This window comes from Lagopus muta, chromosome 8, assembly GCF_023343835.1.
Source record: "Lagopus muta isolate bLagMut1 chromosome 8, bLagMut1 primary, whole genome shotgun sequence".
Classification (NCBI taxonomy): Eukaryota; Metazoa; Chordata; class Aves; order Galliformes; family Phasianidae; genus Lagopus; species Lagopus muta.
In genome coordinates this window covers 7893191-8037369 of record NC_064440.1, presented here as the reverse complement: position 1 = coordinate 8037369, position 144179 = coordinate 7893191, and the positions used below count along the sequence as shown (strand labels likewise).

At 40.1% G+C, this 144179-nt stretch overlaps 3 protein-coding genes and 2 long non-coding RNA genes across 9 annotated transcripts in view; 1 reads left to right on the top strand and 4 right to left on the bottom strand.

Moving 5' to 3' along the window:
• Positions 1–3793, bottom strand: part of LOC125696713 (uncharacterized) — a 25326-nt gene extending 21533 nt beyond the window's left edge. The window contains exon 1 of the long non-coding RNA XR_007378477.1: positions 3713–3793. This is a non-coding gene — a long non-coding RNA (uncharacterized LOC125696713). The remainder of the gene's footprint in view (positions 1–3712) is intronic.
• Positions 3794–27135: 23342 nt separating this feature from the next.
• INSIG2 (insulin induced gene 2) lies at positions 27136–39520 on the bottom strand. 2 transcript variants are annotated; one of them, XM_048952462.1, is made up of 6 exons: positions 39393–39520; positions 35001–35331; positions 33120–33244; positions 30984–31150; positions 30540–30639; positions 27136–30079 (listed from the first exon to the last, which is right to left on the bottom strand). In XM_048952462.1, exons 2-6 carry the CDS (start codon positions 35242–35244, stop codon positions 30038–30040), a joined length of 678 nt encoding a protein of 225 aa, XP_048808419.1. In that variant the 5' UTR covers positions 35245–35331; positions 39393–39520; the 3' UTR covers positions 27136–30037. The 2 variants fall into 2 exon arrangements, with proteins under 2 accessions (XP_048808419.1, XP_048808420.1); XM_048952463.1 differs by lacking the exon at positions 39393–39520 and adding an exon at positions 38876–39023.
• A 454-nt stretch (positions 39521–39974) lies between these two features.
• Positions 39975–106626, top strand: CCDC93 (coiled-coil domain containing 93). 4 transcript variants are annotated; one of them, XM_048952460.1, is made up of 29 exons: positions 39975–40117; positions 40639–40799; positions 52017–52136; positions 53613–55047; positions 55131–55229; positions 65093–65208; positions 68830–68937; positions 73998–74111; positions 75426–75520; positions 77602–77713; positions 81375–81473; positions 81868–81924; positions 84979–85079; positions 86313–86352; positions 86768–86860; positions 87327–87377; positions 88324–88410; positions 91415–91531; positions 93605–93667; positions 93909–93982; positions 94513–94594; positions 95485–95556; positions 96776–96847; positions 97129–97237; positions 99383–99465; positions 100879–100916; positions 102404–102488; positions 103686–103799; positions 105458–106626. In XM_048952460.1, the coding sequence occupies exons 9-29, from the start codon at positions 75438–75440 to the stop codon at positions 105509–105511; spliced, it is 1686 nt and encodes a 561-aa protein (XP_048808417.1). In that variant the 5' UTR covers positions 39975–40117; positions 40639–40799; positions 52017–52136; positions 53613–55047; positions 55131–55229; positions 65093–65208; positions 68830–68937; positions 73998–74111; positions 75426–75437; the 3' UTR covers positions 105512–106626. The 4 variants fall into 4 exon arrangements, with proteins under 4 accessions (XP_048808417.1, XP_048808418.1, XP_048808416.1 ...); XM_048952461.1 differs by lacking the exons at positions 53613–55047; positions 55131–55229; XM_048952459.1 differs by lacking the exons at positions 39975–40117; positions 40639–40799; positions 52017–52136 and having other exon boundaries at positions 53603–55047.
• Positions 106627–120093: 13467 nt separating this feature from the next.
• DDX18 (DEAD-box helicase 18) lies at positions 120094–130018 on the bottom strand. Its single transcript, XM_048953377.1, is given in 15 exon segments — positions 120094–120954; positions 121485–121662; positions 122823–122879; positions 123669–123782; positions 124637–124789; positions 125169–125330; positions 125942–126081; positions 127196–127310; positions 127398–127597; positions 127704–127804; positions 128599–128734; positions 129225–129356; positions 129554–129730; positions 129824–129952; positions 129955–130018. Coding segments are annotated over 15 exon segments (1986 nt in total). The 5' UTR covers positions 130004–130018; the 3' UTR covers positions 120094–120811.
• A 1455-nt stretch (positions 130019–131473) lies between these two features.
• On the bottom strand, positions 131474–135816 carry LOC125696966 (uncharacterized). Its single transcript, XR_007378626.1, has 3 exons — positions 135774–135816; positions 132626–132740; positions 131474–132171 (listed from the first exon to the last, which is right to left on the bottom strand). It is a non-coding gene; the product is annotated as an uncharacterized LOC125696966 (long non-coding RNA).
• Positions 135817–144179: the final 8363 nt, after the last annotated feature.

Sequence of the window (144179 nt, the reverse complement as noted above, 5' to 3'; positions counted from 1 at the left end):
TTTGCCTGCTGAGATAAAGCTATTGTAGTGTTAAGAAAAATGTTGGCACTTACTGCTTTTTTAAATGGCCAAAAAACTGCCTCTGGTATTTGAGCTGAGACCTGGTACAAACTCAGCCTTCCTGAGACGTGAGAAAAGTATATTCACTTCTGTAATATGAAATGTGTTCTGAGACACAGAACTCAATTCTGTTATACAGAAGCACAGTGCAAAAGGAAAGGCTGCCCAGTACACATTTTGTTTATGCACTGAATTTATATTCTTGCAGTGCAGAATTTTGAGCCACAGCCTCATTCTCCCCTAGCCACAATCCTGCAGCTGTGCAGAAACACATGCCATACTGCACAAACAGGGAAGAGACACATTTTTAATAAGTTGTTCTGACATTTCTACACTATGGCATTTATATTTATTACAGCAAACCATCACAGTGCACATTGCAAATCAATAAAGTGAATGTGAAGCTGTTCATAGCACTCAAAGCCTTGTCCATTACTGTAATATCCAGTTGTTTACAGTGCAGTAGTGAGGCACTTGTAGGCCTCACTCAAATATGGCTTTCATTCTCCAATATGATCGAATGCCAACATGCTGTACAATGGCTCCTTTGTGGATCAGGTATATCCCAATTTTAGCCTTGGATAGCACTGCAGAAGTCAAGAGGGTTGTAGTTCACTCACATCATCAGGTAAAGATAAATTAAGTCAAAACCTCAGACCCAAGCTGTTTCCAGAATTAGCAGACTTTTGGCTCAGGTCCCTTTCTCCTCCTTAAACTCTTCTTCCTGATAGAAAGGGATCACAAGGAGAAAGGGGGTGTGTAGACAGAAAAAAATACGTCATCTCAGGCATGCATTCATTGGCAGCTTCCACAAGAGAGGTCTTGAGCTCAGCTCAGAAAGCTATTTCACAGTTTTTTTGGCTGTCTGTGCAAATGTCTGTAACTTATTTCCTAACATTTCAGTCTGATCCTGCATGGAACAGACTGCAGAGACAGCCTGCTCTTGCCACATCCCTCCAGTATCCCTGGTATGGGTTATTCAGTGGTCAACTAGCAAGTGCCCTGGAGAGCTTCGCTTCAATTGAGAAATTAGTTATTAGTATTATTATTCCTACTTTTCACAATAGAAACATTAAGCCTTGTGGGAAAGCACTTTAAGCAGAGTGCTTGCATTCCAGCTCTTCAAGAAGGAAGCTTTTGTTCTTCTCCCAGAAAGAAGAGAAACAGTCTGCCATAAGTTTCAGGTTAGAAGAGCTGCAGGTGTGGGAGGAGTCTGGCACTGCATGGGAAACTCAGGACACAGAGATTTCAATAAAAAGCTACGAGCAGCACAGGCTAGCTTAAGACAGAGCTGTCTGACCTTATCTCTGAGCAACCATCTTCGATAAACACATTGAAAGTAAAACTGAAACTTGCAGTGGATAAAATAAATAATTGGAAGTTAAGTATTCCTAGTTCCCCATACCTCCTATACAATTTGTCCCACTGCTCTAACTCCCTAAAATGTTCATCTATACTTTTCCCTTTAAATGTCACATTTGGGGGCAGAGAAAAAAAGAACAATCTTCTCTTTTCTCTTTCCCAGCTATGGATTTCCCTTTTTTCACACCCTTAGTTCATTTCTGTCACACCCACCTCCTCTACTGGCCCTTAATTGATAGAACATCACTCATTACCTCCCTGCAGCAGCAAACAGCTTTATTACACTGCTACTGCTACTCCTAACCCCAGCCCCAACTACCTGTTCTGCAGCAACACAGCCATGGTACAGAGCCAATTCAGAGCAAACAGCTCAAGCAGGACACACCAGTCCATGCTCACAGATGTGGCTAATGAAGCCAGATTGATCTGTTCAGAGTGGCTCCACCTGGACCAGCACTGCAAGGTTGACTGGCACATTGAGTGAACTGCATTTATATTTTATTAAATACAAGAGGCTGTGCAGCAACTTCAGTTGCATAATATTGTATGCATTGCTATCACCAAGAGAGAAGAGCATGAAGAAGAGATGCAGCAGCAAGGAATGGCATGGCTGTACGTGTGTCAGCACCTGGCCTGAAACCATACGCCTCCTTCAGAAGTCAGTAGGTAGTCAAGGCTGTCTTTCTAAATTGTTACATGATACTGATTAGGAATTCCTGCTCTGCCTGAAGTTACTCAGATGTCAGAAGCAGCCCTGCTGCTTTAGAGCCTTACTGTGCTGTTTTTCAAATCCACGTTCCTCTGGTGTGTACAAATAAACTCCCCTGCTCCTGCTCCAAAAATATTTAACAGCAGCAGCTCCAGGGATCATTCACATTACCGAAATGTAATTAGACCTACAGGAAGTGTAGAAACATTTACTAGCTTATTATATTAGCATAAGGAGTAATTACACTACCTTCACTTTTTTTTAACATAGCTGTAGAAGTACACTTTTTGCTCTGTCAGCACGTGGAGAGGCTGAGAGTTTTGGTAAGCCCACAGGTACGTGTTTATTTTACTCATGGGAAGAGCAAATATCCAAGGTTCCTAAGAACTCTGGAAAAGGGACAAATGCACTACAGCAATTTAACAAAGTGCTTATTCTAATCTGTATAAATATATGCACCACGTGTATCTTTCATAATTGTTATGTGTTGTGCTATTTCGGCAATAGCCAGGACTGAAGGCTTTGTCAGCTATGCTTCAATGGACTCATAAAAGCACCTCTATTTAAAGAAAGAGGATTTCATAGTAATGGACAAAATTGTAAGTGCTGTCAATGGCTACATTTCATCTCATTGATTTACACTGTGTAGGATGATTGCTTTGATTTGAATCACATATGCTGGAGACGTACTGCATTCAGTGCAAAACAGCCGGATTTCACAAAACAAATGAGCCAGCAAAATCCACTAATTCTCATGTGATGACTGTGAGTGAGAAACTCATGGGGCTATGCTGAGACATGGCTTGCAGTGCAGGGATGGAGGCCGAGTCTCCAAATAACATTTTAAAACTGTCCAAAATGCACCCACAGCATTACCAGGTGGTGAGTCCTAATGCAGAACTCAGTCAAATGAGGCCTCAGAGAACCTCTAGCTACTGTTATACTGCTAGGCATAGGATACCTGGGACTTCCACATGGAATTGGCCCCAGCATCAAAACCTGCTGATGTTTGCTGCTGCCCCAGTTGGGTTGCTTATAGTCTGGCAGATTTGCGTCACTTTCCTTTTTTCCTCCCCCCTGCAAACCCTCTGTTCAAAGGTAAATGTCTCTGGGACATTTAATACCTTGGGGTTGGACTCTGTGTGCAATGAGCCCTGCTTGTCTCGTACCTTACCCAGACTTTGTTATAGTCTTCATGCGTGATGATCAGAGGTAAAACACCCTGACCAATCTGTGTTCTGCCTCAGCTGTGCTGTTACAGTAAATCAGAAGGAAGAGGTTGGGATTTGGCTTCCAGTGCACACCAAAGAACAAGTGCAGAGAGATCTTGGCTGCCTCCAGACTTGTTTCACATAAGTCTCAAGAAGTTAACACTTTTATTCCTCTGAAGAATACTAAGTATAGTCTGGACACAACCAATACTGAGTTTTCCTTTTTTCTCTCTCCAATGGGGATTGAGTCTATGTGATCTTACAGTATAAACACATGCACCTTTCCCCCTGAACAATCAGAAAGATCAATGCAGCAGAATAACAAAAAGGCTGGTGTGACAGAAAGGTGTTACAAAAGCAAAGTGCTCACCCACGTCTGAAGATCCAGGCTCATGGAAAACCACCAGTCAGGGATTTCCAACCAGAGAACCTTCCTTAGAGTCAGGCAGCCCTTAAATGGGGTCTAAGAGAGGTGCAGCCAGGCTCCACCCCTTCTGGTCACAGAGCTGAATTGCCTTCACCTGTGCTCCCAGGGCTGACCGGGTCCTTTCCCCAGGTGCTCAATCAGTGGTTCAGGCTATAACTCAACAGTTACCATATACCCCTCCATATATCCAACCAAGTACAGAGTAAGGCTTTGTGATCATTTCAAATGGCTTAAAAATTTAGCTTAAAGATGGGCATTATTCAAAGTGTGCAATGCACAACAAACTTTCCACAAACCCAATGCACTGTAATAATGGGACAGACTATGTTTCCAACACATCTGAGATATTTACCATAGGAGAAACATGAAAAGGTTGGGCTGGATTTATACACCTGTGAGATGAGAGGTAACTGAGAGCACAGAGCAGGACAAAGGAGCTGGAGCAAGGTCAGAGGAAGGTAAAACCTCTGTGCAGCATGGTGGGGAACCATGCAGGGCTGGAGTCCCAGAGGCAATGCAGATGCACCAGTGCACATGTTAATAAGCTTCATCTCAGTAAAAACGATTACCATGGGCACAGCCTCCTGCTACACCAATTATTCTGCTTTGAGAGCTAGCTTAGTTTCTTCAAGGTGCTCCATTACGAGCATCCTGCTCTGCTCCCATTCCCTGCACAGATGCTTCACTAGCACATGGATCTGCCTTCCAATGGGACAGAGCTATCTCGTTTCAGCATCCCAAAAATCTTTGTCCTCAACCCCTAAGGGTACAGGAGGGGAAAAGCATGACTTCTGAAGCCAAAGAAATAAAGTTTTAATCATAATTATAAGGTTACCGCATTATACTGCAAGAGGAATGGGGGAACTTTCCAGTGTCTTTTTCTTAAGTGTTATTTTAACTGAATTAACTTCAGTTGAGCTTTCTGTGACTTATAAGCTTTCTATGACTTGCTTGGGGGATAATTACATTTGTTTGGAGTATCTCATGCTGCAGTGATTGATAGATATATCAGCCTTGACTTATTCTTAATGCAGGGGATTTGGCAGAGCTCAAGAACCATTTCCCACTGAACTTACATTTGAACCATTTGAAGCCACTACAGGACCTTCTCTCCTTACACAAAGGTCCAGATGCAGAATTAAGTCTGAAATCAGATTTTGGCACTTAAATTTAGATCTTTGTGAAAATCAATCATTTTGCAAAGCCTCGGAAGTCCACTTTGAGGGCACGGACTGGACAGCAAGGAGCTTGGCGCAGCTTGTTTGGAGATGTCCCTGGAGATGCCAGGTGAGGGTCAGGTGACGTTAAGTAAAGGTTCTGCCCCATAGGGCGGTGGGCACAGAGCTGCTGGAGGAATGATTGTACAGCACTCTCAGACATAGGTTTTGATTTTTGGTGGTGTGTGGAGCCAGGAGCTGGACTTGATGGTCAGTGATGTCCCACACAGGTTCCCATACGAACCTGTGCATGAGCACGCTGGGAAGCCACACCTTGCAAAACTTCCATGAATTGGTGTGGACAGTATGGAAACAGAGGGAAGGGTCAGTTTTCTTCTGGCTGCTTAACACAGACAAAGCCGAGTGCTGTGCTGTGCTGTGTGCCATTGGCCTCACACAAAGCCAAGGTCAGTGGGAGGGAGAGGCAGAGGAAAATGTGCATTAGGGAAAAAGAGACCGCAGGCATGCCTGCTGGGAGCCAGCGTGTGGCCCAGGGATGGGGCATGTGTGAGACAGAGAGGGTGAGCAGATGAGGGACCTGCCAGCAGCAAGTGTGAAGATGAACACCCAGTAGTGACAATGATGTTGTGGCCAATCAATGATGCTTGATGCATGGGGGACGGGATAGATGTCATTATTCTACAAAACTATATACAGGCAAAAACAAAGCCATCTTTTTTAAATAAAAATGAAAAAGAAGTGACAGGGGAAAAGCAAAATATTTGTGAAATGATTTAAACAAAGAAGTAAATCCAAGGAATATATATATATTTTTCCCCACCGATATGATGTACTGTATAGTTTACAAGAGAAGAAAGAAAAAAATCAATCCACGGCAATATCTGATGTGCTTCTGTATAATAAACTGCTCTGCAATTATATGAGCAAGGTGGTGGTGGTGACGGGAGGTATGGGATTTCGTGTCTCCAAATGTGCTGGGTTTGTATCATCCTGTCACCAATTGTTCAATATTGTGATACCGGACAATCTCCAGTGTTTTTCCCAGTAGGTCAGTGAACTTATTTTCTTATCAAGCCTTAAGGCAGGTGCAGACATGAGGAAGGCATTTGCCTTTGTTTTTCTCCTTCAGCCCTGCCCAGCAGCTCCTTAGTATGCAGAGCCAGTGATTCAGCCACACAACTTTCCTCCTCCCCGTATTTTCTTTGCGAGGATTGCGGTGGAAAGCACAATGGGGAGAAGTTTCATCTCCCCCGTATGATGCGAACGAGAGCAATGTCTAATGCCTGCTGTAGAAGGTGGCATTTTAATTATCGCAGCGCGCTCCAGCAGGCACAGGTACGCATCTGCCTACGTCCGTGCACACACCCAGCACCAAGGAGCTCTTCCTCCTCCTCCTCTGATCTCTTCCTCGCCTTTATGCAACCCGGGGAACGTGGGCTGATTGGAAAGGTCTCTTTCCTTGATAACAACAATTCAATGCGCCTTGACATTTTAATAGCCTGCCATCCTAGTGAACACAATCGAGCTGAGCAGTGAAGCAAAAATCATTAGGTAAGCAAGATAATCTAAACGAAAAATCAGCCTCAACCGGCTTCCCACATCTGGGGTACAGCTGGGCAGCGGCTGCCCTTTCCCGCTTCCGAGCAGCAATCCTCTCCTGGGAAGGCCGATGAGGGAAAGACGAGCGTCTGCGGATTTATGGCGGGGGGACCCGGCCCGCCTGCCCCCCCGCCCCTCCCCTCCCACCGCCCTCTCCATCGCAGGGAGATGCTGACTCCACAAGCCGCCCGCTTTATGAATATGACCCTCAAAGGGAAGCAGCCCTCTCGCAAAGCCCAGAACTATGTTATCATCGTTATTAAGGAGCTTAAAAAGGAGCCGGGAAGAGGAGACACCGGTGGAATTGCAGCCTGATTGTGATTGATGTGTTCCTATTAGCTCCTCACTGTTATCTCTCTGGATGGCAAGAACAGCCAGTGGCTTGTAACACAACAGATTACCTGAGTTCTCAGCCCTAGACGGATGTTTAAATAAAATATAGTCCCTTTTAGCGAGAAGCTCATTTTCTCTCTGAGGCTCCCAGACTATTTCATGTCAGCTGTGATTCGCTGTGACTCTCCTCAGTAAACATGTCTTATCATTAATAATTCTTTACAAGCACAATTTCATGGAGGCTTCTGTCTGCCCACATAGCAGAGGAGGGGGTGTGCATGCGCACAGCCTCATCGTGAGGTGGTTTGGGAAGCAAGGTGCTTCTCCTCAGAATTTCACCTGCCTTGCCAAAAATGATTGATGACCCCAAGCAGACTGGGTGTCCAGCTATACCCAACAAATGACTTTGGCCCCTAACAACAGGCCTTGGCCAGATAGAAATCAATATTTCACCATTAAAATCTATCAAAGAAGAGTTAAGGCACCATCTGTCCCTGCCGCCTTTCCATGGTGTGTGAACATTAAATCCGACACTTGTAGTACATGAGTAATCAATATATAGTAGTTCACAGATCATTTGTGGTCCCCTTTTAGCAGTGATGGATGCTTGGAATAGTTGTGATTCATTTTGTCACACCATTAAACAAGATTCTGTCCAGTTCCTTCCTGATTTCATTTAGAGGATCATTCTTCACAGTTCATAAGAGAGAAACGGTTTTACCAATCTGCTTCTATTTCAATAAGTCACTTTATAGAGATTTTGTGTCCTGCAGACTGTAAAAATTCTGGAGAGATAGTACAAACATACCTCTAAAACTATTCACTGCATGACATATGCATAAAGTGTGAAAAACTGAATGTAAATATGTTTACCTCTTTATCTACAAATATTGGTTTTAACCCTCCCTGTACTGGAGGGGGCTCAAGGCAGAAGCACATGCAAATGCAGCAGTGCCTAGGACAGGTGTAGGCAGTTTTGGAAACAGGCTGTAATTAAAAACAGGAATAAAACCACTGCAAGCTCACTGATAGATTTTCACTCCTGAAATTGAAATGGAGAAGCCTTGGTAAAATAAACACCTTTCTTAATTGCTTTAGCTGATGTTCACCCTCTGAATTGTTCATTTTATATACAGACAATAAATGTGTAATTGCCGAACACATTTTTAATGATTACACAGAAATGGTCCCCTTTTTTTTTTTTTAACTTTTCTTTTAATTGCCATTATTATGCAGTCTTTTTTCTTTTGGTGGGAAGGATAAGAATTTCATATTAAAGTTCCTTAGCTAATTAACCTCATAAAGGATCTGCTCCTTCAATGCCCACTTCATTCAATCAGATGATGGTGTAGCTGGGCTTCACAAAGGGGCTTCTTAGAATTGCTGTTAAGTATTACCTGTGAAAATGCTATGTGGCAAAAAGAGCAGATGGAAATGAGCACCATTTGCGTGTCCAAAGAAGGGCAATGAAGCTGTGAAGGGTGTAGAGAACAAGTCCTACAGGGAGAGGCTGAGGGAATGGGATTGCTCAGCCTCAGCTCACAGGTAACAGTGATAGGATGAGAGGTGATGGCCTCAAGTTCTACCAGGGGAGGTTCAGGTTGGAAATTAGGAACAATTTCTTCTCAGAAAGAGTGGTGATGCAGTGGCACAGGCTGCCCAGGGAGGTGGTGGAGTCACTGTCCTGGGAGATGCTCAAGAAACGTGGAGATGTGGCACTGAGGGATGTGGTCAGTGGGCAGTACTGGTGGACAGCTGGACTGTATGACCTTTGTGGTCTTTTCCAGCCCTAATGATTCTATGATTCTATAATCATCTCTACTCTTCAAACACTATGCAATGTGCCCCTGTTTAGCTGAGCCTCTGTAAGAATTGATTTTTTGCTAATAAACTGCATAGCCCTGATTCCCTTATTATAAATCTTTTCCTAAGCACAAAAATGGGCAAAGGGAGGGGGAAGAGGTTGTAGGGGTAACAAGACTAATCAGGATTTTACCATCAAAGCAAATACATCCAATTAACAGCTATTAAAGAAGAATGTTATGGCACTGTGCACAGTGAAGGCCATTACATCCAGTGGAATTAATCTTAATTATTTGTACCTGTGTACATACATGCAAAGGAAAGCAACTCACATTAATCTACATTAAACTTAATACACAGTTGGTGTATTATCTTCTGAGTCAAAACTGAGTGCTGGTTTCTGCATATGTATCAGTGATGCTATCTCCAGTAATTACAGTACAGCACAGCTAAAGACACAATTTTCTCCATACAGCACCACTTGGTCGTTAAAATCTTTCCTGTGATTTTTAAGAAGCCAAAGAATAGAACGGTGTAGGCAAATATTATCCTCTCAGAAGTCTTTCTAATAAAAAAGCCCAGAAGAAGCCGTACAGATTTATTATCCAGCTTAAAGGGAAACTGAACAAATATAAATCTGCGGCTTTCTGAGGTTTAAATAACGGCAATTACTACCCCCAAAATATTGCATTTCATGCACTGTGGACAACGTTGTTAAAACCACCCACAGTATTTTGGACTGCAAGGATTTTTTTCCATGTTTTTACTGAAGTTGACAGTAAATTATGTTGGTTGTTTGTTCACTTGGTTTGCATTATTCGATAGGGCTTGTCGTGGAGCCGTGTGCTGCAGTAAGAATAATGAATGGTGCACTTTTTTCTTTAAATCCCTGCCTAATGAATATAGACATAGGCAAACAGCTGCTTAGGATTCCAGAATATAACTAACTGCAGCACAGGGCTGCAGCTGGTCATCCCTTCCCGCGCATTGTTCAAGGGCATTTTCCTCATCTAGAAACACATTCTGAGTCCTAAGGAGCAAAGGGAGAAATTAATTTCTATTGTGTCTAGCAAAAGCACTCTGATGTGATGGCGATCGCTTGCATAACTGCTAAAGAATCTTATAAATGTTTGCACCTTACAGTGGGTTTTATCCCAATAATGCTATGCAAACTCCTGAAGTCCCGTGGGTTTCATGCAGCGTCTCAAGTGATCTCTGGAGATGTTACTTCAGTAAACATAGGTCTGTGCTTTGTCCCATGCAAAAGCTGAACCACTGCATTTTGGTTGTGTTTTAACATAGGTTAATTCACCTTGACTACCTTACAAGGTTTTAAAATCTCATGGAGACATTATACAATACATTTCCCCTAGCAAGTCCTTTCTTCATCAGCGTTTGTAGCTGTGTAGAAACATACACTGAAGTACAGTGGCACACTTCGGTTGTTATTACAGAGCATTTTTAGTTAATATTTGTCATTACAAATGCATACTGGAAAAAAAACAGTAGATTAATGAAGATTTAAAGAAAAGGCTTGAAAATCTATATCTCATGCAGTGAAACTATTTCTATAGAACCATAGAATCATTTCAGTTGGAAGAGGCCGTTGAAGGCCATCTGGTCCAACCCTCCTTCAATGAGCAGTGATACCTTCAACTCCATCAAGGTGCTCAGAGCCCCATCCAGTCTGATTTTGAGTGTCTCCAGGAACTGGGCATTCACCATGTGTTTTTACCACATATTTTTATTTCTTCAGCAAAATTTACCATTTCCAAGTTTTTTGGAGATTTTCTATTTTGCCCTGTGTTTCTTCAGTATTGTTGCATGTTTAGCAGTGTATGAACCTATTTTGGCTGCAGTGATTTCTTCTGCCTCAGCTCTTCTGGGGCTCACCGCAAGGGAAGCTGCAGTAGGCATACAGCTCCCCACTTTTTGCATAGAACAGCATTTCAGCAAGGAATTAATTTGAAGTGATCAGCTCTTGCACTGTCAGGGAATAGGCAGAGAAGTAGTATCTATGCATTTGTTTGAATTCAAAATGCTAAAACCTGAAGTGCCAATTCTCTTACATAACAAATCCAAGGATTTTCCCCCAGCCCGCCTTGCTTCCCTTTCTTTGCCCAGTAACCGTAAACCCAGAGATCCTCTTTCATTATTTTTTTCCACTTGGAAAGTGTGACTCAGTGCAAACACAACAAACTAAGATGAAAGGTAATGGCCTTAAGTTGCTCCAAAGCAGGGGAGATCAGGTTGGGTATTAGGAAAAACTTATCTGAGAGAGTGGTAATGCATTGGAACGGGCTGCCCAGGGAGGTGATGGAATCTTTGGAGGTCCATGGAGGTGTTCAAGAACCATGGAGATATGGCACTGAGGGATATGGTCAGTCAGCATGGTGGGGGTGGGTAGGGGTTGGGCTGGATGATATTGGAGGCCTTTTCCAAGCTTAGTGATTCTATGATTCCATGACACTAGGAAGACCCTCAGCCCCAGGCAGCAAGGAGTCTAAATGAGAAGTTCCCACAGAGGTGAGAAGTATGGAAGATGGATGGGCAGAAAAGGAGACAAACTCAGATGAAAAACATGGGAGAGCCACCTTCCAAAGCCCTGTGAGCTCTGAATGACCTCAGGGACTCATGTGGGGAGAACGTCAGCAGGGAGATCACTCTGCTATACGGAAGATGAGAGCTCTGTGCTTGTAGATTACTGTGGGTGCTGGTGAGTGTGAGCCATGGAGACAAGTGGTCCACGTTTCAGCACAAACACTACTGTGGGCTACAGTTCTGAGACACTAAGTACAACACACACTTCCATTCATGCAAAGGGCTGTTAGCAAGCCTCAAACCATCAGGCAAGCAGGTAGGGCTAGAGAAGGGATTTGTATACAAAGCTGTGTCTTTGGGAGTAAAGGAAAAAGTAAACCGCAAGTGGATGTTTCTGAAAATATCTCAATCCTGAAAGATTAGCTTCAGCAGAAGTGTCACTGCAGAAACCATCTGCATGCTGAAGAGGTTGCCTAGCGAGATTTTTTTCCTCATTATTATTTTCTACTTAGGCTGCTCAGAAAAGATCTCTCTGGAGAAATAACAGCAGGATCTTAAAAATAGTTCCAAACCCACAATTAAAAATTCAGCACAGATACTGTCTAAGCCATTGCCCCTGTGCCATTCTGATGCTGTTGCTGTAACCTTGCTGAGATTCTCTGCTGGGCTTGTTTGCAATTCTAAGCACCTGCCCCAGTGCTTCCAGAATTAGATGCCAAAGGGTATAGTGGTGCTTGGGGAGATGCTAAAGGGCTCGGAAGAGCTGTGAGGGCACAGGGCTGCTGACCTGCATCTGCCTAGTGCAATAAGCAGGAGAAGAGTGGGTGGGAAGTGGAAGAAAGCAATCCAGAAGTGTTACCCTGAGAAAACTCAACAACAAAATGAAGCAAATTAATCATTCCTGCCATGTGTGGAACAAACTGCTCAGAGAGCTGTGGGTGCCCCATCCCTGAAGGTGCTCAAGGCCGGATTGGATGGGGTCCTGGGCAGCCTGAGCTGGTGGGTGGCAACCAGCCCACGGCATGGGATGGGACTGGGTGGGCTTTGAGGTCCCTTCCAACCTAAGCCATTCTGTGAATATATACCCTATTCTTTCACATTTTCACCTCTGGAAACTGGATGTCCTTTGTCCAAATTTGTTCTATCCCTATCCAATATTCCTCTCCCTGCTCATCTCCTTTCCCTCTGCAGTGACTCGTCCTGCTCCCTGCCTGAGATCCTCATCTTTGATCAGAAGAACTAAAGATGAGATGAAGAGCATCTTCATCATGAAAACAGAAGAGGAAACCAGGAAGCCAGCTAGCAAACTGTGTAGTTTGTTGCTCTGCTCATGTAGACTATTGCTCCATCTCTACAGTTCACATACTAAGCTTCTTTCTACTTGAATTCTATGCCTGGACAACGGCCAGCAGTAGAAGCCCTGAGGCCCTGAGGGCAGAAGTACTGTTATTCTGCTTCTGCAATGTCATGTCCAACCAAACCAAACATTGGGTTGATCTCCCATCAATTTGCTCACACAAAGCAGGACGCAACTCTCCTCTGTGTCACGAATGTTCATATTGTGAGAGTTGTGTCTGCTCAGTTTTATTTTGGTTCGGGATGCAAACCATCCAGATTTTTACTGAGCTGTGGACAAATGGGATATGTAAGCAGCTTTAGAATCACAGATGTAAAAGCATGTGGGTGGTGGGTGACAGTTTTTGGCATATAAATACTGGGAAAGTCTTCTTAATTTCCTCCCTAGCTTGCTGATAGAAACTTTGGAAGAAAAAAAAAAAAGTGAGGCAAATGTTATTCTGATACATTTACTGAGGGTGAAGGTGACAAGTGGAAAGCCATGTTAAATTGGAAATGTCTACATTTGTAAGAAGGTGAGTAAAATATTGACATTTTCATAATTCATCTTATTGTATAGAATGTAAATGGAAGTGGGTAAAACCTTGGCTGTGCTGAAGACAAAGCAAAGCTATTCTTAAATCCTTAAGACCCCCAGCAGAAGCTATGATTTTAGGTGGGTAGGAAACACTGCAAGGATTTATTGTCTCCTAAGTTCCCCATCCCTAAATGCCCATAAGCACTTTCCAAATAATATCTCATTGTTTCTGTTGGTTTTCCCCAAGGGAGAGCCGGGACAGTGCCATTGAACAGGTTCCTTGCTACAATCAATGCTTGGGGGTACAGTTTGTGCACACCCATGTTTTTTTCAGTGACACAGAAGGCAACAGCTAAGAACCTGTGCCTTGTACCTGCAGGTTTCATACCACTGAGGGCTTGGCATCCCCGCAGGGATCTGCCTGGCTATGCAGAGTGTCCAGGCTTTGGCCAGTCTTTCATACATAGAATTATAGAATTATTTGAGTTGGAAGACACCCTTAAAGGCCATCCAACTCCCCTGCGATGAACAGGGAAACCTACATCTCAATCACAATGCTCAGAGCCTGGTGCAGCCTGATCTTGAATGTCTCTTAGGACAGGCCTGGTGGTGCCAGTCCATGGGCACTTTCCCATCCAGAACCTGTTTCCTAGTATCCCCTGCTGTCTGCATAAAACCTTTTTGTGATCCCACAGAATAATTAAACTTCCACCCGTGCTGCTTATCCCACCAGTGCAACAATAGCAGCCACCATATGTGAGAACAATAGAAGAGCGGCGTCCGCCGGCAGCCAAATGTAATTGGAACTCCTTGGTTCCTTCCAGTTATTTACAAGCACTGTATTTCATAAACAGACCACCTCTTCTGTGATGTTCTTTAGGAAAGTGGTATATTATATTGGCGTAATGGTTCTCTTCAGAGAGAGCATTTTGTTTTAATAAAGTGTGTGCCACCATATTTAATCAATCAGATTGATTGACACCGGCAATAGCTGAGTCTCCCAGCAGATGCTGCTGCTCCCTCATTCTTATTCCAGCTTCATTTCTCAATCAAATCCATGTGTAAAGAAACATAATGTGCTGCCAACATAATGTAATAAAACTTCAACCGAAATGCACACTGCCACAACTGAAACAGATAAGTCAAAGTATGGGGAAAGTTAACTTTAGGAAAATCATTTTTGACACGAAAATATTAAAGTTTTACAGTTCAGATATGCATAGACTAACCTTAACATGACTATTTTCACATCTGAGCATTGAAAAATCCTAAGGAAGGAAACCTGCCTAAAAGTTACCTAGCTGTTAGTTCACTTAATGTTCTTTAATCTTCAGAGCTGGAGCCATTTCAGCTGGATTAAAGCGCATGCTCACCCAGGTGAAATGAATTACAACTTTTATCTGAACAGCTCTACTGCCTCTGTTGAGGTGAGCACCAGCCAGCAGTGATGCATAGCTCTGTGTCAGAGGCTGAACTAGCAGGTTTGGAAGTTAATGATTCATACAAGCGTACCGGGTACCCTAATTGTTAGATGTCACACACAGGGTGAAACTGCTCTCAACTCTATTAAAGTTCATTCCGAATAATCTGCACAACTCACCCTCTGCATGCAGTATCTGCAGCTCACAGAGCATTTTCCTGGGGACTTTGCCTTTACCATGCTCGTGGGAGATAGTTTTAGACCGCTGAAGTTGTGGCCCCTCATGAGATATAGATTTCTCATTATATACACATAGATTTCTACAGGTTGAGGTGAGACAGGGGTTGGCCTCTTCTCCCAGCCTCAAGTTGTACCAGGTGAGGTTCAGGTTGAATATTAGGAAGAATTTCTTCTCAGAAAGAGTGGTGATGCAGTGGCACAGCTGCCCAGGGAGGTGGTGGAGTCACCATCCCTGGGGGTATTCCAGAACTGTGGAGGTGCAGCATGGTGGTACATGGTCAGTTGACATTGTGGGGGTGGGCTGATGGTTGTACTTGGTGATCTTAGAAGTCTTTTCCAACCTTAATGATTCTTTGATTCTAGATTTGTCCCTCAAACATTGTAAACAGTGATACCACAAACCCTCAAAACCAACCTTCAGTATGTCAGCAGTCCCCCAAGCCTGCAAGCGATGAAAGTCAAGTGTGTGGTTGTAAGCTAGGCTTTATGCTTCATGCATAATGTTTTCATGTGGAATTACTGAAGGAAATATGAAAAGAGCTCCAGGTCAGTTTTCTACAGGCAATAAATGATTTCCCCTTCACTTACTATGTACTTCTCAGTGATGATATTATAGGAAACATATGCCATGAACTAACATGCCACAAATTTTCATACTTCTCTTAAAAAGGAGAGTAGAGGCTTTAATCTGCCTTCCTTTTTTTTTTTTTTTTTCCTCATCAAACACTGTGAAATGAAAGGGTTTCATTAAACGCAGTCATGCTGGACAGTGCTTATGGACAACCAACATGGGAGATGTAGCTATGGGAAGAGTGCAAGACTGTTGTTCATTTTTCTCTTTTCCTATATTAGTCAAGAATGACTTTCCAAAGAATTTCCTTCATATGTTTTGTAGTGAGTGCAGTCTATATGAATTAGTCACATGAATGGTAAGCTATAGTTATCTATTGTCTGGTATGGGGAGCGAAACAGTGACAGTAGAGGGCCCTTTAAACTCTCTTTAAAGGTGAGATAGAGAGATGCCAGGTAACTCCATGTTACAGCTGAAGCTGTACATATTTGGACTAAAAATAAACTGAAAAGTATTAATGATGAAAAAACCCCAAAACCCTGAGACTTTCTAGCTTTAGAAATGAGCTGGATTCCATCGCATTTGACAGCAGACTAAATTGGGGTGGATAGGAATAGGTTGTTCTAGCGGGATTTAAATTACACACATTTATTTTAGGGAAATAAACTTGTTTAAAATTGCATTGTTAATATAACAAGCTATAATAAAACCTAGATTTACTCTTATCTTGAAATGATTAAGGCTCAAAAAACGCACTGCATCAATGAGATAAAAGTGGTTTAAATCTCCCTTTTTTTTTTTTTTTTTTTTCCAACATAGGGTCTGAAGAAGCAGTTTGAACCTCCAGAACAGGTGAGGCTGTGCAGAGTTGTCACAAAACCCATGCATTGCCCACATAATGTTTTTGAATGTTTCAAAGTACTCAGAAGTTCGGTACATTGCAAGCCTCCCAGTGCTCTGGCATGAAGGCTTTGTTCCTATTCATCAGGCCCTGGTAGACATTTCTGCCAGGAAAAACAAAGAAAACTGCCCGTTTTGTGAACATGAAACCCTGACAGCATGTGATGTATTACATATTTGAGGAAAGGTAGAGGTAAATAGAGCTGGAGCAGAGATTTTTGGAATGGTACAGTGGAAACACTCCCTGAGGAAAAAGGAGGAGCTTTTCTGGCCCTGCTGCTGAAAGGAGTGCTGTACCTGCTGCAGGAGGGATTCCGTGGCATTTCAGCCCTGCTTCAAGCAGAACCTGGTGCTCAGAGTGGCTTCAGGAGAGAACTGGGAGCCAGATCATAGAGAGAGACAGCTCTATTAAAAAAACAGTGAGAAATAAACCATGGCAATGTGATTCTTAAGCTTAAAATATTTAGATGAAGTTTCAAGCAAATGTGTGTTCAGCCTTTTCCTGGCACATCCCTAGCAATGTCTTTCCAGGTAGTCACATTACGTGCTGTTCTGCATGGTACCAAAGGAAGGTAATTACATCTGGCTCAGTGCCGCCCTGTTCTGATTAGGGAGATAGCCACATGATGGAACATCGGGGCGTGTTATCTTCTCCTGAGGATGGTGGGGGAGATGGAGTAGATGACCTTCAAGAGTCCCTTCCAATTCAAACAACTCTGACTCTATGATTTTGCAACAAAGACCATAGAGCCTTTCCTCCCCGATACTGCATTTCCCCTCACAGAAGCCCTCCCAGCAAGGCACTGTTTGGCAATGTGTATGTGGGTGTGAATGCCTCTCACTCTCTCCTGCTCTTCTCTGCCGTTCTGGTGCTGAGTCTTGAACTTGGCAGCTGTTGGCTCCTTCACTGCAAAAGCCCATGCTCTCCTGCCCCGTGATTTGACTTGGGATGACAGAGAGGAAAACATGAACCATAAAGAGCAGGTGATGAGAGAAAAGGAAACGGTGCTGCAGCCGACCCTCTCCCCACGGCCCACGCTTGCCCCAGCCCTCCCCAGCACACTGTGCTCCCACTGCCTCTGCAGCACTCTTCCATGGGACCTTTGCCATCAGCTGTTTTTGGCCGACATCCAGTTTCCCTCAGGAATGCAACTGGAAGAAGGGAAATGGTAATTTTTAACACTTCATATTTCATCCAAGGAGGGATGAAATTTTAGCAGAGTGAAAACATGGCGGCTGAGCACCCTAGGCTGTCTGCTCACTGGCATTGCAGTCAAAATATGACAGTGTGAATGGGACATTTCGGTGAGGGGACATATTACGAAGGCTAGAAAAAGTGTTTACTGCACATCCTCTTCTACTACATGCTGGGGAAGTCTAAAAAACTTCAGGCATTAATTCTTTGAGAAGTTTTGAATGCTCGAACTGATGCAAATACCCTCAGACTTGGTGAGTGCTTCAGATCCTATTCAACATCTGTAGCTTGAATGCACATTTAATATTTTCGTTATGGCATGGATATTAAATGCCCTGTCCTGTTTGCTTTCCATGTTTTAATGTCTAGAGGGGGGCTGTAAGAAAGAAGGGGACAGACTCTTTAGCAGAGTCTGTTGTGGTAGGATAAGGGGAAATGGTCTCAAACTAGAAAAGAGGAGATTTAGACTGGATATAAGAATTATTTTTTTTTTTATGATAAGGGTGGTGAGGCAGTGGCACATGTTGCCCAGGGAGGTGGTGGATGTCCTGTCCATGGAGACACCCGAGGTCAGGCTGGATGGGGCTCTGAGCACCTGATGGAGCTGTAGGTGTCCCTGTTCATTACAGAGGGGTTGGACCAGGTGGCCTTTAAGGGTCCCTTCCAACTGAAATGATTGTATGATTTTGTGTGGAGAGGAGGAAACTCCAGGGTGTGTAGCCTAACTTGGGAACATCCCACCACGGAGAAACTCTCCAGGCTGAGATGCTGATGTTAAATTAGATTGATTTTGCGTAGATGTACACTTTCCCAAACAGCTCAAGGAATAGCTGAGCACTACTTGGAAAGGGCAAGGATGAAGGTCAGGCAGGAGTATCCTCATTGTTGCCCATGAACAGATGAAAGCTGATTGATCAGCTTATACTGGAGTCTCTTGCTGGTTTGACTTTCTCTCATCCAGGCAATTCTCCTGCTGTTTTCCTTGTTTCATACAGTTGCTAAGGTCTATCATTTATATTGGCACATTAATTATGACTCACATATTCATAACAGCGGAAGCCTAACAGAACCATGATTTGGATGTAAATGATAGGTGATGCCATGACATAAAGAAATATAAATTTTGTCATTGACATTTAGAATGGTAAAATATTTTAGCCAATAATTTCTCTGTGAAGCATGAGAAATTCCTCCTTCACAAGAAGGGACCATCTCTAGAACAGCCCAGCTGTGCTCCACAAAAGTGACCAGGCAGACTGGGACGTGATGAGAGCAAGGGGCTGATTTCCTCTCCAGCATCCTGACCATTGAACATCTCTAGGAGAATCCAAGGTAGAAAGATCAACCCTTAGAATGATAGATTTAGTAAGGTTGGAAAGACCTCAAAGACCATCTAGTCCAACCATCAACCCATTCCCACTATGCCCACTAACCACATCTCTCAGTGAGACATCTCCCCTTCACTTGAAAACCTACAGGGACAGTGATTCCATCACCTCCCTGGGCACCCTGTTCATCAGATCTTCATTTGCCCTCAACTAGCAGCTAAGGAATCCAGTTTAATTTTGTCTGTGAGAAAAGTGAGATAAATGGTGTGTACACGTCTATCAGATAAAACATTTGGATCACTTACCTTCTTGGTCATCACTGATCTTTAATCACTTATTATGTAATGTTACACCCAATACAGATTAGTCTGGCGGGGGGGGGGGAATGGAATCACAGCCATACAGCCTGCAGAAACAAGGCAGCAATTTGTCTGCAGAAGGAAGGTTGCTCTTTTCTGTGCACCCTTTTTACAGCATCATTTATCATGGCTGAGAACCGCCCTGAGGCAGCAGAACAATGTTCTGCCCGTGTCACACGAGGCCAGCTGCCTTCCTATGGTCTCCCATCCAAATAGCAGCCAAAACGAAGACTTTCCCAGGGCAAAGGCCTCTAAAGTGATGCCAGATCAATCAGCCCAAGTAGGCTCATAAGACTTTTAAAACTCCTGGTCACTGTTGGGAAAGTATGGTCTTTTTCAGGCTACCTTTCTGACAGCGTCATGTTCAGAGAACTATTGTACTTGCAGATTGAAGACAGATCTACTCGGTAGTAGCAAAAGAAGAAAGAAGAAAAAAAGAAGAAACAGAAAAAGAACCCCAAAGCCAAGCCCTACAAATTATCTCCTACCAAAGAAACTTTCCTGATCCTACAAAACCTAGCTACAATTTAGCATGTTTTCCCACACACAACATGAAAAAGCAGTAATATTTTATGTTGTGGTTATAGGACACTGTGGGCTGCAGCCATCTGCTAAGAGAGGGATATGTTCTGCTCCCTGAACATTGTGGCTATAATCAACACAGCATTTGAGTTTCTGAGTTACCATGAGGTCTGGTACAGTGTGGATGCCTATCAGCACCAAGAGCACATAAAGTATGGGAGAGCTGACTTGGGGCTGAGAGTGAATTTTGGCACATCGCACATATCTTCTTTTTCAGAGCTACAGTTGGGTTCAATCTTCTATTATTACTGAGGATTTGGGTGGGGTTTTTTCAAAGTGTCGAGCCTTGGCCTAAATCTCCTCCTGCTGGGGACAATGAGCTTCCCATGTCCCCCATGGCACACACGGCAGAAGATGGAAACCAGCATGGTGTGCTTTGGGAAATCCCTCATGCACCACCCATCACAATGGGTCAAATCCTTCATCCTTCTGTGAAGTCTGAATGAGCAGCATTGTGCAAGGATGGGGAGCTGAAGGCACTCTGCAACCACTCAGCGTTACCTTTCCTCTCTCATGGAATGGCATCATTCCTGGGAAAGCTTCTGGGACCTCTAGAGTTGGTCATTTGGCCAATGTTCCTGAAGTTCCAGCCCATGGAATGGAGATGAGCAGGACACGATTCATACTTCTGCCCCTCAGACACCTGGCACAGATCTTAACTTCTGAATTTGAGGGCTGTAAAGACTGGGAAAACTGAACTATTTATGATTTGATAATTTTTGTTCCACTTGCTACAAATTTTGATGCAAGGTAGGATTTTTGAACATCAACTCTTTCCATTAATTAATGGAAGTAGCCACAAGCTACTTAAGATCTTTAAAAGGAGAATAGAAATTTATTGTTGGTTGGAAATAGCTGCCAAACCCGTACTTACCAAAGATAAATTGGATTTGGAAATAAGGCTGGAAGCCTATTTGTCATGTCAGCCATCCAGCAGTTTCTTGGTAAAACAATTCAGAGCCAGCTTGGTCATCCAGGCATTGAAGACAGCCTGTGTTGACAAGGTTCTCTCATGTTTTCCCATAGACTCACAGGGAGGACAAGAGTTATCATAAAATTGTTTGAACTGGAAAGGACCCTTGAAGGTCATCTAGTCCAGCCTCTCTGCAATGAACAGGGACACCTACAGCTCAATCAAGTGCTCAGAGCCCAGTTCAGCCTCACCTTGAGTGTCTCCAGGGATGAGACATCCACCATCTCTCAGGGCAACCTGTTCCAGCGCCTCACTATCCTTATTGCAAAAAACTTCTTCCTTATATCCAATCTCAGTCTCCCCTTTTTAGTTTGAAACCCTTTCCCCTTATCCTATCACAACAGACCCTGCTAAAGAAACTGTCCCTTTTTCACAGCCCCTCTTTAGATACTGAAAGGCTGCTCTCAGGTCTCCCCAGAACCTTCTCTTCTCTGGGCTGAACAGCCCCAGCTCTCAGCCTGTTCTCACAGGGAGGTGTTCCATGCCTGGGATCATTTCTGCGGCCCTCCTGTGGACGCACTCCAAGAAGCTTGTCTCTCCTACAGATGAAAGCTTGCATTCCCACAGCTCCCTCACCCATAGGCTACTTCACAGGGAAGCTATGGAGAAGTACGAGCTCAACAGCCTTGAGCCTATTTTTGCAGAACCCCAGATAGAGAACTAAGCCCATAATGGGCAAAGAGTAACAATCTGCTGTTAACAGACACCTTTACATCATTGTTTCGTCTTTATCTCAGATGTTTCTGGTGTGGCTCATCAGTGTTTTTCACCAAGTATCAGGCTGTGTGTCTGTAAGCCAAAAGGAATAAATAGATTTTTTCTTCTGCATTAGGTAAACAAGCACAGTACATGGTCTCAGTTTGCTCTGGTTGAAGATCTGTCCCATTACCTTCCGTGCCAAGATAGCTGGGATCTACTTATCATCCTTGTATTGGAATGACTGCAGCAAAGACATAAAACGCTCGCTTTCTTCAGGCAGCCCTGTGAATATTGTGCTCATTTATAAGAGATATGTAAAGAAGACATCACCACTGGATATGTGTTCTCTGGTAGCAATCAATGCACAGCACATGCTTTTGATGAGGTTAGATAACAAGCATCACATGGAGTGAGGAGTACCACGCACATACACCCTTCTGAATATGTCAGCAACAAAATGAGAATTACAAAGGTGAGCAGGAGCTGCCCACTGCAGGATGCCTCATCTAGCTCCAGATCTGCTGTGCAGTGCAAGCATAGCTCTGTAGCTTGATCTAAAAAAAAAAAAAAAGAAAAAAAAGAACACCACAAAAATACAGTGCTCTGAAGGATCAGCACAAGGATACATCTTTATTCACTTCTTATTGTTGAAAAAGGAGTTTCACGTATCAAAAACGGAGAATTCTTTCATGTTATTGTCAGCTCCATAGCCCACTTAAAGCAGTGTTATTAGCACTGACAAAAAGACAGGTGTTAACAGCTGGAGAGAAAACAAACGTAGGGAACTGTGGCAAAATCTGAGGAGAAGCAGATGTGTCTTCGATATTTATTTTAATAGAGCTTCTTAAACATGTTTAATATCGATATGGCTGCAGTCTCAGCCAGCGCTGCTCACCTCTGCCATTGCTTCTTTCTTTCCATCCTATCTTGCTGCCATAGAACAGCAGCTGCGAATCTCTCAGGAAATGCCAGTTTATTCCTCCCCCTCCCCCATATAAAATGGATAGAGTTTTTTAGCAGTGGGAGTTCGGTGTGATTAGTATGCTAATGTAGGAGAGAGAAAAGGAAATGGAGATGAGAGATATGGTCCTTCAGCGAAGAAAGGCAGCAACAACTGAAAGGGGGGTCGCTGCTAATCAATTAACCTACAATGGACCTAATGCCATAAGAAGCCATCGTGCATAAAGGGACAAAATTCTCTGTGACAGATGGCACTCGGGCGCGTGATATCACAGGGTTACTGCTTGAGAGCCAGCTCACCTCCCATACCGGGTAAGCAATAAAGCAATAAAACTGCTTATTTATTTTAAAGAGAGAAGTTGAAATGCTTATTTACCAAATCAATCAAGGCTTACTAAGGCAGAACAGCCACAGTCCTCACGGCCCTAAAATGCTGGATACTTCACTGATTTCAAATAGCAATTATCTGTTGCAGTTTCTTGAACCCGCTCTGACTGCAAAGAGACGTTTAATTTGCAAATTCTGATGAAAATTGTCATTTTTTAATTGCCTATTTCACCAATTTGAATTTTAAAACAAACGATTAACTAGAAGCTCATTTTTACTTGCCTTGGGCGAGCCAGGAAAATATTTGTCAAGACCCAAGTCTGTCTGCTTAGCATTTGAGTTGAAAAATGCACAACTGCCTTCAAGTCAACATTAGCTGTGACAGAAGCAAGACTATTATTTAACAGTAGCTGAAAATGTCAAAAACAAGCAGTGCCCAGCGTTCTGAGAAGGCGGTGTTGAGAAGAAACTGCTTTTTTCAACACTTGGTTAACAGTAAAGCAAAACTGTACAATTATCTCTCAGCTCCGTGTGAGGCTCTGGTGGCTCCCCTGAACTGATGGGGATCATAGAACCATAGAGTCATCATGGTTGGAAAAGATCTCTAAGATCATCAAGTCCAACTGTCCACCTACCACCAGTACTGCCCACTGATCATGTTCCTCAGCGCCACATCTCCACATCTCCAGTTCTTGAATACTACCAGGGACGGTGACTCCACCACCTCCCTGGGCACTCTGTGCCAGTGCTCGGCCACTAGGGCAATGTGCGTGCGTGCACGGTCCTGTTCCCAGCTCATATCCCTAATACTCTGCTGTGTAGCAGCCTATCACCAATTTCACTCCACCTATCTCTGAGTCTCTGTGCTGAGTGTTTTGATCTGGCACTGAAATGGAGCTTCCTTCACTTCCAGCCAGCTTATTAAGCGACCCTCTTCCCTCTGCCCTGTGCTATCTTTCCAGGAATGCTATGTACTTCTCATTCTACCACGCTTCTACATCTATTACTTATGTAACACTACATTTCTATCATTTCTTCTAGTACTTATCATTGCCAAGGATACATCACTATATCGATTCATGCTCTCGAAGCATCACTCTTTAGGAGCTCCCCATTTATCTTCTTTAAGTCACCTCTCCAGCTTCAATTTTGCTTGTTACACTCATTTGAGAGAATTGGTTGGTAAGAGGGGCCTGAAACCACAGGAAGCGGAATTATTTCACTCTCTCCAGTTTAATCAGAACAGGCACAGGTCCAAAATAAATCATCAGTTGGATTTCCTACAAGGGAGACTGGACACAACATGCAGGACTATGGCAAACCCTTGTGACAACCAGCTCACCGGTGGCCAACATTTGGCATTTGCATCATTATTAATCCCATCAGGCAGATCTGATTCTTGTTAAATCTGTCTGTCCCCCCAAAGAGCTGAGATACCACAGAAAAGGCACCCACTGCAAATCAAAGGAAATGACACTTCCCATCAGCAGTGAAAGAGAAGAGGGACAGTCGGAATCTGCTGAGGGCTCACACTGGATGCACAATGCTTTCTCGGACCTGTGGTATGCTACAGAAAGGAGCTCAAAAACAATTTCACCCCTTTCAAACACAGTGGGTTGAATTCCTGACCAGCACGGCGTGCCATACACCCACCGCAAGCAGTGGAGCTGTGCCAGCTCAGTTGAGAACTTGGCTTTGCGTGTCAGCCCATTCAGCAGTGATTGCACTTGACGTGCAGCACAGAACAAGCATTTGTTTTTAGGAGAAAACAGTGGAGTCTTTCAGTGCTGACCCAGCCTATAAATAGTCCTGGTTCCAAGAATAGGATTAAGTGTCCTTAACTCAGGCTCCAAAGTATTAGTGCAAAGGGAGAGCAAGGAGGAGGAGGAGAAGGAATAGCATTCTTGCCTTCTTTGGCACGCCAGTATAGGACTCACTGCTCCAGACGAGAAACAAGTCTGTAGGCAGGGCAACTTTGCTTTGCGTGAGAACCTGTAGTTAGTTGATGCACGCCCTTAATGCCCTCACAGGGACCTTCACTCCTTCCTATGCACAGTGCAGCCCCATTCCCTCAGCTCTAACAAAGTCACCACCACCTTGAGTGACTGGAGCAGACTGCTGGTTTCTCACAAAATCCAAGACTATGCTAATCCCAGTGAGACCTCACTAACCTCACTACAGCCATTTCCTACACGTTCCCCTCTGGTACAGCCAGGTCACCCTGGGGACTAGGATGGCTCCTCAGACATCGAGCCAAAACCCAGCACAGCTGGGTTAGGATAAAGCAGACAGGCCCAAACGTGGCCCACTGGCCAGCAGAGGGATGTCTTGGTAGCAGGTTAAGGTCCAAGCTAGTCGGCAATCAGCACTGCATCTGTGAAGCTCCTCTTCCTCTCTCGCTTAGAAATCCAGCATGAAAAATTGAACCAATCACTTACCTTTTCTTTCTTGTAACAGTATGGCAAGTGTTGGATCTACCCTTTGCATAACTTATAGCCAGTAAGTTGTTGCAGCACCCTATGGCCATACCCACATACCTTGCAATACAAAGTGCTGGGCAACGTGTGCAAGTATTCCTGCATTAGCCACTCATACACACGTTTTCAGTGCAAAAGCAAAGGCAGAACCGCTGCCAGTGCAGAACCTTAGCCTATGAACATGAATCTGGGGATGCTGGAGGGCAGGAGTCCTATGCTGTTGCACATGGCGTGCTGTATGCCCAGCTCCCAATCCACCTGCAGGAAAGCGTAGCAGCAGCCCTTTCCCATTATCTTTTTTCTTCTGTCTGCTATATACTACAGGCAAACTAAAATTGTGTGACAGTGCAACAGGAACTGCTTTGGCACTTCAGAAAGAGCTAGAAAGGAAAACCTCAATAAAATGCAAAATTGCCCTTCAACATGGATTTCAGCTCCAGTCAGAACAAGAAATGACCTCTACTTCTTCCATGGAGTGACTTTAAGCACTCAAAGCACAAACTCCCAGTAACATGCAGTCTCAGTTTATCCTTTAATTTGAGGCTTTGTTATTTGAGTGGGGAAGGTAATCAGGACAAGGAGCCTTGTCCTGATTAGGGACCATGTTGCTCAAAGTATGACAACAGACACTACATCTCCACATTGACTGTATGAAGCAATTAAGGTGGTGTTTACTATTCCACAACACTTAACGTGCTGGACTGACCTTTCATTTACTGCTTAGCGCTGAACATTAAGCTGCAAAATTACTTATGCTTTGCATTTAGTATTGGCATCAAAGCTAACTGCATTCGATAGCTATTCCCACTGCGAGACACACGTTCCTTCTGCCAGCTGTGCAGGTAACTCTATAAGCATTGTATTTCTTACTTAACATCACTTGCATACATTACATTAATTCGTCCCCAAATGCAAAAAGCATATGCAAAACACTCAGGGTGATGCTGCTGGTAAAATCACATCCCCAACTCACACACTGGGAGAGAAGAAGGCTGGGATGCCACAGCTCCCACATCAGGTCCCAGCCAGATGGCAGAAGTGAAGCATGGAAGCTGTGGAGGAAACTTTGTTTACACTCCCAGCTACTCACATCAGCAGTGCTACAAAAGCAGGCACAAAATGCCTTTCAAAAGATCTGGATGAAATACACTCTCGACTGGGCAACTTTCCACTTGTAGCCACAGGCAGCAGAGGCAGGACACACACTTTCCACTGCCCAGGGCACTGCTCTCCCAGAGAAGCTATGGAGGGCCAGCAAAGCAGCTTTGCCAGCACATATCTGAATGAACTGTGCTACGACTGTCTAAAATCACAGCCATTTTTATCTTCGTCTGTAAAGTCAGACACTTGGCATGCCCATGACTGCCTTTTGACAGCAGTTAGATTTTCGGGTCACAGCTTACCCCATCCAACACAAACAGAGCTCTTTTCCATTTGCCTCTACCTTCTTTCCAACATTAAGCTCCACTGCAACTGGAGCAACCATACATCCGAAATACCAATGAAGCTCACCTGCTGTCTCACTCTGCCTTCAGGTTTTTTCATCATACATTTCCAGACATCTCTGTGTTTGGAAGCAACAACTTGCTTGAGACAGAGCAACGGACAAATACTTAACGTTCCATTCATGTCCAGACCAGAACAATACAAATACATTATTATGAGATTCCCTGCCACCTGCGGTGGTTTGTTTTCTTTCCCATATTCTCAAGGACTATTTAAATCTGAATCTCTTCTGTATTGCAGCTGAAGTGATCTGGTTTATTTTCCCCCAGCTGCAATACTCCCAATGTGGATTCAAAAGGCCAAATTTTCCAAGGCAGTTCAGCATGCTAATTACAATCAAATCACTGCCACTTTGATCAGCCATTCCTTTTATAGTTCTTCCAGCAAGGTGTTTGGTGGAGCCAATATGCCAGATAAGCAATCAAAATTATTGCAAGATAGAAGGCAACTCTGTTTGTTTTAAATCAATAGCATTTAAAAACAAAAGAAGAAATCTATCAAACAAGGTTATCGTTGTATTTAATGCACATGTTGCTTTTAACAGCAATTTGCCAGCTTAAACAGCATAGAGCTTACAACGCTTAATTAGTGAAGAGGTTACAGTGCTTATAAAGTTGTATCTAAAATATACCTTATTTATTCTCTATTGAACATTTTAAAGACGGTCTATAATTACATGCTATACAGTAGTAGCATGTTCACACCACTACAGTTAAGGCCGTGTCTGCATTCTCATCTTGGACCTTTTTCAGGGTTTGAACACATCAGCCATAAAGTTACAATGCAGTTTGAAAAAAAAAATAAAATACACATCCAAGATCTCAAATCTTGTAGCAACTTCAGTCAAATAACAATAAAAAACAAAACACATGTAATAAAGGACTCCACCCAAAGAGATTTTGGATGACTGCTGCCTTCGCAAGACATGCTCAAAATTTCCAAAATGAAATTTAAAAGGTAGCTGACAGCACAGTCTGATCGTATTTAGATAATCTGAGTGCAAAGTGCTTTAAAGTGTGTGCCATAAATGCACAATAACCACTTCTCACATACTGCACACATTTTAACATACACAAGGCTGCTGGGTAAATATTTAGACTGGCAGTAAAAGCAGCTCTATCATCAAGTAACTAACACAAATAACTCCTCTCCAGCTGTACGCACTTACTGATCAGGATGAAAGGGAATTGTTCACCAAGTCAGCACACTGACTGAGGTACCATGTTTTTCTCCAGTTCGGATAAGAACCAACATCTGCATTATTATGCCACTTGTACCTTGATAATCCAAGAGGACTCACCATGCTGCCTACCAAGCTGAAACCATTTGTTTAAGTGAAGAAGGCAGATCAGGCCAAATACTGCACAGAAAGGACAAGTTTTTATTCTTAGTGGTATACCAGAGCCTGCCTAAGGAAACTCACTTCATGCTCAAAAGGCTTGTGTTATTCATTAAATGATTTTTATTATCACACGGTCTGATTAAAAGCAAATCTCTAGTCAGGAACCTGCTGCAACATGTTCTATGACAGTTTAAAATCAAGGGCATCTACAAGTGCTTCCTTGAGCTGTTACCAAATCTAAGAGTGCTTTTTGGTGCAGAATTGTCATGGAACCTTAATAAGCTAATGGAAGAGTAGAGCTGCAGAATCAAGCTCCAAGAACCAAGTTGATTACTGTTTTCACACTTTTCCGATCAATAAATTTTCCTTCTCATGGCCAATGTTTTTGGAAGAACTCCAATGCATGCTTTTCAGGCTTAGAGTAAGTGTGTAAGACTGAAAAAGAGTTTCCTATTTCAAGCTTTGTGTACAATGCATATACACATTAATAAAAACTTGTCTACACATCTATTTGTTCTTTGGACCAACTCCAGTCTCCTTAGGTGACTGTAACATTTCTTATAAACCTTTCATAGAAGATTTTAAAAATATACTTCAAGACAAACAACCAACCAACACATTAAAACATTAACACAGAAATAGGAGGAAAACAAAGCAGACTTTTCACACCAAATTCACTACTGGCATAGGCTGGCAGAATCCTTTTTCAGTCTCCGTTCTGCCTTCTTGCACTGTTACTTTTATCTCAGGATCTTAAAAGGGAGCTGCAAAGCCAACATGAAGAAATTCCATGTATGCCCAAGACCACGGATCACACTAACGTCCTTCTCAAGAAGAGAACAGATTTAGCACGTGGCCTGTTTCAGCTTTGTCCTGTCAGACTTTCTGTGCACAGGCACCTGTAAAATAAGGACAACAGTACCTCTCTACTTCACAATGTTGCTATGAGAACAAATGTATTTGAGTGCCTGGACCACTGTTACAGCAGTATGGGCTACTTCAGTACCTAAAACACAGCCTTTGTCTCCCCTGCAAACAGAATGGGGAAAAGACAAGAACTAACAGAAATAGCATTGGTAATGGATGTCTTTCTGACACTATATGGTAGTGGCTGATTTAGTTTCGCAGAATGAAGTTTCATAACAAAAAAACCCTAACATGTCCCAACCCCTGCCGTGGGTTGGTTGCTCCCCAGCTCAAGCTGCCAGGCCCTATCCAACACAGACTTGAACTCCTTTAGAGACAGGGCATCCACATCTTCTCTGGGCAGCCTGTTCCTGCACCTCACCACCCTATAGAGTAAAAACGAACTGAATTGCATCCTGTTACTCAACATAAAAAATACTTCCAGAGAGTATGTCCACATCTGATGATGGTCCAACACAAATCCATATCCAAGCATGTATATCGTTTCCAGGCCCAGTCTCCATTTCTGTGCTCTGGATATATGACGCTGGACACAGAACAGAAACGAAATGATACATCAATAACCCACACAACTCATACTAAGCCTCCTCATCTGTGATGTGAATGAGAGTGTGTTAATAGGCAGAAATCAGTTACTTATTGCATCAAGGCCCACTTGCAAACCATGAATTTCTTAAATGCATTTCTAGCTATCATCACGTAAAGAGAAGATCTTCATTCCTAAGTCTGAATCCCACATTTTTCACTGAGCTATTAAGAACAAATTCCTAAAAACTTTCAACATAAAGTGAAGCAGAAGTTGCAGCTACATAAACATAGTGCAAAGGTTCAGTTTGGCACTGCAACATTATGGACAGACAAGAAGTTATGGTAAACTCAGTTTAGATCTGGAAAAAAGAATCCTATAATTAAACCAACATTATCAAATGTATTGCATACTAGTGTAGCTTCACAGTAATCAAAAATCAGACATTTAAGTTTCTATAGAAGCAGCAATCACAGATTGCAGTAAAATATACCACTGAAGAGAAAAAAAAATTGCATTTTGGCAATTTCGTAGTCAAGTGTTCCTTATGCTCCTCCAACAGTCATTTGTCAGATATTTTCCTGTTTTAAAGGTGCATGCTGTTCCTCCTCAGTCCTCGTGAGACTTCTCTGCAATGACTTTGCATTCATACTGAAACACAGAAATTGGCAAAACAATAATTATGTACATACCTAGTAAAAAAAAGGGGAACTTTCTACAATAATAACTTTGAAATAGCTCAACTTACTACCTTACCCACTTAAGCTCCCTAAGTTCTGTGCAAACAATGCTGGCTGTTATTTCTGTCCCTGTGAGCAGCAGAAATAGTACAGACTTAAGAGCGGCTTGATTTCTCCCCTAAAAGCTGGTGCTCTCATTTAGCTTCTGAAATAAAGCATGCACACCAGCATACAGAGCAAAGTGATGAGCCATGTTCCTATCTGAAGCATTGATGGCTCACTAACCAAATCAAAAAGCAACAATTACTAGTTTCTACCTCATCCCACATCCCCAGTTCAAATAACTGATTGGTACATTACATACAAAGGAAGCAGTGACACGTAGATTAGCAGCATCACTAGAAGGCAGTCAGTCCTTCCTCCACACTTACCATTGCCAGCTGCCTGCCAATATTGCCCATTGTTATTCCACCAGCAAAAAATATACATGGCAACCAGGAACGAACGTAAAGGAAATCTGGAGATGTGTACCTGGAAAAGAACAGCTTTTTAGCTCAAACTTGTGTCACACATAAAGGAGAGTTTTTCAGTCACAGGAAACGAATCTACAGACTTAAGTTATGGACACTCAACTCAAAATGCCACTATTATAGAAACTTAATTGCTTAAAGTAATTAACATTGTTGATAAAAGAAGCAATTTCACTGAAGTAAGCAACTCCCAACTGAAGATCTTAATACCGAGCTTTCACAAATTTATTTTACTCCCCAAATTAACTTCTGACTATTTTACAATTCATATCAAATTCAGCCCCTTCAGTTATTCTGACTTTATAATACGGCTTCTTAGTTAGCCTCAAAGAAATAAATACTTACTGATAAACTCCATTGTAGACCAGAAGCTGTGACACCAACGTGGCCAGGAAAGCAATTCCTACTCCAAGACCAAAGCCACTTCGTGATCTATCAAATGTCCACCACAGCCCAACTGACAGGGCTGCTAAGGTGAGAGACAACTGGATATTGTTGGCAAAATCCACTTTCTGTGTTAATTGTTAAGGAAAAGTTTGGAAATAACAAATGCAAATGTAAAGTACTTTGTTCTGTTCATCATACTTTAACGTAACAGTTTTTCTCACCATAAAAAATACAGCACTAGCTTTATCTGTTATCACACACCTATAATGTAGAAGGAAATGAGCCTTGTAAACGTTGCCAGCATATCAGGAAACTAACAAGTGAAGACACTTCTTCATGTTTTTAGGGTCATAGTGCTGTAAAAGAGCCAAGACTATATACCTACCAAATAACACTACTGTTTTAGATGCACAAAAAAAATGCACATTACTACGCATCACTATTCAGAATAAGGACTTTCCACTCTTATCTGGTCCTTTATTACACTATGCATGAAATCTTAACTCTGCCATTAGACTCCTTTAAATGGCAGAGATTTACTGGAGGGAAAAAAAAAAAAAAAAGATATTTGTCACTCTTTTTTCTACTGTGTTTAAATGACATGGTTGTTTGCATTCAGCAAAATGTTAAGTGCTTTCTCAAAAATGAAATGTAAACAGATAATATTACTCTGAAAGTACTCAATGGTGAACATCAGTTTTTATGAAACCTACAATAATGACTCAGGCTATTTGCACTGTTTCACTTTCTTCAAAACGTTTTGGAAATACCAACTAATTCTCACTATTTGTTTCCAAAAGAGATTATTGAAAAGGCAGCTGTTGAGTTTCAAAAGCCTGAAAGCAAATCTGTGGGATGAAAACATGAAAATCACTGTCCTACTTTCTCACAAAGGCCTGGAGAGAGCTACAGGAAATTAGAAAGAAGTTCAACTAATAAGTAAAATTAATTAATTACGGGATAAAAATCAATAGCATCAGAAAAAATGTCAAATGAATAAAAACCACACCAAATATGGTAATGTAGAGAGCTAGTAATAAACCAAAAAGACAGCTTTCTGGGAGAGCCATCAAGGAGGAAACACAGTATATTAATGTTATTCTGGAATATGTGCAACAGCTGTTAGAAAACTGCAAGGTTTGCTGCAAATAACTTGAGCCACACGAAGAAACACTGTCAGTTCTCTTGCATTTCTTCAAGGCAACAAAGTTCTATTTGCTCACAGAACAGGTACAGTTGATGAGAACTACAGGACTACATTACCAAATCTTTGACAGAAAGAAAACAAACAAGGTTTGTAAGAGACACCACAAATGACTCAACCTTGACAGCTCCAGCTCGTCTGGCCATGCAGGATTGCTTTTGCTCCCACAAGCCAACCTAGCAACAACAACAAAAATATCCAAGGGCCACCTCAGTAAAAGCTCTGTCAGCTCTCACATCATTCACCAACCTGTGCTTTTTTCCTGGAAATTCAGTAGCACATAATCAGAAGCCTCTTAGCACTCCTGCCACACATTTCTGCTGCGTTGGAGCTGACAGTGAAAGGAATGAGTTCCAAGGAACGTAAATGTTCTTTCAAATCAGTTTATACCACAGGAAAGGTGACTATCAGCATCTAGGTCACATTTGTGGAATGAGGTAACAACACCTGAAAAACACAGTGTGCAGCCCTGGTGTCACCCAGCTCTAACTCTTCCCCACTCTTCACAAAGTGTATGTGTTTCACTGGTAACCTCAAGACTGGGCTTCAACTTTTAACTACAGTGTTAAAAACAAAAAAAAAAAAACAAAAAAACCCAAACCTTAAAATTAAAGCATTTTTCTGTAACATGTATCACGCATTTCCCTGCACTCAGAGAAAAGAAAGACTAAAAGACAAAGCCCAGTGTTGAGAAATTTTTCTGAACCCAAACAGATGAGACTTACCATCTCCAATAGCCCTATGACAGTTTAACACTAAGACATACTCAGCATTTCCTTTGCAAACACACTGCACATTACATTTCTACAACTCACGATGAGTGATGATGTAAACTTTTGCTTTACTGGAGGCCTATTTTTTATCGCCAGTTTCATTGGCATACAGGATACAGCGCTGGCATGATTTATTCCCACAAAGACTGCTACACACCGCATTACACTGGACCATTCTCTCTTAAATTTATGTGGCTCCCCCAGATGTCTGTCCATGCATGGGTACAATAACCCAATCACAGCTGTGGAAACACAAAAGAAGAAAGGCCAAAAAATTAAAGCACTGGCAATACTGAACTAAAACAAAGACTAGCTTGATTTTGACGATTACAGTAACCAAAAAAAACCTTTTGAGCACACAATACAAAACACACATGGCAAAAAAAATCACCGAAAAACAGTAATTTAAACAGTGCCATGGTTTTAACAAGCCCTGTAGAACTGTTCAGCAGCATCTTCAGACACGGCAGCAAGAGACTGTAAGACTGAGCCAACTGGAGAGGACTGAAGAGCTCTGCTCCCTATCAGAATCCATGCTCTCTCAATGGAATTCCAAAAGAGCAGCAATAGCTTGCAGGCTAGCACTTTTGAAAAGGTCTATAATGTCAATATTTTTTTGTCTTTTTTTTTTTTTTTTTTTTTTACAAGCAGTTTTTGGGTAATGTTTTGCTTTTCTTCAATGCTACTATGAAGACTCAAGTAAGAGAGAAAGCCATTATCCTACAGTAGCTGTTGAATACAGACAGCACACAGGACATCCAAGCCCCGGGAACTGCTCTTTGAACATTTACTCCTGAATTTATTCTGTATTGCAGTTGCAGCTAAAAAGACCAACACAGCTGAGAACTAACACCGTTGCTTCATGTCAAACTGGTGCTGCAGCAGGGAGGCAGAGACTGAGGAATTGGTATGGATTGTAATACCCTCCATTTGGCATGCTTTTACAAGTGTGTTATGGCAAATGCTCTTTATTTTGCCAGAGAGAAACCTGATCTCCAGCATTCAGGAAAGTAAACTATGAGTAAAGCCAGAGAGGAAAACAAATCCTTTATAAGCAATTTTCTTGCCAAAGATATCAGGCCAAACTGATGACTAGCAACAGGGAAGAATGAAAAACTATCTCTGAAAGCAGTCTCCATTGTCAGTGCCTGTAAATATGCAAAGTATCTTTATTTTGTTCATAAAAATAAGCCACGCTGCAAGGGAACGTTCGTGTCAGTTTCAGGAAGGCTGTACAAGTCAAAATGGTAACAAAGCATACGAATTATCAGCATTTATCATAGAGATTGCCTACATGTACACTAGCAGAGGGGATGAGGAAAGAAAATGGGGAAAAAAAAAGTCTGATAATGAAAGAAACAAATCAAAGTTTATCAGGAGTCACTTCAGCTGGGAAAAAAAAAAATCAATTAAGTTCCATCTTTAAATCAGGTGGTTTAAAAGCAAGTAGTGCAAATACCAAGCAGGTGACTGCATTTTACAAACAATATCCAGTCTTGCCATCAAAACCACCAACACATGAGAAGCCTTTTGAATTGCCCATCCATCAAACATCAGTACTTTACCAGACATGTTTGTCTGGACTGATGGATTCAGAGGGCTATTTGGAGGATTTCCTTTCAAATCAATTTCCTCTATGCTATTTGGGCTGTAGTGTTTCAACAAGCTATCAAAAGGAGAACAATTAGATGAGTGGAAAAATAATAAACTTGCACATTTTAACTAAAATCTAATAAAACTGTACTCTAACCTAGCAGAAAAATAAAGGTTTATGTTCTGCTAATGATATTACAGCGTAGCAAGTTAATAGAGCAAGAATTTTATGACACATATGTATGCCTATCTGTGAATATTCAAGGTGGCTGGGATAGCAATGGAAATGTTGCTGGAAGACACATTTTTAACTACCACATCTTTCACCTGGAGGTCCTTCCTAACCATAACTCCTTATGCAACCCTTCATCCCCATGCCAGGCATACGTACACAACTGCACTTACCCGATGCTGTGCCACAGCAAGGTGGAACCCACCAAGCTGAGGAGAAGATGCTTGTGATCACATCAGGGGGGAAGAGAGTAACGTTCCTCTGGATCTGAAGCAAGTTTAACACTAATGCAAGAAATACGCCAATAAAAAACAGCACTATACCACGAATTACCAAATTCATCCCATGACTGGTTACAGATGAAATGTATGGACCACTCTTTTTTGGTAATGTTGGCTTGGTGTCATTTTCTGCCATGACTTCTTATGCTCTTAGACACATCCAACAGGCTCACTGAGGAGGATTCACCTGTCGTTGGGATTTCAATTAGGAGATACCCAAACCCTGAAAAATAATAAAACACGGGTGAAAAATACAGATAGAAGGAGCATAAAGATATATATATATTTCTCCTAAACAAATTCAGATACTTTACTGAATTTTCTGAAGAAGGCAATTAGTTTTTTGAGAGCAGAAAAAACACCTTATGAAGAAAACAAGTTTTTACAAACATCTGTCCACTAAGAAACAGTGTGGGATGGGATAAGCAAAACCACAGTGATAAGAGAAACAAAATTGATATCAGATGGGAGATAGGCTTGCCTCATAGCAACAATAAATTTTGTTTTGCTTCTCTCCTTTACACAACAACTGGAGATTATGTAATCCAGAAGCACATAACACAACCCTCAGCTTTGATACAGCCACAGGGCTTCACAGATCTCTATTCTTGAAGAGAAGCCAGAAAACTCTCTTACATTGGAATGTAAGATCTGAGACATATTTTTCAGGATGGAGTCAAAATTTCAGCAATCCTGCAGTGCATCAATTTGTGAAACTCCAGACACAGAGCAAGAAACTTGGCTCACTGGAGAAGTAACCTCAGACTAAACTAAAACAACACATGTTTTCTAAGAAGTATTGTACATGATTACATACCCGAATTGTAAACAGGCACAAAAGAATCTGAGAGCAAAGGGAAGAAGGAGCTCCACCTGCCCATGCCTAGGATAGCTTTCTATATGAGTAACTGCAGGCACCATGTGAGCGGCAGAGCTCCCATCCCAACCCCTCTTTAAAAAAAAAAAAATGCTGTCAATCAAGAGTCTTGTTATACATGGATTCAGTGCCACACTCATGTATAACAACAATTCTGATAGACAGCTTAGCCACCTGGAACCTAAAAAAAAACAAAAAAAACAAAAAAAAACAAAAAAAAAGCCCTGACAATGTTTTTAAATCTGGAGCTGCCAAGTGGTGGCGGCTCCTGTTAACTCTTACTTATGGCCACGTGGATGGCAGAGGAGTGGAAAACAGGAGCTGCAGCCTTCCCTTCCGTGCCAGCTGACCCATAAGGATAGTGCAGAGGCTGCCCTGCACTTTTGCTGACCTGATGCCAAAAGGCAAGGGAAATACATCTGGGCTGGTTAAGATAGAAAGCTCCAACAAAGATTCGAGGCCATGCTGCAGCATCCTCCAGCACTATTCCTTCCAAGAAGCAAAGCAAAAGAGAAAAAGTGTTCAAACCACATGCAACTTCCCAGTGACGGTTTGGGGAGGCAGCAGTCCTCTCAAAAAACACAAGATCTCTTCTGCCTGGCTGCTTCTGAATGGTATTGTAGTCACAAACACGTCCTGGTGAGGCAGAGGGGGAAGAGGGCAACCAGGGTGCCTGGTTCTGAGTCAGCAGCCTGACTCATGCCAAGCATTGAGACGTCTGCAGCAGGACTGGCATCTGCAGCAGGACTGGCATCTGCAGCAGGACTGGCATCTGCAGCAGGACTGGCATCTGCAGCAGGACTGGCATCTGCAGCAGGACTGGCATCTGCAGCAGGACTGGCATCTGCAGCAGGACTGGCATCTGCAGCAGGACTGGCATCTGCAGCAGGACTGGCATCTGCAGCAGGACTGGCATCTGCAGCAGGACTGGCATCTGCAGCAGGACTGGCATCTGCAGCAGGACTGGCATCTGCAGCAGGACTGGCATCTGCAGCAGGACTGGCATCTGCAGCAGGACTGGCATCTGCAGCACGTTTCCTTCCAGCAAAAAGGAGGTGCTCTAGGTTTTGCTTTCCCCTCCTCTGGATGGCATGGCAGCAGAGCCGAGATAATACATTTAGCCTCCAGGAAAGAAAGCAGGGAATGGCAAACAAATCACACCTTCAGCTGAGAACCTTCCCCACCTCAGGGACTTTGCCCACAATTGATGGCAGGAATATACAAAATATTCAGGGGAAGTCTTATAAACACATGATATCAAAGACATCCTTATCTTGATTCTTTCTAGGAAAACACACTAAACTGACTCTCCACTTTCTTCATTATCCCAACAGCTCTTGGCACTTCCTAAGTCTGAACATTCCTTTGTCTATACTGTATGAACAGAGTTGATATATACAATTCCAAATGTGGATCTCTTGGCCTTGTACAAGGAAGTTCCCACTTTTGTGCCTGCTTAAACAAGTTCTGCTGCAGCACACAGACCACCTTTGCTTTTTTTCACTCCCATTAAGTAGAAGCTCACATCCTGTGATCCATCACTACTCCCAATTCTTTCTGTTCTCCTGTTGGCAGCCTCCTGTTTGTTAGTACCAGGCCCCAAACCTTGCACGTTAAATTTTATCCCACACACATTACTCTGACACTCAACGTCATTCCATTTTTCCTGCAGGATATCCATCCTCTTTGACCCTGCAAACATTTCCCAACTTCAAGTCATAGCAAATACCAATACTGTGGCCCTACTTTGCGCAAAGTCATCAACCAAAGCATTAAGCAAGACCCACTCAACTCCTAATCTTTGAGGAAATCTATTTATAATTTCCCTGCAGCTATTATTTCCCAATTTTATAACCATCTCTTGATATCCCCCTCTAACAAGACTCTGCTTCTTGTAATTCTTTGAGTACAATAGTCTCCAACTTAATTAAGAATCATCAGCTGTCCCATGTGGCAGTGCATAAAATGCTTTACTTATGCAAAAATTGATCAGATCTTACTTTTTTTCTCCCCCCTATGTCAGAGGATGGATTGCTGCCTTTTGTACAGCCCCTGCAGCAGGAAGCCATTTGATGCACTGCAGACTCCAGTGAGACTTTTACTGTGAGGCAAACAACTCTATCAGCTCAAGAACACTTGTGGTGGGCAAATGCCAATGAATGCGTTTGGAACAAGTAATGCCAGATCTCCAATTAGTATGACGTGGTGACTTCTGCCCTGGTTTCTCATCCTACACATGTTGCTTCCATTTACTTTACTACAGATTCCAAATTTTCTCTGCTAACTGGCTTCTGGCATGCCACAAACAGAGAAACCGAGGAGAAGAGAAAAGCAACTGATGACCAAACCCATTGTCAGGGTTCTTCTCAGCCTCTGACAGCTGGATATAAGATTCTCAGGCAGAGCGCACACTTGCACATCAAAATATTTACTGCTGCTTCCTTTAATGTTGATGGAAATTAAGATTTCTAAAGACATCAACTCCTTCTTCTGGGCTGGGAGCCAGCGCGCCTCCTTTCAAGCCCTGTGTTTTGCACAGGGTTTCCATTCAGATCGAATACTTCATCTATGATTCCAACATTACTTCTGAGCCCTTGTCTCTTGAGAACCAATATTCAAAGCTACAGAAGCACGCAGGAAGCTACAGGCTGGCATGTGCACAAAGTCTCTGCTTCACTGTGAAGCACGCGGCCCTTAGCCCAAGCTTTTTAGCATACCAAACACAGCAGCTGAGAGAGCCAGGTATGGTCTGCAGGGCAACTGCACAACATCTTGTCTTACAGAGTTAATAAGAAAATCACCCTTGACTTTTTAAAACACTCAGTCACTTAACTAGTTTGTAACAAGAAGATCTGCGCTGCAAATACTCCCCAGTGCTCTACATGCTCACCCAGAGCTTTCTGTCGGCTCACAACAAAGCTTCTTGCCGATAAGATGCACTACAAACAGCTCAGCACAGCAGGAGCCAAGGAAGAAGGGACGTATAGCAGCAGGTAGCAAAACAACGGGACACCACCAACACCGCCGCCTGTGCCGTAGGAGAGGCAGGGAGCCAGGCAGCACCAACCCTAATGCCTAGGGCACGGGGCTGGGCAGCCCACCGTCCGGACACCACGGACAGCGCTGACACCTCGAGGCACGTCACGAGGCCCAGCCCGCAGGCAGCAGGCAGCAGGCAGCAGGCAGCAGGCAGCAGGCAGCAGGCCTGGCTGGGGGCTCGGCTCTTCCCAGGGCGGCCTCTCCCTACGGCAGCTCCAACCCGGGCAGCTCCAACCCGAGCCCCTCCGCGCGCCGCGCCCTCCCTCAGCGGCCGCCCTCGCCAAGCCCCGCGCGCCCCAGCTTCAGCTGTGAGCCGGCCCGGCCGCCCCCCTCAACGCGGGCACCGCCGCCGCAGACCCGGGACTCACTCGGCCTCCGCCATCTTCTCCTCCCGCGCCAGTCCCCGCCCCGCGCAGCCTCCGCAGCCTCCCGCCGGCGGGGGCGGGCCGGGCCGGGCGCTCCGAATGCCGGCCCGCGGGGCGGAGGACCCTGAGGCGCCGGGCAGCGCGGTGCTCGCGTTCCCTGCAGCCTCTCGCTGTCAGTCTTGCGCTGCAGCCGGTTCCACGCAGTCGCACAGCAGCCGCTCTGCTGCCGTATCAGGGCAAAACGCACAGAACGCGGAAAGCAGCCCGCGTCCTCCGAGCGTTTCGCTTCTCCTTAGCGAAAACGTGAAGTGTAAAATTAGATTTTACACGTGCTGGTAGAAAGCAAAGTGCGTGCAGAGTAAGGGGAGAAGTAAATAACCCAAAATTCAGCGGCGGTTAAACTGCACAACGCTGCTGCGTCTATGGGAATGGGTTGCCAAAATAAGCGGAGGGACACGGGCCTTGGGTTTTCTGTGACATGGGCACGGGGCAAACTGCAGGAGAGGAACGTGAAAGATGAAATACGGCCAACGCTGCTCCCCAGCCCAGCTGCCTCGAGCACCTGACTGCAGAGAGTTGCACATGTGCTTAACTTTATTGATTAAGCCAAAAAGAGACACAGCTCATTACTTCAGAAACCACATTTTCATCACCAATTTGTGGTCTCTCTGGAGGAAGGCGCAAGGCGGAAGCAGGCAACAATCTGCTTTAACCTTTCTTCAGACAAGGTATAACAACAAAAAACCATCATTTGTTGTATATGTGGGGAGATATAGGAGTATAATGCTGCTGTTTTCATTATTAAATTTATTTCTGTATCGTGTTTATTATTATTCCCTCTGAACTTTTTCTGTTCTCATTCCTCTGATATCTAGTACAATATACTTGAAAATGTTTGCCTTCGTGTTTCATTGCAAACACTTTGGTGAGCTCTCCATATTCCCAGGCTCATTCACAGCAGTACAGTGCAGTGCAGTTCCCATTTCCAACCCTGAGTTAATGCTTGGATAGGATGAAATTTGTTACTGTGTTTACTACAGCATTATCTGTAGTGATAACTGTAGTTTGTCAGTGCTGATATGTTCTGAGAAACACTGTACCAAAACATAGATGAAGAAGAGCATAAGGATCTGTAATAGACATAACAAAAATGGGAAAGGAAGAGATTTACAGCAGCAGAAACCCATTGTGGTTTAGATGAGCAGTGAATGAACTTTCAGATGGTTCAACTTTGGTTTTCTTCGCACAGAAACAAAATCTTGTTTTTCTCAGTAACTCCTACTGAGCTACTTGCCTGAGGCAGAGCAAAGGAGACCAGAACTACAGGTCCATGTGAGAAAGCCTGACAGCAGAAAGTTGGTGGATATGAAGTGTGAGCATTAGAGAGGAAAAGTGTGGCATATGTGGATGGTGAGTACAAATGATGGCTTTTTTTCCCTTCTCTTGACGTATGTATAGCCATATGATGATTTGTCCATCAATACGATCAGGTTAGCTATAGTAAGGCCTATTAAATTACAGCTCGTATAGAAAGTAAGCTGATCATGTAAGAAATATTAACTATATTAGCAGAAAAGTATTAAATGTGGGAAAAAAAAAAAAAACCAAAAACAGTAATTGTGTAAAACACTGCCACTCCAAGAAATTTATCGACGTTGCCACTATAAGCTAAAAATTAGCTAAAGGCTTTTTACCCATCTGGTAATGCTAGAGGGTACAGTGTTTGCACAGAAATGAGAGGAATGTGAGAGGAAAGTAAAGGAAAGTGTCTGACTAGGAAATTAACAAAATAGATACATCAGCAGATAGTTTTGCAAACAAGGTATGCTTATGACTTGCAGAGAAGTGTCATTTGCTCTGCCTTCGACTGGAATTGGTATGGAATATCATGGGAAAAGCATTTTTTCTGGAAACAGCACAAGGCTGTTTCATTGTGCTGGCTGCAGAGCACAACAATATAGAATATTGTGGATTTAGTTTGGGGAAATAAGTATTTTGTGGATATGATGAATCTGGCAATGAAAATCACCTCAAAGTTCATACAAAGCAGAGGAGCCTAAAGCAGCCACACATCTGTAGAAAATTGGAATTGCTCTCATATCTTTAGGAGCCACTTCTAGAAACTTTTGTTTTGTCAGGGCTCTTGTGGACTGGTTGCATGATTCAACACAAGACTGCCTGCCTGAGAGCGTGGGACAGTAAATGAAAGGGGATTGCTGGGAAACAGAGAACAGGTAGAGCTCTACAAGCACAAATCCTGCATATCTCTGGCATACCTTAGACAAGACACTTCAAGAAGCCTGGGTGTGAGCTGTGCAGGATGACTGACAATTGCAGTGTCATAACATCAAAACCTGTCCTTTCCTTATTCTGAGTTCCAGACAACGGCACTGATTACTGCTGTTACTTGGGCCCTTTAGCTGCTATTGCAAAAATAAAGTCGTAAATTACAGATTTTCTTATTTATCAAAATGTTCTTCAGAAATACAGATCTCCTTCAGAGCCTCCTTGGAAGCTCTCCATGCATACAGAAGGCTTCTGGAAGGCCTTCAGAAATGAAGAATTATAGAACTGGGCACATTTTCCACCAGTGCCTTTTATTTCACCAGCTGAGGCTGCTGTCTTGTCTCTTTTATTATCTCCAAAAGAAGGCGTAGTAGCCATCCTCGTTAGCACACAGCTGGGTCACAGGCACCACTCAATGGCTGACGAGTCCTGCAGCATATGGGAGGCTTGTTATGCACAAAGAGGCAGTGTACTGTGAACGAGTCTGGGGTCTTGGCAAGAGCACACCACACAGAGAACTTTCACAAGATTGATTTTCCAATAGGGTTGGCATTTTAGAGAGGGAAGGAAAAAGGAGACAGCAGCAATGTGAAACCATCAGATCACGTGCATTCTTACATATGAAAAAGGCTTCCTCTTATCTCGGGTTAGCAACAGGATGCACAATTCCAGGGCTGATATCAAAGGCATGTTTTTGTTTGCTTTATTTATTTAGCCTCTTGCAAAAGATGCTGGGCTGTCAATGCCAGAGGCTAAAGTCCTTTGTTTATCTTCTGAAAGGTGCAGCATGAGTTTTCCTGTATCACTGTGCCAGCGTGGCTCTACCCTGATCTACGTTCCCCACTCATTCAGTACTTGCTAAAATAGATACCAAGGGAGTACGTGCTGCCAACCATGGTCGTGGTTGCTGCGATATGGAGCCCAGCCCAGTTGGAAGTTTACTGAGATAACCTCATTGCATCACATGCCAAAGAGCTTTGCACAGCTGTAGGACTATGGCATTTAAATAAGATATTGAAAATGCAAAGTAACCATCATCATGTTAGAATACATCCAGCCAGGGGATTTAGAAATTAAAGATTTCCTGTCATGTTATTACAGTGCCATACAACATCTAGATTGAGTAGACAGGCTAAACAAAACTGGGACACTGAACTTCATCAGGATGTTGTTTTTGCAGTGAAAAATTCTGGTCGGTAGCAAAGACAGTGCAGAAACTGAAGGTATGCAAGGAATATATATGGATTCCAGCTCTAGGTGTGTGTGCATGTGTCAGAAGTGTGTCACTTGCTGAAAGTGAAAATAAGGTCAGTGCAGATGAATTAGTATATGGGAAAAGGGCAAGAAGGAAATTCATGTCAAATCAAGTTAAAAATATATGGCTGAGTGGGCAAGAAGAACAACATGAGGAATGCAAACAGGAAAAGTGCAATGTCTGAGAATGAAAGCAGTCCTGCACAGAAAATTGAAATATTTTGTGAACTAGATTGAAAGTATTTTATATGTGTGTGGCACTGAAGGTAAAAGAAAGTGGTTTCTCTACTGATATGTTTAATGTTTGGTTTGGTGGTTTACAATTTCTTGATGGCTATGAAATTCATGTCCTTTCCCTTTCTCTTTTCTTTCTCTTTATCTCTTTTTTATCCCATTTGTGGAATGTCAGATCCACAAGAAAGCAATAGACTCTAGCAATGGCATTTGGAAAACTCCAAGTATCACATGACTTGTGATACTTGTCATTAGCAAACAGTGGCAATGGTGATTGCACCAGATAATACTGAACTTATTTCAATTTACATTTGGTTTATAGGGATACAGACCTTATATTTATGCCTACAAAAAGGTGACAGCAACTAATTTTAACTATTTTCAAGATGGGGCAATAGCACACACCCCTATTTTGCTATTTACTGTATGGATACATTGTGAGAACCAGTGTACTCCTGTGCACTTTACAAACAAGAGAGACCAGCAAGTTCCTCTGCAGCTGATAGAGAGAAAAATTGAGTGATTCCTCTTGCTCATTTGATGTGTCTATTTTAAGTTTTAAAAAAATTATCTTCTGGAGAAAGCTGCTTCTTTCCATCACCTGTTGCAGAGAGAAAAGATGCCAAGCCTTGTTTAGACATGTAAAGTTTAGACCTCAGAATAAGGAGATAATGATGTTATCCTGTGTAATTGTTTAACAGCACAGGTTATCTGGGTCAGCACTGAGGAATGTTCATGTTACAACCAGCCTCGGATTGCTGTATGATTGCTGTATGGGGCAGCAGTTACTGCTGGCACTGACACTGCTCTGAAGGACACATTTGGAGCAGTTGGGAAAGTGTCTGTTCCTCTTAGCCAACAGATATCTGTAGATCTACAGTGACAATTCAAATACCAAAAGTTTTTGTTTCCAACAAATATTGCCATTTGTGGCAATTTGACTTCCTCTGAAATTTGACCTTTCCCTCAGACAGCACAGAGTGCAAAATGCAAAAATAAGCGAGCCAAGAGCTTGCTCTGAAACACCATTTTCCAAGCAGCACTAGCAATACTAGCTGGGGGATGAAAGGACAGAGCACAGCCCTGCAGAAAAGGACCTGGGGGTACTGGTGAATGGCAGATGGACATCAGCCAGCAATGTATCCTGGACTCCATCAGAAGAAGGGTGGCCAGCAGGGACAGGGAGGTGATTGTCCCTCTTTAACCTGCTCTTGTGAGGCCCCATCTGGAGCACTGTGTCCAGGTCTGGAGCCCCCAGTACAAGAAAGACAGGGAGCTGTTGGAGAGGGTCCAGAGAAGAGCCACAAAGATGATCAGGGGACTGCAGCACCTCCCCTATGAGGACAGGCTGAGGGAGCTGATCTTGTTCAGTCTGGAGAAAAAGAAGGCTGCAGGGTGACCTCATTGCAGCCTTTCAGTACCTAAAGGGAGCCTACAAACAGAAGGGTAATCAACTCTTTGAAAGGGTAGATAACAGCAGGACAAGGGGAAATGGTTTTAGATTAAGGGAGGGGAGATTTGGTTGGATGTTAGGGGGAATTTTTTCACTATGAAAATGGTGAGGTGCTGGGACAGGCTGCCCAGAGAGGTTGTGGATGCCCCATCCCTAGAGGTGTTCAAGGCCAGATTGGATGGGGCCCTGGTCAGCCTGGTCTGGTATTGACTGGGGAGGTTGGTGGCCCTGCATGTGGCAGGGGGTTGGAGATTCATGATCCTTGAGGTCCCTTCCAACCCTGGCCATTCTGTGATTCTGTGAATTTGCCCTCACAGTCCAGAAAGCAGTGTGACCAGCAGGATGAGGGAGAGGATCCTGCCCCTCTGCTCTGTGCGGTGAGAGCTCACCTGGAGCACTGCGTCCAGAGGTGGAGACCTCAGTACAGAAGGTACATGGAGCTGTTGGAGCATGTCCAGAGGAGGGCCACAGAAATGATCCCAGGGATGGAACCCCTCACTATGAGGACAGGCTGAGAGCTGGGGCTGTTCAGGCTGGAGAAGAGAAGGCTACAGGGAGAGCTGAGATCGGCCTTTCAGTATCTAAAAGGGGGCTGTAAGAAGGAAGGGGACAGACTCTAGCAGGATCTGTTGTCATAGGTTAAGGGGAAATGGTCTCAAACTAAAATGGGGAGATTTAGACTGAACGTAAGGAAGTTTTTTACAAAATACTGGCACAGGTTGCCCTAAGATGTGATGGATGCCCTGTCCCTGGAAGCACCCAAGATAAAGCTGGACGGGACTCTGAGCAAGTGATGGAGCTGTAGGTGTCCCTGTTCATTGCAGGAGAGTTGGACCAGGTGGCCTTTAAGGACCTCTTCCATCTCAAACAATTCCATAATTCTATCAGGCTATCAGAATCCAGCCGAGAGAGGTCAGTACCATAGGACACCCAGGTCTCACCCCATGCTCATCCTCTTGGCCCCTCCCAGTTACATTACCACTGAAGCATCCAGAAATCCTTGTACTGGCTGCAAACCAGCATAACCAGGCCCTGAAGCAAGGGGCAGGTTGTGCTCCAGGCACACAGCAAGGTGCTGCGCTCAGCTGGGAGCACTTCTAGCACACAACCAGGTCTGGTGTTCGGTAACAGGATTATGTAAGGAACACTGGGATAAATGGAGCTGTAGTTAACAAGCAACTCTGTATAAGTCCCCCTGAAGCTACAAAAAGAGAAGTTTAATAATTGTCTGACTCAGCCCTACGGGTTTTTCTGAGTCACAGTATCACAGAGGCAATACTGGAAAGCCATATACTGGAGAAAGAAAGAAGGCAGAAGAATGTAGTAATGCAAACTAGTATACTTGGAATTTGTATTGTAGAGTTCTCTGGACTTAAAAATTGAGTCCCTTTTCCTCTTTCATTCTTATTTCACCATTTGGCTACAACTTTTGTGGAGGAAAAAAAAAAAAAAGAATTCTTTCTTTATTGAGACCCACCAATTAGTGTCAGCAGGAAGTTGCTGAGCTGTCCTGGCTTTCTGGGAATCTGCTTCTGCTCCAATGTGTCCTCTTCTGATGAAAGCTGGGATTATGCTGTGTTGTTTAAGGTTTGATGTCGCAACTAGAAGCTGGGGCATGAACCTTCTGAACTTTGATTTGAATGTAATAGCAAATGGAGCTGATAACAGGACTGGCCATGTTCTGTTCTACATCTCTAAGTGGAATGTTTCGTGAGGATGATCCAGTGTTTTAGCTTAAAGGTTTAATGAAAAAGGTTTAAGAAGGTTTAATGAGGAAGATTTTTTAATTTGTATTTATTTTTGTAGAAATCTTACACACAAGGCAGATACAGAGCTGGTCCTGTTGAAGTATGTAGGACTTCATATGAACTCAGAAAAATATATGTATCAAGCTACATCACTGATGTGGATCACTGAACTATAATCAGCTTATACCATGTCCTGAGTTTTGTCTTACTGCTTTTTTTCCTAAGCTACAAATTTTGGACCCAAATTTCTGCTGCCTTCGTAAATTTACCCCAGTAAGAATCTGGCCTTCACATTACAGAGAGACATAAATAAAATCTCAGTATTGTGTTTGTTTTTGCATTATTCCTTGTGGGTTTTTATTATTCTCTTTTTTATTTTTTTTTCTTTTCTTTTTGCTCCAGTGATTCATTTATGAAAAAAGATGATGAGATTCAGGTTTCTGATGGTGTTTCCATTACCCAGGAATTGAAGTACTCTGAGCAGGCCAGGACTTGCATAAAGATAAACACATGTACCCAAAATGAACACAAGTACTTTAAGTACAGAAAAATATTAGAGCTTGTGTCCATGCTGCTTACCTAGTAGACCTGCTGTGGATTTATGAATGTTGTCACAATACTTTCTCCTCTGACTTTTCTCAGAAGAAAGCTTTTTCAAGAGCTAAACGAATTAAAATCACTGGAAGTGTTGAAGTTAAAATATTTTCCATACAGATACACAGATAGATGCACGTATATATAATTAGTAGTCAATTCTTATAGAGATTTGATCTAATTCTATCAGATTAGGTTATTTGATATTTAATTTTGATTTGGGTCTCCGGGATGGAAGCTGGATTCCAAATAACGCCAGCAGCATGCAAAAGTGCACCAGCTTCTCAGCTGCTCCCTGTCATTTTCTGAAATGTTCTTCCTGAGAGTCTTGTGAAGATCTTCCTTTTCCAATAAATTCAAAGCTGTGTGTCAGCTGCCAAAGATAGTGTAAAAAGAGGGGAATTTCGTGCATCAGTCTTTTTGAGAGTAATCTGCTTATACAGTTTCTCGATTCCTAGCTCAATATTTCCATTTTTGGTGCAACAGAATAATGGTCATGTTTTAGTCAAGTTATTAAATTTTAGCTATGTATTATTAGACAGCTCAGTACTAATTTGATGTGCTTGAAACCAGTATGTGGGCCAAAATGAGTAATGTTTCATCATACGATCATTTCTGCTGCTTCAGATGAAGTGATCTCACCTCATAGCCAGTACTGGTCTTACATCTTATATCTTTGGATGAAACTTGGTTTCTTGTGGCCATGCCAGAGAAGTGCTGCATTTAATATTTGCTCTCTAAGCAGAATTTCAGTTGCCCTGGCTTTCTCTTTTGCTGCGTAGTAAATAAATACAGTGTTCAAATTTTATTTTTCCTCTTCATAAATAAGAAATCTCATCCTCATTTGGCAGAGAGATGTTTCAGATGCTTTACGAACATTTTATCATCTGCCTCACTAACAAATGTGCTGTCTATTGGGAAACTCTGTGGCTTCCATTAGATCATTGTATTCATTTGGCTCAAGTGGACAGTAAAACATGCTGAATGACAGGGTGACACTGATGGCTACAGAGCTTTAGAGAAAGAAGCCATTCTGCCTCTTGCCTCTTCATGGGTTTTCCTATATCCCAGTGTACCCTATCCCTATGTATTTTAATGGAGGCATGGCTCTTTTGATGTATTCCTATTACTTTTCAGTGATCAGCCCAGTGAAAAGCCCTATCAGATAACACTGATTATATAATCTTTCCAAAGGGGAATGTGGGTACCAGGATCTCAAAGATTAGAACCCAGCTGCTAGAAAATGTTGATTAAATGTGTTTTTGGTGAATCGCAGAATCACAGAATGGCCTGGGTTGGAAGAGACCTCAAGGATCATGAATCTCCAACCCCCCTGCCACATGCAGGGCCACCAGCCTCCCCATTTAATGCTAGACCAGGCTACCCAGGGCCCCATCCTGGGCCCAATCATTTTACTGCAATTCAAAAGTATTGGAAAACTGGGTGAGTCCTTAAGAAAAAATATATTGCTGCACTGAGCACAGAGGGAAGAGGTGACTGAGAATCAGTGACGAGGCTAAAAATGGCTAGTTTGTGGCTCAGGTTATGGTATAAATTAGTGAGATGATGTATGCTCTATGGAGAAGGAGTCAATTTCAAGTGTAATTAAAGCACTCCCTCCCTTTCTGAGTACCTACATTTTATTCCTTAATTAGAGAGACAGAAAGTGATGAGAAGCTTTGGGTTGGATACAGTGGCATTCATTACAGAAATTGGTCCATGAAGAGTTGGCCACAAGCAGTTCGCTAAGGTTTTCATGTGTTTTACAGCAGAAGACTTAACATTGTTGTAGAAATACACAGTGCTCCAGCCAACACATCCCTCATACTCTTGATGTCTGCCTTGTAATCAGCCTCTACCTTGAGCAGATCATATCTGTGAGGCAGCTCTCAGAGAGAGACAGCATCTTTTCTCTATGTGCAAGCATCAACACGACATCTAAAAGCTATGACTGCATGTCTAGGATCAAGCTGTGTATCTCTTAGCAGTGGAAATAAGCCATTGCTTATCCAAATGACCTCTGTTTGCAATACAAACTATAAACAATAACAACAAATAAGGACAATGCATTTTCTTGGCTGCCTCCCTTTCCTATTCCATGAGAGACATTCAAGTATCTCAGGATGGATAAAGGATATAATACAGATGTATTGTGCTTGGAAGTGGTCGTAACAGCAGCACACGCAAGGTAGCTGTAAGTGAACTATCCTGAGGAATGATGGTAGCGTGTGCTCAGAATGTTACATCTCTCCTCCTAAAATTACAGACTATTTACAACGCCTCTTGGTCAAGTGGGGATTTATTTATGTTGCTGCATGTCCAGATAAATGTTAAATATGACGTCATGGCGTATTGCTCCATCTCTGCTTGAAGTTACAAGTGGCAAGACATGCAGAACTTTCTTTTGTGACATTCCCATCTACAGATAGGTGTGAATTGATAGAAATAACCTTTTGTAATACCCACAATTTTCTGTAGTTCTAATTTTTATTGTGCCTGCTGCTTGAAAGATGATAAGACTTATTCATAGAATTCACACTCCAGTGGTTTGATAAATATATAACAGTCTGAAAAGGAGTTTCTTGGTGCAGTGCATGTTATTCATCAGGTCTTAGTTTTCCTCGGTTTGGGTTCTAAGGTTTATTCCTTTATTATTTTTTTATTTGACATTTTTGTCTGACTTCTCTGATCCTCTTCCTACCAGAATCTACAAGGAAAAATAGCACTTGGGACTACTAAAACTAAATATGGCGTGACAAAAAATATGTTTATATACCTTTATTATATTATCTCTTACTCTCTATCTGACAAATGAGGAAGAAAGAATATTGTAAAGTGATATTCTATAGCAGGCACAACGCTTATCAGTTATTTTCCTTTGACCTTCTGCCTCAGAAAATTAATTCACTTGAGCTGTTCGTACGCTAGAACATTAGGGAAAAAATAATGTTAGCACTAGTGAATATAATCTCTGCAGGAAAGCTGGGCAATTATTCAGTGGTCTAATCTTATCTCTTGTTTCATTTTTATATGGCAAGCCTACATTTAAAGTATTAGATATACTGTGCTTCTGCTCGGTACCTTCAAAGCACAGTAAATAAATGCTGCTAAGTGCCACCATGAGTGAAGGAGCTTATAATGAGAAGTGTGAGTAGACATGTGTGCCATTCATCATCCTGCTCCGTCCGATATTGGGGCTCTTTTTATCAGCAGTATTCCTAGCAGTGTCATCACCTCTGGTATAAATCTTCTGTCAGTGTCTGTCGTCCCCGTGCCCTATTAAACTCATGCTCGCACATAATCACTGGATGACCTTTGGATGTCTTTCATTAACCTCCAACCCGAACCCTGCTGGCTTCTTGTTGGTAGGTAAATCTATAACATGACTTTAGCTTATGACTCAACCTTTATCATTGCTTAATAGTCCTGCCTTTCAATTTTATTTTTTTGTTGTTTTTGTTGTTCTGGTGCAAAAAAAAATAGCTATAGTCTTAAACAAGAGCTTGGGTTTCAAGGGTTGAAAAACAGTGTTTACCTAGGTGTCTGCTAATAGACTTTCTCCTATTTTCCACTGCTGCTTACTGAAGCTTGTTTGCTGTCAATTCAGGCAAGATGTTAGCCTTGTAAGTAATATTCTTGTTTCTGACAGAGGTTTGCTTATTTTCAGCTATTTCCTTCTTGCCGTGTTCTGCTAATCAGGGGTTAGGGGTTGATTAATTCAAATTAAATTGTGCAGCTGTGACACAGTTCGGTCTAAAATTTCTGGTGCCGGAGATGATGGTAGCTATTATGCAGCAATAATGATAACAATAAACAATCATGCAGGATTTTATTCTGATAAAGTTCGATGTGGATTGGAAAGGCGTTACTCCTGAGCTCTGTGTTGGCACAGTATTGCTGCAGAGCCCTGGTCAAGCTCCTGGCTTTTTCTGTGACACATTCATTTCACTTCTAAAATGGGCCAGGGTAAAACTACTCTACAGAGTGAAACATGAAAAATGGCTTCTATTTACGTAACTAATCTACTCTTGTGTGCTTGGGCATCTCACTGGTACTCTCATTAACCCTGCTCACTTAGGTGTGCGTACAGAGGTATGAGTGGGCTGAGTTGTATTTCCTCTCCCTCATTCCTGCCACCCCTTGTGAATGTGACTCTAATGACTGTTAACAATAATTAGCCCCAATTAACTAAAATTCTTAGTGGCTGTATTCCTGCAAAACCTCCGATGAAGCCAGTGTCCACGAGAGCAATTAATGTAAGTCAGAATGAAAGTACATAGAATGGCTTTTGCATTTTCTGCTGAAGTGCTGTAAATCATCCTTAGGCAATGCTGAAATAAGATTGGATAACAGTATGTCCTCATCAACTTTATGTACACCTTTAAGAAGGACATTCTAGAAGACTTGTAGACGCATAATTAATTCAGCTAACTTGTGTAACAGCAGTGTTTCCTGAACCATATAAAACACACACATTCACTAAATCCATGTCTCAATGATTTCGTTATCTAGAAAGCCAAAGCTGAATGCCAATAGTTTTTTTTTCCTGAGTTTTTCTCTCTCCATTTCTTTTTACTGTGCTCAAGTATGGCAAGTAAATTATGCTTCTATTTCCTACTGCAGTCTGAGGCTGCCTGCTCATTGTTGGAGGCCCAGCTCCTCTCAGCTCGTGACCAAGCAGCATCAAAATGAGGAAAATTTCAGAGAATTCAGAAGGGGCAGATAAGCAGCTTGTCTCTTCTTTAATTTGCTGTGTTTGATATAGGATTTACTCCTTGTTTTTATCTGTGTTGCCCTCATTTCTACATTTCTTTTCATTTCTTAATATTCTGGGATGTATCTATTCTGGATGTCTTTACCCCTGAAAAACAGCAAATAATAATAATAACATTTTGACATTTGAGCTGGGTGGATCAAGCTGTGGATCAGAATCTCTGTGAGCACCTCACTGATGAACCACAAACATTTTGCATTTCTCTGAGATGATCTGTAAAGTGCAGCATCGTTTTTGTCCACCACATATGTACGTCCTAAAATGGATTTGGCTTTGTTTCACAGATGTAAGAAGGAGACCAAGTTGTGCCCAGAAGAACAGAGGTAGTTGAATGGAATGCATAACCATGGAAGAGATTTGGACTTCCTTTAAGACCTTGTTCTGAATACCTCACTCCTTTTAAGGTGGGGAACAAAGCAATTAATATTTGTTGCTGCTGTTTTGTATGGTCAGTTTTTCCAACCCAGTACAACACTGTTGTGTGCAGAATCCCCACCCCAAGGTGGCTGGTAGGTATGTGTACAAAGTAAGATGAATAAAATCACAAAAGAATTAAAAATAAAGGATTGGAAGAGGTTTTCAAGGTGAAATTTGGCTGAGTGCATTTGAAAAGCTATGTAAAAAAAAGTGGATATTGAGGAGAAATCTATAGAGCGAGGAATCTGACATGTAGGTGGCTCAGTCCTACAGGCCTGAATGGGCTCTGGTCTGGCTAGGGAGGAACAGAAGGTTTTTCAGTGCTGATGACGACCGAGAGGACTTGGAATGACAGCAGCAAGGAAACACAAATGAGTGGTTAATTGTGTGACCTACAGGGAGCACTGGAAGACATTAATGGGTATAAAGAGGCCATATTTCCATAAATGACCATTAGTCTTCTGCAAATGTTCCTTGAAATGTAAAGGAATGATTTTATCTCTCCAATTAATCATCCTGGAAATCCTCCTTCGTGTAATCTTGAAAACACCGGAGAGGACTTAGTATCAGCAAATGTTGCCAGATGTACAAAATGGCAAAGTAATGTGTTGCATAAAATGATTTTGGGTGGCAGAAACTGGAGAACAAGCCAAGAATACTGCACCAACATCTGAGCTTTTCTACAAGAGGCGTTGCCAGCCTCGGGAGGGAGCACTGGATAATTTATAGGTTAACATTTTCTTTTTATGTGAATAGCATTTTTTCTCATTTATAGTTAATTAGGTTAAGCATGCATGGGGAGCAAGGGAGGAAAGACTTTCAGAGAGAATCTAAACGATTAGTAATTTGAATGAAGTAAAAGTATCTGCTGAAAGATGTAGCTCTGGAATTAAATACGTTGCTATAACAAGTCTAACTATCAGATAGGAATTTTAAAGGTTCTTAGATTAATTACAGCAGCAGCATAAAAAGAGGTAGAGCATATTTACAGATTCAGCACGTGGGTCCTTTTTGCAAGCAGCTGCTGCATTATTTTGGTGAAGGAGCAGAAGTTATCTGTCGCACCATGTCACAGGTCTGCATCTTCAGCATTAACATTTCTTTCCTCGGATGTGTGAGCTCTCAGATAGGATCAATCCAAGTAAGTTACAAGATAAAATGAATGTTAATCTAAATACTATATTTTTTCAAATCTTTTTCTTTGTATAAGATCCCATTGATGATTCCCAGCTAGCTGGACTGGTGCTTTTTTGGCAAATTCCATGTTCACCTGTGGCCCCATGTGCTGGACACAGAGCTGCTGCCTTCCAGCACAGCTGCCATAAACCAGGCAGAATTTTACAAGTGCCTTTTTGAAAAATTAGCAAAAAATACATTTCCAAATGTCATACCTTCCACCGTATGCATATATATACTTAAAACTCTCAGTGCAGTTTGTAACTAATTTTTGTCTTCTTTTGCAGATAACCCTTAAGTGCTGGTAGAGTTTTTTGAGTGTAAGCACATAAATCCAAGATGAAGCACTTTATTGGAGGGATCTGATGTATGAGGTTTCCTAGCTGAAAAGTGCAGCACTTCTGAAAATCAGGCAGAACTTGAAGCTAGATGCTAAATATAGATTTAACAGTTTGTCCCCTGACACCCAAATAATTCAAGAAGTGAATGATTTATGATTTCAAAAAGTGAATGATTATTTATACTGGGAAGCCCTGCCATCTTTATTGCACACGAGCAGTTCCATGTGGAGAGTTAGCTATTCAAAGTAGTTTCATGTTTGTGCTATGCCCATAAAAGTCAGTTTCTTTTTCTGGATCCTTGAAATATTCTAAGGGGACTGAATCTGAGCCCCAGAGAAGGTCAGAGAGAGATGACCAACTGGTTCCCTTCTGTCTAGTAGAAATATCTAGCATGTACTGGCTTACCCAGCTGCAAGTTAAGCCCATTGAGAGCCCGTTGAGCTGCAGCTGGCTCCAATGAGCCCTTCACATCCCCATCAGGCTGCAACAGGTGCAGAAGTGTCAAAATTCCCTCACGAACACCTGGTAAAGCTCTGTCAGGAGCTCTGCCTTCAGGAGAACAGATTGCAATGCCAGCTCTGTGCAGGGCTTACAGGCTGCTTTTGCAGGATAGGGTTTAATTGTGCAAGGGCTCATCTATTGCTGATGTGATCACCGTGAGAAATTGTGATCCACCCCATAGCCCACATATTTGCCCTGTCAGCAGCATTGAGCAAAGGTACTGAAGGTGCCACTGGTGCAGCAAGAGCTGGCATTTGGGCACCATCCAGCTCCTACAGAGCAGCTTAGTGGAACACTACAGAGCTGTGGTAGAGCAGGCAGGGAGGTCACTGCTGCCTGAATACCTGGCAAAGCAGCATGAGCTTTGCTGTGTCTAATAGCTGCCCCTCCAGGGAATATCATCAGCTCACCTTGAAGGCATTCCTCCTTGGAAACTAATGGAAACTGTCCCTCACACACATGCTGGTTATCATAGAATCACAGAATCGTTTGAGTTGAAAGGGATCCCTAAAGGCATCTGGTCCAACCCCACTGCAGTGAACAGGGACATCCACATCTCAGTCAAGGTACTCAGAGCCCCCTCCAGCCTGACCTTGAATGTCTGCATGAATGGGGCATCCATCACCTCTCTAGGCAACCTATGCCAGTGCTTCACCACTCTCATTGTAGAAAACCTTCCCTGTCTGTGTCTCCTTCCCACTTCTGTGGTGGAGTTGAGAGGAGATGGGATGCAGGAACACTGGAGAATTGAGTTGCTTTCCACAGCTGTGGCATCAACTCTTGGATCTACACCAGTGGAAGGACCAAGGCTGAGATTATAGCCATGTTCCCTCAAGAAACAGTGATTTCTCTGGAAGAAGGTGGCAGCGTGTTAAAAAATGTAAGGGCAGCATTTTTCATGCAAAGTTGCTGTGAATGTGGATAATGAGCTATCTGCAGCTAGTTTTCTCTTTTCTTGGGTAGGAGGTAAAGAAGGAGAACTGGCTTTATGCTGAATGGGTGCTTGTGCAAAGCGGGTCAATGCAGCCATTTGTGAGCAGCTTGCAGACGTCAGGAGTAAAGGTTCGTTACATCTCTAATTTTTTTCCTCCTTTGGGCAGGTGGCCTAACAGCCCAGCAGCTGATCCTACTTTTTAAATTTAATTTTAATTGAATGCACTGCTAGAGATGCCTTAAATTGACTCTTTTTGTTTAAATTTCCTAAGGGATTTTGCCCCAAGACCTCTATCCTAGTGATAACTTATTCTGGCCAATGGAGCCAGTGCGTATTTATTGTATATCTGTGTCCCTTCTCTGGCTTCTGCTACCACGGGCACTGCAGTTGCTGATGACTAGAAAATTACTCAAGTGTGAACTGTTTCACTGTCTGTCACTTTCCTCATTAGGCTACTGAGAAAATATACCTATGACTCTGTCACACACAGCCCTCATTAGGTTAGCAGCACATGGAGATCATTGCCTTTTTTAAAGATGGCTGCAGGAAAATGGCTGTGCAGCTTGATGTTCCTCAGTAATAAGTGGAAGCAGCAAAAGCTGGGCTCACTACTTTCTTCTCTGAAATAATTGCATTGTTTGCAGAGCCTGATCAGTGCAAGGAACCAGCCAGAGACAGCAGTCCTGCTCCTCGCTGAGCAGAGTAGGCAGAAGGTGCTCCAAGTTAGGCACTGTGCTAAAGATATTTGGGACATGAACACCCATTTTGGGCATCTGATTTTCCTTTTGCCTGTTAAACTCTGTCAAAAGTGGTGTGTTTTCCTTCTGAGAGTAAATCTAGATGTATCACATGTGGCTGCAGCTGGTGGAAGTGAGGGAGCAGTGTATTCTGCACCCAATTCCTACTGAGGAGCCATTAGCCAAATTAGCTTTAATTAATATGCACGTGGCTTTAGATCAGATTGCTGTTAAATGCTTGTGCTGAGCTTCTGCTAGAAAAGATGTGCGCAAAGGACTGCATCTCTAACTAGTGCTGCTTGCTTTTTAACTCACTTCTTTTCCAATGCAAAGTGGAGTGTGCCACAGCCTTCTGCAGTATGTGCTCTGAAATCAATTCATTAACTCTTACATGCTCTAGACAGACGGGCGGCTATTTGCACGCTGGGATTTCTTTATCTGAAGAGTGCAAATAGAATAAGATAAAATAGTAACTACTGATGAACTGCAACATGTGCCAACTGCTAGAGCAGCCACATAATCCCATGTGCAACAGGGCCATCGTGTTGAATGGGACCATCTTGCAATGGGAACTGGTCCTCGCTTGAAACTGTGTTCCCGAAAATTGAATAGAGCCGATTCTGTGGTGGCTGTTCCATGGCTGCTTCAGTACAGCCTCCTGGGGCACTACTTTAGTTTTTCATGCTTTCTTTATATGTATTCTTATTATAGTCTTAAAGACCTGATGGGCGTTTTCCACAAGTCTTTTTGCTCTGAACCTTGATAGCAAAGCATAGAGCAGTGTCTGGCCTCCAATGCTGATAATGCACCTCTGCTCAGCCATGTACGTGTTATTTCATTAGCAGTGGCATAGAGGACCAGCAGTGTCCTACAGTTGATTAGCCTTGTAGCAGATGTGTATCCCAAAGAATAAGTTGATGAAAAAATTTATGGAATTTTAACTTATTTAAAGTTGCTATCCAACTCCAAATTAATTTTGATATTGGATATCATGATGTGCTTGACTTGCATATATTCTCTTCAATTCCATATACATATGATTCTTCTCATTATCTGTACTTACAGATTCAAAGGCAATTAGCCCCGAGATTTCTAGAAATGTAGAAAAAGAGATGTTTGAATTTATATTTCCCATAAAATTACTATTTTCTTTTTCATTTAAGTGGAACTGTAATTTCTCTTGAGGAGCAGAAGAAAAATGTCTGAAACAAAAAATTCCCTCATGGCACTGGAGGCGGCAAAGGACCATGATCAAGAAAAAGAATATTTACTTGTGAGAACGGTGGTTCAGACATTGTCTGAGAACACTGTGTGTGGATTCTAAGGGACATGTGAGCTCAAGAAGAGGTGCAAACTTACATTTAGCCTATATGAAATGTGCCAAGGAATAGGAGTCACCCCACTAAGTAGCAGCCTAAAGAGGGTGGCTCTAACATCCAGCCACTGAGCAGCCATAGGAGACAAGCCAATATCTTGATTTTTTTCCTTTCTGTCAGATTCACACCACTTTGGTGTGAGTCACACCGAATTCACCCTGCTCACCCCAACACCCAAAGCCCAACAGGATTCCACATGGCTCGTCCTGCTTACCAGGCCGGAAAGAAATTCCCACCCTGTGCTAACTTCATAATTGCCTTCAGCTTCATGATAGCAATTAGTTTTCTTTTCCACACCTAGCTCAGCTTCAGACACACCAACTTTTCAGGGAGATAATTAATTTACAGCAATATTACTTAGTTCATCCGGCTGCTTGCTGTGTCTTATTAATGCCTAGGTACTGAAGACTTTTTTCCCTTCATTCTGACAGGAATTCTTGCAGTCTCAATGAGCAATTAGTATAAAAGAGAAGAGCTGTCATGAGGAGATAGAATTAATACCAAAAATATCCAAGCCCAAACCTGTAAATCTTTAATGTCTGCAACTTTACATTTTTTTTAATTCATTAAAAGATACATTATTAACCACGAATTTTCTCCAAAATATGCCAGCTATTAAGTAAGAGCTTTTCCTTAAAGGTTTCACAAGTTAATTTTAATAATTGTCATATAAATTAGAAGTATTATGTCATATTTCAGGAGATCAAAATTTATCCTCTTTCACATACGATGCTTCAAGAGTTGATTTTTCTTTTTTTTTCTCTCTCTCTCTCTCTCTCTTTTTTTTTTTTTTTTTTTTTTTTTTTTTTTTTTTTTTGTAGAACAGCATTTTCATAACAAGGTACCATTTTCCATAGCTTAATTATCACTGGAGTTCCCATTTGGGCTTTCAAAGGAGTGTTGGCAGCATCATTTCATCTTCTTTTTGTTAAAGAACACGTAACACGTAAACGATGCGATACTTTCTGCAGTAGGAAAAATAAATAAGAGTCTTGCATGAAGATATTATGTGTAGCAGAGCCCGAACTGGTATCTCACTAATGTGTATATAACCCACTTTATAGAACCATAGCTTAACCAGGCTAAGGGCTTAATTGTTATCGATTAATTCTTCCCACTGCTCCAATATCAGTCGTTACGGAAATAATCTCCATATCCCTCGTTAAACAGGCTTCAGTTTCCACGGGAATGCATTTTTAAATAAGAAATGCTGTTTGAATATTATTGGTTTTACTGGTTGTTCAGGCACTTGGAGCTGTGGTTGCCCAATCTGTCATAGTTAATCAACTCTCATCTCTTAACACTGGCTGCAGTTATCAATGAGTTGAGGATTAATATTCTGGGCGAAGCAGATGATAAATCATTTGTATATAATTAGTGTACAGCAAGGTTACAGCTGACATGAATTTTTATCTTAATTATGAGAGAAATTTGTTCCATTAATTTAATTTAGTTTGCATGAGTGGCTAGACACCTAACAAAGTTAATCTTACACCTGTCATTACAACATTAAGGAGAGTCTCATTTTCAAGCTGTAGACACAGATACTCTGCGTATAAGGATAATGTTGCTCATTCTGATGAGAAAATAGATGATCGTAGACAGAAGATATAGAGCCTACTCTTTTTAAAGTCTTCCCAAAGGATTTATGTGAGAATATTACAGAGATTCAGATCTTGTTGCCACCGTACTGAGTAGACTAATTTTCCTTCAGTCTTCCTTCTGTACTTCCTTATGAAGGAAGCTCATATTACTTAGAGAGGGAGTTTTTTTGCCTTATTTTTATAAATACATATTTTAATTGCTACAGCTATGTGTGTGTAGTCAGCAGAAGGCATGTGACAATGCCATACCACTTGTATGACATGATATCTGCATTAATGGCGATGGGTGAGGAAATGCACACTGCCTGCACAGCCTTCATATTTATGTGAGAAAGAATTATTCATAACTTCATCTACTACACAAACGGCAATTATGCAGGCATTTCTGAGGTTTCAGCACACTAAGTAAACCAAGTTCTCTGTTAATTATCCAAGCAATTATCAAGTCTGATAAATCATACGTGATTGATAGATAAGGTGGAGCTGTTTGGGTAGCAGGATATGGTGTTCGTTATTTTGCTCATAATTAACCGAGCACCTAAATGAAAGAAGACTATTTGTGGCGTCCTTTATAAAAATGTTTATCTTTATAGATTTGTTGATTATAGTTATTTAACCCTGGTAGGATGACTTCGGAAAAAGAAAAGCCAATACCCGAGTCTTTTTACAGCTAATGAGATGAGACTGAATACAGTGGGGACAGAAATATAACTGAAAATTGCATTCTGCACTCGCTTGAGTCCAAATACATATTTGTAATACAAGCTGGTCTGCTTCACGTCTGCAGCATAAAAATAACCCTCTAACAGAAACACTAATTGAACAGTAACTCAGATTAATGTTTTGTAATATTAGTTCACAATTATTACTCTCAGCTAGGGTCAAGAAGTATATAGTTGGATATTCTCAAAGAAATGACTGATTTAAAAACAAAGAGCTCTAATGGAATTCAATAGTGCTTTTCAGTCATTCCAGTTGGCATCTCTATTACCTGAAATGATTCACAGTCCATTATGGGAGCTTCCATGCTAATAGAATGTCTATCTTCTGTAATACAGACACATCAGGGCACTAACTGAGAATCTGTCACAATGAATTTCATCTAGATTTCACTTCATCTCTTCATGGACTGTAAAATTTGCTCTTGTACAATGCCTAAATTTACTGTGGGTAATTGAGAGAGATCTATAGATGCAGCATGTGGTAAAAAGCGGCTTTCCAGAGATCTATTGTAAATTGTGCAGATTTGGTTCAGCTGGGGAAAAATTATGAAGTGCTGAACTTCAGCCTTTGCTAATTAAATTTTTTTGGGGAGCTCTGGAAATATTTTGAGTGGATCACGGCAAATAGGGCAGTGAAAATAGCACTCTGCTTCCAATGTCTCTCCTGCAGCTGGAAAGGTAATAAAAAGCTTTTGAAATTTAAGAAACCCCAAAAGAGAGGTAGGCAAATGAGTGTAAGTAGGCCCCATTGCTCCTCGTGACAATTATGGATCACACCACGTAGACCTGTGGTATTTTTATCTGCCTCATGTTTACACAGTACAGGGTGGGCTGTTGCCCACTTTATCTTACTTCCTCCAGTCCTGTAGAAAATCCTCCTTAAACAGTGCAGGTAAGTCCATTCTGAGACTATGAATCCTAACTAGATGTTGCTGTTAAGTTCTATGCATGGACTGCTGATAAAAAATTAAAATAACGTTTAACACATGGCTCATTTTTTTTCCCAGCTGAACACCTACTGCTCTGCTCATGAAATAGATATCCTGGGCAGTATCAACCATTTATTTCTTTTTCTTCTCTTTTTCTTTCTTTCTTAAAAATAAAAAATAAAAAAAAAATTACTTGTTCCTATTAAAACCTAAATTAAATTATAGGTGTCCTTACCAATCACAGACTTTAATATTTGTTGGCCAATTTCAATTGTGATATATTCTATAGCTTTTTTCCTAAGCCACAAACTGAATAATAGCATCATGCTCCACTGCAAGTGAAGTGATCTCAGCCTTTACATTAGGAGAAAATCAGAATGGTATGACTGCAGTTCATTACTGAAATAGGTAACTGATGAACTGAAAAGACAAAGGGCATTGTTAAATGAAATGTCATTATTAGAGCTGCTCATGTTTAACAAATGTACTGTAAGTGAATTCAGTGTTTTCTCCAAAGTTCTCTGTAGGAGGTTCACCACTCATATCTTATGTTCTCAACGTGTTCAATGTATTTTTATTTTCCTCATGAAATCAATGATAACTAAAGCCTTAAATAAACACCAGTTAGGCTGTTGCAAGAAAATGTTTCGTCAGCTTTTATCTCCATCAGGGTTTACCTCCAGAGCTATTGCTCACTCCTGATCTCCTGAAGACAAGCCTCTTAAAATGTTTCCAAATGTTTATTATGTTTGAATAAGTGCCTTGTTTACCCTGTAAGAAATTGGAAGGTAAATTCTGAATTTCATGGGGAAAAGATGTAGGCTTTAGGCTCTGGTTCAGCAATCTATGACTATGCAACAAAGCACTTTGGCACGTGTTTAATGTCAGGTCCTGAGGTATCTGTTTTAATATGTTGCTGAATTGGGGCCTTAAAACACAAGCAGTACCTCTGTCCTCATATTTTAAGAGCTGTGTAAAAGTAGTGCTCTGATATTAAATAAAAAACATATAATACTTTCAGCATCTGTAGGAAACTGTTTGCATTGCCCCAGAGGTGATAAAAATAATTTATGGACCTCAGTATTTTTCTCAACAAGGAAATGACATCAGCTTTGGCAATCAGAGCTAGTTAGCAAAGCTTTTCTGCTACACTTATGGATATACTTGAACTGCATATTCTTTGACTTGTATTTTAGATTTATTGGCAGATACATAAGTCACAGTAAATAACTTAAAAAGCAAGTGATGCTCAGCGTATTTTGAGCATAGACTGATTGACAGATGAAGAACACTGCTCCTTCACCCATGATTGAAACCTGTGCCCTTCCTTGTTATAAATATGTCTAGTGGGATGTCATGTGCATTTTTTAAACAAAAATTCTAATATAACTGGAAGATGAAAAGCATATTCAGACTATGATATGTGCAAATGTGAGCTTGAAAAGCAAATATGTAGTTATGTTTCTACAATAAGGGTGATGGAGAACTGAGAGCAACCTGGAAGCCCTCTTTTCTCCAGGCAGTCCCACTCTTCCACTCTTAGGGCTACAGAGTCTGACCCCATGCTGTGTTAATGGCCCAAAAGGAGAGATGAACAAGGCTCCTCTCGTTCTGCTGTCACTGCATTTATGTTTGAGCCAGCACTGTTAGTAGCTGAGTGTTTCAGCCAGGGCTTGCTTATGTCTTGGACAGGTTTTGAAATAGAGATCTGGGCCTTGGTTGCCCTGTGCTCCTCAGTGTAATGATGGGGTGTGATGGAGGGGAGTCATGGTGGGGTCCTCTGGTCTGCACTGAGCAGTGAATGTGAGGGATAGGTGTTGTATGTGATGATGTAAGAAAGCCCAAAGCCTGGAAGCACGATCTTTCCTGATACTGCCACAGATTGAAAGCATTAAGCAAACATCACTACTATTTCTTCATCCTTTTTTCACTTTAGGCAAGGATTTTAAAAGCTGCAATCAAATATCTCCACTGACATCTCCATCGTTTGCCTGCTGAAAATTAGAAAACAAACATCCCCTCCTACCATCCTTGCACCAGCAGGAAGATTAATTTAAAGTGTGAGGCAGAGCTCCAGAAGTTTTTCTCTTCATTATTTTGTTCTCGTGGCTTTAAACCAAGTCATCATTAACCCTTTCACGCAGCTTTTGTGGTGCTGAAAGAAATGGCATCATAAAAGTTTTAAAGCCACCCGTGGTGACATATCCAAATTCTCTCAAATGTAGCACAAAATACTAAACATATAATAATAAAGAATGAAAGTTTACTCACTTGCAACTGAGCTTCATCCTCATCTGTGAAGATACACATAGGTTTTAAATACAGATTTAAGAAAGGAATGGTAGCAGAGCCTCTATGTTCTACTGTTTCTATGACCAAAATCATCACAAACAAATAAACATGACTTGGATTAGATCAGCAACTAATGAATGAGTATTTCTCCCTCAATGTGCCTTAGTCATCCCACGGGTGCTCCATGCTCTGGAAATGAACCTTGCAGGCTGTGAATATGCACTGAGCTCCAGGAATGAGCTGCAGCAGTACCAGCCAGCGGGAAAAACATACGCTGAGATTATTTTGCTTATTTGTTGAACTTCACTGCCATCTGCTGCTGGAAGGGAACTCGGACCTCAGGCTGGGAAAGGTGCATGGGCAGTGTGTCATATCAATTCCAGCTTCGAGGTCTGAAAGTGCTGTAAATGGCAAGAGGAAAATGTTTGCTCACAGGAATGGTGTCCCATGGGACACAACATCAGGGGATATTCTAATAGACCAGAAGATGCTGTATTCCTACCAGTGTTCAAGTGGCCAGTGATTATGAAATCAGAAGCAATCCTGCCCCTGTGCAGGCTCATACTTCACTCAAGGGAGCTTTTTTCCCAGCCATGTCTTGTCACAACTCCAGAGCACCAGCCTAAGGGATGCCATCCTTTGCCTCTTCTTGCACCTTCCTCCCTAGAGAGTAAGCCTTCCTCATGTTCTCTTTCCAGCATTATTGCCCCGTCTTCCCTCCAACAGACCCTGAAAAATCCCATCTCTTCCAACTAGTTTAAAAGAACCTAGAGGAACAGCTTGAAAAGTAACCAGTAATTATAATGTCTCTCATTCAGTGCAATGGAAATACCAGCACTATATTAGGCTGAGATAACCAGATTAGGTGCATCATTGCTCACATCATTCAGTATGTCAGGTAATTTTCTTCCAGTCCTATTATTATTGCCTGATGCTGGCATTTTCATTGTGTTTAACAACCAGAAGTATACCACATCCAGGAGAAGAGAATGAGGAAAGGATAGGGAATGAGGACTGTATATAAAGATATAAAGACTATGTATATAAAGACTATGAATTCAAACAATAGAATTATATTACGAAAAGCATGTTAACAATACAAAATATTTTATCACTGCTGGGTATAGTTAGAGATAAGAGGTCTGTAAAAGAAAATGACTTAATTCTTTGCCTTGATGTAAGACAAAGCAACAGAAGTCTTTACTTTGACCTCAACAGGATTTGGATGAGACTCAGAAATACTGCTATGGAAGCTAAAGAGATTGTTGAAAATTAACCTAAATACTCTGTTTAGATAGTTAATCTGATGGCCTTGAAAATCAAATGATGATATTACATTTACTGCAATTAGTTGTTTTCCTCTGCAGTGTCTGGGGTATGCTCTCACTGAAGCTGTTACTACACCAGTATTAACTCTTTCCCCATGGCAACACCTACTATCTCCTTGCTTCTTTGCTGTTTTTTTTTTTAATTACTAAAAAGCTTGATAATCAATATAGCTGCAGAAAAAGCAAGATGCAGTCTATCTCCCCTTATGCCTTAGCAATAAAATTGCAGTTCAGTCCTGATCTCAGATTATCAGTTGCTATCAAAGCTGTGTTATGAACTACAAGGCATAAAAAAACATAGCTCAATTTTCAGATACCCTACGTGCAGAGTTAGCAGTTAGAAAAATCTTATTTTGCCTTAGAAATTGACTGAATTTGTTGTGGAATTCAGTGGAAAAGCTTCAGAATGGAACACAAGCACACCAGTTCCCAAGTAGAGCAACATGTCTTGAAGCAGTCAGACTTGTATTATCCAGCACTGGGCTCCCTGTTAGTGCCAGAGTGTGTTCTGGTGGATAGACTCATGTCCATGTCTCCCCTGCATAGGCTATGGAGCAAAATACTTATCTTCTAACTCTTAAATGAAAGATAAGTGAAAAACTTCATAAAGAGGTCAGTCTAGAGCTGAATAAGATCAAAGTGTAGAGACTTGTGTTCTTTTCTTTGCCTTTTATTTCTCTGTAACTATTTCTCTAAAAGTGTTTAAAGTAATAGTCCTAACTAACCTTTTCACAACACCTTTCTTCTTTTCTGTAGTTTCTTCTATGTGAGCAGTCAGTTCTTTGCTCAACCATCCAGCATATGTGCAGCAGCCTTTCAGTCTTCCAGAGTCTCTTAAGAACTGGTTCAGCCTTGGAAATTCTGCTTCTGCCACCAAGTCTGTAGCTCATAACTGGCATTCTGACACCACAAGGCACAATAGCCCTGCTTACCATCTGATTTTGGACCCCCTGAATTCACTTCACTGTACTGAAAGCAGACTTTTTTTTCCTCTCTCTTGCAGTTCAGCACTCTGACCCTCGCTAAGAGCAGCTCAACTATTCTGCTTAAGCTGATTGCACCACTTCTCTGTTCCGCAGCACACTGCCTTGCTTCATACACCTGCAGAAATAAAAGCAGGTAAGTCCTGATGTGATGCTCTGATACAGCACATGCAGCTCATTTCAGCTTGCTTTCTGAATCAAAAAATACAGGATATTTTCTGCTATACAAAGAGAGAGTACAGCAAAAGGACTGACTACAAGGCAGACAGCTAGGAAAACATAGATTGACAAAAGAGAAAAGGCATTGTCTGGTATTTTAAAAAATCTTCAGTAGAGAGTTGGAAGAGAGCCTTTCCAGAAGAGATTAGAGAGAGAAGTGGCTTTAAGATCTTGGTGAAAGGTTAATTATTCTCCCTGTGGAATCGTGCCTGAAGTAAATCTGGCAGCTGTACTTCCCAGTGGAAGAATTATTCAGTGCTGCCACTCAGTGCTTCTGCCCCACACCGACCATACAGAGCTTGCTGCTCAGCTTCCCATCAGCAAAAGGAAGTAATTTCTGCTGAATCCATCTACAGCAGTGGATGGGTTTCTACTTTGCAAAAAGCCTGAATAAGAGAAGCAATGCATATCTGCAGCCATAGGTAATACTAGCCAAGTGTGTGGTGCTAAAAGAGTCCCACCAAGTCCTAAGAGCATAGCCAAGAGATAGAAAGCTGGAAGGTGATTATATTCCCTATATAGAGGCAGATCTAGGAGATAAGAGGTAGCTTCACATTTATTTCTCATACTATGCAAAAGTAACACAGACACCAAGTAAGAGAGCAGCAGTAATGGGAAGCAGAGCTTGCTGGAGGCAGCTTTTAATGCTTGCTTTGTGAATGAGCTGTGATTTTAATTGCCATTTGAACCAAACTAGTCTGGACAGCCTCCAACATAGCCCAAGTGTTAGCCTATCTGTAGGAATGTTTTAACTCATTGTAAAAGTCATGGAAGTTACTTAAGCATCATTTTCCAACTGTTTCTAGAAGGAATAAGTCACTGATAAGAGGGCATGATTTGGGGATACACAGTATAATTCCAAACATATTACTTCATGCTTTCCAAACTCACAAGAATATGAACTGCTGGAGACAGCAGAGAAATTGCTAGGAGAATTCTACAACAAAAAGACCTCATTAGCTTTGAACTATACAAAAAAATCCAGCACAGTCGCTGGAGTCAACCAAACTGCTGCTTATGGGTTGACTGATAAGGAAAATGCTAACAATCTTGGAGGTGAATTTTTGTCCTAGGTGGCCCTGCTTAGAGGATGTGAGGCTGTGTAATAAAGTACTGCTAGTTCTCCCTATTTATATTATGGGCCCTTGCAATATTCAGTGTTTGTTTAAAGCCCAGCTCCTGGAATCGAGAGATTAGGTGAAAGTCTCTGTTCTAATTAAGAAACAAACATTTCTTCATTTTACCGCGGGTGGGGAGAAGCACTCCAAGGGCTCAAAAGCCAAAAGCAGACAGCAAAAAAGCTTTGTATTGATATATAATTTAGATATATTAAATCACCTCATTTAAGTCGATTACGTTATTTATGGAGATTGAATTTTTGATGTTCGTTGTCTGGAAACACTGGCAATGCCATATCCAAGAAGTGTCTGATTTGCTTACTAAACATCCCATCTTTAATCAGCAATAGAACAGTTTCAGAGAGATGCAGGCTCAGGTCAGTAGATTTATTTCTGATGAAGATGGTGAGAGAAAAATAGCAGCAGTGTGCTTACCTGTGTGACTGTGACTTAGCAGGAAATGTAGAATACAGAGCAGGCATCCAAGGCCACCAGTAGATGCACAGTATGATGTCCATATCCATGGCATGTAGAAAAGGAAACAACTGTGTGTGGAAAATTTGCAGAGCTGCTGAAGAGGGATCTTCCCTTTCTGGCATGTGATCTTTGGTACAACTGAATCACAGATACTCAATTTTAAAAGAAAGAACCTCCGGTGATGTAGAAACAGTTGCAAGCAATGCAATGTGCATCCACTGTTGCCAGTAGGTGAGATTGTGAGTGGATGCAGACTTGCTTATTGTCTCTGCACAGACAGCTTCAGAAACAGCTGAAATTAATGAATTTTCACTGTTAATGGAACCTTACCAGGTGGGCTTTTAACTGTTGAGCCTTCTGGACTTGGGTCTCTCTTGCTTCCTATTTTTGTATTTTGCCTTCTGAGAAGCCTTAGAACCCTATAAATTGGAAGCTAGGACTTCTAGAGATGTAACTTTTTTCTCCCTCACCCTCTCTGATGGACCTTATTTCTAATTTAGCATAAGTGATTTTTCTTCAATTCATCAACTACTGAAATTAATATTATGTGGACCGTGATTGTGTGATAAGTTAAAAAGTAACTTGGTAATTATATGACCATGAATTTTTCACAGACTATATACATAAGAGGCTTATGTGACAATTAAGAACTTCCATGGTTTCCAAATTCTTGACTTTTATCTAATTTTTGGGAAGGTTCCCTGATCTTTAGGGGTTTTGCATGGCTTTTGAAGTACAAGCAGTAGGTCTGCACAAACCAAAGCTTTGCAAAACTTGTTTTTTGGAGACTAAAATTTTAGAAAGTGCCTAAGTAATTAGCTGACTGTAATTACTAATTACAGTATCAATTTATCAATTTCTATCTGTACTCACATTAATTTCCCTTTGAACTGGAAGGAAATAGATGCAATCACCACTGTGAAAAAGAATCTGTTCAGAAAAAAAAAAGAAATATATTTTATTTGCATATTCAGGTTCAGTTTGTGCTGAAATTGGTTATGATTAACAAATGATAGACAAGGTTATAATCCATTCTTTCCCCCTACTTCTGGATATACAGAAGATTTTTCTTAATAATTTTCTTTTCTTAATAATCGTTTCTGTGGGAAAAGAAAATCTTTGAAAAGACAGTTAAGCCAAGCTCCTTGAACACTGAAAAGAAATATAAAAATACTTAGATCACACATAGAAATCCTTGAAATGTCCAGTGCAATAAAACTTGCATTTCATGGGGCCCATAAAATCTGCTCCAAAGCTGCCTAAAAATGGCTGAGAACAACTCAGAGAATGCTTGATTTAAATTATGAGAACTTTCTGATGATTCAAGGGACAGAAGAGATACAGCCACCATCAGCTCAGATTTTTTTTAAGCACACAAATTCTTGTTTTCCTTATGTCTGATTGAATGACGTATTAAAGCATATTAGAACAGGCTTTCCAAAATACATCCTCTACCCAAACAATACAAATAGCAGAATAGCACTGAGCTGTGGCAAGTGTCACCAGATGGTGCTCTTCCACCAACTGTCAAATGTTTGCCTTATTATAAGCAAGTTTTGACACTTAAAAAGATGTTGTTCTAGCGTTAGTTTGGATTATGTGAGAATCTGCCTAGAAGTAATTTAATGATGGAGGGAGTAGAAAGAAAATAGCAAAGTTTGCTTTCCGTTTAGGGTTAAGTTGCTGACGGACTAAAATTCCTAAGAGGCTCTGTGGGCATCTTCCATTTCAGAGTGCATTCATGTATCAATAAATCAGTTTATGTCTATTCAGGCACTATATAGCTAATAGCTGCGTTCTGAAGCAGCTTATAGATAGTTCAGAACGTCTTAAGGGTGTGTGTAAACCGTTGACAGCTACTAGTGCCATAATGAGGTAATAGTATCAGAAGAAGATTTGTTAATGGTTTTGATCTTTTTTTTTCTTCTTTTTTTTTTCATTAGGAGAGGCTGTTCTAGTAGTCAACAAAGTGAAATAATACTTGTCACAATCATTCTTGATGCTTCTAATTCCCAGAAATTTCCTATTTACTTGAATATTGCAGGAATCAGGTAAGAAATGTGAATGTCTTTGTTCAGCACTTCACATACCTTCCCACTCAGTCTTCAGCCTATTTTCCTATTTTTTGCTTAGCTCTGTTCAAGGTTTCAGCTCAAGTGCTTACCTTGCATTTGTACCTTTCTGTCTTTCTTCCTGCTTCATCACTGGTATTTTTTTTGCTCCTTTTACTACTTAGCTGTCTTTTCAATTGTCTTTCACAAAAGTTGACATGAAAAAGAAAAGGCAGAGAAACTCCTCTACCTTAGACAGATTTTCTCTTGAGAGTGAAGTGTACCAGGGAGAAGTCTGTTATTGTTCCAGATTATCTGGCTCTACAGGAGAACTTAATTGTTCCTTTTTATGACTATTTCAAGTGAAGGATGTGCCATACTGTTATGACACATAGAAGGTAAAGTCTAAATCCATATATTTTGCCTAAAAAAAAATCAAAGATGAAAATATACACCACTCTGCCCCTGTGTAAGGGTTTGTTCCAAGAGAGACAGTAATCCAGCAGCCTGTATTCTTTTGTTCTTTCAACACCAAATAAATCTGAAAGCTTGATTCTATTTACAAAAGTTTTATCTTTCAAAAATATAAGTTAAGTTCTTGTGCTTTTTGTTTTTCAACAATTCCCAATCAGATTTGCTAAGTCTAAATATAAACAAGACAAAAAATTTCTCTCCAGAGCCAGCTTCACAGACACAGCTGTGATCTAACTGAAATTTAATACCCTGGCCAAATCGAGGCCTGCATGACGCACTTACAGTGCAATTGTTCTCATTTGCTTTGTACTTTCTCTGGTGAAGACTCAATGACTCAGACTTAATTAGCTGTTCCACAGATGATACCTGAGCAGAAAAAGCCCACTTCATTCTCCCAGAGATTAATTTCTCCTGACTGTAAGAGCTACAAATGCCCTGAGACTTTCAAAAGAAAAGATGTGTAATAGCACTGTCCTGAACAAATTCCACTGTGAGTAATTGCTCTGTGTTAGCCTGTGCTCTGCCTGTCCTTGTTTGGACCTTGCAGTGTGTACCTACATGGAAACAGAGCTGTCCTTGTGGTCTCCATCCTTCCCACCAGCCAGAACAGCTGCAAAGCAATCAGAACTCCAGACGCTGGCAGAGCAGAGCTGAAAGTGAAAGGTTTAAAGCAGACAATTTGCTGCTTTTCAGTGCAGCTTTTCTAACTGCTCACATGTGTTCTAGGCTTTTATCATGAATATCCATGATTCTCCATCATTAACTTCAATTTTTTTCTTGGCAGCTCTTACTCCACAGTCAAAAATGATCCAGAACTGTGATGGTTGCTTGAGGTGTGTTATATTCAGAACTGTTATGAATTCTTAATAATGCTGAACATTAGAAGAATGAAATTATTAGGGCTAGATAGGAGGTTTCTGAACATGTTTATTTCCCTTGTGCTGAAATGATAGCCATCGTGTACCAGTTATGAAAACAAACTAGCTTTGATCTCCATGAGGATGGTTTCCAGGGAAGGGGTCTCCTTGGTAGCCTGGAATTCAAAGTGAGCATGGCAGGAACTCTCAAAATCAAACTTCTTGTAACGTTCCTCCAAAATCAAAGATTCCCAAATCACAGAATCATAGAATCATAGAATGGCTTGGGTTGTAAAGGGCCTTAACAAGCATCCATTTCCAATCCCCTGCCATGGGCTGGTTGCCACCCACCAGATCTGGCTACCCAAGGTCCCATCCAACCTGGCCTGAGCACCTCCAGGCATGGGACATGCACATCTTTTCTGGGCAATTTGTTCCAGTGCCTCATCACCACCCAAGTAAAGAATTCCTAAATGTCACCAGTGGATGTAATAGTAGGCATGTTTAAAATATCATTGTGCAAAGTCATCTGTGATAAAAGGGCACTATACTTTGCAAAACATATCAGCCTGTCTGATGGGACGCAATGATCTGCTGCAGCTCCTGACACAATGGCTACTGTAACAGGTCTGTGACTTTTTCATTTCACAGTCTTACTTCCACAAGTGATAACTGGAAATTTGCAATTGCCTAGCAAATGGCTTCTTATGCCTATTACATTTAAACAACAGAGGAAGGGGGATTCAATATAAAAAGCTGGTTTACAACCAAGACAACAAAGAAGACAAAAAGAGTAAATGCACAAAGAGGAAGACACTGCTGCTGTGCCTAGCAGTCTTGCTGATTCCAGAAATCTAGATGAAAACCTTCATGGCAGGAATCATGTTATGGATCAGGAAGGAAGTCATCTGTGTGCTCGAGCTGCCAGGCAACAAGATGGGCTGCAAACAGGGTTCATCCAAGAAGTGATCCGCAGAAAACAATGCAACAAAAAAAAAAAAAAAAAAAAAAAAAAGATACTAACTTCAGGAGGCTTGGGTTCAGTCCCCTGCACTTGGCTCTGGCTTCTCTGGGAATCAGGAACACGACTAAGACACAGTCATGCATTATGGAGGCACACAGCCGTTATCAAAAAGACCGTGTTCAAAAGAAAGTGATGCAGGGACTTGCCTTCATCTATCATGCAGAATTTATGGGTACAAAACAATGTCCTTTAGGCCTCCTCAACACAGACACAATTGGAAAAGTACTTAAACCTACCTAACAGTGTCTGCATAATGAGTGGAGCTTGTGCTATTGCTGTTAGAATTCCACCTCATGTTTTAACTCTTCCTATGAGAAGGCACAAGTATGTATTAAAATATACAGTGAAACTTCATGGCTACATCTGGTGGTGACCCACTCTGATACTGTCAGGAGTCCAGGCTCAACTGCAAAAAAAGTTTTGTGGTTATAAAATAGAAAAATAAACCAACCTGTTTAGTTCAGCTTCATGAGGTCAAGATTAATAAAGTCAAAAAATCAAGACAGTATTGTTCAAAGCAGCCACACTAAAAAGCAGAACGTGGCTAACCTTCACAGATCAGAAAAGAGCAGGGAAGGGGAAAACTAAAACTGAACCTTCTAGAGGTTTGTAAGTATTAAATCTAGAGATCTGAGGAAAGTGAGGTTTTTCTTTTTTACACTGGATCCCTCTTGGGACTTTTTAAAACCTAATTGGTATTTAGAAGATTGATTATCTGAATGTCATAGGGGACAAGGACTCTGAATAATCAGGTAGATTTGCATCACAATTAGGTATTGGAAAGCAAAGCTTTGTGGAGCATTTTATTGAGGTTTGAGTAATCAAAGATGAGTTGTAATGACAATAGAGATACAGTTTTGTGTTTTCATGCCTTTCCTTTTGATTTCCTAGCCACATGTCAGGTGCAGGAATTGTGAATATTGAGAGTTGAAGCTTTCACTGCAAGGAGGAAAATGTTTTCAGTTCTCATGAAGAGAGGGCTGTTTCCAGCGCAGGTTTCATCCCTCCCTTGCCTTCCATGCAGTTAGCCTCTAGTTGACAGTGTCTCCTACTTCTTATTAATCCCTTAAAATGCTTCTTCGAAAGGGAATTTTACAGCAATATCGTGGCTTCGGAATCTTGTTTCTAAGCTGGTTTTTCCTTTCAATAGCTTCGTTACAACCTGTGCAGGCCACTGCCTCTAGGTCAGCAGTTCTTGTCCTTCTTTCCCGTGTGTTTGCTTCAATCTCTGCATGATAAATGAGAGCCTCACAGCTCCCCGTGAGCAGAAAGCAGATACGAAGGCGTGCATTGCTCACGTCGGTCTCTTGGGCTGCGCGACAGTTTTCTGCAACTCTAATTAAGACATGGACTGCTGTTACACCAGGATGCGGACCAAGCCAGCCCGGCGTATTTTTGCTTTTATTATGATCGTTCCGATCAGCACGGCCGGCCTCCGCTTCGCTTTGCTGCCCTCCAACGGGTGGAAGAGGCGATCCCTGGCGGCCGCGCTCCGAGCGAGCGGTCACATGAGGAGCCCCCGCCCTCCTTCCCCCGCACCCCCTTGCCGCGAATGGCACGGCCCGGATGCGCTTGTACGCAAGGAGGGTGCGGGCGAACCATTGAGCGAGGGTGGGGGAACCCGGCAGCCGCCGGCCGGGAACAGCCCTTCGGGCGGGCGCTGCGCTGCGGTGCGGCGGGGGGAGCGGACGTGACAGGCGGAGGGCGATGGTGGTTCCCCGGGGACAGGAGCATCGGGCCCCGCAGGAGGTACCGCGGCCGCGTCTCTCCCCGCTTCTCCCTGGCGGAGAGGCCCGGCTTCCCCCGGCCGCGCGCCGTGGGGCCGCTCCCGGGGCTTCGTGCGGCGCTGCGTTGTGCTATGGGGCCGGGGGGAGCCGGGCCCGGCGGCGTCGGGGCTCCCTTGGGTCAGCCGTGCGCCGTGACATTGCTCGGCCTTTCGTGCCGGAGAGGCGGGGGAAGGTTTTGGGAGAGCTGGTGGGGAATGGGGGGGGGTGGTGGGGTGAGGGGTGTCTGCAGCGTGCGGTGCCCAAAGGAGGGCCCACTGCCTCGTGTCCCGGTTTACCTGGCCTGCCTGTGAGCCCTGGGTGCTCCCTGCCTCCGCTGGGTTCTGTGGGTCACCGTCCCTTATCATAGAAAAACAAATTAAAAAAAAAAAACAACAAAACAAAACAAAAAAAACCCCTAACACTTTTAGGGGAGCACTGCCTTGGTAAGGAATACCCAACCTACCCCTAGCAAAAACTACATGAATTTTTTTTTTTTAAAGCCATACTTCGTCTAAAATTGCCTTGCCTGAACTGTGGAAAGCCACAACAAATTATCTACTGGTTTTTCTCTAAGAACGAATAAATAAATAAATAAGTAGATGTGGTAATGTGGGCTGGGCTGTCATGTGAAGGCTGAAATTGAAGGAAATGTACCTAACTGAGAATAAATGACCTGTGTTATGGCCATTGGGACAGGGTGCAGACCAGGAGTTTGGATAGGAGAGGCAGATTGTAGTATTTAAATGGGTGGGGAAAAGAATGTGGCATTTAATCCATGCATTCAGTACTTCTTTAATATTTTTCACTGAAACAACCGAGTTAATGGCAGCCCATGGTTTCTCTAACTTATCCTATGTTTAGATATTTAAGTCTGGAAAACATTCACAGGAAGTATGAGGGGAGAAACATTGAATGAGTGTTCTGTTGCTCATTTGTCAGGTTGAAACAAGGGAAGATGAGGAACAAAACGTCAAGCTGACAGAAATTTTGGAACTATTGGTGGCTGCTGGGTATTTCCGAGCAAGAATCAAAGGGTTATCACCCTTTGACAAGGTGAGACTAATGCATTATTTTACAAAAACCTTTTTGTATATGTGGATTACGTTTTTATTTCAAGTTAGTTTAGCAAGTCTAGGGGACTCTTTTTCAAAAATAAAAGACATTTGCAACATTGGCTTTGCCATTTAAATGTGTCTGCACATGAGCCCTTTTCAAACAGTATGCACCTCTTATGTTTTGTAAAACATTTTTATGCAATGAAGTCTGTCTTAAAAGAGACAGCTGGATTCAAACTAATTGCTGATATGGTTTTCTGTGCATGTTACGGCTTAAGTTTGAGTCATATGTAGGGAATTCTGCACCTCTGTCAACTGCAGCTAAAACTACTAGGAATACCTGATGTTTGGAGATAAACACTTCTTGTTTTTTATAAAAAGCACAATAATTTTTAAGTGAGAGAGATTTGTAGTGAGAGAATTTGTGAAAGAACAGAATGGTTATTTTAGTGAAATTATTTTGGGGCTGTTTTACGTATCTGTAAAATGTCATGTGTATCAAGCATTCATTGTCCGAGGCAGGAAGTATGTGATAGTGACAATGAGCAAAGTTCAAGCTGAAAAGAGACTTCTGAATTGTTTTAGTGCTGACACTGTGAGAAGTTCCTGCACAGAGGTTTGAGAGGAGTTTTTTAAATGGACACTTCTGTTTTCTGCTGTTCCTTTGCTCATAGCACAGCTATGTTTTCCAGTACAGCTTCAGTTTCTGAGAACTCCATGGCATTACTGATCTTAGGTGTTACAGAGGCTGTGCACGCACACACAAAGTACCAAGGAGACAGCCTTGGGGTGTAATGCTGCTTTTCTGCATAGAAGTGTATGCATCAGGTTTATACATGCCTGAATGCAATTGCAATTGACAGTGCCCAACTTTTACAAAGCAAGCATTGCTATTGAAAACAACTGGCTGCTAAGATGGAAAGAATACTGGTTGTTTGTCAAGAGGGCTAATTAATCTTAGAAACCTTGTAAGTATGATGTTAAGTTTTTCTATGTTTTAAACTGTTCCTTATGCTTATCATATTCGCATACATTTAGGTTACATTGGATATGTTTGCACGAGATTGTCTTTCAGTACTTTAGTGTTTAATGAAAAGTTGATTAAATGGCCAAGGAGTTTAAATATGCCTAAGTAGCTCTAGGAACAGGGTCTGAAAATGTTCTCTACAGAGTTAGGGATGTACATGACCATTTTTATACTGCACACATAGCGCTTGGTGTTACGAATGTCAGCATTTAGGATTGTAGGATATATTTGTTTCTGTCTCTTCAGGTTCCCTTGGCACTAACCATGCTGTTGCTCCTCTGGTAGGTTGTAGGCGGTATGACGTGGTGCATCACTACCTGCAACTTTGATATCGACGTTGATTTATTGTTTCAGGAGAACTCTACTATTGGTCAGAAAATGTAAGTTGTTGAAATGGCAACAGCGTTTTGTTTTGTTTTGTTTTTTGTTCTAAGTAAAGAAGAAAGGATAGGAAGAATTATCTGATATTTGCCTGTTTGTAATGAGGATTTTCAGTCAAAGTTTCTTCATTTTCAAGATCACTAACTTTCAAAACATTCTGTGGGTTTCTGGGATACTCAGGCTGTGGTTCTATGAACTGTAAAACCAGAAAGAAGCTTATTGTAAATAAAGGCAGTGTTACCCCCTCTGGGCTGCTGTGCTCTTACGTATCCCTACTATGCAGCAAAAGCATTTATGTGGCTGAATAACAAACTGGATTGAGAACTGATCCAGCTTAAAACCTACCGGAAAAAAAAAAAAGGAAAATAGTTTTAACATGAATCAGTTACTGGCTCCAGGTTTCTGTGCAGCTGTACAGATGCTTGTGCTGGCACAAGGGATGATGCAGAGGCCAAAGCAAAGGACAGAAAGACCACACTGCTGGAAACTGGAAACTGTGGAATGCAACAGTAGAAGACCATCCTTGAGTTCCCTGTGTCTGCAGAAGTAACCTCTGATTCCTCTGTCTGATTCTGGTTTGCAACTATAGGCATCAGCAGACAGAATCTAAAGCATGACATTGTTGCCAAAACAGTTACCTATCCTTATTGTGCCCTAATGAGACCATTTTGTTTCAGTATAATTTCTCATGCAAGGAATTCACAGGGATTAGCTGGTTTAGGAGTATTTAGAAAGGCTGTGAAAATCATTTATGAGAAAAATTATGAGAGAGAGAATCAATTCTGAACTGCATTATTTCTTTGTGTTTCTGTGATAAGAGCTATAGTTAAAGTTCGTGGAAAGTAAGTTATATTTATAGAAGAGACTTACTTTCTCCATGTAGTTGGAAAGAGTCTGTACTGTTTTCTCAAAAATCATTTAGCATTGGCAAGACTTTAATGCATTTAGAAATAAAGATTTGTTGTTACTCCATTAAATTTAGAACTACTCGATCATCACAGCTACATAAAGCAAAAAAACACACAATTAAATTTAGACGAGCGATGAAGATGGTAGTGGTGGGTTTTCCTGTTCTGGGTTTTTTTGTTGTTAGCTGCCAAGAAAATGTTTCTTACCCTTAAGAACAGGAAATAATTAAGTTATTCTTAAAATGTTCTTTTCTCTCTCCAACTGACTGCATGTAAAACTGGCAAAACAAAAACCAAGCTTAACTCCCACAGCAGCAGAAATGATTTATTTGTGTTTTGTAAAGGCGCTATTCCAAGACTCTAGTCTGTCTCATCCCTCTTCTTCCTCTTCATTTCTGTCAGAGTATCAGTTGTCCATCTGATCTGAGCAGTACAGGATATCACTGAAGTCGGTACTGGGCCACTTAATTGTTTTCCTTCATGGGAAAATCTAATTTCTCCACGTTCATTCTTGATGCTGACACCTGCTTTAAAATGCAGTGTAGAGTATGGGCAGCAAAAAAGGCCTCGCTCTACAATGAGGGATTTTTTTGGAAGCAGAATGGTGTTCTTGTAGGTGGATCCTTTGTTAGAGTAACCTTTTCATTTCACCAGATTGGAGTGAAATAATTGCTGGTAAATTCAGTTTTATCCACTTCAAACCACAACCATATGAACTGTACTGTTCTTAGCAGTTAGGTGTAGTACATATTTGTACTCCTAAACTTTCAGTAATGACATTGGGATAATTTGGCAGTTTTATTAAACAAATTTTTAAGTCCTTAGAAGGGATGTTTTAGTCTTTGAATGCATATCTTTTACGGAGTATTGCTAAAAGACAGCATACACACATAGAAATAAACACTGTATCTAGCATTTTGTATCTTAGGTGAGCAATTTCATCTGAAATGACAGGTGATTTAATCATTGCTGGGGAATTTATAGTGCAATGTAGAAGTTACTTTCTAACTGAAAGTTAGAGCTGTATGCAATGGAAGCCACTAGAGGGAACTTTCTAACTGCTAATTGTGTTTGCAAAAATAATTGGAAATTTTCAAGAGAAAATTGGGGTACGTGTGCATTTGTGTTCATCTGTTTTTGTTTGGTTACTTTTTTTTTTTTTCTCCTAATAGTGCCTTAACTGAAAAAATTGTGTCAGTATTACCAAAAATGAAGTGTCCTCATCGTTTGGAACCGCATCAGATCCAGGGTCTGGATTTCATCCATATATTTCCTGTTGTACAGGTAATAATTGTGCTATGTATCAATACTTTGCTGAAAAAGGCCATAAAATTTGTGTTCAGACTTTAACAAGGTTCCATACCATAGTACTGTTTGTCTCTTTATTTAACTTTGAAATGAGTAATGATAGAAAGGTAGTTCAAATGAATGCTTTTGAAGAGCTGAATGGCATTATAGATATTTAGTATAGTATAGTATTAGTGTAGTATAGTTTAGTATAGATTATAGATAAGAAAAACACAGATACTGAATTCTTTGAAGTGTCTCTTGTGGTATTTGTCTGCTTAAAAGACCTGAAAGACTGTATGAGTGGAAAAATAAATTCCTCTGATGTGACCTATTGCTGTGTGTTTGCTGAGCAGCACTGACCACATGCATGCTCATAGTTCTCCATTTTATTAAGATTCAGACTGACATGTGATAAGTTCCATTTACATGTGGTATCTTAAGAATGCTTGGTATGTTATTATCATTCTTCAGACTTTAACTTCATCTGCACACAAAAACGTATTCCTCATAAAAGGGGAAAGCGGAGGCAGTCTGGCCAGGCTTTATCTCCTTTCCTCCTTCCTGTGAAAGAGTGTAGGAAGCAAGAGTTTCATATAAATTCCAGTTTATAAGAAGTAAGGAGAACTTCCTGGTTTTCTTATCTTGTAGTGAGAGGCTCTTGAGGGAAATTACTCTTAACTCTCTTTCCCCCAGACATGCTACTAGTACACAGCTTTCAAGCTGTAATCTTCCTGCTTACAGAGGTAAACTATTTTGTCAATGTGATTTTGTGCTTCTGAACTTCTATCCTACTGGTGAAGAAAACCTACCTCAGATTAATTTCTTGCCCTGATCAATTTGAAATGATAATAATTGGCTACATATATTGTATAAATGACATCTCTCACAGGAAGAATAATTCCTGTCCTAAAGTGAAAATGTAAATTATTACTTCTGCTCCAAAAAATGTAGCACCAGGTATTCTTTTCTCTTAACCTCCTTTGTCCAAAATTTGATTTAGGATGTTACTTCTGGACACTCGGTCTTAATTGCTAGTACAGCTAATCCATGCTTGGTCAAGAAAGTCTTTCTTGGTGAACGTAAGTTGTTGGTTTAAAAGATCATTTTCTGGAAAAGTGGCTTTCTGTCATTTTCTGGAAGGCCGCAGGATCTTAACAGGCCTAAGACACCACGGCTTATAGGAATTGTGTATTTGATAATGGCACTTCACTCAATTCATAGCTGTTTTCAATATTTACTTACTAACTATAAATCACAAGGCAGTCCTCAGGTGATACAGAAGCTCTTTCCTCTGCTTAGAGTTGTGTTCCAAAAGCTTTTGCACTGTGCAAGCTAGTCCAGTGAACTCAATAGCAGGAATTTAGCTGAATCTTTCTGAATAGGAAGAATTAAATTGTCCTGGCTCACTGCCACAGGCTGTAAAAGATTTTTTTCTTTTTTAAAAAATGGGGGAAAAAAAGCCTTGAAAAGTCAGAACCCAGTGAGCAGATATGGTGAAGTTCTTCTGAGTGAATTCTGCTTGTGTTTACAGAGAAAAGTACATACACAATCTTGTGTGAAGGTGTGCTTTGCAATTTATAGCCTATATTTTGAGCTCTCTTGTTGTCAGCGTGCTCCCTTCCCTTTTGTGTTTATAGTGCAGAAAACTGGTTTTGGCTCAAACTTGAATCCCAAGTTGGATCTGATCTCTGATGTGACCTCCTGCACAGGCTGTCAACAGCTCACAAGATTTATCTTCTCTGACAGTATTTAAAGTGTACTTGAATCTCCTGTGGCTTTTTGTGTGGTCTTATAAATATCTCAAGAAATGTTTTTGTCTTTCGCAGGCATATGGTTCTTGAAAACTTCATAGGCTCAAAGTTGCATTGTTTCACAGTGGAGCTGTAGTTTGTGAAAAAGATCAATGATCTGTAACAGGAAAAAGTAGTTGAAATGTGTAGAGTCTACATGTAGTGGCTTCTACCTGGGGCAGAGCCAATACTCATGAGGTCACATCCTAGTGGTGTGCTGTGGACTAATGAGAAAAGACAAATTCTGTGCTGGGCCCTAGCACTGAGAGCCCAGATCTGTTCAGCTTGTGATTATGTCCAATTCCAGCCCATTTGTCCCCACTCTGCTCACCTGGGCTGTGAACCGTTCAAGCTTGCTTTGTAGAAGAATGTCCACAGACTATGTAGAAGCTACCTGGACTATCTTTGTTTCTTTTAAAGTGTGCTCCTGAAGGCATCTTTGGAGTAAATAGGGGTATACCTGCCTGCATGCAGAGTATAGTCATCTTTTTGTATCTGTGCTGTAAGCACATTACTTTCTGGAACCAAAGGCTGTGCCATAAGTAGTGAAGCAGAGGGACAACCCTGATGGCTCATATAGCATAGTAGTGTTTTGACTATAGAATGTGATATAATTTTTGCTGGCTGATAGAATGGATGTCATGGTCTGGTGAGTTTGAGCTACACTGACTGTTCCATGGTATAAACAGAAATGCCAGAAAACTGAAGTTCCACTGTTTTGTGTACTACTGTGGTTTTGCTCTATATTATGGAAGTACAATGTTAATAATGTTTAACAAGTAGTAATGATGAATACTATTGAAAATCTAATTACTTAGTATCCTGGTCACAAGTACATTGTAAAAGTGTGTTACTAGCTAAAAGTGTGCTACTGTGAAGTAGTAGCTTCCTCCTGCTAGGATATAAAGTTTCTCCAACTCATATTATTAGAAGGAATAAGGAGGGCTGTAGATCTTTTGGGGGAAGTCAATTATTGATTTCCTTTTTTTTTTTTTTTTTTTTTTCTTCCTTAAAAATGTAAGCTAAATGAATAATGCTGAAAGTGATACATGCTTATTTGCATTTCAGAGACTCATCATTTTTCTTTTTGGAATACATTTAGTTGAGATGCTAATATTTGGATCACACAAATCGATCTTGGTAGAATTCAGATGAACTTTACTTGTAGTTGTGAAGATTTCATGGTGTTTATAAATCAGTTTGACAGCTGAGAATTCCTAGTAGTTGAAGCTTCAGTACTTTCAATACTTTCCATACTTCTTGTAAGAAATTAATTAAAATATAAAAGCAACTCAGTATATGAGAAATTGCACTACAAGCTAACTATAGGGGAAATCATGAAGGAGCATAACTAATTCTGCAATACTGTTTAAAATCACATACATAGAAGTGTTTTGGGGGGGGGGGGGGTATCAGGCCCCATACCAAGAAGTGTGGAAGGGGAGTCAGTTCAGTCTTTAGCCTGTTGAGCCCCTCTGTAATGTGAACAGAGTGGCTCAGAAGTGGTTTGTGTTGTACAATATAAGAAATTCAGCAGAATGAAGGTTGTTTAGGTGTTTACAATGTGAAATTACCACTGCAAGGGTAGCCATGTGATTTCTCATAATTTCTTATTAGTTGTGTGATTCAACCTTTCATTCCTCTCTTTAATTCATAGAGGAATTGCCAACATGATGCTTATACAGTAGCTAATGCTGGTCTTTATTTATCCTTTTATTAGGAGTAGGTCCTTCAGTTACCATCTTCACAAATAAATTTTCTTGTTTGTGTTTTTCTTTACTGTATTAAAAACAACTATGCAGCAGTTCAATGTTGGCTGTTGTTGTCTTCCTTCCTTTTCCCACTGATGCAGATTTCTTTTTCAGTGGCTGGTGAAACGTGCAATAGAAACAAGGGAAGAAATGGGGGACTATATCCGTTCTTACTCTATATCACAGTTTCAAAAAACTCATAGACTTCCAGAGGTAAGACAGAAAATAGTTTGCTGTTCTGTTACAGTATGTAGAATGCCTTAGTGCATTATCAGCATCACAGCTCTGTGAAGTGTTCATGCCAACTTTCTTTTTCTGTAATGTAGTAATGAGATCCCCTAGAAGGACTAGGCTTGCATAAATGTCAGATACTGTATAAGCAGAGACCAAAAAGACTGCCACTCTGGATACAGTTTTAAAGATGTGCCTACCTAGCAGATGTGATGAACAAATATTTTTCTGCTATAGGAAATCACTAGCATTTCAGCAAACAATTGGTCAACTCAGAAAGTATTTGACAAATTTGTTTGCTAAACTTATTACAATGGTTGAGATTAAGTCTTCATTCCTGGTATTTTTAATCACATTTTAATCATATGTCTTGCAGGATGATGAATTTATGCAAAGAAAAGAGAAGGCTATCAAAACAGTTACTGATATCTTTGTAAGTAAATTATTATTATTTTCTAATGATCAAGAAGCAAGCAATTTTAGTAATGAGTGATAGTGTTTGGTTTAATTCTGCTTGAAGCATCTGCTTCTGGATTTTCTCCTGAGAAGCTCCTGTGCTGAATATCATTCTCAGGAAGGGTTACAGAAGACAACACTTGATGTTGGAAACCTTTTAGGTACATCTAGGTAAACCACCAACACAATGCAAGGTGTTCCATGCTATCAAACATATCACAAGGTTGCTTACAGGTTGTTCAGCCTTCACTGGGCTGTTTGTCTGAAGCCATCAGCAACTGGGCTTAATTTATTTTGAATTTTATCAAAATGGCAGTGATGTCTTGAGTTTAAATGTCTGCATTTCAGACCTTGTCATTTTTACTGTTTGAGTTAGCAGTGAAAATATACACCATGCTTCGGGGAAGTTATCTTCAGGTAGCAAATGTTGATTTGGAAAGATGGTATCCATTGGGTTCTTCCTCCTTCAATCCAGATCCTCCAACTCTGTTTATATATTTGAAAGCTTTTTAACAGATGCTTCCAGGATGTGTCATTGCCTCTTATCTGAATTCAGATGCCTGGCTAATAGCTCAAATTTCTGTCCTTGCTTGCTCTCTTATTTTTGCCAGCTTGCTTGCAAACGTGTTTTGAGAAATGATGAGAAATGTAGGTGTGCTTTGAATAGGGCACTTCCAGGAGTCTTCCAGAAAGTGGTGAAAATGCTGTTCTTCTGGGAAAATCACTGCTATTTCAGGCAGCTCCTGCCAGGTGTTTTACACTCTCATTTGTGGACAGAGGTGTTAAGTGCTGGTATGATGGGCAATGTGATCACTTGTTCAGTGGACTGCACCAGACAAATCATCTTATTCTTTTGTCATATTTTGGAGGCATTTATTTTTCCAAATGAACTACGTGAGTACTGCTGAACTGAATGTTATGTGGTTGAATTAATGTATGTTTTAAAAGGGCGTTGCTGTAAATGTCCTCAGATGATGACCGATGTGTGATCTCTCACTAATATGTTTGAATAATTATTTCTGCCATGACAGTTTTAATTACAGGCATTAGTTATTATATATAACAACATAAATGTTGTTACCCATTTCAGGATGGTGTTTTTTTTGTTCTTGAGATATTTTTGTTTGTCAGTTTTGTTGGATTGTTTGGGTTTTTTCTGGGGGGTGGAGGGAGTTATCTCCATCATAAATGGGTGTGATTGTTTTATCTGTATACCAGTGTAACCTTCTAAACAGAGGGAACAGAAGATTAATTCATGAGATCTTTTAAGGTATCAACACATGAGTGTAGTCCAGAGGAATGTGGAGAGTGAATTTTAAGGGGAAAAGGCACACAAGCTTTCCTGTCTGTCTGTAGAAACTGGAAGGAAGGATATGATCTCAAGACTTCTGCAGGTCACCTTTAAATTGCCTTACAATGGAATTGGAAGAGAAATCAACTTTCCTGAAAGAGAATCACCATGTGTGAAAGATTAGGCTGTTGTCTGAATTCATCATTAGACCGGTGCTCTAAGGACCTGCCCTTCTTTACTCAGAGGGACAGTACAGTGTGATTTATGGTCCCAAGGTTAGAAAAGGGAATATTAAATATCAGTAATGGTTATTACAGTAAGTACTGCCGTAGAAAAGTGAGTGTCTATTAAATGGAAATTCTCTTACAGTGACTTTGTTCAAGTACTTGATTGGCTAATGCCAAGGCTAATGTTAATGGTACAGTGGCTACACTTTATATACAGTATTTTGTACCACCATAAGAGCTATGACTTTCATTGCTTTTCTGTGGGTGTGCAAATGCATGTTGTGGGAGTTTCTTCATGGCAAAAGGCTTGTTGATGTCACTGGTAAAAATGTAACAATGTTTGAAACAAAGATGACAGAAATTCAAATTGGAAACAAGTGAAAAATTGTGAAGAGTAACTTCCAAATTCAGGAGAAATTTGCCAAGGAATAATATTCTGATTTGTTCAAAATCTCTACTTTGGATTATGGGTCTTTGAAAGAGGTTGAAAACTGGTTTAGCAAGGTTAAAGTTCAAGAACTGTAGAAAATAAGTTTGTGTTGTATACAAGATTATATCAAGCAAAGCATAGTCACTTTTATTTTCCTTTGCAACTTCTTGCATTGAATCATTTGTCCTGCATGAATAGAATTGTTTGAAGCTAAGCATATTTAAAAAAGCATATATAAAAAGCACAAGCTTCAACTCCATCTTTTATTTTAGTTATGTGTTTGTTTTAACCATTCTGAGCCTGGCTCTTGAGGGGTTTTAAATTATTCCAATGTAAAACAAACAAAAGGAAATAAAGCTGTTGCTTTTTGTTGTTGACTCTTTGGTAATGATGATGAAGTTTTTCTCTGCTGTGGTGGAGGTTGGAACTCCCTCTCGGGGGGGGAAAAAAAAGGATGAAAGTAAATGTCAACTTGTGGTGTTCCATGAATCCTTGTTTTGTTGATGGATTGTCATCCAGCTCTAAGATCACCATAGGATAATAGCACGAGATTTTAGCAAAAAGATTTGTTAGGATCATTTTGTTCCTTAAATGGCAGTAGGACCTGCTTTAGTTCTTGTGACTGGATAAATCTGTGGTGATTGTGTAGATAATGGTTATATTTAATTAATATCATTACAAGTAGAACTGACTAGTAAAAGAGGAAGGATTCTATACCTTGGCATTAGGTAAATTGTAGACCTTTCATTACTTTTTTTAGTAGATTTGTTGTGTTGTTTCTCATTTTTCTTTAAAATGTGATTAAGGAGAAGGTCGAAGAAATGATGTTTCTTGTCAAATAAATCGTTCTAATTTCTTTAAAATGTGGAAAAACAGATTCTGTTGCACATGGAAATGAATTTAGTTTAACATTTTGTGTAATTCCAAAAAAAACCCCAAGAAGTATCAGGTGTTGAAGTACACTGAGTTTGAAAACAAGCAATGTTAAAATGCCACTATAAGTAGTAATGCTTTGCTTATTTATTTATTCAGTAAAAAATGCTTTCTGCGAGCTCTGACTTCATCCACTGTCTTGTCTGACAGGAGGTTTACAAACCCCAGAGAAAATACAAACGTCAGAAGGGAGCTGAAGAACTGGTAGATGAGGAATCAAAGGTTCACGCTACACTTCTTGAATATGGCAGGTGAAAGACTTGGTTTGTTTGAGGGTTTTATGTTGTGTACATTTAAACATTGATTGTGTTTTATTTTTAATTCTACTTGAGAATCAAGCTTTCAGATATAGTCCAGTCAGGTTTCAGACTTATTTTACTCATCCTGTTCCCCTGTGAACTCTATGCTATATATATGTATATGGACAATGAACCATGTTGTACCACCATTGGGAACCCATTTTCTGACTTTGCCCCTTCAGTGAGTTATGTTTATTGAATGTACTTATTCTTTGCTTCTTAAAAATGGCTTATGCGATGATGGCAATACTGTTGAATGTTTCTATATTAAAACAGCTTTGTACATATTCTGTGGGAGGGTGATGCTCTGTCACTTTGCCTACGTTGCTAAGCTTTAAAATGCAGAGAGAACTTAATGTTGGTGAATTCTTGAAAACTTGGAGTTATGCTGTCATAAAATAGGACTGAATTTACCCCTTAAGTATGAGTGTTGAATAAATGGAGAACAAGTGACAGTTACACTTTTAACTTCGAGCCATTAAAGGCATAAATAGTCCTGCTTCTGCAGTAGTTAAGGAATTAAAGAGATGTAGCTGTGATCTAGTCATATAGAAAGCATCGCTCTTTGTGACTGGCATGCTGTGGGTTTAGTGCTTCATAAGTGTGTCTAAGTTGCTCATCTCTAAAATTCCTTTCTACCTGATTTTTATTTAAGATAGTATTTCTCAACTAGCAACATAATTCAAATATCAATTTCGCCTCTCCAGAAAAAGAGGTAGAAAATTGTGAGTATATCTTTGAGGGTCTGAACACTGAGCTTCACAAAGAAATTACAGTTTCATCAAAGCACATAAGACTGTTTTTTCTGAGGAGTGTAGATTGTACTTACAATTCCTAAGGCCTTTCTAGAATTCAGAAGCTAATTGTTCAGGATTAAATTCTGACTGAGAGGAGAACAGCCCTTTTGCCCTTTATGTCCCAACATTGTAAGAAGAGTCTAGATGTACAAATCATGATGGAAAGAGTGGACTGAGGTGGAATTGCTCTGTAAATATGCTGTAGTACCTGCTTATTTCATTAATGTAAAGAATTCCAAAACTAACGTGAGCCTAGCTTTGGATGCTAGTTTTGTTTAATGAATCACTTTTTAGTGAATCTTATCAGTAAAAACTGATAGAAATTTAATTTTTTTGTGGAAATTGGAGACAACAATGTGTTTATTTCATGTTACTTTTATTCTTTTAGGAGGTATGGATTTAGCAGACAAGCAGGAAAAACAGAACAGGTGAAAAACTTTTAAAACATACTTAAATTTTTGGAATAATTGCATTGCTTTTGTTGGAGCATTGGTTGCTGTAAGATCTTAAAGATACACAACATCATATTTCGGGTTACACAATTGACTTGTGGGGCTGGTAGTTCTCAGAAGATTATGGAATAATGGATCTGTGCCAAAGATGTGTCTAGCCAGCCAGGGACACTGTCTTGAAGAGCTAGAATACTTATGAAGTGTGAAAAGGCTGTCATGAAAATGAAATGATGTGTGAGGCTGTTCCAGTAGCTGAAATGTTTCCATAACTGGAACATAGTAGATCTGGGTTTTTTTGTTGTTGTTATTTTCTTTTTTCTCCTTGCTGTCTGTATTAATACTTTAGATTACTGGAATTAGATTTAATATTTTCTTAATTTCTCTTCAAAAGACTGAAGATAAGAAAATTATGCTACCCTCAGGGCTTGCAGCAGCAGGAAAAGCTGAGCCTTGTGATGAAGATGACCTTCGGGCAGCTGAAGAGGTGTGTCGTCTGTCTAAATAGGCATGGATGAAACTAACTGTTGGGGAGGGAAACAGTTATCACTGCTCTCCTCTATCATTGTCATTCGCTTCAGGAAGGAAGATTTCTGTGCTTGCTTTTCTGAAGAGAATATGGAACTTGAAGTCAGTGTCCCAGAATTAAATGTTTATTGGTATTCAGTAACAAAACAGTAAATTCTGCTTTGGACTCTGAGCATTTTTAGGAGGTAAAGTTTTGGGTTGATACAGGGAGCTGCAGGCTAACTTACAGTATGTACTCTTATAAAGAGTTTTTCTGTATTTGGTAGTTTCAGACACCTCTGAATTAACTTTCACAGATTTACTATCCCATTACATGCATTAAAATACACGTTATGTTATATTAGTTGTATACATCTGCCACTGTCAATAGTCAGAGATAAGTTAGGTAATAGAAGATTTGTGTAATACCTGTTGTTTTATCCTAGCTTCGCATTAAAACTCTGATGACTGGAATGGCTGCAATGGCAACAGAAGAGGTAAACAATGTCTAAAATTGAGACAGCTTTATTTAAATTGTGGTTGGTTATGTTTTAGCAGTCACAGTTCATATTCATCATCAGTGTTTCTACTTTGTCAGGCTCCATAATACATGGATATGATGTACTGTTATGATACAGGGGTGAGGATATTCATGCAAATTTTAGTACAGTTTTCTCCAGTCTTGAATTGTTTTCATTCTGGGAAAATGGAGCAGTACAACATTATCATTTTTGCACTTATTTTCTAGTTGTCATTCACTCTTTATGGTAATTATTCCTAAAATCAAGTTGCTTGTGAGTCTGAAGTCTTGGAATTATTATGCATTTAAATGTTCATGAAGAGAGTGCATGTAAAGATGGTTGCATTAGGAAGACAGTAATTCTTGACAAGGCCGATAACGTAATCCTGGTAAAATAATTGAAACAAGTGCCTCTTTCAAATGTTATTTACACGGAGAATTTAAGGGGAAAGATGTCACAGTGCAGCTACCTGAGATACAGTATGATCTTATTTTATTCATCTTATGAAGACAGCCTGCTGAATAATCATTTTATGGGGGAAGAGTGGAGGAAAATTGTATGCATTTCATGGTATTTTTCGAAGTGCTGATAAATATTAGAAACAATACCATTAGAATAACATGTTTGGAAAAAAAACAACTGGCATTGTGTTTTCAGTTAAAAGTCCTAGTTGCCTGCAGTAAATCTATATGTAATGGAACTTCTAGACTGCAGTAATCTTGAAATTTCTTTGGGTGAGAGGAATGGGAAGCAATTCACATTTAAGATTTGCTTCAGTTTATCATGATATCTCAGAAAAAAAGGCATTATTTTGTCTGATCTCAATGTTGATTGAAATGTTCAGAGCATGGTGAAATTGCCCTGTGAAAAGAACAGGCAGTTCCAAAACTCTCAGTATTTTGTCACTTTGATACAATTGCAGGGCAAGTTGACAGCAAGCACAGTAGGACAGATAGTTGGACTCCAGTCGGATGAGATCAAGCAAATAGTGTCAGAATATGCTGAAAAGGTAAGTGTGTTTCCTGATTAAGGTTTACCAAGTCGTGATTGATAGCTTGTTAATTAAAGCTTCCAAATCAGTTGCTTTGATTGTCTTAAAACAATGCTGTTTTATATATGCTGTGTATGACAGTGCAGTCAGGATTCAGGGAAGTATTTCAGTTAGACTTAAACATACATAACCTTTTGGCAGAGCGTGTATTTTTAATTACATTCACAAGCATCTTGGGTGTTAAGCAGCTTCTTAAACTTCTTTAGGGATAAAGGGCCTGTGCCCTTATGTGTTGAAATCAGAGATGTAAACTCAATGCTTTTTATAACGTTAAGTACAGAAATAGTTTGTTTCCAATTATCACTTGTTCTGGATCTGTCATTCTCAATCTAGTATTATAAAAAAAGACAAATTTTTATTGCTTTAAAAGTCGGAGGCGTATATTAGCTCCGCTCACTGTGTTCATCTGTGATTGTTTTCTTTACAGTAATGTGAGAAGAAAATCTAGCTCTTCAAGCAATTAATACATATAATACATCACTGCCAGTGATGAGTTATAGGTTGCTCTTATTTGTCCAATAGTCTTCTCATATTTCTTCTTTTTTGTTGACACTTATGAGGTATGGAGCTTTCCCATTTGGGAGATAAACCCTATAACTCAACAGAGTCTATATCAAATTCTTGGCCTTTCTTTATTATAAAAGATTGGAAGAACAGAAGTCCAGGGGTCATATTTCAATGTTACATTTCTTCTGCTCTGAGAGAAGGCAGCAAGACCTTGACTATTACAGTAGAACAATGATTAATACTCTGGGAAGTAAGAACTGATTCAAGTCAAGCCAAAAACATATCGCTTTTCAAATCTACTGGATTTGAAAAGAAAAAAAAAAAAAAAAAGGTGTGTGCATGCATACACCAGGAAAGGAGAACTAAGGATGTTACCAAACAGCTTATTAAAGCAACAACAGCACTCATGTACTGTTCTAATAATTTTAACCCCTTGTAACTATTCATAGTCTGAAGAACGGAGGAAGTGCTTGTTTGTCTGTCAAAGTCTTAATAGAATCCACAGGTGCATTTCCCGTGAAGAGAGCTGGCAAGCAGAAATCTAGATCTGATTTTGCCATTTGTTAAGACTGTTCTTACAAGATTGTATTTTTGCTGAAGATCAATGGATGCAGCTTTCTGCTCACCCGGTTAGCTTTGTAAATTCAAAGGAATGATAGCTTTTTATTAGCCCATCCATTGCAGCTTTTTAAAGCATAATTATTCGAAGTAGCATTGAATTTTACTGTTAGAGGGATTATCCCTCCGATCATTTACTGATATTCCCATTCATAGAGGAAGCTTTGAGACCTTCAGTGCAAGTTCATAGAGAGGAATGCAAAAAGTATTGATCTACATTCTTTGTGGATTTGACAGTAATCTCAATTGCTTTCCTGTTTTTCTTCTGATCATGTTTATAAAACATTGGAAAAACAGTTGATTCAGATTGAATTCTTCTAGCAGGACGTAGAAAGTACAGTGAGAAAAAGCTGTTCCTTCTGTGTTTTCATCACAGCGATTTTTACATTACAAATAATGCCATGTGAGAAATTATTTCTAGTAGAGAAAACCTAAATATTTTATTAATGCTATAGATTTCTACTTCTCTTTCTTCTTTTATCAGGGGCATAATTAAAATTAATATGTGCATGGTAGAAATGAGGAGAAATAGAGGTATGGCCGCACTTCATACACTTCCTCAGAAGACTTTAATGAATTTAACTGGAACTATGTGTTGCCAAGGATGTTCTATATGGATTCATATTAATTTTTTTTTTTAATTATTTTTTTTTGCAAGATCAGTCTCAGACTGGTTTAGCTAACATTTCTTTCTCTCACATTTCCAGTTTTCTTGGTTTGCATGTAATGTGTGTACTGCCCATTCCAGTACCTGACCACTCTTTCAGAGAAGAAATTTTTCTAATATCCAGTCTGAACTTGAGGCCATTCCCTCTTGTTCTATTGCTAGTTGGGCAGAAGAGGCTGACCTCCACCTCCCAGCAAACTCCCTCCAGGGAGCTGTAGAGAATAAGGTCACCCCTGAGCCTTCTCTTCTCCAGACTGAAAAATCTCAGTTCCCTCAGCCATTCCTCTTCAGACTTGTGCTACAGACCCTCATATCTTCATTGCCATTCTCTGGATGCGCTTCAGGGCCTCAGTGTATTTCTTGTAGTGAGGGGCCCAAAACTGAGCACAGTGTGCAAGTTGTGGCCTCATGAGAACTGAGTGCAAGGGATTGATCAAATCCCTGGTAATACGGGAAGTAAATCTTGGTGTGTATCTTTTTAATATAGTGTTGCAGGTGTTGTTTAGAGGCATTATTTCTTTTCCTAATTAGGTGGAAAGAAAGTACGCGAATTGTTAGGATAGATGTCAGAATTAGATGTCAGAATTACTTCACAAAAGTAAAATAAAAATAAATAAAAGCTTAGAGAGGTAAACGTAATTACCTCACTGAGTATGTCATTGTCATTCAGTTTGCTGCATCTATGCCAGTGTTTCAGTATCTAAAGACAACTGTTGGATGCTTTTTAGAGTTCTGGATTTATGTATTGAGGTAATCTCCTGTTCAAGAAGTTGAGGAAATACCGTACTGAAGCATGCTCACACTGAAGCAATGCTGCTGCTTAAGAGGATCTTCAGCATGTTTGGATTTGTTTGTGGTGCTGCTGTCCTTGTTTAATAACCCTAGTAGGTTTAACTGTATTGCTGATGCAGTATACTACAATTAAGTAATTATTGCAGTATTGCCACAGCACCTCACTAACTTAAATTACCTAATCTTTTCGGATGTAATTTAGTTATTTGACTGCTTTCTTACCTTGGTGTAATAAGTCATTGTTTCTGTTGGACCATGGGACACAGTTCTTGATGAGGAATATCTCAAGTGTGCTCCAGTTTGGCATCTCCTTAGCTACAGTAGAGGCAAAAAACATCGACATGAGGTTCAATAGTCTGTTACTGTTGTTTATTTTAGCAGTCTGAGCTTTCTGCTGAGGAGCGACCAGAAAGGCTTGGAGCTGCTCAGCAACACCGAAGGAAGGTGGCATCTCTGAATAAGCAGATTTTGCAGAAAACCAAACTCCTGGAAGAGGTAAGAATTGTGTGGGGGGATCAAAGAAGAAAACATGGATAAATGTGGGGGATGGCAGGAGAGACTAGTAAGTGATCTTGGCAGTTGTGGGTGAGTCTTGCAGCTGTTTTATGCTGTATTCTTATAATCCTGAAAGCAGGATGGATCCTCAGTGTCTGAGATGTTCAAAATCTTTTTTTTTTTTCTGGAGCAGATATTTTTGACCTTCTGCAAAGTTGTAGCATAGTGTAGCTGCTGAAGTAGTAACACAGAATATTCCTGTAACTTGGTGCATGCTGAGCGGATTACCTTTTAATTTCTGGTGCAAGTCACTTCCTTTACCCATTTTCCTGGTGTATGCATAAATGTATTTGCTTCCTTTCCACACACTACTGAGAAGGCTGCAGTTTGCAGTGGAGAGAAAATGAGCTTGTAAATCTCTGATAATGTACTGATAAAATAGCGGAGTCCTTAATTAGAAACCTATTTTTAGTTTCCAGATGAACTTTGTATCCACAGGAATACATAAATATTTCCTTAGTCCTGTAATGCTCTTTGCCATTTTAGCAGTTGAGGGCCATTGAATTCTGTGTTGGTTATTTTCAGTACATAACAGTCTGTGTTACGTTTTTGTACAGAAGGAAGTACTGGCAGCTGTAAGCCAAATATAATTCTTTCATCATTTTAGTAAAGTAAAAATTTCCTAGCTGATCTTCTTTTGCCATTTGCCAAAGGCAGCTTTTGTGGGGTAAGATAGAAGAAGCTGAAATCAGTGGTAGTCAAGACTTCCTCTTAAAATGTGATTGTGAAATTCTTGTTGCAGTACTGCAGTAAGTTCTGGCAAGAGTTCTCCTATCAAATAGTTCTTTAATTTTTGTGTCAGTTTTCATGAAATGTGGACTTTGGGCTTAAATTAGGATTTTTTTTAACTAGCTCAAATTTGGCCTATTGGTGAGAAATATAAAAGTTGTAATATAAAAAAAAAATAATGTTCTAAATTTCCCTATGGATAAGAATGATTAAGGTGTTTGGTCACAGCTCCATGTTGTGAATGGCAACATAAAACATCAGGAAAAGAAGTGAATCAGAAAGCCAAACATGCATTTCTTTATGTGCAGCACTTCTGCTTATCTTTTCTACCCCTTGTCCTATTTCTGTTCTTTCTGCTTGTGATGTTACATTAAACTTTAAGTACTTTAGAGAAAGGGGAGCCTACAAACAGGAGTGGAATCAACTCTCTGAAAGGGTTGATAAGTGCAGGTCAAAGGGAAGTGGTTTTAAGTTGAGGGAGGGGAGATTTAGGTTGGATGTCAGGGAGGAAATTCTCTACTAGAGAGAGAGTGGTGAGGTGCTGGAACAGGCTGCCCAGAGAGGTTGTGGATGCCCTGTCCCTGGAGGTGTTCAAGGCCAGGTGGGATGGGGCCCTGGGCAGGCTGGTCCAGTATTAAATGTGGAAGTTGGTGGCCCTGCATGTGGCAGGGGGGTTGGAGATTCGTGATCCTTGAGGTCCCTTCCAACCCTGGCCATTCTGTGATTCTGTGTGTGTGTGATTCTGAGTGATACTAAGCTATCTGACAAAGTAAAATAGTCTGTGGCATTTTGGTAACTCCCTACTTAATGGATTTTCCATAGTTTCCCAAAATAAAATCAAATAACCACTTGCTTTATTGGTATGGACAGTTCTGTGGTCTCATGATGTTTTTATGTAAGTCTTGAATCACCCTAGCTTATTTGGAGAAGTGAAAAATGGGACTCTCTTTTTTGCCTGGAACTTGGCTATCACAGCCAGGCGAAATAACTTCAGCAGAGATTCAGTCCAATAAGTTACAAAAGGGATTCCAGAAGAAAAGTAAAAGCTGCTGTTCATTCTAGGATCTAACACATCAAGAAGGACGGGTGGAAAGTATTTGCTGCTAGTAATTGTTCAGATTACCTAGAATGAAATGGACTCGGACAAGAAAATACCTTGATTGTGATGATTTGCCTGTTGTTTAACAGATGCCCATTATCAGCATTTCAAATACTGCTATTTTCTGTAACAGATGAAATTAGCATGAATTTAGAATCATACTCTGTTCTTTCTCCTCATAATAGCTGCAAGCTAAATGTGCTGATCTACAGGCAAAATGTACTGAAGCAAAAAAGACATTAAGCGAGGTAATCTTTTTTTGTTTTTCTATGCACTTACTCTAGCTGAGAATTCTTTTAAGAAGTTTTATGTGGAGGGATGTATTAAATGGGAAAGCTGATTGATAACTTTTATGTTAAGAAAGTTTTGAGTTTGTAAATTTCTACTTTTCTGGTCCCAAAGAAACTGATTTGATTTTATTACATTACCTAGAAAGGGAGACCTTTTTGTGATACTGTTATGAGGATTACTATTAATTACATTTCTTAGGTCAAGAGTTACAGTGAAAAGCTGGACAAAGAACTAGCAGCCTTAGAAACAATAGAATCCCAAGCAGACTCCAGGTAAGTTTGCATGTTCTCCTTTGTAGCTTTTGAAGTTATGAAAAATGATGGTTTTAAAATGTCATTCGTTATGTCTTGCTTTTTCCACCTAAGCAAAGGATTATTGTTTAGAAAAATAAATTATCTAGCTTCCTTCCACTAGTCAGAAGATTAGCAAGTAATTAATTCAGAGTGGAAAAATCTCAATCTGTAGTTGAAAGTAATTGTAGATATTTAAATAAAGCAAAAGCACAAGTAACACTAAACACGCATTTGCGGCCTTCCTATTTTGATATTCTTTATACTTGAAACCTTAATCTTGCATAGATTATATAGGGTGCTCTCTCAAAATTTCCACAGTAATGAGATTAGAATATCACAAAACTGAGGTAGTATCAGATTTTTTCTTTGTACTTCATGATACTTGGATTTTTAATTTACATAGACTTTAAAGTTGTATAGAACTAAGCCTGTTCTGATGTCTTTTAGTTCTCCATCTGCTTAAATTAGAAATGAAGACTAATGCATTTTTGCTTGGTCTTCAAATTTAGTGTGTTACAGAATCTGCGAACTCTGGTAGCCATGAATGAAAACCTCAAAAGCCAGGAGCAAGAATTTAAAGCACATTGTAGGGTAAGTTTTAGTTTCTTAGAAGACAATGCATTTACAACTCGGTAAGCAAGCATAATACTTTCTCCTGTTCTATCCTTTCCTCCCATTTCCCCCATTCCATCTTCTTAGATGAGCCAGCAATGACCTGAGGAGCCCAGTGTCAAAGTGAAAATCTTGTTGAAAGCCCCTAGCTTTGGAGCAAACCACTAGAGATACAAAAACTGAGATAAATCTGTTACAGTTTCCAGAGTAGCGTTTCAGCTTGGCTGTTTAATTGTAGTTTATTACTGCTGTGTTTATGGGCTGCCTAGAAATATGATCAGAGAGATTTGTTTTCATTCTCATCTATTTAAACAGTAGGGGATGGAATTTAATGGAATGAAAAGAAGTGAACAGGCATACTGCACTCTGGTAGATACTGAGCACAGAAACCTCGTTTTCTTATACAAACATTTTGGAAAATTCTGAAGAATTCTGATGGAAATGACCTTGCAGCTAACTTTAGGTTCATTCATTGTTAGGAATAGCATGCATTGCAGCTCTGTGTCATGCTGTTGCTGTTGTAGTATTTTTCCTTAGTTCCTTAGTTTCCTTACTTGTTTCCTTAGCTTTTCATTTTCTATGTCACTCATTGCATGTTATACCTAGCAGAGTATATTTGCAAGTATATTTACAAGTAAGAAATAAATCTTTTCCTGTGTTTGATAAAAGTAGATATTCAATTTTATGTAATGAGTTGTAAAGCATGCTTAACCCTGGGGGCAGGGGTTGCTTTTGGGTCTTCAAAATTTTTGAAGCGTGTTGTCAGCACCACCTTTGTTACACTTGTATGATATCAAGCCTCCTGCCATCCCCTTTTTTAGAGAGTAGGTCTCAATTAAAAGCAACATAAACTCTTTATTTTTAAATAGGAAGAAATGGAGCGGCTTCAACAAGATATTGAGAATTTGAAAGCTGAGGCAGCAGAAAATGGGGAGGATGAGGTAAATAGCAAATGTGTGAAGAGCTTATTTTCAATTTGTGTTTTAAAATGCTGTTTTATGTCTTTCTGACTTGGGCGCATTCTAGTTAGGATAAAAAGACCTGCTGCAATTTCTGAACAATTCTGTTCTCCACCACTGGTAAAGCCACAGTTCAGGCTGGTAAACAATAAAGTACAGTAGAATAAAAATCACCACAGTATTTTTCATTCTTCTTGCTACAACGCATGGGGCAAACTCATGTGTATTTTTGTCTCTTCTACTTTTTTTTTTGTAGTATCAGAGAAGAATCTCTGGGTGTTGTATTATGAGCAGTGCATATTTACAGCGTAAACAGGTCCTCCTCAGAAAATACATTTGTTCTGGAGGTCTTTTTTTTTTTCCCCTTAAGGTGCATATGTTTGAAGGATGGAGGCACAAGTTTTCAGTGGCTCAGAACACTGCATACGTTAGCAGCTGTCTGAAATTAGGTGTAACACCAGTGCGACCGAACTGATGTCAATGAATAATGAATGAACAGAAAATGAAACACTCAATTGTTTCGATGAGTAAACATTTGATATATTTATGTGCCAGAAATCAGGTAGATTATGGGTTCAGTGATGCTGCTGTCCTTCTGAACACAGCATGAAAAAGTGAAAATGTAACTTAAATATTTAAAGAAGAGAAAGTGATATATGCTTGTTGCAGGAAGTGTAGAATACATCAGAGGGTTTGCCTTCTGTCTTGGGCTGTGTTTATCCTTATCCTTCTGGACGTTGGTGGCCCTGCCTGTGGCGGGGGGGGGGGGGGGGAGGGGCTAGAACTTGTTGATCCTTGGGGTCCATTCCAACCTAAACCATTCTATGATTCTCTGAACCCTGCTGGTGAATCAAAGTGTACACTGAGTGTACACTAAACATTTGCACAGTGGTTACAGAGTATCTTTGGATACACTTCATTTTGTGTAAGTACTGCAAGCAGTAGAAAAACAACTGATAAATCTTAAAAACTAAAATGTAAAAGTGTTAGCTTGTTTGCAGTGAAAGATGAAAATTGTTTCAACTTTTTAAATGTAGGTTTTGGATCATCGTTTAAAAAAATAGCAAGCGATGATGGTGTTCTAGTGGGAGCCATTCAGTGGTAGATACAAATACAGACAGAACTCAACCTGCACATTTTTGTAATTGCAGTTCTCATTTGTCGCTGTAATCCACAATTGTTTTGGGTTCTCAAATTCTAGGAGCCGAATAAGCTCATAGACCAGCAATACAAAACTGAGAAAGAAAAACTTCAGAAGATACGGCTATTGTTGGTAAGTCTGTGAACTTACTTGGACAAAATGATTAAAGTTTTTTCTTACCCTGTCACTTTTAATACTAATTTTACTTTTTGTTGTAATTAAAAAAAAAAAATTAAAAATCACAAATCATTTACAAAATAATATTGTGCCTCAGCCAACACTTTAAAAAAAAAATACCAAAAACCAACAAACATTAATTGTTTAGTAAGAAAGTACTGCGTGGGGGGCTTCATCCATTTTAAGAAGAGAACAAGAAGAGGCTTTGTTTTCTCCCCTCCTAACTTTCTATTCAGGCACGAAGAAACAGAGAAATAGCGATTTTACAGCGCAAGATTGATGAAGTACCCAGCCGAGCAGAGCTAACACAGTATCAGAAGAGATTTATTGAACTATACAGTCAGGGTATGTATATCAAGCAGGAACATTCTACTGAAGGCTAAAGCCCCAGAAGGAGGGCAATTGCATTTTAAACTTCTGGTTTGTAACAACAGCAGTTGCAAATTCTGTAGACTTTCGGGGTGGTTTGATATTCATATTATATACATTACTTTCAACGTTTTATAAGCTGGCTATAAGAACTCTCTTGTGGGCAAAACTTGATGTACAAGATTTTTGGAGTAAATTCTGGTTGTAACAGGTTCAGTCATATAGATCAATGAATGACAAGTGTGTTTAGAAAGTCCTTCATTTGCTATATACAAATGAAGTAGATTTAGATTGCTTTGAATTTCCTGGAACTTCATTTTCTGTAGCACAAAATAAATGCAGTGACTTAGAATAATGCTGTGCTCAGTCTTCTGGCCAGGAACCTGCTCTACCCAGGCTAATGTTTATTAGAAAATAGAGCTGAGAATTTGTAGCAAATCTTTCTGAGAATTGTGGGTTTTTTGGTTTTTTTCTTAGGAGATTTTTCATTCAGTTTCAGGAGATTTTAGAGTTGCCAAAAACAGGTTTTTGGACTTCTGGGTCCAAGGTATTTTGGACAGGGCAACCTTCACAGGTATCTTCCAACCTCAGTGGTTCTGTACTGGAATGCTTCTAAGTTTCAATATTCCATGCTATTAAATATAAACGTGGGTGTGTGTATATATGTATATTATTATCACTGCCAGTGCTGCTACAAGATAAGGAGGAGCTGCAGAAAAGGAGAGGTTTGGGAAACACTTCAATTTGGCAGAAAGTCCTGCAAAAACAGAAGTAATAAAACAGTATAAGCCTGTTGGAGGTCCTTCTCTTCATGTGGTTCTTCAAGCAGCAGTCTGATTTCAAAGCAGCAGCAGTTGGAAAGTCTCTCTGTAGAGTGTGCTGAACAGCCCTTACTGATTTTCCAGCCTATCCCAGCCTTTCCTGAATTGATGCTTTCAGGCTCTGAGTGCTCAGTATGCTTTTTAGAATACAGCGTCAGTTGCAGCAGTGGAAAAGCTCTCTGCTCACAACTCATGCTGCAGAAGTAGTCAGTGCTGATTTTCTGTCACCAAAACATTCAACTCTGGGATGTGAACAGCTGTTTGGCTTCAGCTGGAAAACATCATCAAGCAGTAGGACTTCCTTTAAGAAACTGGATTTTTAATGATGTTATGACATGGCAAGAGAGTTGTGCTGTCTGTTAGTGACTCTATTAAAACCTTAGTCCAATATATTCGAAAAAGGTCTTGTTTAAAGACGACAACTTGTTAGCTGTTAGAGTTTAATATGATGATTTCAGTCTAATTTAGCTTACTCGTGACATTTGGAGTGATTTATATCATTAAGTCATTTGATCTTTTTAAACCCCTACTTGTTATCTTGGTTCAGAATTCTACACAGTGCTTGACATGTTAACTGAAATAATTTTTGCCAGTTGTTCCTCTCCGTTGAGCTTTTTCCCACCATCTTAGGTTTCCTTTATCAGTGGAGATCTGACGAAGAGGTGAGCGCTTCAGAGATTTGAGTGTCAATCATTATCTTGTAGGCCCAAATGAAAGGTGTGTCTGAGCCTTACTTTCCCCACTGAGCTGTGACCAGCATTTGATATGCTCACCTACAACATTTTTTTTGAAAAGAGAATAGTATGTAATTCTATCAGCTTAAATGTAATTGTAAAGAAGGAAAGAAAGCTTTTACTGTTTTAAAGCCTCCTTGCACACAGTACTGTCAGAAAATCTGTAGCCCTGCACTCTGTGACCCACCAGAGACAAGTTATCTAGGGTAACCGTTAGCAGCACAACAGCCTGTATTGTCTAAAGATAAAGCTTGTGAAGGAAGAATGAGTGGACAGTGGTAAGGAAGCACAGCAGACAGTGCCAATGTACATTTGCATAATGTACGTAAAGGTCTATCAGTAGCTGGGATTAAACATTCATCAGTGTTGTTTTGGAGTTCAGTTCTCATAAAATCTGGAAGCTCCAAACCCTGCTGGAGGTTCAAATGCAGAGGAAATATTCTTCCAGAATGTATTGAAGAGTGAGTTCCATTACTGAGAGCAGTGTATTATACAAAGCCTGTGGAATACTTATATAGGTTCCGTTTCACTCATGCTCTTTTATTCTACCTTTTTTTTCTTTGCAGTCTCAGCAACTCACAAAGAAACAAAGCAGTTCTTTACTCTTTATAATACACTGGATGATAAAAAAGTATATTTGGAAAAGGAGGTAAGAAAGTGTTACTGCTGTTTTCTAAATATTCAGTTTGTGCAGGAGAAAGTAAAAGCTAAGTAAAAACTCTCTATTTAGAGAACTATCAGTCTTTGAAAGTAAAATTGAGTTGGCTTATAAGAATATTTTTGATGTTGAGGTGGGAATGATCTGTGTTGTAAAAGGTACGTTTGTTAGTAAAGCATGTTTAAACTGCTCACTGTGCGAACAAAACACAACATTTGGTGAGCAAATCTCTCTTTGCTTAGTTTGTGAGACCAAGTGGTTGTCAAATTTATGGCAACAAAAAGGTACCTGTTTTTGAAGTTATTGAATGACCGTTTCCATCCCTTAAGTGGTGAATTCTAATATGTGTGCTAGATGGTTTCCAGTTTAGAAAATCAGTAGTTTATGTGACTCTCTAGATGGCACGTGAACAACTGATGGAGTAGGTCTAAAAGCAGAAATGTTCTTCAGCAATTAGCTTTTGCTGCATGTAACTTCCAAGTTCCATGCTTCATTTGCATGGATATAATTTCAAAAGGCAAATAAACTGTTCAAGCATTTCATTTAGCTTAATGTCAATCATGAGAGAGATGTTTATATGATTTCTTATGCAGTCATAGCTTAAAATACTTTTAAATTGAATTTTCCATTATCTTTGCTTCACGGGGTTTATAGTCTAGCTTTCATTGTTGTGCAGGGTAACACATCAGCGTTCTTACTGTTGCAACAGTTGTGCTGTTTTACTTTTCATTACTTGGCTATTTTGTGGTATAAACTGTAGAACTACATTCTTAAACACAAGCTTGTTGGAAATATTTCAGGGCAGGGATGTAGATTTGGCAAGTATCGATGAGTCACGCAGTGATTTCTTTCCTCTGAGTAACAGAAATCTTTAAGCGTTGTAGCTTTGGAATCCGCTCAGAATTTGTTTCATAGTAGAGTCAGAACAGCTTGAGGTTCTGCAATGCACGTGCCTATTGCTGTTGCATTTATATGGAAGACTGTAGATTTGAGGGAGGTCAGTTCAGCTTTCTTGTAGCAGTTAAAAGCAAATGGTTCAGTTTGCAGCGCTTAGATCTGTTCAGTACATTTCCAAGTATTCATCATAAGGAGAAACTGCTTGGAAGGTTTAACTGCAGGAGACTTGGGAGAGTTATTGATGAGGAATTCCATGAGGAATCTCATTCATTGCTGATTAGTGAATTTTAGTGCTCTTAGCAATCTTTAATAGTAAGAAAAAAATAGGCATTTTGATCAGCTGGGTGAGCTGTCCCAAGAACAACAAAATAACTCCTGTTAATGTTGTTACAGATTTTTCTTTGTCTTATTTAAGTATGGTGTCCATATCTTGTAGCAGGAGCTACTCATACTGATATCAAAATATCAGCTATTTTTTTTAATTTTTTTTTTTTCTTTAATTCACAGGTCAATTTACTGAATTCTATCCATGACAACTTTCATCAGTAAGTAATGGTCATTTTTCTCTTGATAGTTGCAGTGGGTAGTATGGCTGGTTGGAAAAATAGGAGGGGGAATGAGTAATGGACTCTAAAAATGCATTACAATATTTTATTAACTTAAACTATTTAACAAAATAGTTTATTAATTCTGTTTAAGCCAATGTTTGGGGAATTTCAGACTTGGAATTACTTAACTTTTATAGCCAACAGATGTTTTTAATATCTGGCTGTTCAGTTGTGGTTGTGTAAAGAAATTTCAGTCTTAATTTTCCTGGCATTAATTTAAATATCTTTCTCCATTTTTTGAAGCTGTAGTTATATTATGTACAAAACATTAGATTCAGACATATTTCAGATGTTTTTTATAGACTAACTCAGTATTTAAAAGGTTTGATGAAGTGTGAAGTCAAATCATAGTTCGTTTGGACACTTCAGGTCAAAATACCATCTGTGATGCAGCCAACGTTTATTTCTCTCTGGTGCTTTTTTGACTTTAGGGGAAAAAATTCCAGTGTGAATTTTGTCACAGCAGTACAGTAGAGTCATAGGAGAGGAGATGATCTCTTAATTTTTAAATAATTCTTCTTATTATGTCTTTTCATAATTCTGTTGTGACTCTTTTTTTTTTTTTTTTTCCTGAGTAAGTAATTATCTCTATAATACAGATTCACCAGGGTGGGAAAAGACCTCCAAGATCATCCAGTCCAACTCTCCATTATCACCAATGTTTCTCACTAAACCATGTGCAGCATAGCACCACAAATGTACACATTTGTGCTGTTTTATGTTGACTCAGTCATTTTCAATTTTTATTTTGTTAGTGTCATATTCAGAATTGTAACTACAATAGAAACAAGCCCAAACAATTAAGTATTTCAAGTGTTTTCCATTGCAGCAGGAATTGTAGATGTGTTCTGCTCAGTGATGATATCCTTTTGAGTCCAGTCAGTAGAATCCAATATTGTAATTGACAGCTGGGATTTGGTTGGCTGCATTGATGGGTAGGGGGTGGTATTTTCTTTGTTTCCCATTATCTGTTCAAGGTAAGTTACAAGCCCATAATTACTTCAGGACTTTTCCTGTCCGGACACAAAATACTGGTTTAGAATATTAACTGTTCTCCTAGTTCTCCAATCGTCTTCTTTATATTTGAATCAGCGGCTTTTCTTACAAGTTTGTGCTCTTGGTCAGTTAGTAGCAATTTATTTCTTGAAAACACATGCAAGAGTCAAACTGCCAGAGAGAACTCTGGTGATGAGCTCTGTAGTCTCTGTTCCCATCTGATAGTTTATATTAGCTGAAGAGCTGCACTTTTACTTGAAGTCAGAGATTAAAAAGATTAATTTTTTTTACACAGAATTCTAACTAATGCAAATGCTCAAACATCAGTGAATACACAGGGTAATTGTAGATGAGATGCATTGTCCCACATGCGTATCAGTTTGGTTTTTTTGTTTTGTTTTTGTTTGTTTTGTTTTGTTTTTCTCCAGAGCAATGGCATCTTCTGGTTCTCGTGAGCAGTTCTTACGACAGATGGAGCAGATTGTGGAAGGCATCAAACAGAATCGAATGAAGGTCTGAGACACTTCTCTCTTACTCTAATAGAACCTGAAAATTATTTCAGAGAAACCTCTTGGACAATAACTATGCGTGGCAAAATTCAGTTTGTGAGGCGCAAATTAAGCAAGCATATTACAAGTATTATTTTTTTCCCTATCCATCAGAAACTGCTCACTGCTGAAATGTAAGTGAATAGAGTAGAAGAGAGGTACTGTTAAGGGAGAGCTTCTCTGCTGATGGAGAATTTTATATTCTTTGTTTCTGGCCTTGTAGTGATGTAGATGCTTGAAATTGCTGTATGTACCCGAAGTCTCACTGATGTCCCTGAGGTCCATGGGAATTTTTTTCCAGTTGGAAAATGCAGTAGTACAGCCGTGCCTATGTTAAACTCACTTTCTGGTGTTAAGTAGATTTAGAAAAGTGCGTTGTCATGGGTCAAGTGAAAGGGCTTTGTGGGTGTGCAGAGCCCAAGAGTTACTGCAGAGAAGGCAGACTTGCTTCTGGTAACACTGAGTGGCTGTTCTGTGAAAGTTCAGCCTCGGTGGACTTTGTGCTAAGTGGGCTTGGGCCGATGTACACACGAGAGCCAAAAGTTACTCCAACTAAAGGTGTCCACGGATGTATTTGCATGCAGTGGAATAGCTTTAAGTAGTGCTTGTCAGTAGCCTCTATTCCTGAGAAGAAGGCAGCCAGCCTATCATAAGAGCTGATCTTTCCATCTAGAGACTTGAGAGTGTTTGTCACAACTTTGGCACAAAGACAAAAGAGAATTTTCTTGTGTGGATCTTGAGCAAGAGAAAATTAGATAGAAAAATTTAATATGTGCCCTGCTCTATTTGGTATAACTAGCATAAACAATGAAATCAAGATCTTGCTGTTTTGTCAAAAGGCTGCATGCAGTTTCCTGTTAATTTCACCATGTCATTATTGATGTAGAACTGTTTGGTGAGCAAAATTCCGGGCTTGCAGAAACATGAGCCTTAGTTCAATTCTGGATGCTACTTATAGTGTTACTGATACTGAGATATTTTAGTTTTTTAATTTTTCTGAAGTGTTGGCCTAAATGTTTGCTGTGCTTAAAGCACAAGGCAGGGATGTCATTTGTGAAGCATCTGTCTCACTGTTATAGAAAATTATTTCTTACACTTTGTGTGCTTGTACATGTGTTTCTCATACAGTAAATGACCTTTAATCCTTCCTGTATACGAACAGATGGAAAAGAAGAAGCAAGAAAATAAAATGCGAAGAGATCAGTTGAATGATGAATACTTAGAGCTTCTAGAGAAACAGAGGCTTTACTTTAAAACAGTGAAAGAATTTAAAGAGGTAAGAACATTTTTTGCTGGTGTAAGTTGGCGAATACTTGAACTGATCAGGAGTAGTTTAAGAAGTTCTGCACAGATACACTGATTGCTTTGAAGCAAATTACAAACTTTGCTTTTGGTTAAGAGCACATTTCTAAATACATGGGTTTGTCTGAACTTTATCTTACTTTCTACATTTATTTTCTGGTGACTTAGCGGTGTCAAATCACAGAGTTAGAATTGCTTTAGGAGGAAGCTGACAATCTCATTTTGGTATGAATTTTATATCACTGCCTAGAAATAAGCAGTATTCATATTGTGTGAATGGATGAAATGTACTCTTGTCACTAGCAGAATTATGATTTTTTTTTTTATATATTTGTAAGGCTTATAACGTAGATCCTTGCTGCATTCTACTCAATGGGAATTTAGATGGCAACAAATGGTAGTGTTTTTATTTTGTTAATTTTGTGTTGTCATGTTCAGAATTCTAATTGCCAAAGTAATTAGGACTTTCAAGTTGTGCACAGGTGTTCCTTATACTTTATTACATGTTAACATTGTCTCTTCTTGGATGTTTCCACTATTCCATTATTTTTAAACTCTGAATTTTATTCTGAAAATTATTTTGACACTGATTGGCTGGCAGCCCTCCATGTTAAAAGGGAAGTATTAAGTTGTTACTGAGGAAGCTGCATATTTAGGTTTCAGGATGGAATCTTCTGGAGATCTATGAGCAGCATTTAGGCGTTGGAGCAAAGAGGGTTGTGGAAATGTGTGAGTAAGAGAGGCAATCTAGTATCTTTGCAGTCATAAATACTTTAGTAGCCAGCCTTGTATTTTACTTGCAGTGGAAGGACTGTTTAACCCTTCATTCATTTCACTTTTCTTGAGTTTATCATCATAACGTGTGCTTCTGTTACTTGTTATCATGGTAAAGAAAGTAGTGCTGCCAGGCTAAATTGTCATTTGGCATCAGGTGTTTTGGGAGGAAAAAAAAATATTTCTGGTTTATTCTGGGGTAGCCCCCTCTTGTTTTGGATGATGTGCTTTGGGAGATGTGCTGTTCTACTTTTCTGACTTTCTCACATCCTCTTTGAAGAGATTAGGTGGTTGTGGGGGGTTTTGTTAATTTGGGTTGTTTTTTTGTGGTTTTTTTTTTTTGAAGCAGAAAAAAAGCCATTTTTCTTCCACTGCCCTGTGAGAGAACTTCTATTCGATCTTGCTATTTTTAAAAATAATGATATAAAATTGTGGTTGTGCTGATGAAAACAGATGGTATGTGCCTATGTTCACACATTTCTTGACCAAGAGTAATTTCCTGTACACTGACATTTTGCAGACTGCCTTCTGGATTTTCAGATGTTCAAAAAGTAATCTCAATTTCAGATTTTTTTTTTCAATTTAGAAATAAACATATAGATATACTCTATCCACTTCTAACAATTTTAGACTAATGGTTAAGCAGTGTTCCTTTTGGTGTGTATGTCATGAAGCTTAATGAATTTTCCATTGGAATAACATTGTGGATGAATCAAGAGTTAACTTCAATTTATCATTTATTCCAGGCTACTGTGTACTTCAGAGGTCTTTCAAAGATGAGGCTTTGGTTTGCTGATATGCAGATACATACAGTAGGGTTAAGAATAATTACTTTATCTGTTTGTTTTCTGTTAACAGGAATGTCGTAAGAATGAAATGCTGCTGTCCAAGTTGAAAGCTAGTTCTTCCTGAAGATCTCCAGCTGGTGAAGTTGATCTATATGATTGTTCAGTCTATACATTAAATCTTTTTTGTGAAGTGAAAGTTACAGCTGCAATTGTAGACCTATGTGTGTGTATATACACATACACACAGCTGTAAAGTCTGGGATTTTTTCCAGTATGTACTCTTCTACATTCCTTCATGAAATGGCTGTATTATTCATTATTGCCTCCACTACACAGTAAAGAGTTAATGCAGTACAGCAAAACAGAAATACTGTCTAATTTTATTTATTTTTGTTGGCGGTTTATTTTTTTCTTCATGGTAAGAACAACAAAGATGGTTTTTATTTGGGTTTTAGCACTGAAGAACTACAAAATTCTGCAATAAGTAGATACAGACTGTGTAGTATGTCCAGTACCATAAGATGAGCACTGCAAGGTGCAGTAGCTTGTTAATTTTGGCCAAACATAAACACAGAAAATAGTTCCCAAAACTTTCCACCAGCTAATAACTTCACATCATTTTAATTTAAACTCTAGGTAAGATCCCAGAGGAATAAAAATATAATTTCTAATGGTTAAGACAAAAGAAAATGGAAACTTACCTTGGATAATTCTCATGTAAAAATATAGATCTATATTTTTATAAAGTCTAGCAGTTGTATAATTTTGTTTGAAATTTCCTTTTTATATATAGAGTATGCACTTGTTAAATTAATAACTCCAGGAAAAACACCTTAATCACTAGAGCCATCGTGTTATCCCTGGCTGGGATGAAAATCTAAGTCTGTGTCAGCTGTAACATAGGAAGATAAAGATTCAGACTTTCTACTCAAATGACTGATGCTCACCTTTTGAAGACAACAGCCTATCTACCCTACTGAAGATTTGTCCTTGAAAGTTTAGAAACTTTATGGAACACTTTCTGAAACATTTTTATATCTGTATGTATGGTATTTTATAATTCAAACAGTTGCTTTTTGTACTTAACATCAGGATTTTGGACTGACTTAACGTACATCACATCTTTTCTTTAGGAAAAGGAAAACCACGTTATTTTTCCCCAGTAACACTGATGACTGCTGATAGATTACTTTCTTTGGCAGCAAATACAAAATAAAAAGATGTTTAGCATTCAGTGAACTTTTGCTTTTGTGTTTTTAGGATGGCACTTCGAGGTTCCACGCTTAAGGTTGATGTAGAAGCCTTAATATGATTTTGAATTACAAGTGCATTAAAAGATGAATTCTGTAAATGTAGTGTCTTGATATTCACTAGTAGAAATGCTTTCTTGTGTCACATAGCACTTGGCAATGTGTTACCTCTTGCTGCTTTTGTTAAGCTTGATGTTTAGATATCTGGAACAAACTATCAAATGTGCTGTATACAGAGCTGATCTATAGAAGGGTAAGATTTGTTTTGCATAAACATTTGCTTATGGTACAAAATTCTCAAAGGAGATGGTATGAGTTCATCACACTGCACCACCTCACTCCTTTTGAGAACAGTGCAAGGTTGTATGTGACCTTATGCAGACTGTAGCATTAAATGGAAAAGCATATGCATTCATTAAGCTTTTGGTAAGGAGATTATGGGCATTCTGATTCTGTCTGGGTAAAATGCAGTAAGCTACCTCAACTCTGGTAGGTGGGATTCAATGTGATATGGCTTCTCATGATTTTGAGATAACCTGAAATTTCCTGTTCATTCAGTACAAATAGGAAGAATCTTTATACTGAGCCAGATTATGCCTTACTCCCCTACAATGGCTATGACTGAGTATAATGCAGGGTGCTTCTCTTGTACTTACTTAAAAATCTAGGCAAAACTGAATTTAGAGTATCGAAAGAAGGAAATCAGAATTGCGTTCTAGTTGTAGACATTCTCTAGTTGGCTTTGATAGCAGTAGACAAATAGTGTCTGCAAACTCTATAAAAATTGCGATTATCTTTCTAATTTATACACTGAGATGGTTTTTCTTCTGATACTTGGGGAAAAGCCAATTATTAGCATGAGAAAGGGCACTTTTGCTAGTGGCAAACTTTTTCTCTCCTTGATGACTGTTCACTGTTCTTCATCACAGAATTGTAGGGGTTGGAAGGGACCTCCAGAGATCATCGAGTCCAACCCCCCTGCCAAAGCAGGTTCCCTACAGGAGGTTGCACAGGTAGGCATCCAGGCAGGTCTTGAACATCTCCAGAGAAGGAGACTCCACCACCTCCCTGAGCAGCCTGTTCCAGTGCTCCGTCACCTCACTGTAAAGAAGTTCTTGCGCATGTTTGTGCAGAACTTCCTATGCTGCAGTTTCTGGCCATTTCCCCTCGTCCTCTCTCCATACACCGCTGAAAACAGTTTGGCCTCGCCATTCTGCCCCCCACACCTTAGATACTTATAGACCTGGATCAGGTCCCTCTCAGTCTTCTCTTCTCAAGGCTGAACAGACCCAGTTCACTCAGCCTTTCTTCACAGGGGAGATGCTTCAGGCCCGTCACCATTTTTGTAGCCCTCCACTGGACAAAAATCAGTTTTACAGTGGAGGAACAAACACACATTATGCTCTGAATACTCATGAGAAGATGCTTTTTGGGAATGGTATCCGTGGTGCTTTAACACTATAAATATGGCAATCCTGCTGACTAGAGCAAAGTAAATTAATTCTGGCTTCCACTGAAATGCTGATAGCTATTTTTAAAAGTGGAAGGCCGTAGCATAATATAATTTCTAAGTGGAGTTTTCAAAGACCAGAGAACAGTCAGAGAACAAGTGATTATTGTTTTACTTTAAGCAGTGAGCTTCCATGTATGCCATAAGTTTATATGGTCTTTTTATAGAATTGTGGTGTTACTTCTTGATATGTAGAATTTAATGTACTTTTATTGGTCACAGATAAGTGGAGCTGTGTGGCTGAGGCAATGAATTCTGAAGTGCGTGTATGGAAAGGACTGCTGAGTTTGCTGCTTACTTTCTTTTACTTAGCTGCATGTAACTGCAGAAGTTTTTGCACAAACTAAAAAGCATTTGTACTCTGAAGTGTTCATTATGTTTTGATTTGCATCAGAGCTAAGGTGCTCTCAGAGCTAACCAGTATACAAGCATTTGATACCCTCAGTACTCACTAATTTCAGAAGAAAGCATGAGGAGATTATTATCATGTGTTCTCTGTCCCTTGTAAAATGTACAAATAATAGCAACAACAGTGGGCGAAGGAGAGAGATGATAACATCACTTTAAATTATAACGGGGACTGGACAGACTTGCAGACGGCACTATTGATATGGAAATCTCTGTAGGCAAGTTAAAACATGACCAGTTTTTCTTTTCTTTTCTTTTTTTTTTTTTTAAGGTTTCTTCCTCTTTAAGCCTATTTCCTGAAAAATCAGCTCATTGGAACACAATCTTAGGTCCCACTTTGTATAACTGTTGGTATTCATGCACACCAGAGAGCTGGGGAATTGCGATTTGCTCCTTAGAGCCAGCTGTGCCTAAATCAGGCATGTAAGTAGGATGCACTTATGAGGCAATACACAAATCTTATTTGTTTGGGTGGTGGCTGACATACGCTTAGGATACTCTTTTATCTGAAGTTTCTGAACACTGTCTTGTTTATTCAGCAGCCACCAGAACTGGGTGGTGGGCTGTCTCCCTGATTTTCCAGGCAGGAACTGCATCCCGTCCAGCTCTTCGGACAATTTTGGTGCCCATAGGCATTCAGCAGCATGTTGCCATAGGCTGCCAGTACCTGGTTTCTTGATGACTGTGGTGCCGACTAGCTTAGAAGCTACCGGTGCCAGGGGAATTTGTCAGCCTGTATTTTCATGGCTAAATCCTTAATTTCTGCCTGCATCACTCTTCATGCAGAAAGGGCTTGGCAATTCTCAAGTAAAACAGGTTTTTACAAAGAGAGATTGAGGCTTCTATTGTAGGAGCTGGGCACAGAACATAGAAAGCTATTGATATTGTATGTTCACATCCCTTTTTTCAAAGCCTTTGGATTTTTGCACAATCTGTGGATTCCAAGAGCACAAAGCACCCTAGGCTTTAATTCATATGGCACTGCAGGGTTCTTGGAACCTTGCTGTAGGAGGCAGTAGTGCCTTTCTGCTGAGCAGTCGTCTCCACCAAGTTCTAGGTAGAGTAAAATCAGCATCAAGAAATAAAATGAGGCCAGTGTGTTTAGGCAGAAATAACTGGTTTATTCCAAACTGCCAACTCCTGTTTAGAAAAATAAACAACCATAAGTACTGCTAAATGATCTTTCTTTAGATTACCTTCTTAAAAATCATTTATTATTATTTTTTATTCAAGATCCTTCATTGTTCATCTTCATGATGAACACAGCCCCTCAGCCAGACTAGGGTGTGTTTTGAGGCTGCTTAGTCACCCCTCTTAATTTCAGAGAAAGTCAACAGTTGAATGCAGCATGTTCATTCTCTCTATTGTCTCCTTTCCAAAAAACATTTCGGTGTTGCTCAATCCACAGTTCCCCTTGGTGCCCTTGCTGATGATGAGCAAGCTGCAGGATGGCACCTGTAGTTGGCTGGATGAGATGGCTTAGACTTGACATTCTTGGTATGAGATGAATACAGTGCTTTGCTTGCAGACTTTAACACACAACAGTTCAATGAAGGGAGATATTCACTTCTTCTTTCTTTCTCACACTCTGGAGTAGCGTATACGTATTTCCAAGGGAGGAACTGCAACCTGACTGTAGGTCTATATGCAATCCTCTTCAGTCTTCTTTGCTACAACATTCCCTTAACGAGATCTTGTGCTTGAAGTCTGCGTGTATCGCTGGCACATTTCCCTCCAGAAAACTCTGTATTGTGCAATAAAGGAATCATTTCCTTCTCTGTCCACCTTTCTCTCTGCTTCAGGAAAAGGTTCTTGAAGGCATGGTTGTAATATTTGTTAAATGCCATGTAAATGAAAGGATTGAAGGAAGAATTTGAGTAGCCAAGCCAAAGAAAAATGCTTTTCCAGGTGCGTGGCATGTTGCAGGAACGGAGGGGACTTAGTAATTCCATGATGAAGGAGATCCAGCACAATACAAGAACTCTGACTGAGATGCCAACTATCAAAGCAGCTTTTTTCTGTCTGTGCCTTCTATGTTTCTCCATCTATCTGGAAAGTGATAGCTGCATGATGAGCTGTAAACACCATCTGTGGTTCATGCTAAGTTTCTTTCACCTCGAAACAAAAGAAAACATGGATTCTTAGCAAGGCAATTTGTTTGAGGGAGGTATTTTTAAATGACAACATGACATCTGTGTTCCTACCACAAAAGGCCCCAATTCGATTCTTTCCATGCTAAAAGGAAGAAAGTGTTCCAGGCTGCCAAATTTACCAGACTTCTCATTATGGTGGAAAAGCTGCTGAGTGTGACTGACAAACTACAATGAATAAGGAGTCGTGTGATGCCAGGTGTATTGCATTTCACTCGCACCAGCTCCGTACTGCCACAAGTACTTTGCTGCCAGAAAAGCACCATTTCAATCAGCCTCCTGTTCATACTCTGGCTTCCACAGGAGGTATACAAGGGGGGAAAACGTCAGCTACTCCTGCTGCCAGCAGTACTCCCTGCCTGTTACTAAATTAGCAATGTATTTTACATGCATGGCCCTTTGTGTGAGCTTCAGAATACATGGAGGGTTTCTGTTTAATATGAGGAGAGCAACTCAGCAAAGGAAGCATTGGCAAGGGCTAGACCATCACTCTTCAAGATAGATAGCCCTGTCTTCAGCCTCAAACACGAAACGTGACTGCAGAATGCATGAGCAGCAGATTACGAGTGCAGGCAAATAATAGAGGAAAATGAAAACCACATCTGTCCTGACAATTAAAATGGGACACCCCTCATGTAGCAACGATCACATCATTTGTCTTGGGAAAGACTTGCTCTGCACATCTTTCATCACTCTCTGCAAAAAAAGGATGAGTGTATGACACGAGGACAGCTTCGTGACAAGCAACCCTGAAAGATTATGTGTTAGCCATGAGGAACAGCTACATCAGTGTGCTCCTGGGAAGAGCCAAAGGACTTTGTCACTAGCACAGGGCAGTTTGGTACTACATTTAACCTTAACCTTTTTTTAACTCCTTCAGAGGAGTATCTTCTCTTGCTTCCATACTGTCCTAACAAGTTCCATAGGCTGGAGAGGCTTCACAGGGCAAATTGCAAGACAGCACTGCACCTATAGCAGCTGTGGGACCTTGCCCAGTTTCCATCAAAGGAGTGGGAGGGACTCCCACAAAACTGATAGGCTTTGGTCAGGCTCTACTTACACACCTAGTGTACAAACTACTTTGAAAGAGGGAAAACAACAACAGCACATCAACAAAACTTGACTGCTAATTCCGTACACTGAAATGTAATACTGACCCTGTAATTGCTACATATAAGCAATCCTGACATTTAGATTCTGCCAAGCCTTGTATTTGTGATTTGTGATTGATCAGAAGGGCATTATCCAGCAGTTTCTGCTGTCCTTCAACTCTCTCATTTATTTTAATTGAACTTTTTACAGATGGAATTATTACCTACTGTCAACAAGATATGACAGGGTGCAGCTGTCAGTAACAGCTTTTTTTACATGAGGTTCATTAATGTCAGTACTGACTGTATAATTCACTTCTTAAGGAGTTTTATGACAAGTAAACAAATGATTACAAAGCGTCAGACTGATTTAGTCTCCCAACCCTGCAATTTCTGTTGTTGTTTGTTTCAAGGGAAAGTAAAAAAAACCAAAACCTCTCATTTTCAAAGAGGACTTCATTGCACCATGTCACTATATATACTATGTTAAAACTAAGCTATTGCATATCCATCTCCCCCCCCCCTTTTTTTAAGAAGACTGTCATAAGTGTTTTTCCTTAAGTAAAATCATAACCAAGAAAAACTCAAAATAGTTGGTTTGTATGAGTATGGAAAGACATTCTGTGTACACCAACTTTCAGTTCAGAGAGATGCCCTTTCCCTGTGTCCATACACCCATGCCTGGCTCTGTCAGCTGAAAAGCTGTGTTTGAAAACATCCTACTATCATCAGAATCATTCCACTTGGTTTTTCAGGCATTTCTACTGGCTTATGAGTACTATGACCTCAAATCTTTTTAAAATTAACTTGCTAGAATTAACCCACCACGCTGCTGGCATGTCTCAGGCCATCAGTGGCAGCCCTGGCATACAGCTCCAACCCAGCAGTACCTGGCAGCTGCCTCCTGAGCACAGCATGGACACCTCTCCCAGCAGGGATCGCTGCTACTGCTGTCACCTTCAGGCTGAGAAGTGCTGCCCTTGGCACCGACAGTTCAAAGCCCCACAGTGCTCCTCAGAACAACCACTGCTGGGCACCCGAGGTGAGAACTGCCATAAACAGGCTGCACTGCACTCCTGGAGTAACAGAGTGACAAAGAATAGTGTTGCCCGGTGAGGATGACAGGATCAGGGAAGGATGTGGTAAAAGAAAGCAGAAATAAGAGAGAGACTGTAGAAGAGAAAAGTGGAAAATTAAAAGCTGTTGGGCAAAGCAAGAAAAGTGAAGTAGAATTTGTCCCATCAGAGAGGGGACAGTGCTGACGCTGACAGCCTAATTCCTCCCAGAGGAGGAGAGGCAAAGCCCAACACCTCACTTTTTGCACTTACCATGGCAATGTTATCTTTCTGAATGTGTTTTTAAGAAAATGAATTCATTTTGCCAAAGGAACAGTAATGTGATGCATCTGAAGATTCTTCTCCAGCATTCCTTGTTTTGGTGGGCACAGTGGATCCTGCTCCTATAGGGGATAAGTCTCAGTCTCTTAGAAATGAAACTGAGAAGCATATCCTTTATGTCAGCTCCCTTGATCCACAGGGTTCATATATGCACTGACGGGAATGGGGCAGGTTGGCAGCACATACCAACTGCAGATTCAAAAAGCACTGCTATAGAAGAACTTGCTGTCAAGCACTGTGAATGTAAGGTGAAAAATTTCCAGCTCGAGCATTTGCTGAGATTGCAGTAATAACTATAGTGGCAACGCCCTCAAATCTGGGTCTTCAGCTCCCACAGACAGGAGCTCTTCTGTCAGTACAGCTCAAAGCAGCTTCTGGCACTGCAGCAGCACAAAGTGCTGCCAGCCAAGCTGCATCCGTTTGTGACATACCAACGAGGTGCATCTGTAGGGCTAAAACTTAAGCAACAATGCCTTAGCTCAATTAACTCTCTGTCATTTTGGATTACCAGTATTCTTGTATATAATTCATTGCTTTGGTACTGTGCAGTGAGCAGGATGTTCCCACTGCTCACAGTAAACCAGCCCGAGCACACAACGGAATGGGATAAGTTTTAAATGGGTCCCAGTCTTGCAGTGCGTGCACCTATCATTTATTCTCCCTGTCACTTAGAAAAGAGAATAAAACTCTTCTCCAGGAGTGGCACTTTCTGACTGGCTAATTACAGCCCCTTAATTGAGCTAAATCCTCAGCGCCAGGGCACGTCTCAGACCATGCTGAAATCACCGATGCAGGAGGCAGGCGACTGGGGGACGCGGTGCACATCCCCAACCCTCCCCTTTACCTGGGCTGCGCGTTCCTCCTGTGGTCCCCGTGCCCGGCTTTGCCGCCTCGTAGGTCTTCCAGTAGAAGAGGACAGCACAGATGGGACGGGTAGAACGCTGCGCCGCTGGAGACGATGGTGTAGGAAGCCTGCTGGCTGCCCCGGCAGCGCTCCTGCTTACAGCTGCAGCTCTGCCCGCAGCCAAAGAGCGGGGCCGGGTGAGAGCCGTCTTGACGCTGGAGGAGCTGCAGCGGGAGAGCGGCGCGTGTTCCGTGCCGCGCGCTCCACGTCGGCCCCTCCCCGCAGCTCTACTCGGGTTGCAGCCGCGCGGCGCGCGGCGAGCGGCGAGCGGCGAGCGGGAGGCACGGGGAGGTGGCGCCGCCGTTCCCGCCCCGCTGCACGGCAGCCTCTGAGGAGGGCGATCCGCCTTCGGCTCCTCGCTGCTCCGAAGGGCTGCGGGATGCCCCTCTCCTCACAGCCCGGCAGCGTTGGGGTGGTTTTGGTACCGCAGGTACCGTGTCCCAAATCCTAACGTCCTTTATAACCCCGAACGGCGCTTCCGTCCCGTTTCCCCACACTTTCAGTGCGGTTTCAGTGGAAGTTACTCGCAAAACACAACGCAGGCTCCTTTCCTGTAACTGAGCTTCTCAATGTTGCCGAGGGCTCGCTAACGCTGTTTGCAGTGGAAACAGGACGAGAGAAGGTCAGTGAAGCACATTTCCTTGCAAATATGAGACTCTCACGCTTGCATTATCTCTCTGCTCCCCAGATGAGCAATACACGAGCAGCACCTGAAACAACCAGGCGACGGTGAGCGTTATCAGCCTGTGGCTGCTTCACGGCTGCCTTCCCATGCTTTTTGCATCATTCCTTTCTAATTTGTGTCTGCTTTTGTTCATTATGATTGTAATTAAGCTAAAGAATCTTCAGTCAATGCTTTGTTTGTTGTAAAAGTCACTCAGAAATAAAGGAAACAAGCAGATAAAAAGGCCCTTTAACTTCTGGGGTGTTCCCCCCCACACACTTATTACATGCAGTTCACGTGCCACACATGGGCAGTCACTTTCCACAAACATAAACTGCACTGGAATCTCCCACTTTTTCTTCCTCCTTGGCTGGAATAACCTAATTCTATAATACAAAGCTCTGAATAAAGCCTCTGAAGGAATTTTTTTTTTTCTTTTTTCTTGATAATTACCCTCATCGCTGACTTGTCTTTTGAGTACAAAGGCTGACTGCTCCTCTAAGACTAAGTGCTATGTTAACACAATGCAGCATCTCAGGAACAGGGTATGCTATGAGAAAGTTGAGAGAGAACTTTAAAAAAAACCTGTAGACTTACAGGTATGTATGTATTCCAAGTAACAGAAAACAAATGCTACATAAAAGAGCAAGAATAAAAATCACACCACAAAAGAGAAAAAAATACTTTTTTTTTTTTTCTTCTAGTGAAACTACAGGACCACGCAGTTTAAATTTCTGTATAGTTACAGTATTGCGATAACTATGGTGTCTAAGTCAAATGAAAGCAACAAATATCCTTTGCTTCATTGTCTAAATCTTCCTAATGGCTTCAGAACATTATCAGCCAGGATATACATATCCTTAGAAGATAACTTGTGTCATCAACTACTTCGCTGTGCTTAAAGTGAGCAAATATGTAGCTAAGGACTTGGAGACAAGTGATAGAAGTGACAGTAAATACAAAATATCATTCTTACTGGGTTCTTTTGTGTGAAGCCTGGGGAGTAAGAAATGCAAACGATGGAAAACAGTAATCTGTTCAGTGTAGAAATATGTTATGTTTTCTTTGTGTTTTTTTTTCTCACTTTTCTCTGGTGCCCTGAAAATGGCTAAGAGAGAGAAGGACTCACGGCTAAGTGGAATCGAGCAATTTAACAAGTTACAGAATATATTCCCCAGTCCTTATCACTTTACCAAATGCTGCCTTCAAAACTCACACTTTAGGCTGCTGACATTGAAATTTATCTCCTCTGCTACGATCTTATCATAATTAAGTTTCCCTTTTCTATTAGCCTGAGTGTTACAAACATAACTTAATCCTCCCTGTACCCTCATGTTTCCTGTCCAAACAAACTCCCTTTTGTATGGTTGTAACATTAACAAAGATCAACATGATGGAATGGTGATACAGGAGGTGTAACGACAAAGGGACTAGTGCAATGCAAAGTTGTTACAAAAAGAAAAGCTCTCACTCATCTCTGAAGATCCAGGCTCACAAGGGAAACTCCACAAGGAAGGGATTTCCAACCAAAAACCATTCCCCTGTGGCAGTCAGACCTTAAGTGAGGTCTGAGAGGTGCAGCCAGGCTCCACCCCTTCCAGTCACACACATCAATTGCCTTCACCTGTGCTCCCAATGCTGACCAGGTCCTTTCCCCAGGTGTTCAATCCGTGGTTCAGGCTGTGACTCAGCAGTTCCCATACAATGGTCATACAGACCAACGTCATTATTGCTCTGTTTTCTAGCACTTTCAAGGCCCTGCTGCCTAGGAACAGCCTTGGAGGATGATAATTATTTATCTATATAACAGAATTTCAATGAATTTACTTTTCTCTGGTTACAGCAGCCACATTAAAACACAGCAGATCTACAGAAAACTTGAACTGGTGATCTATGATTTAATAAGTCCAATTTGCTTGACTTTTACTTCTTGTTTCTCCTACCACTGATAATCCTGCGGAGGAGCAAGAGCTTTTTACTATTATGTTGTCTATATAGAAGGTATGGACTTTCCACCAGTGAATTTTAATGTTAAATGCTATGTTCAGAGCTGTGGTGTTTTTTTTTTTTGTTTTGTTTTTTAAGGAATTCATAGCCATTGGTTTCTGATTGAATGGTTTGCTCATAAACTCATAGTTCAAACGCCTTTTTGATTCTCGTTCTAGCAAACTCCTAATCTGTGCAGTAAATTTTTTCCCATTTGTCCTTAGTTTTAAATTGTGCCTCGTAACAAAGTAAAATGGCCTCCAAATGGGCACTGTAAGAAATCCTGGGCTCTGTCCTCATTGAATTGAAAGCTGAAAGGGCAGCTGCCTCTGGAACAGCATGCACAGTGGGACCAGCTAAGATAGTCAGTCTGTTTGCCCTTTCCTCACAGAAAAGCTTTTCTTAATTAAGGGTAAATATGTACAATGAACACTTACTCATTGTTAAAAGGAAGATTCAATAACTCACACAAATTCATATGGTCTATTTGAGTGACTTACAGTTTCAGTTATGCATTGTAACATTAAACAGTATTACTGAGACTCCATGCTCAGAGCTAACTGCAACCAATTAGGGGAGCTCAGAAAACCACACAAGTATCCTCAGAAGTCAATCAGAACAAAGATGAGCCCTTGGAAAAAATTATGCAAGATTTTTAGGGTCTGTTTTTCTTCCTTTTATTATTTCAGTTATTAGTTTGAGAAAACACCACCTAATGACAAATAATAGGCTCTTTTCTAGTTATTAGGATTTTAGATCTCTGTAAGATCCCCTACAAGTTGAACTGATTAAGTAACTATCTCATAAATAGGACAACAATGGAACTAAAATCCAAGTACAAGCTGTAGCTTGTCAGTACCCTGCATTTTTTCCACTGTGGCCAGAAGTTGGAGCCTTCTACTCACATGCTATTGTATAATTACTCATTGTTCTTTTTACCCATCTTGTGAGAGCTTCAACTAGCTTGGAAACAAATGATTAGGGTATCCAAAGCATTGGTTGCCCTGATACATGAAACAAAAAGGTTAATTACTGCCAACATGTGGACATACTTCTTATTAACAGCAGGTGTAAGTAGATAATAACCAGTTCTTAAGTGTTTATTGATACTGAAGAACATGTCCTCTGTGTGTGATATTCACCCCAAAACATCCGATTGGCAACACTTTCTGATTGGTCTTGTGCCTGTCTGTAACTCAGTAGCATTATGGAATAAGAAACCTGTAACATGACAAGATTTTTCATGATTATGAGCAGTAGCTTGGCAATGGAATTCTCCTTTATGTGCCACTTTCAAAAAGATCTTACAGTTCAAGCAGGACAGTTTTGATCACCCTTTTAAAGTGGTTTAAAGAGTCCAATTTCTTTGTCAAGGTTCTCAGAGAAAGAAGGCAATTTCTCAAGGCGCACGATATTAGTCCCCAGCCTATCAGTCACTGTTACGAGGCAAGCCTTGAGAGTCTGATGGCTGAGGTCTATTAACTGCACACAAGATTGATAACAGGCTAAGTTGCAAAGGAAACGTTAGATATCCAATCAGTTTGACAATCTCTTAAACTTCTAGCAATACTGCAGCAGAACAGACATTGCTTGATGCACACAGATTTTTAGTCAGAAACTATTTTTCATTTGTAATTCCATAAACGAAGAGAAAGGTAACTGCATGTGCACAAGCCAGGAAGCTGAAGCCCTTCTCTTCCATTACTTAGTCTCAACTCAGAACATTTGCTTTGTCTCAATTGGGAAATTACAGTCAGAAATAACAGCCTGTGTAGTTGTTTCATTCTGTGCAGTCATTATGCATCTATAATGCATTAATAAACAAAACTTAATTAGGGTAAGCTGGAGCAATATCATCCAGTATTTTAATCTCCCAGTGGAAATTATTTGAAAATTTCTTTGTATTACAGCACATAAGAAAACGCAGGAAAAATACCTGTAAGAAGTTGGGCAATCTCAAGCCAAACCCATTCTTTCAGTTTTAAATGTCAGACTTCAGAAAGTGACAGTGTCTCAACACATTCAGATAAAAAGGTGTGTGGAGGTAGAGCTTGTCAGGAAAGCAGCCTTCTGCTCCCAAAAGGGCTAGGAACAACAGAAAAAGGCAGATCTCTGCAAAGGAGTTCAAGAGCAATAGGAATTCTGATGTACTCCAAGCCCAGTCAGTTCTGACTCTGCCCATCATCTCAGCTTTTTTTCTAAATAATACTCCATATTTCATTCACACTACTTGCGTGAGCCACGAGCACTTCACTCTTTACAGTGGTTTTCTGCAACTTTGCTTACATCTCTTCCCAAATTAATGTTGCAGTTAATTCTAATGAATCCCTCAGAGTTAATGTCATTGTATGTTAATTCCCATACTGCAACTGCAAAGAGCACAGGTGTAGACAGAACTCTTCAACTGTATGATGCTGTACATGTCAGTGTAGCATCTCTCTTAAAACGTAGTAACTACCTTAAAATGTGTTATTAAAAAACAGACAGAGCTTTCTTGACATCTATTAGTTCTAAATGTTGTTAGCAAAATCAGAATCAAAGACTAGATCTTAATGAGCCAGGTATCACATGCCCAACTATAATTGCTTACCCTACAGTAGAGATTCTTTTGTTTTCATTACAATTCTGGAAGCATGAGACATGCAAACCGTAGTTACAAAAATTTCAGTATTTGGAAGTTCTTAGTACCCAATCAATATTAACAGCCCCTGAAAATTTCACAAGTAGGGCTAAAAGCTTTTTCAGGTAAAAGGGGAAAAAAAAGCAACACCGAGGTCTGAGTGCTGTAAGGACTATTGACATAATGGTCACACTGCTCTTCCCCTTTCCAATGACCTGGTTTCTCTATGGGTAAGAGAGACAGCCACTTGCTTCTACTGCACTTCAATGCACACATTAACTTAAATGTGATATACTACTTCAAAAGATCTCAGGGTTCACTTCATATTGGAATAACTACATTTTTTTAATTATTATTATTCAAAGTAGTCCTGCCTTGCCTTTTAGATGATACAGAATAAAGTAATAAAGCTTGTTTTACTGCAATTATGTGGGGCCCTGACTCCTTAATGTCCAGACTGAGACAACGTAGTCCTTCCTTGCGTCAGTGGACGTACATTTTTTAAATGCTATTCCCACCACTACTGAAGCCTCATAAATTATTTACTTCTACAAGGGTAGAGACCTGAAAATAATGTAAACAAACAAACAAAAAAGCTCCCAACACCATATCTGGGCAAAGTCCTTCAAATTATGCAATGTGCTTTTCTTAATTTCTTTGTCTATTCCTAAGATAATACACTAGACATTAACAGATTTAAACAGACCACACAGGAAAAACAAGTAATTCAATGGAATGTTACTGTTTTATCATAATGTTAAAGAAGTAATTCTAAGCATGACTCAGATGTAGTATAAGAGGTTGGTTTTCTTTTTCTTTTTTTTTTTTTTTTTTTTTTAAATCTTAGACACTGTATTTGCTACCTAGATGCCATGAACTAAAATAACTATGAGCACAGTCATAATTAGACTCAACAACATACAATGATTCTTTTGAAAAAGAACACATTCTTCACCATGTACGATGGACAACGAACTCTGTACCACTAAGACACCCTGCAATAATCCTTGTGAACAAAAATCCCTTTATTTTTTTACACTGTAAAAATATTTTCAGACACCTATGAACTGCATTTCTTAGCACACTCAAGTCTCTTGCTATGCAAGTCATCTCACATTGGAATCTGTCCCTGCATTCTGCCTATTCTGACGAGTTCCAGTGGTGCCTGTAAAAAGGATAAAGCAAATTTGTCTACAAAAAGTTGAAAATATTCTTTCTTTAATAAATCGCTGAGCTGAAATAATTACATTCATCCACCTTCTTCTTTACAAGAAGTTTGGCTATCTCTCTGTATTCTCTTTTCCAAAGAGTCATCCTAAAATGAAACATTAAGAAGCTCTGAAACAAATACTTTTCTTTCCCTAAAAGGTCAGCAGAGAAGTTTAAAATGTAACTGCCAGACAGTTTCAAACCACAGCAAAAAGCCACTGTAATGAATGCACAATTAACGAGAAAATTGTCGATTGTCTGATTTCTTGCTGATGTGTTTGAAGATTTTAGCTTTGTGGACACTCTTTGGTTTCTGGTAACCAAATCCTCCACCTCCACCTCTTTTCTGTAGCCTTCTGCCTTGGTTGCTGTTCACATCTGGAATTTTATGGGTTAAAGAGCATAACAAAAGCCTTAACTGAAGCGTTGCTTATTGGGTACTGCGAGCATTATTAATAAGAGAAAAAAAAGTATTACACAAAACACAAAATTGTGTTATGGGTGGACCTGTCATTCTACTGAACACTTTTATTCTTCCAGCTGTCTGACTAATTCAACCAAAGAACGACTGCTCCAACTTCCCTCCCTCCACTGGCACCTTTGACCCACGCCCCTCTATTTCAGTACAGACCTCTAGAACATGTATGCAATATTCCAGCACCTACAAGGCTGCAGCATCTGAAGTCCATATCTATATTAAAGCAGATATTTGTAAGCAATTATTAAAACAGGAAAAATTGCCATTTAACATTTTCATTATTTGGACATGCTGCACGTGACTATTAGCAATACTAAATAAAACCCAACAAAGAACACAGAATTTGAAATAGCATACCTACTTCCATAAGTTGCATTTAACATTTTTTAAAGCGGGAATTCAGCTTTGAAACACAGCAGTAAAAGGATACTGAGGTCAACGTATGGAGGGACTTTAAAGCCAAAAGAGAGGCTGACTTTGTTAAGATCCAAGTTCCCCACATTATAGATCTGCTTCAGAGAATGGGAGTCATAAGCTCGAATGTAAGCTTTGTATGCTTCCTGAGCTGACTTGTGAAGGAAGTAGTTCTTCTCAATCAGTTTCTCCAGCTGATAAGAAAGAAAAGAGAGACATTATGGAATTATGGCTATAACAATAAGTTAAATGCAAGCCAGTTATTTACTGCATGCACTGCAGTGACATTCATTACTCACTTTAGTAAGACTGCACTGTGACAGCAGAGCACACATCTACAGTGCTTTTACAACCAGGCACTAAAGCCTGAAGCTGAATTGTTGTACAAATCTTTAGCAATGAGAAAGTTTACAAAAAACATTAAATTAGGTTGTCCTAACAAAGCTCGTTGAGAGGAGAATCATATGATTCTATGAGTAAATAACTACAGCCACAGTTATGTGAACTGAGAATTAACAGACAATGACAATACACTTAAGTCAGACATCTAAACTGTACCATTCCATATAATTTTGCTTATAGCTCTATCTAAAATGCTGGAAATTCACCATAAAATGCACAGTATTATTTTTAAGACAAAAATGAAGATGCACTAGTGTAGACTGAAGTATTTTATTTGTTGAGGGCTAAGTTCCCAAAGCTTAGATCTGAGTGTCTCATTTGACTGCAACAATTCAGCAAACCAATGTTAAGTCACTAATTAGGCATTAGTACTTCCTAATCTATTCTTAAGAACTAACAGAGACTCTGTAGGGACAGTCCTCACTGCTTCTGGTATTTACTATGTCAAATTTAAGTTATTACAAAGAAACTTCACACAGCTCTTAAGAAAATGATTCACAGAACTAAATAAAAATAAAAATTCACATCTACAGAGCTACCTATGCTATTCTCTTCTACTTTGTCCTCTGTGGTAATTTTTGTTGGATAGAAGCATGTACCAAGTTTGGCTGACACCAGGCTTTATTAATACCAGCTTGATAAAAATATACCTGGAACATATACTGGCATTTCTAGGTGTTGGTACTGGATTTCTTTATGTATGCTGAAGGCCGAGCAAATCATCTTGTAAAAGATTAGATACTCAGAATTAATGTAAGCATGCATAACCATTTAATAAAAGCTACTGGAAACACTATTTGCTGTCTAGAGAATATTCTATTCAGAAGCTGAAAGCATATTTACACCACTATGATTTTGCAATGTAGTGCGGAAAAAAGAATCCTCACAAGCAAATGCATAGGGTGCAATACCAGCAATTTAGAACTGGATATTAAAATTCTTCATTTCATACCTGAGACTGGATATCTGAAATCTTTGACCAGGAAAACTCAAATTCACTGAGTGGTACCTTAGAAGAACAAATGAATAAGTGCATAATCTAGATTATTTCTATTGTACAAACAGTAAGACGTAAGACATATAAGAACAGACGTGACAGAAATAGAAGACTTTTTTTTTCTTTTTTTTTTTAAAATAACACAGCTTTATTTGTCAATGAATCAAAAGTCCAAGAGCACACTTTAAATTAAACCTTATATGCTTTTAGGTCCTTGACATTTTCAACTTAAAACAACGACGACGACATTAGTAACCCCTATCAGAAATATATTCACTGAAATTGCCTCTGCATAAAGATTAATTCCCTTAAATTACAGTAATAAAGATACTTTTTATGACCCTTTCACTGCTTTAATTACAAATAACAAAAATCTGGACTGTAAACAACTCCATAAGGAAAGCCCCTATGAACCTATGAGCAGTTCTCTCTTATTAAAATGGTTACATTTGAAAGAAAGCTACCCATCTTTTGCAATTGAAAAAAAATGCCATTATTTTAATAGAAAAATAAGAACTGCACTGGCCAAGCTTCCAGTATCTTTTCATGAAGAGGTCATAGGAAAATTGTATTTTAATAATGCACATTGCACAGCTGCAAAGCAACTGTTAATACACACAGTCACCTTTGAGTCTAAGAGTCAGCAGAATAGAGCCAAATGTTCAGTTACATATTTTGTAACTGACAGCATTATTTGTGCTCAGAAGTTAAAATGTTTTGTTAATCGTTAAGGTTTTTGCCTTTAAAATCATGACTGCACAATAAAAACAAAAAACAAAGGAATTCTAGATGTAAGTTTACCCTGGCTTGTTTCAGGTAACGAAGGAAGCCCAGTTCCTCTGGACGTAAAATGAGCAGAGCATGTCCTCTACCATTTATACCTCTGGCAGTTCTACCAACACGATGAATATACTCCTTTTGCAGAGAGAAAAGAAAACAGTTACGTCCAGGCAGTCTCTCATATAAGCAGCAATACAAACAGTTTTATGGAAAAAGCATTTAACATTAACAGTATCACGCAACATCAGTTCTGTTCCAAAACTTTCTTAGCACTGACATACAGACAAGGCAAAACAAGTACAGACAAGGCAAAACAAGTACAGACAAGGCAAAACAAGTACAGACAAGGCAAAACAAGTACAGACAAGGCAAAACAAGTACAGACAAGGCAAAACAAGTACAGACAAGGCAAAACAAGTACAGACAAGGCAAAACAAGTACAGACAAGGCAAAACAAGTACAGACAAGGCAAAACAAGTGCTGATGAAGCAAAGCACATAACTAGTTGAGACAGAAATCCCTGACTAGAAGCATCTTACCTCCTACTGAAGAAAAAAGAACCTTAGCCTAATGCCACTGAAAACTTAACTTTACTTGCTATGTTTGTCAAGGTATCTAAGTTTTTAAGTCTTTTTTGTTTGCATTGGACATTTTTTCAAATGAGAATTCTAATTTTTAAATAATCAAGTTTTTAATGGAAAAGCTGTTACGAGACTCAAGCATGCATATATGAATTCATACTCCTAAGGGGTATTTTTTTTGTTGTTTAGCTTATTGGATTTTAAGTTACTTTGATACCATAAAGAGTTATGTTTTATGTCTTCACTAGCTGCAGCACTTCCCAGGATCTGGTGGAGATCAGTGGATGAAATCAGCTGCCAGATGTGAATGCAGCTGAATTCTGACCTCTGTCGAGCAGAAGATTCAGGCTGTCTCTGCAGCGACACTCGCAGCTAGGATTTGAAGGTATTTTTATTTCCATAACTTACTTTTGGATCATCTGGAGGGTCATACTGGACAATCCAGTCCACCTCAGGAATATCCAGTCCTCTGGCAGCTACATCAGTGCACAACAGGATTCCAGATTCTGCATTACAGAACTGGAAAAATGTTGTAGTACGTTTTGTCTGTTTCTGCTTGCCCTAAAACCAAAAAACAAATCAAACAAAACAAGAAAATAACCCAAAGAACACATATATTAAGGATGTCCACTAGAAACACCTTGCCAGTTTGTAAGCTTACGTGTAATTTCTCATACTATATCACTGCCAAAAAATATAAAATACTTTAGGGCATCTTTCTACCTTGTGGATTTGCACAGACCAAGCAGAACAATTTCACAGTGAAGAAGCAATGCTGTCACAGAAAACTGGTACCTTCAGAGGTTACAGTGTATATTCAAAGCATTAAAAACTCAAATTACTTAAGTGTTACTTTCAGAGGGACTGCATGGAAACCTGATGTTTAGAAACAGTCATTACCAGATTCAATAAAAATAAATCAACACATAAAAATACTTACATGAATGGCCAAAACAGGCAAATCAATGTAGTTGAGTAATTCATAGTGGTACTTCACTGACATACATGAAGAAAAAAATACCATTAGTTTCTTCTTCCGGTTCTTCTTCAGGAACGTGAAGAGCAAAAGGAATCTTTTCTCAGAGGGGCACACTACATAGCCCTGGAAATTATTTAAACACTGTTAAACAGTACAGAACACACTTTTTGCAGGGGACTATTAGCAAAAGTTAATTTTCCAGCTACACAGAATGAAGCCAACTGATTTACTGCCTGTTTCTCACTTTGTTATATGAAACTCCTTAAACACTGATGACAGCAAAAACTTACTCTACAAACTACAAAAGAATTTTATTGAATTCTTGCTACTAGTCGACTCTTTAAAGGTAATATCTACCTACTGGTATTTTAAAACAATTATCATTTTATCAACTGCACAAACCTAGAAACTAAGGTGCAACTCCATTCTGCCACCATCTTAAGTAGAAAAAAAAAAACAAAATCTCAAGTGTTCTCTAGTCATTAACACAGTACTTAATACAGACAGGTACGTAATATAGACAGTAGTTAGAAAGTGTAACTAACTATATTATTACTTCATGAATTTCTTACATAACCTTTAAGACAGAGTGAATAAAACCTTTCAGGTAAGTCAACTTTTGCCCAGTAGGATGTTAAACACTTCAAGGGATGGGCATTTATACAACCCATCTGAAAAGAACATAGGGCCTGTTGGTTTTTCTCAGACCCCTTTAAGTAACATTTATGTTTTACCTGTTCAAGACCATCTACTGTTGCTGTCTCCTTGTTATCATCAACTCCTACATACAGTGGTTCTTTCTTCAGAGAGATCTTGGCTAGATCTTCCACCTTCCTGGTTTGCGTAGCAGAAAACAGCATCGTCTGTCTGCGCTCTGAAGATGGATTATAAGAATGCTTAATTTTTTAAATGAGAACTCAAATAGCAAATACTTAAAATCTTTAGTTGCAAACTCCCCTGCAGCAATTCTTCACCTTTTTCCCATTAATTTATATACTACTACTGATAAAGAAAGGCAGGTATTGTTACATTGTGTATTGCATTGCACAATATTCACTTCAGCTGCCACTGTCTCCAAAAATCTTAATGCACTTCAGCCTTGCTAAACTTTTCTTAGACAATCCATAACACACACATTTTTGCATGTTTGGCACGTGGCTGTGCATCTTCAATGGGTCTTCCAGCAGGTGTACCCAACCAATTGCCTATCATATCCCAGCATAAATATACAGCCTGATACCATAAGATTTTCTTATTACAAGAGTACAGCAAAAATGCACTTAGCCTGTTCAATTTTACAGCTACAAGAACTGCACCAATTGGTCTCGTGGAATAACTGGTGACACCATTTTCAGAAAGATTTCTGTTATTTTGAGTGTTTTAAAATAAATTCCTTCTCAGGGAAGGAAAACAAACTAAAATCAAGCAAGACAGAAATCTTTCATCTATTGCTTCCCAAAGTCATTTTCCCCACTCTTCCTTCACTTAGTTTTAGTGCTGATTATTTGCATTCTTCAAAGGATGTTAGTTACAAAGAATAACTAAACAAAAGTAAAGAAAAGAAGTAGTGTATTCATTAATCTCTCCAGAACAATACTTTCAAAAAAATCCAACTGCATAGACAGATCTTTTTCTTATTACTTCCTTATTTAATCCCTAATTTACTTCTTAGTTAGGAAATAACGAATAGCAGGAAATAAACAAGAAAGATGAATGAGAAACTGTAGGCATTAACCTAAATGTTTTTATCTGAACAAAATCATATTCCTAAAGTACGTAAGGACACAGAAAACCAGGTCCTTCAGATACATGATGCTAAATAATATACTTATCTACCAGAAAAAATGGACAGAGTTAAGACACTCACTCCAAGGTGCATTTACAGAACTACAAGAATTAATGACTTCTCTTACAATAATTCAGTTATAGAGACAACATAATGTTAGTCAAGTAATTTCCAGGAAAGACAGGTTTTTTTTCCTCCTTACTTGGTAGAAGTTTTATGATCTGTTTCATTTCTTCCTCAAATCCAACCTCTAAGATTCGATCCGCCTCGTCAATCACCAAACACTGCAAGTTCTTGTACATGAAACCTGGAGTGTTCTAAAAGAATAACAAACTGAAAGTCAGATGGGGACGAGAGTTTTATTACCTTCTATGAAAGTAAGAGGCATCGTTATTTTTGTATACCTGCATATGATCCAGAAGTCTTCCTGGTGTTGCTACAATTATGTTGATTCCATTTCCAAGTTTCTGAGCTTCTGCTGATCTGTTACTGCCCCCCATGATCAGACCATAGGTGTGAACATGATGATTCATAAGTTCTTTAAGAACTCCATAGGTTTGCATGGCAAGCTCTCGAGTAGGTGAAAGAATAATAACACCTGTCCCTAAAACACACATCAATTGACTCAGGTTAAGTTCCACTTCCTCCAGTCCCTTTCACAGTCACATCCCTTAACACCTGGGTCGCTACAAAATGAAGGAAATGCTTACCATTTCTAGGCATGAATTTTAACTTGTAGATGAGCTCCACTGCAGGAATGAGAAATGCAAGTGTTTTGCCACTGCCTGTTTTGGCAGCTGCTAAAATATCCCTGCAAAAGGCAACGTTAGAAAAAGAAGCGTTAAGGACATCCCACAGAGAAAAAATAAATCCTATTCTGAATGATATTGACTATGTGAAAATGTAACATGGTTTTAATCTAACTAAAATTAAGTGTCCCGTGACAGATACGGTTCACAGCTTGGTCTCTTATTTCTACGAAACACACTGATACAAGAGACTAATGAAAACAGATTCTACTGCTTTCAAAGCCAGATGCAAAGCAATTTCCATTAACTTACTGTAATAACTGGAAAAATCAACATGATTAAAAGGTGATACAAAAGGTGTAGCAACACAGGGACTAATGCAATACAAAGATATCATAAGGAAAGGAAAAAGAACTGCTCACCATTTCCAAAGACCTAGGCTCACAATAGAAAACTTCACCAAGGAGAGATCTCCAGGAGATCCTTCCCCAGTGGCAGTCAGCCCTTAAATGAGGTCTAAGAGAGGTGCAGCCAGGCTCCACCCCTTCCAGCCTCACACATCAATTGCCTTCACCTGTGCTCCCAGGGCTGACCAGGTCCTTTCCCCAGGTGCTCAATCAGTGGTTCAGCCCATGACTCAACAGTTCCCATACAACTTACCCTACGTATTTGTTCACACGTAACACATATACTTCATTAATTTGTATTTACAACTACAAATGAAAAATTTAAATTACAAAACAATGTTTTGAAAAGAGCGTAGCTCCAAGAAGGCACGTTTCTTCTACCTAATTTGTTACCATCATTTACACAACATTTGAGGTCACTATAGCAATTAAAAAGATGTATTTCTTACCTGCCTTCCAGAAGAGGTTTAATACTTTTATGCTGAATTTCTGTCATGTGTGTAAAGCCCATATCACTGATGCCTTTCAATGTATTCTCACTTACAAGACCAGCAAGGGAAGTAAAAGAATTATCTTCAAAGGCACCTGAAGAGAGGGAGGGAGAAAAACATTCACTAACTTCAACTCTGTCCATCCCAAGACTGCCCAGTAAGAAATTCACCTTACAAACAACTTCTTACAATTCCTTCCTACTGTAAAATTTTAAGATGCTAAAAACAATACTCTGTATTAATGCATTCCCAGGGATGCCACAGAGACCTGTTAAAAACGAATGATTACACTGCTTCTCATTCCAATTAGCAATACAACTCTATTTAACTGGCCCTTCTTTCCATATTTAAATTTGTGCACGTATATTTCAAAACTGTTTTTCAAAAGTAATTTTAAGACCAAAGCATGTACATATAATGCAAATTTCAAAGAACATTAGCTGAACGATAACACTGCAGCTGCCAATATCACGTCACTTATGTTCAAACACCAGGCTTTTAATGCAAATTTGAGAACCTGCTCTGGAAGAAAGCTTAAGAACTGGGATTTTTGTATACTTATGAAAAAAGAGAACACAATATACCTGTTAGACCCAGAGGTAAACTGGGCACTTCATCCTCCTCTTCTGCTTCCTTTTCTCCAGAATCCTGCCCATCTTCACCTTCTGCCTCCACAGATAAGTCTTCTTCAGCTTTTGCTTTCTTAGTTTCTGTACCTAGGACAGTATTTTACAGAAGACAAGCCGTTCTCAGTGAGAGGTACGAGAAATACTGTTCTCATCCAAAGCTGTGCTGCAGACTGGCCTGCTTTACCCTGTACATCATTCGTACAGGCATCGTGTGGTGGGAGGAGTCAGGAGAAGGGGAGACAAGGTTTCTGTGGAGCTTTCAGACACAGACTGCACAAACGTACCTCCCTCGGGGCCAGCCGCAGCCTTCCTCTTCTTCTTCTTCCTCCTCTTCGCCCCAGCGGCCTCAAGGCCCGGCGCTGCCCGCTCACCCTCCTCTGTCTCTCTCTCTGCCTCCGCCTCGGGGGCCGCTGCCTCCTTCACCTCCTCGTCCTCCTCCGGGGGACCCAGCGAAGCCCCGCCTGGGCACGGAGAGGGAAGATGTAGAAGAGCCGTAAGCCGCGGCGCTCAGAGGCTCAGGGACCGCCAGCCCGCCCGCCCCGGCCCCGCCGTACCTTCCTGCTCTGCAGCCCGCAACTTCAGATTGCGCTGCCGCAGCTTCAAGTTCCTCTTGTGGATCTTCTTGCGGAGCAGCCGCATGGGCAGGTTGCCCGCGGCCACCGACACCGACATCCCGGCTGCCCGCCTCCCTCGATCACACGTGGGGACGGCGGCCACGGCCCAGCGATGCGCATCCGGGACACGCCGGAACCTCGCCGTTCGGCTGGCGCCCCCCAGCGGCGCGGGGGAGGCAGTGCAGGGCTCCCGCTAGCCCAGCCCAGCCGTGCTATGGCTGGATTCCTGTACTACATGCCGGCTCCAGGGCATGGCTTCTTAGAGCTTCGCTCCCGGCTGCTCCTCAGCTCAGCGGGAGGCAGAATAGCCTTTCCCCCTCGTGTCCTCTTTCTTGCCTCTTCATCCTCATCCAGAGCGGTTCATTCAACCTCCTTTAGATCCTTCTTGACCAGCAGGTGGCACAAATAGCACAGGAATTTACAGCAATTTGCTCGGGTTTCTTAAACCAAGAAACGCAGCGTTCTGGAAATCTGAATTGCTACAAATTGGGTAATGCTCAGCCTGCAATTACCTGGGGCAAGGCACATTAAGCTCAGAATTATGGCTCTACTAACTTCAAAGTGTTTATTACAGATAACTTTTTTCTTTTTTCTTTTTTTTTTAAGAAAGATACTTACACCAAAAATAAACAAAATTCATTTATAGAATCATAGAACCATTAAGGTTGGAAAAGACCTGTAAGATCATCTGCCCCAATCCACCCACACCACCCCCACTAACCACATCCTCCAGTGGCACATCTCCACAGCTCTTGAACACCTCCATGGATGGTGACTCCACCACCTCCCTGGGCAGCCAGTGCCACCGCATCACCAGTCTTTTGGAGAAGAACTTGTTCCCAGTCTCCAAGTGGGACCCTCCCCCCAACACAGCTCAAGGCCATCACCTCTTGCTGTGCCTCTGGTCTTAGTGAAGAGCAAAGGGGGAACAGCAGCCCCTGCAGGATTTTACATTGCCCCCAGAGCTGCTAATGCCCACACCTTCCAACAGCAGTGCTGCTTCTGTGTGTCCCCACGTGGTCTATGCTGGATCATGAAAACTCATAGGATAGGAGGAGAGAAGCTGCAGAGCAGCCAAGGAGCATCGAGATTAACTGCTGGCCCCATCTCCACATGCAGCCTCGTGCCTCAGAATGAAATCCTCCAGCATCTCTGAATACTGTCTTTCTTTTCATCATCTGTAATTATTGGTGTGCAGCTTTCACACACATTACCCAGATGAGACTTTTTTTTTGCCAGAATTTCAGACTGCTGAAAGTTACATGACATTTTAAAATTTCTTTCATTTATTAATAATATAATGTAGGGGAAATATTAGGTCACTGCCTGAACCAGTTATTGAGCATGTGATGGGAAGAAAGGGCCAACTCAGAGGAGTTCAGGTGTACACAATACACCTGAGTGACCAGAAGGGAAGGAGCCAGGATCCATCCCTTCCCAGACCTCATTTAAGGGATGGTAGTGGAGGTGAAGGTATTTTCTGGGAGGTCCCTCTATACTTGAGGCCTTCTGAAAGTAAGTAGTGTGCTTACTGCTGTTGTGTCTGTGCAAGTCCTCACTTGCTGCAGCCTGAGACCTTGCTGCTCCATTGTCATTACTGTACTTTCCATTGCATTATATATACATACATTCAAATTAGCAATAGCTACTAGACCTGTACAAGAGAAAGACAGGAGATGCCGCTGTTCTTCAACAATCATAAGAAATTAAGACAATTCCAAAAAAATATTGTTGTTTATGAAAAGCATAGGGAAAGAGGAGGAAGAATTAACACTGAAGATAATTTAATCTCAGCGGGTATTGCTGGAGCAAGAAAAGATGTCCCTATTTGGACATTGCTGAAATAAGACTGAACAAATTGGTATTGTAACACCTTTATGCTTTATACTTGAAAGTGGAACCTTGCAGGTGAACAAAGGCTTCACAAGAAACAAAACTACCAATATTTTGTTTTTCAGTTTAAACAAACTGAAACAAGAGATCCCCTTGGCTGATTCTTTCTCTAAGTTATTTTCTGTCCCAGGCTCTCATTAAGCAATGCTGAAGAGTAACTTGGACTCCAGGACACCCTATAGCAGCACATTTTTGCTGTTTTAGTCCATCTCTCACTTAATTACCTTCAGAACTCTCTCTATTTCATAAATGCAAGTAGTTGCTGTGGGGCAGAAAGCATTGCACATCACTTGCAGCAGACTTCACAGGCGTTCACTGTGAACATTCTTGGCAGTTTGAAAAGCATGACCTCTAGCTTGGCTGTTGAGATGCTCTGCTTACAGATGTGACACAAACTGTGAAGCAAAAAAGGTGACCAGTTCCAAACTGGCCACTGGCATATTAAATAAAGAGGATATTTGTGTGTAAGCACATCAGTCTCCATTAGATGTGTTTTGAAAAATAAACTGAGCCATCCTCACTCATCAAGAAGGGCTTTTGGTACAAAACTCTAGGGAATGTCATGTCAAGGCTGAATTTTAAGCAGCTTCTTGCTGCAAGTCAGTGTAGTTTAGGTTCTGGAAATATATTTCCATATTTCCTCCCTGTCTACCTTACATTGTGCCTACAGAATATACTTTTAATTAGCTAAATATTTGTTCTTTCTACACTGTGCTGATTTATAGTTACATGGTTAGATTCACTATTTGGATCCTTCTGAAATATTGTCACTGTGCAAATAGAGTAAATTAAAAATCTGGGCAGGAGAGAGCTGACACCAATACTTATACTGAGGGCAGAGAAAATTACCTTCTTCAAGAACAGGATGATCCACGTGTTCTTATCTCAGCCAGCACTGCCAGGGTCATCACCATTTAGCTTTCATCCACATCACCACACTCTCAGATCTGCCAAGATGTTGGACCTGGAAAACATGTTCTGTTAAAACCCCATATGAGGAACTCATCTCAGTGTCCCCACTGGGCGCAGGCTGACTTGGCAAGAGTTTGTGGAAGTGCATTAGTGTGGCACAAGGCCCAAACTGACAAATATTTCTGTGAGGTATGTTAGATCCCTCTGACCAGGATATATGGGATATACACCAATCATCTGTCAACACAATTTTACAAGTTTTCTTTTGTTGGCAGGGAGCAGAAGGAAAACATCGATGCATTTGCAGAGGAATGATAGTTTTGCATCTGCGTAGGCAGATATCGTGGCATTATGTATGGGATATGGGACTTTGGAAATTAGATTCCATTAGGTGTCTACATATCATATGTTCCAACACAGCATTGTCCCCATATCTTGTAAAAGATATTGCTTAGAGTTTACTTCACTAGAGAGTTCAAAACATGTTTTGAGCTCTATCCTTTCTCTTCAAGCAGAAACTGTGGGAAAAATGACAAAAAAATCAGAAAGCAATAATGTACATTTCTTAGTGACAAGTGCAGACAATACTTGAAATGATTAATTTATTGTACTATTTTCTGAAGTTTGGCATTTCCTAGATTTAGCAAGAATTCCCTGTGGTACATAAGTTTCATTTCTGCCCATAGGTTCATTAATAACTGCTTGACTTACCAGGCAGTCCTTACTAACAGTAGGATTTATTTAAATTATTGAGTTGCTGTCAGAACATATCAGATTTTCTACACGTGATCTTGCAGGCAGAACTGTAGGAGATCATGTTTTGTTTACCTAAGCTTTCTGAAGTTGAAGAATTCAAAATTAGAGACTCTGAATACAAATGTTTTCAACATCCTAGTGTGTTGTCAATGGCACTATTTTGAAGCCAGATTTAGAATGTTTGTTCTCATTTACCCTTAAGTTACTTATGCTAGTTGAAAGTGCAACATGAAAGTAATCTTTGAGTTCAGCTGCATCATTTCATATAAATCATCATGATGTATGTGAAAAGTATCAATCTCATGCAGAAAAAAAAAATCACAAAAATCTCATAATTTTTACTGCTTAAATATGGCAAACAGGGTCAGTTTTCAAAAATATCTCTGAAAAGAATCTTTTTATTGTCATAATTGGCTTTGAAAAAAGCATTAGCAATGGCACTTGTGAACATCTGCACCATTAAACTAGAAAATCAGTTCTTCTATGTTCTGCACCCACAAAATTGACAACCTTTCAGAACCGTTGTTTCAATTTTAGAGATGATAGTTTCTGCTCTTAGACCAAATTTATCTTTCAGACTAATGAGTTCTGGATAGGCACTGAGTTTAAAATCAGTTTTCACATAGACAGGTAGAAGGTTTATTTTCTGCAAATGTGTGCTATGCACGAAAGTCTGTATACGTATGCAAGTGTGTCTGCAGAAATTATCACTTTCTCACTTAATCCACACATTTAATTCTAAAACCTGAACTTTGGAAAAGTTACCCACTGGAACTGAGCTAAAGGTAGAGGTATATCAGGGTATATAAAGATATGTTACGTAAGAAATAGATGACATGATTAACAGAATGGTAGTGAGAGCTTGAAAATTGGTGGTTAGAAATTTCTAACGCTAACTACATTTCTGTAGGTTATCATTGAATATAACTGAATTTGGAAATTTAACACACACCTCTGAATTTAACACACATTTAGCAAATCTATGTTCATAAAAAGCAGACCAGAATGTCAACTAACTTTTTTTTTTTTTAGGATTTTAGTTTAGTATTGCTTCCAAATAATGTCTCCCTCATGGGCCATATATGGAGTTATTGTCTCAGTTTTAACTGACATCATCAGCACTGTGTAGCATGAAGCATACAATTGGGTCCATACCAAATTTGAGGTTTTTTTGTTTGTTTGTTTTTCAGAAATTACTCATTTACCCCATATTTTAAAACCTGAGCAATGCTGTGCATCAATTGTAAACGCAGACTGGCATGGCCCTGAATATGTTCCAAACCAGAACAAACCTACAGTGAGAGTGAAAAGGGGAGATGGATTGGATTGTATTTCATGAAATACCTTGTAGATTTTTGCATAGCTTTCATGGATTTTCTTGAACTTAAAACTACTCTAGCACTTTTGAGAAGCAGTTTGGTATTTCAGAACATTGGGCCAGAATGATTGGTATTATTAGTTGATTAAAAGGAAGACAGTATTTTGGAGTCAGAGTAACATGGATCACACAAAGATGAGGAACAGAAATAATTCTCCTAATGAATTATCTTTTTTCATACACAGAGGATCAAGGTCTAATCTTGCAGATTGTAGCGTAGCTGTGCATGGAATCCTGCTGTCTCGCATGATCTGGATGGCAGGAGTCCAGGTTACTGCACTGGTCTGGCCCTTCCTGAAGTGATGTACCCAACTGATAACAGCAACCAGCTGTTTGCCTACCTATTTTAACCTTAACTACTAGAAATCCACAGAATCAGTTCCCTCTTGTCTCCTCTTCCAGAAAAGAAAGCCAGACTCAGACATTAGCAATTTGCAAGTAATACCTATGTGTATTTGTTATTCTCTGTGCATCATCAACACCACTGCAGCTAATTGAGTGATACAACCTTAATTAAAAAGAAGCAAGCTAGCCTATGTGATGTTTCTGGGTAAAAAACACCTGCAGTGCTTGGGAAACATTACCTTGTATTAAAAGATGTTAAGTTCTTCCCTGCACTAAACAGGATTTATGCATTAGCTTCCCCCAGAACCTAAAGCTAATGTCAGTATTTTGGATCTCCTCTCTAAAATACACCATGATTAAAGCCCAATTTCTTTAAAACATCACTTAAAACTCTGAAATGAAGAAAGTGAAGAAAGCAGTTGGAATCATAAAAACCTCACAGCAGCTAGTGTGAAAAGCACCTCTAGAAACTACCTTTTCCAAGCCACCTACTATAACAGTCTCAAAGACCAGTGTGATGGAATGGCAGTACACAAGTATACTCATGAAGAGACTGGCTCAAAAGAAAAACATTATAAGGGAAGGGGAAATAAAAGGACTGCTCACCAATCTCTGAAGATCTAGGCTTACAGGGAAAACTCCACAAAAGAGGGATGCTCAGAAAAAGAGCCTTACTCTCTGGCAGTCATCCCTTAAATGAGGTGTAAGAGAGGTGGAGCCAGGCTGCACCCCTTCCCATCACGCCCATGAATTGCTTTCACCTGTGCTCCCAGGGCTGATGGGGTCCTTTCCCCAGGTGCTCAATCAGTGGTTCAGGCTGTGATTGAACAGTTACCATACACGTGCTCAAGTAGGATCAGCTAGAGCAGATTGTTTGGCTCTCTGTCCAGTCAGATTTCTAGTATTTTCATGGATGGAGATGTACAACCTACTGGGACAACATGTTTCAATGCTTGACCACTCTTGCAGTGAAAAAGCTTTTTTTCTGTGTTTATATGGAATTTGCTGCTTTTCACCTGTTCATTGCCTCTTGTTCTGTCATTGAGGAGCACTGAAAAGAGTCTGACTTCATCATCTTTACTTTTTCTCATTGAGTATTTGTACACACATTAAATGTTGATAAGTAGCCTCTTCTGCACATGGCAGTGCAAAAACGTCGTTTCATTTTTTGTAGATAGCCACTTTTAATAACATAGCATTTAAGCTCATTACATTATTTTTTATATATGAAGATCTATTACTTTTTAGCACTTTCTGTTTAAAAAAACCCAACTCATTGAAGGTTCTTTTCAAAGTACTGCGAAGACTACAAGCAGGATGAGAGTATTTATTTACACACCTATCAAAATGCAGTTGTAGCCACTGGTTTATAGCTTACAGAATGACATATTTATGTCTTTAAAACAATTCTTTCCTCAGGTATAAAGTACTTTCCTTTTACGCTGCCCTTGTTATGTGAAGTCTTAGTAAAAATTTCACTTTCAGAAGGGGTGGTGTGCCTTTTACATTACTTTATCTTTTACATATATACACAGGGTCAGCCAAGATTTTTTGAAGATAAAATCTGAGTTGGTGAGATGGATCTCAGGACATTCTGGATGCTTGGCAGCTGGATGGAGACAGAGACGTGGCATTTTGTAGTGCAAAGAACACAAGATGTCACCCTAGCTGTGAGATTTCTCCAACAGAAAAAAAATATCATTAGCTGAAGAGGAAAGGGAATGAAGGATTGAGGTTATTTTTTAGAAGATGATCATCGCATTCCTTCACTTACAGGAAATCTAGATTAGTAAAATCGTTCAACTAATACGGAACGCTATTTCAGAACAACCAAAAAACCACAAATCATTGAATGTTTCTAATTCAATGCTATTATGCTGTTTATGAGTTCCTTGGTTAGTTTTTACTTTAGGGTAGGTTCCTGAAGTTTGAAATAAAAATTTCACTTCACTGAACAGTAACCCTATGCTTATTGTACCTATTAGTGAAAAAGATGATGGAAAAGAGTACAATATTTTTGAGTTATCTTCAGTCTGATTAATGTTCATACATGTACCTTGTATTCTATGAGGTTACTGAAAGAGGTGGTGGTGTGTCCTTAGAATTTGTGTAAGCTGCTTTTACTTTTAAGATCATTTCAGATTTCCATTTGTATGGAACTGTTGAGTTACGGCCTGAACCACACACTGAGCACCTGAGGAAAGGACCAGGTCAGCCCTGGGAGCACAGCTGCAGGCAATTCACCTGTACTACCAGAAAGAGAAGCTGCACCTCTCTTAGACCTCATTTAAGGGCTGACTGCCACTGGGGATGGATTTCTTTCTGAAGATCCTTCTTTGATGAATCTTTCTCATCCAAACCTAGCATCTTCTGAATAGGTGAGCAGTCTTCTTCCCTTTCTTTATAGTGTAATTCTATTGTTCTAGTCCTTCCATTATTACACTTTTGCTGTGATGCTCTTCCTACTGTATTGACCTATGACTATATAATTAAAAGGAGTTTTTATGTTTTTGACATTAAGAGTAGTTGGCTCTTGGCCTATTATATAATGCTGTACTTTTTGACTGAAGCTCTGTAGGAGCTAGAACAGTCAGCACTGCACAAAAGATTGCTTGTATTATAAAGGTAAGAGTTTTTATGGTCCAAACCTTTATAAACTGTGTCAAGCTGTGATAGTTATAATTATTGCATGCGTTGATTTAACCTATACAATGTAGTCATAATACATTAGCCTTTCTAACTTTCCCTTGCCTGTCTTTTATTATCAGTGACATTTTCCTTTAAAGGTTCGGAGCAAGTGTGACTTTATGATCAGTTCTGAGCTTTAAGTTAACCCATTTTGTTATTTGTTCCTATGGAATGCTGTTATTAAAGAAACCAGAAGATGGCAGTCTTTCTTAATACACTGGAGCTAAATTCTACTAGCAACTACAGTTTCTGTTCTTGTACCTCAAAACAGGCAAAAATGTGAGAAGAAATGAAGAGACTCATCTCTTGTTTTGCCAGTTTAAGTCATTGTGCACACGATTCCTACGGTGTCTTCCAGTGCCTGTTCTTTTTGGGCATCGGATCTTGATAGTCAAATAAATCCTGGTGTGTTTATGATTTTTCCAGTCTGCAGACTAACTTCTGTACAGCCTGAAGGTGTTACCTTCCTGTTTGAGCGTACTTGAACTGCTGTTATTTCTTCTCTCCTAACACTGTTAGGTCAAGTCAGTTCCCTTGGTAAAACTCTGTTATTTCAGAGTTAATTGTCTTAGGGGGAAAAAAAAAGCCACCATAATTCATGTGTTATTGATCTCCATATTTATTCTCCTGGACACTGTTGTAACAGATCTCATTGTCATCTTTATGTTAGAGGTACTCAAACTGTTTTCTGCAGCTCTGATTGATGCATGTTACTCAGTGTCTTGCCATTGCTTTCTTGGGCTTTCATGCCTGTGATGTACTGGAGAGAACTGATTCTTACAGTGGAGCACTCATCTTTCCCTGATATGCATGTAGGGTAGGTGTTCATGTAAAGACAAACATTTTGGATTTGTGTGCCAGGATTTTGCCAGAGAGAATTGCTTATTAGGTAATGAGTGTTTGGGTGTAGGCTTGGAATATGGATTCACAGAAAATGCAAAACTCCTTTGTGTGGCAAAACTTGATATGCTGACACTGCATAAATTAACTGAAGCTTGTTATTATGTTTGCTTCACAAAGCCTCAGCAACAATTCCCAGATAACTACAATGGGATTTACCTCACCTGCATGTAAGAAGTTTCAGTTGCTATGCAGCAGTGTAGTACAAGCCTCTAAAAGCTTTGTTAAACATTGAGAGTGTGCTTCATCATCTGCCAGAAATGTTTAAAGGCATAACGTCTCACTAATAATTATTAAATCATTGAGTTGTGCAAAGAGAGGTGTTTCCATCTTTAATTAATGACTGTAAAACACAGGTAATTTGCCAAGCATCCACTAGCATATTGGATAACTGGAATTCTGCTGAGGGGAATTATCAGAGCTTCATATGATGTGTCTCAGAAAAGGAAGGAAAAACAGTGTTCAGGGAGTAAAACAGTATTCAGCCATTGCAAACAATGAAGTTTTGACCCTTCTCCACACTCTGACATCTTACTACATTCTGAAGTAGGCAGGCATAAAGAAACAACATTAAGTTTTCATAATTTTAATTATGTTATTAGTTTCCTAAGAGAGACTCAATCATAATTCTGTTCCTCTTTAAGGAGAGCTTGATGCATCACAAACAAGTGTCTTTCTATTCTCCATTTATTTAAAATGAAACTTGTTTTGCTGGCAGCTCAGATTTAGGACATGCAGAGATTCTGTCCTCCACAGTGGATGTAACATTGAGTTGTTTTCTGCATTGATGATCTAGCCATTCTCTCATGTTGTCTGATGTTGTAGAGCCATACGTCAGTCACAATCAGACTTATACTAGTGTCTGATTGATCTAAACATTTAGCTGCAAAAATGAAGGCATTTTAGCTGTGCCACAGAATTAGTCACTTTTTTCCTGACAGAAGAAAAACACTGAATAAGTCTGGCCCTGTAGGTGATGCTGAGAGACACTGGGAGCTACGATAAATTGAATTTGCCAGCCTGGTAGTAATGTTGAATATTTACTACTTCCAGGAAAATTAAACCTTGAAAAAAATGATAAGCAAATGAATTTTAAATGATTTTTCATTACACAATTTCTAATGTTTTATCTTTCCATTAAACAGTGCAGTTTTAACAGGGACTTATAACGTGGCAGCTGTGGATCTGTGAAGCTCTCCTTTATTATTATTTTTTTCAATTGGCTTTAAGATAGATACTTTTATTCTCATTGCATTTTCAAAACCGTTTGTACATATGATTTTAAGTGCAGGTGATTTGAAAGCTCCCAGGATCCCTACCTGACTTCTGTGATTTTGCCTTTTTATATTGCAGTGAAGGTACTGAAGGAACAACTGATCCTACTTCTAAAATGTATCTCTACCTTGTTATATTGCATTTAAGGGGAGAAATGTTTACTATTTCAGCATGTAATTTTTTACTATTCTCTGACAACTTTAGTGGTATAAGCAGTATTCAGGGTACATTTGAGAGAGACACTGATTAATGGTTCTAGGGTTCTAATAAGAAACAGGCTGCTGAAGTGCAATGAAGAATTGTGTGAAGATTAAGGTTTTCCTACACTGGTAGAATGGAAATAGACTTTTGGATGAAATATTTCAGGAAACAAATCCAGTAGGAGGCCAATTGGGGAGGGGGAAAAAAAGTCCAATTACATGCATAAGTGCAGATATCTGGCTTTTCCTCTCAAAGATTTTCCCCTGAAGTTATCAAGTAAGAGTAATTACTATTAGAGAAATTTTCTGATCACTTATTCTACCTGGATTTTCAGGAGTACATTTTCAGATCATGGATTATATGTGCATATCTCATTATTGCTAATGAGAATTTCCAAGTAGCATATAATTTTACTGTGCTATTTAGTCTGACTTGTATTACACCTGTCAGTCTGTGTTTCTACTGCTATTTCATTAGTATGAAATAGTATTAGTATTAATATTTAAAGGTCAAACTTAGCTTGCAGTGATATTAGAATATGTTAAGTTTCATCTGACTTGAGTAGAACTTTTCTGGGACGGTATTCACTAGAAAAGCAAAAAGGCTATCGCTAACACTTCCTTGCCTTTTTAAATGTATCTTTATTTTCCTCACTCCATTAGAAACTGATCAGTTTCCATTTGAATGAGGGAGGAGTGAAATTTGTGAAGGAATGAAATGTAATTCATACTGCTGTCAAGGGGAGTGAGCTGTCACTCTTCTTTGTGTCTGAAGAACCTTCCACTGAATTAGTCATATCTGAAGGTCTTTGCTGGTTTTCCAGATGAAAACCCTACCTCTCAGTGTTGGGATCTTGAAACAAATATGGAATGTGTTTCAACAATAAGGCGCTTTGGAATAAAAAAAATGCTACATGTGGAAGGCAATGGTGTGATAAAGTGTCTCAATTTAAATAGCTTTTGTAATGATTCAGATTTTGTGCCCACAAATATTTAGGTATGTGAGCAGCTGAACTGCATATTGTACTGCAGGCATGTGGAGGTTTTATGTCATAATTTTGTCTACATGGTGTGGATGCGGTAGTAATTAAGACTGAGCAAAATTTTTGTTGAATGTTGGTTATATACACTTCTCTGATGCTGGCAAACAGTGCAGCTTGACATGTTTTATTTAAAAAAAACCTATGAAGCAAGAGGGAAACTATTTAGTGAAAGTGTAAAATCTCTGCCATAGATGTGAGCAGAAGTGTGGTTTTTTGTGGTTTTTTTTTTTTTTTTACTTCAGTGGAATAAGATCTGCCTCTAAGAGCCTAAATGATCCTGTCCTAAATTTGTACTTGCAGTTTTTTGCCACTGTTGAGTTACAGGCTGTGTGTTTTTTATTAACCATGGGTCTATGCATCGTAACATTTAAGAGTATGCGGATCACTCATACACATCTGAAGAGACCATTAGTTGATGACTGATGCTGGGCTTTCAGGTGGTAAATTAAGGCAGTCTGTCTTTTTCACCTGATGTTTTACTTAACCCAATCATCTTAGAACAAAACTTTCCATATCTGTACCATATCTGTATATTTACATGCATCAGTAACTCTAGCTTTTGCAGTCAGATACAAAATCAGAAAAACTTAAAAGTATACACTTTGCATACAAGGAATTATCAGCCATGTAGCTGTTAATCTGAAATATAACATCATTCTTTTGAATGCTACCTCTTTGTAAAAGTTTGATATGAAGTTATTACTAATTTTGTGACTCTCATCTGTTAAATGCCATTAGTCAGTGTGATTTTACCACTTCAGCTGGTGCTGAATAATCAGATGCTCTTGCGGTATCTCTAGATGCCTCTTAACACACAACATCAGTGAGTAAATAGTGTTAGGTACATAGAAGGAAATATTTTAACTGGGATTGTGATGTAAGTAGCTGATCTTTTATCACTTTCGGCTTATCAAAGAAAAAATGTTTCTAATAAGCTTAGTTAAGTCTTCCTGAATTCAGTAGATGAACTGTTCCTCTGGGGTGTGTATATGGGAACTGCTGAATCACAGCCTGAACCTCTGACTGACTACCTGTGGCAAGCAATGAGTCAGTTCTAGGAGCACAGCTGAAGGCAATTCTCTTGTGCTACTGGAAGGGGTGGAGCTTGGCTCCACCTCTCCTAGACACCATTTAAAAGCTGACTGCTACTGGAGATGGTTCCCCTTGGAGTCTTCTCAGTGAGCGCAGGACAAGGGTAAGCTTTCCATTCATTCTTCTTCAGTGTGATAACCTGTTTAGCCTAACTTTCTTGCGTACTTCCTAAATATATAACATTGTATATTCATTGATTATACAATGGAAAATAACAAGAACCTACTGATTTTCTGCTGCCATAGAAACCACCCTAACCAGGAGGGATTGTAAATAAAAAGAGCGCCCTCTGTCTTTGTATTTGACTTGCATGTGTATTTCTTTTTAAATATGGAAAATAATGCTTAGTTTTTCAAATAGGTAGTCTGTTTTGGATTTGGCTGTAATTTCACTAGCAAGCTTAGGAAGTAATTTCTGTTGAAGAAATAAAAAATGTGCAGAACCTGAAGAGACTTTACAAGCATCTTGAATTATATCATCATCTTTTAACTCATCACAGAGTATATAGAGAGGAAGGGGGTCTGAACATTTGTGTTGTCCATTGGTGTGGAGATGAGACTAGATGCACACCTCTTCCCTTTCTGTACTGTCACTCTTCATACTACCTTATGAGACAGGGCGTTGGTTTTTTTTGTCTAGGGGAGAGAAACTGATACAGATATTTTTGTGTAAATCATGTCTGACCAAAAAATGCTCATGAGTCATTGCTTCCAAAGAAAGGAGCTAGTTGGTGCCTCGATTGGTGTGTCCCACTGACAGCAGTATTTGCCTGAAATGTATTGAGTTTTGTTCAAGTGTTAAAAGACGAATACCCCAAATTAATGCATGTGCTATTTCTACTAGCATAGAAACTTTGGCACAAATGAATTGATTCTTCTGGAAAAGCAAGTACACTGCTTCTTTTGGTTTATTTGTTTTTCAAGTATGAAGTTCAAAATTGCTTTTGTTGCATTATGAAATTGCATATTGCATATTGGAACTCCAGTGATCTTTTTATCCTTGACACTGTGGTGATTCTTAACGAGATAAGGCTGAGCTGGACTGAGATGAGAACATGGCTCTGTGGAATGAAGATGAATCTTTTGCCTGGTTCAGCTATACTTTTCCTGCCACTTTTTCAGTTTTTATGTTTGAATTGAGGAAGCTTAAAACTAATATAGGTTTAAAAGGCTTTCTATCACTGCTACTGCCAATGGAGTGTTGCCCATCTGATTCCTGTGACTCTCTAGAATAAGAAGCTTAAGTGCTCTTTTTACTAGCTGTGAAAGAGAAACCAAAGGACAAGTGTAGATATAACCCATTCTATGGACCAGTAGGGATATTCCTGGCTGTGTTTTCTTGTTACCTGCAGGAGCTTCACAATTATAACAGACCATGACAAAAGCAGTCTTGAGGGTAGAATCCTTCCCATTTTTCTGATGTCAGTCACACAGCACTGTTGGAAAGATAGGTATGTCAAAGCAGCCATATCACAGTCTAGTTAGTTCTACCTCTTTAATATATGCAATAGACAAGCAGTCAGTCACCCACAGCTTTGGTGATGCTGGTGGCCGATTATCAGTGGGTACGAAGTGCTGTGCCTTTTGCAAGATATGTATTAGTATCTCTAGTCTAGTCAGATTACAACTAGAAATATTCTGTGTGGATGTCTGCAGTTCATTTCAACAGTGTGTTATCCCACAAGGTTTTATGAAGGGCATGCTGAAATATTGTGAAATTGTAATCCTGTTTTGCCATTTCTTGTTCCATTTTAGTATGTGCTGCATTTTCATTCTTCTCCGACTAGTGCCTGTGTTCTTCCTTAAAAGCATATA

Excerpts from the sequence above, each read along its gene's own strand:
- INSIG2 (XM_048952462.1), bottom strand. The coding sequence starts at position 35,244 with ATGGCAGAAAATGACACCAAGCCAACATTACCAAAAAAGAGTGGTCCA. Across the intron at positions 31,151-33,119 it reads GAATAAATCATGCCAGCGCT|AAAGTGGATTTTGCCAACAA; the intron begins GTATCCTGTATG and ends CAATTAACACAG. Across the intron at positions 30,080-30,539 it reads TTGGCAGGCAGCTGGCAATG|TATGAATGCAAAGTCATTGC; the intron begins GTAAGTGTGGAG and ends TCTGTGTTTCAG.
- CCDC93 (XM_048952458.1), top strand. The coding sequence starts at position 73,000 with ATGGTGGTTCCCCGGGGACAGGAGCATCGGGCCCCGCAGGAG. Across the intron at positions 88,411-91,414 it reads TGTCAGAATATGCTGAAAAG|CAGTCTGAGCTTTCTGCTGA; the intron begins GTAAGTGTGTTT and ends TGTTTATTTTAG. Across the intron at positions 97,238-99,382 it reads TATTGAACTATACAGTCAGG|TCTCAGCAACTCACAAAGAA; the intron begins GTATGTATATCA and ends TTTTCTTTGCAG.